Consider the following 127,288-nt stretch of genomic DNA (forward strand, 5'->3'; position numbering starts at 1 on the left):
TCAATTAGAAGAAATCACTTTTGGGAGTTTGTTAAAATATCGCGGTATGAATTAAAGGGAACCTATGAATTTCTGTAAGCAACAGATAATAAATGCTTTTTCTTAGCCTTTTCAGCTTGTTCTCTCCCCGCCTCTGCTGAATTTTCCATTCTCAATAAAGGGCTGAGTTTTGGGGCGTCGGCTTCTAATGCCATTTTGCGGCTTCTTTGGGCAATTAGATTGGGCATTTAGCCATGAAATTTGCCAACATATGGCTTCTATCTTGGCAAGAACAACAAGCGGCTAACATTAACAGCTCCTGTTACTGCCGTGGCGCACTGTTAATGGTTCCAAGTGCAACAGCAGCAGCAGCAGCACCAGAAATGTGGGGCTTGGCTTTGTGGGCTCTCTTTTGGGGCCCGCTGGCGCTCTCTCCCCCGCGTGAGAGCTTCGGCTGGCGCCTCGGCTAACTTCGGCTGTCGCTTCGGCAGTGTAACAGTGCGGATGAGTTCTTCAGTAGCCAACAGCACGCGGATGCTACGCTACGCTTCGGTTTTTCTTCGTCCGCAATAACCGCCGCCGCCGCCGCCGTGCTCGCTCTTAAGCGTCGAACTCGTATCTCTTCGCTCTGCGTTGCTGCTGCTGCTGCTGCGGCCGCTTCTGTTGCTGCTGCTGCTGCCTGCTGCTGCTGTTGGTGTTGGTTCGATTCTGATTTTGACTTCGCTCTGCAGCTGCGTTCGTGCGCTTTTCGAAAATAGTTACAAGATGTTCATCGGAGTGAGTGGAACGCCGCAGCGGTAGAACGAACGAACGAACGGTCTTTTAAGTGGACTCGGACTCTCTTGGCAGCCGAAGAAGCTCGCTTCCGAAATCGCAAGCAGAATTGAAATTCAATTCCAAGCACAATCTCGTGGATGCTTCGTTCTTCGTGGAAGTGGAAACAACAACAGCACAAAGCAACCAGCAACCAGCAACCAAATTAATCAAAGCAAAGTTCTTATCAAAATAAAATATAATTCCATTTGCGGAAAGAATCTTCCAAAAAAAGATTCGAAGAAAAAATTAAAAATTAAGAAAGAAAAAACACAGAGTACAAGACCAGTGAAACTAGAAGTGCATTCTGTTCTTCCTTCTCCTGAAGCCATTTGTTATTTATAAATTGCTGACCGCAGAATATCTTTACTGCTAAAAATAGACAGCAACAAACCACACACAAAAAACGCCGCAGAAACAGAAATAAACCGAAAAACCCAAAGGGTAAAAACTCGAAAGTGCCAAAACAAACAAGAATTTCTAAAGGAAAACAAAGGAAAAACCAAAACCAAAAGCGCAAAAAGTGCGTGTTCTTAAAATACACAACAATTAAAAATAAAAAACACCGCAACAAAGTAGCAACTGAGTATATCTATTTTTGCTTACTATTTTCTACAAAAAACTGCATTTTGAAAAGAGAGTTTAAAACAGGAATATAAAGTGTCAAAGTGAAGTGCGAAAACACGCAAAAATATATTTTGTAAATCTTCTCTGCCAAACATAAACAAATTAAGAGTTTGGAGAGTTCTCCAATTCTCATTTCCACTCGGATTCTGTGCATTTTATAAAGATTCTCGTTTTTTGGAATACATAACAACAAATAAATAAACACGCATACACAAAAAATACAAGAAGGCGAAATCCATTGGTTCCGCATTAAAGTGTTGAAATAAATTAAGTCTTGGATACTTCGTGAACTTTGCATTTTGGAATACTGCAGCAGCACCGCTCTTGGATAAACACTATACTTCTTATTATATTGCCGATCAATCTGGAACTTGGAGGGAAATAATTTCACAAAGGTCAGTAAACAACTTCTGTGTGTGTGATCTCCCCGCGTTCTGTTGAGTAATAAATAGATTGTGGCTCTGGCATAAAGAAATCCATTTATTGCCGTCACAAAATATTTGTATTATGCACACGTCATTAAGCATACGACAGGTTGGCCAATGTAAGAATCTGCTTGTGAGCCAGCAAATGGCCCTGAGGAAAGTGTAAACAAGTGTGTGTTGATCGAAAAAGAAGATAACAAGAAATACAAATTGAACATGAAATTTAAAAATACGTTTCAGTGGAATTTTTGAAAGAAAGATTGCATTTCTTAAAAAGAAGTGGATGTATGCATATTTTATTTAAACTCTACTCCCGTAAAATAACATTGTGGCTTATTAAAATTAAATTTAATTTAATAAATATAAATTTTATAAAAACACAAAATAATCTTAATTAACAAATACGTATTACAAAAATTAAATGATGCAAAATAGTCGATATTTTGAAAAATAGAATGGGAAATGAAATTAAAAAAAAATGAATCATAATAATAAATTTCTTAAAAAATAATACAATATTTTAATTCCACAACCAATCTTAGTTGGAAATTCTATGAATTGCAACTCCAAAAACCAAACCCTTGCCCTAAAATTCTGCCAACTGCTAAGTAATTTAATTGGAGTAAACATTACCAGCTGGGGTTAGGTAATTGAACAGACTTTCCGCGGAAAAAAAAAACAATTCCATTCCGCATCAAAAGCGGCGGCCACCAACACCTGGGCACAGGCTCGGGGGCAGCAAATTGAAAGATATATACAAAGAATAATACCCATTTGTGCCCATGGCCGAAGTAGTGCAAACAAAAGTGCCCAAGTGCATATCTCGTTACCAGACCAAGGATCATCGTCGTCAAAACAAAAGAGGAGAATTGCAAGAAAGAACAACAAATATGGGCAGAACAAGAACAAAAAAATGACGGGGAACTTTTCTCATTATCAACGCAAGTGTTTTTTGCACTCTCGCACTTTTTTATCCTCCTTCTCTGCCATTTTTCTCATTTCTTATAAGTAGAAGTGTCATTCGGTGGGGCCATGGATATGGTCAGTTTGAACACCGCTCCGTGCACACCGGAATCAACGTCATTCACAAAAAAAAAAAAGAAATTGTAAAACGCGCAGCCTGACAATTTTTACATCTGTCATAAATTTCCCTGCACTCGCACATAAATCTATTTTCTGCATTTTATTTGTTTATTTAAAAATTCTTTCGCTTGGCAGCGAGGAAGAACAAAAAGACGAAAGCGCCATAATTTGCAGCCTGATTGATGTGACAATTCTTTAATTAATTTTTGTTGGAACTGCGCTGTATATACTTATGTATGGCTGCCATTTAATTAGCAAATCTGTTTTTGGGTAGGTAATACATCAGCGTAAATGATGGGATGCGAGTGCAGCAGAGAAATGGGTTTATTCACACTCGAAGTGTCTATTATCTGGCTCGTTTACCTTCCCTCGATCAGGTAATTGAACCCTAGTCTTGTCCTGGCATGCCCTTCCTCCTCAGATATAGATCACTCTCTCTATATACTATATACTATTTTTATCGGTCTCGTGCTGTCACCTTTTCCCACGATTTGCCAATCAACCTTACGGAATGTCTCTGCCAACCAAGACATTTTGGTAATTATTTAGAGACGGCAGCACCCCGAAAAATGGAATAATGTAAATAATGTGAAGCGTTGATAAGGCCTGAGTATTATGTGCCTGACGTTGAGATCGGGTTCAGTGACTCGACTTTATCACTGCATTCGGTCACTGTTTGCTGAAACTTTTTGGCTCAACATTCTTCAGTCTTCAGTCTTCGTTCTTCTGGCCTCTTGTTTCTGTTCTACTGATAAGAATTGCTGAAGCTGAAGCGAAACGAAAACCGAAGCAAAGATAATTCTGCATTTTGGGTGCTTTACAAGAGATGGGGAATTCTGTACTTGGCAGTTTCTTTGATTTAAAATAATAAAATAAAAATGTAGAGGAGGTAATAAAGCTTCTAATTATAAACAAAATTCAGGAAAAAAGTAAAACTTACCTAAATCATTTGCGAAAGCAGTTACTTAAGTAAGCCCTTACAAACTCCATAAATTATTCAAGCGCTTGTTATAAAACAAAATAATTAAAAACAAATTTTCTTATCAAGTAAACCCGGCAAAGTATGCCACAAATCAAAGGAAATACAAAACGGTTTTAGCTATAAATATATAGTATATGTATACTATTGGCAAGAAACTATAACCGATGTAGAGATGCCACTCAAGGCATTTCCCAGTCATAATAAATATTGTTAAATATGCACAATGCATTATATTACATTTCCCCCCCCCACCCAATTAGCTTCGGCTGCTTGTGCAGTAAATAAGCCGCAGAAAGAAAAATATACAAGAAGGCAGAGGAGGAGAGAAAAACACAAGAGCGGCGGATGAAAAGCTGGCAATAGAAGAAAATACAAGCATTTTCTGCGCCGCGCCACATTTTGCAGGCAACGCACATAAATAAGCTTGTGGACCCAAGATGCCAAAAAGGCAACAGAATGGGCCGAATGCCGAATTGCGAATGCCGAAACTTGGTCGCATTGTTGCTGCCACTGCCGCTCACTGTTATGGTTGGCAAGTGGCCAAAAAGACATGGCCAAATGTGCGCCAGTTTTTAGCCATCATCATCCAAAAAGTCAGCCATACAGCCCAGCCAACCAGCCAACCAGCCTCCCATCCCAATTCTTCTCTCGGCCAATTTCTGTTGTCGGCCCGCTAATAAATAATTTTAATTGTATTGCTTTTATTTTTACTCTTTTACTAGGCTGCCCCACTTCTTTGGTAATAAAAAGATTTCCATTGTTGCACTAGTTGGCAGCGGGAAAATGGCCAGAAAACGTGATCAACAGCAAATTGAGTTTGCCTTTACAGCCTGGCCAATTTGCACAGTGTGAGTCTTATCAGGCTGCAGCGACAGCATTGAGGTTGGCCAGGTTCCTCCATTACTTTTTTTGTTGTTTTTTTTTTTTTGCACTCTTTTTGGCCGTGTCGTCTGGCGGCGGTGCCTCCTGCTGCAATCTTTGGTCGACAAATATGTCGAGTGCTTGACTTGGGCAAACTTTGTCACTGATAAGACTGTTGAACACACCCGATCAGGCCGCCTTCTTGCTCTTGCACCCACCCAGAAGCTCTTCAATTTTATGCTGATGCACTGAAAGGAATTATGATTGAAAACTATTCCTGTTGTTTTAAAACTAAGAGGGTAGGGTTTAAATACATATTAGCTTAGATTTTACATAATAAAATTAATGTAAAATTATGCATTATTGTATTTGTGAATTATTTCAAACCAAGTCTACATTTTTATATATATTTCTAACCTTTCCAAAACATTATTTTTTCTCTGTGCACCAAGAAGTACCATATTACCCATACGCCACGTTGCGCTGAAACTGAAATGAAACGAGACGAAAGTTGTCTTGGTTTTATTATTATGATGATGTTTTTTTTTTCTTTCTTTTTGGGGACTTGGTCACGTCTTCAATGCACTTTGCTACTTGATCGAGGGGGACAGGGGAACCCGTGGGGCTTTGGGCGGTGTGCAGTGACATTTATTGTTGCCTGTTATTGGTGTTGTTACTGCAGAATCGGTTGGTCCCTGCGCGAGTGTCTATATCTTTATATCTATACAGCCAATGCACAGGGTATCTACATGTGAGACACACCCACACACAGAGGGATGGAGGGGGGAAAGGGGCTCTGAGTTTTATAGGCGCTTTCAATACTGGGCCAAGGTAGTTTTTATCTTTTTTACTTTGCCATTTCATTGTTGATGTGATTGCTGCCTTTGTTGTTGCTACTGTTATTGCTGTTGTTGTTGCTAGCCCGTCTGGCAGCTTTTGCCGATTTTGTTGCCTCTTGTAATTGCAATCCTTGAACAATTTTTTGTTCTCTTTTCTTTTGCACATTTTATCTGTGTGCTGCGCCGGCCTGATGTCTTCTTAATTTTGCATTACTCAGCCGCTTAATTTGATTTATTTTTGCATCTGTCAGATGCAGAGATGGGAAATGCATTAATTTGAGGGATATTAAAGGAAATTTAAGTACTAAAATAATACAAAAATGGCTTATTTAAAACGCTTATCAAACATTTTTATTATGAATTTAATTTTCTGTATTTATTTTAGCATAATATAACTTTTAGTTTATACTTCTGTTTTTTTCATTTAATATTCCCTATTTTAGAAAGCATTTCCGGACCACACACAAAGCCCTTTTCTCTCTCTCTCTATTTACAATAATGATTTAAGACATTTACAAACTTGGAAAAGCTTCTTCGAATTTCAATTTAGATTTTTCTTTCATTTAGTTTGTTAGCTTTATGCTTGTTTTCGCTTTTCCACTGACGTCTGCTAGAAATTTTCCATTGCATCGAGACAATTGGCAGCCAAGTCAAGTCAAATGAATGCAATTGGCACACATACATGCATACTTGGATGCATTTCCCATCCCCTCTCTCTCTCTCTCTCTGCACTTGTATATCTCTTATTCGATCAACCTTCCTTTCTTGGCCTGACTCTTTGGGTTCGTTTTTCAAACAATGCCAAGCTGTCAATGCTATTGATTTGAGTGTGCGACTTATGTTTGCCATGTGAACGCCTTTGACGCCCATTGACGCCCCCTTTTTACCCATTTTACCGGCGCCTCTGGTACGTCCTTTGCTCTAACATCTCTGGGTATCCTTACATTCTTGTCTGCGTGTTGCAATCAATGGGTTTTCCTTGGCAAGCGCTTTTCTTCTGCGCCTTTGTTTGCTGCCTTCCCCACTCGCTTCTGATTCTGCCTTTCACTGGTGTTATACCCCCCTTTCCCACACACATACACATGTCACTGCATCCCAAGGCAAAAGTGCAAAGCTAACGCCAAAAAAGAAAAGAAAAACCAAGGCAAGAGAAGCGAAAATTTTCCACTGCACAAACTTTGTTGCCGAGCTTGTTTTACTTAAATTGTATTTGTACAAGGCTTCAACACTGCCACTTTACACCCAAAAAACGCTGTGAAATATATTTCTTAGCTTTTTTTTCGTGCTGCCAAAAAACTGCTTACTTGTAGTTTGGGCCCCCTGCCGGTTAGTAAGTCCTGACTTTTTGCCTTCTGAAAACGAAAAAACGAAAAAAATAAAATAAACAGAGAAGAATGAAGGTAATTCCTGGCTATATTTGCAGCAGATCCAGCTACTATATAGACACTGCTAGGCAGACAAGGCAATGAACCAAACGAGTGAAGCCAATTCATTGGCGTTTGCCTCTGCTTTGGTATAACATAGGGAAAAGCTGGTCATAAACAAGACTTTCTAGCTGCTGAATAGATGGCCATAATCTATGATAGGCCCACCGCTGGCCCACCGCTTTACTCCTTTGGCAATGTCCTTGTTATCCTCCCATATCATTCGACTTGGCCCCGGAGGCCTTTTGTTTAGATTTATTGCTTTTTCTGTTTGTCTTCGCTGCCTGTGCCGGTGCCAGTGCCTGTGCCTGGGCCTCTGCCCCCTTGCCCGCTTCTTTTTAGTTGATAATTGATGAACATTGTGACTGCTGCATAAAAGGATGTTGTCCCAGCATCCACACACTCGACCGAAGCTGACCAGAGATCATGGACCATAGTCCATTGTGTTCCATTCGATGTGCCAATACATACATGTATGCAGAGGAGACATGTCAATCACGCTGATTCAATTAAGTGAAGTGCAAGCCATACAAATAAGCAGTGCACACATACACAAATCCGGACAAGGATGCGACACCAATGCAAACAAACTCTCGGGGGCTTAGTTCGGGCAATTGAGAAGCGACCTCAAAACAATTGTTTGCCTTGGTACTCCACTTGCGCCCACAAGAAGGCAATGTCGGGACTCTCAGGAAGCTAGGAAATCAGGAAAGCAGAGATTAAGGACACAAATTGATTAATGAAATATTAGAGAAATATATAGGCATCCCAAGGAAATCAGTCAACCAAATTGTAACCTTAATTTACTTCAAGAAAAACCGATTCTTCTCTCTTTTATACAAAGTAAGATTTATTTCCAAAACGAAAATCAAAGAAAAATCGTTTACAACACACAAGTAGACTTCATAACCGACAAAACCACCCAGTTATATCATATAAATGTCGTAAATAACAATCAACCTTTACCCCCTCGATTTTTCCACCGATTCAATCCGTCGGCTGTCAACAAAGTCGTTGCAGGTGTTAAGGCGTGAACATGCACACGGTGGGGAACGAGAGTTAAGGACTGCCGTTAACTGCTCGCAGGACTAAAATCGTGTGCCAAATGCCTTCGAGCGGCAACTAAAAGTCATAACAGCAACAGGAACAAAAACAGAAATAGCAACAACGGCGGCGATGAAGCTGCTTTAATGATGACAGGCCCCAGCCAAAGGGAGAAAAACTCAGCTCAAAGCCAAGGACCAAAAGTATTTCCTACCGCCAAGCTCAAAGAGAAACAGTAAAAGAAAATCTATAAAAAATTATAGAAAATAATATAATTCCAAACACTTAAGATAAAATTTTCTTAAATAAATCAATGATAAAAACTACAAAAAATATAAACTCATATTTTCAAGAAGTAATATCCTGCTGAGAAAAAAAACTGACTCAATCAATTCACATAATTTTCTTTCTGTGCAGTTCATTGTTTCTTTGTAACTGTGTCTGTGTGTGTGCTCATGTTGAATGATTGCCGACGCCTGCTGCTGACAAGTGTTGCGTGTTTTGAATATGCTCCCACATCTATTCAGTGAGTACGTCTATACTCGCTCAAGTATGTCCTTTCGACTTGTCGCCTAATGACAAAGCCAAGCGAATTTCGAGCTCCTCAAGTGCTTTGTTTGCCACGCTCATGGCAATGTTGATTGCCGCTGTCGAGGGGTTTTTCCCGTTCGTATTGAAAGTGTCCTTCAACGCTGAACATATGTTTGATCTGCAAGTACAAGCAAAGCCTCCTTGAGTAACTCATTTAGGACGATGGGGCGTGGCCTGATTAGAGGTTTTTGAAAAGAAGAATGGCGAATAATAAAGAAGGATGTTAAAAAAAGAAATCTGGGTAGTAGTGGCTAGTAATATAGTATAAATATAGATTTCTAAGATATAAAGAGGCCTTTTTATCTCTTATAATATTAGGGTTATTTTAAAACATTCTCCCTTTTATAGAAGTTTAATAAACTTGAAAACCTAAAATATTTCATAATAAAATATCTCTTAAATCTGCAGTTTCTGTTTGACTTGATTTATTCCTCTAATTTATACCAACAGTGGACAGTAAATAAACTTTCCTTTCTGCAAAAACGGCAGCAGCTGCCACTTGCTTAAATCCTTTTGTTGATTGACTCACCTTGAATGTCGGCAACTTTGCCTTTTAACTGACCTGAAAGTTTGTTAATGCCATTCCCTGAACGGCGATAGAATCCTGGCTATGCAAACTGCAGCCAGCAGCTTCTGCTGCTAAGCTTCATTTTAATTTTTAGCTGCTGCTGCTGCTGCTTCTGCTGTTGCGAAAAAAAATCAAGGAATAAAAGTTTGCCGTCAGGGCTTTTGTGCCACTTTTCATGCTGCATTGCAAATTTTTTCAATGTTGCTACTGGTCCTGCTGCGAAAACCTAAACGAAAAGCGGGATTATGGGGTGGCACAAAGTTTTTAACACTCATTTCATTCAAAGTTTGCCGGCATAGAACCAAGTCGGTGGACAGCGTTTCGATGGGGGGGATTTACTGCGGCACTCTAGGGGTCATTCAATGGTTCATCAATCATGCCACGCCCTCTAATCAAAACATGAAGTGTCGAACGAACAGAGTGGGCTCAGGTTATGCCAGCCATATGTTGCCCACTAGCCCGGTTGCTCTTTCTGTCTGCCTCGGCCCCTAAAAGGCTGCAGCAATTTCGTTGATTAGCCTTGTGTCTGCGGGAATTTTCCTCACAACGCCCACTGGTCACCGCCCACCGCCCTTCTGCCGCCTACCTTTCATTCCGCCCCCTTTTTTCCTGTTTGTTATGGCTAAAGATAAAAACTAAACGTTAACGCGCACACACACACAGATGGCATGTAATTGATACGAAAAGGTAGAGAGGAGGGAGAGGAGATATACCTCAGCAATTTGCACAAATTTTTACCTATGTAGAGATCTAGGGATGCATATAGAGTAGGGAATAATATTTGCAAATTATAGGTATTGCTTGGAGGAATTAATTTACATGAAAACTAAGAAAACCACAAACATATTAAAATTTAATATTAAAAATTTTGTAAAGATAAAAATATTAAAAAAAAACAACTGATAAATTATATTTTACAAAACGTACAGTATTTAACTAATACATAACTAAAACAAAAAATATATATATGTTTCCTTCTTTTAATTTTTGGGTTCCATAAAATAAGTATAGTGTACATTTCCAACGGCGACTATCAGCGTCATCTCCATTTAGAATACCTTTGGTTCCTTGCTTTTCTTTTTATGTGTGACGCTTGGTTTTTATTGCGGCTTGGCTTGCCTCAAGGTAACGGGCGATGCTTGAATGTGTGTATTCACACCACACCCACCCACCACCCACAGAAACCACCTTCGGGCTCCCATTTCCACTTGGAAACCCAAACCCAAAGCAGGCCAAACCTCAGCCATTCCTCAGATGGCGGCCAACACCCAACGCAGCTTCATTTGGGGCCCCGTTTTATTCCCATTGCCGACACCGCCTTTTTGGCACACAGGTGCACGTTGATATATGAGTTTGGGGTTGGCCAAAAGACAGCCGGGGAAGAGGCAGAGGCCAAAGTCGTTTTAGGCTTAGGTTCGAGCTGATATATGTATATGGCCACGTGGCAATAGCCAGATCCCCACGGTACATCTCCCCCATCCTGCGGTCCAGCCCATCCACGTTTATTTGGCAAGAGCCACATTTGAGTTTCTAATCAAGGTAATTTTATGTTTGCCAAGCTCGACTAATGCCAAAATTACATTTTTAGTCGCTTTGTTGTGGGGCCATTTCGCCACCATAGCCACTTGCGCCGGATCTTGCCACATTTTGTGTGGTTTTTGGCCAACGCGGCGTATGCGTGATAAATGCAAGCCAACATTTGGCTTATCCTTAATGCTCATGCGAGGGTGTGTGTGTGACTGTCAGTATACTTTGTGGATGTGGAGGGTGGAGTGTGTAGTGTGTATGTGGGTGCTGGTGGCGTCTGGTGTGCAAGTGTGACTGCGACTGTGGAAAATGGCCATTCTCTTTGAGCTGCTAATTAGGCCAACACTGTGGGTGGGAAACCAGCAAAACAACAGCAGCAGCCGCCGCCAATTGTATATGCCAAGACAAGCCATTAACATTAGTGGAGAGGATGCGAATGGAATGAGATGGCCAGTAGAGATGGAGATGGAGGATACCATTTGGTGGAAAGGAGCCAAAACAAAAGGTCACATTTAAGGCCGCATTTGTTGCCTTGACTTGCTGGCAGCCAGCATGAGCCAGCAAAGTACTTATAAGGATTTCTAGAAAAATTTAATATTTTTATTATTTCTACTTGCTCTTCCCTCTCCTAAATGTTTTTAAACAGTTAAAATCCTTCATCTTTTATATCTTTGAGCCCCAAAAAGATTGCTAAGCGAAATGTGCCGGTCATCATAATGATGTAACAATGTTTGTAAATGCACGACCCACTTGACAACTCAATCCCAATTCGAATTGATGCATCCAATCAACCATTTCGCCCAGCCATCCATCAGTCAATCAATCAATCAGTCAAGCGATCAATTGCGCCTGCGTTTAGGGTCAAAAGAGGAGCGCTTGTCAACGATGAAAGCTCCAATAAGAGTGTGTGGGAAAATGTGAAGGGTTGGTTGTGTATCATCAGTGTGTGTGTGTGTGTGTGATGTGAGAAGTGCATCACTTAATGCATCGATGGGCAAACGATATCTGGGCCATTGGCACTAAGTGTTAAAAGCGTTTCGATATTTAAGCCTTTGCAGTGAATGAAAGGGAAAAAGAAGAAATATGAAAAATATTATAATTGAAAAGAATTATATTTAGGATATTTTACAATTGATAACAGGGTGTTCTTTTTATTAAAATATATTTTTTATAAAATTCCATATAATTATACTCATCACACTCTTTAATTTTCCTCTTTGCAGTTGACATGTTCAAAGCCAACGAGAAACTCTTCACTTTACATATCGGTAAGTGGAAATTTGTGTGCTCTAAATTTATACACGAGTTACTCTCAACTTAAAAGCTCATTAAAAATTGAATGCATATGCAAATTCCAACATTTTATTTGGGTTCCCATGGTGGCAGTCAAAGGGCAACTGAAGTTGAAGCTAATCAAAAATACATACATATTGACACCAAAACGATGCGAAAGAAGGAAGGAGTGCTTGTGGAGGTGCTGAGCAAATACCAAATGAACATTCTGGCAAAAGGAGACCCCTAACGAAAAGGAAATTTCATTCAAATGTTGATGCTGGCATTTTCCCCTCTTTTGAAAAGGGAATATATATATAAACGTAAAATGGTTCAGTGTGTCTGTGGCAGTTTTCAAAGTTTTTGTTTTGAATATTTGACAAGAGTTAACCTAATTGACAGGCTCAACGTTTTAGGATCCCCCGCTCAGCCGCATTAATCATACGCCATGTGTTACCAGCACACACACATATGAGATTATTTTGGGTTTGCAGAAAGAAATTCAGCATTCCGGCACATGAAAATTTCATTAAATTTTAAGCTTGTTATTTTCCAACTGTCTCTCTCGGTCTGTTAGGGTTCCGGAGTCTGGTTAGGGTTCATCGTTGTTGCTGCGATGACAAACGCCCCAAAAAGCTGTCATTAGTTGAAATCACATGTCATTGGCAGGGCCAGAGTGACCCGACGACGACGAGCATGCGAGTCATGGAAGGCCCCAAAGAAAGGCGTAGCCAAACGGGGGTCAAAAGGTCTCACTGGGGAAAAGATTCCAGTGACCTTTTCGGGGGCACACAAAAAAGCTGTGAAAGTTTTTGGGTCGAAGGTAACACTACGGTTGGATGATTCTTTGGGGCTTAGATAGCGAAAGCTATTTGTTATATGCGTTGTAAAATGAATCTTCTTTGACAGCAAGACTTGGCAGACAAAAGAAAACGTAAAACTGAATAGGTTTAAGGCAAGATTTTGTAGAATTAAATTTATTGTTTTATTAATTTTTAAAATTTTATTCAATACTTTTACTTCTTAAAGTCCCCCCTAAACCCCTTTTAATGGCATATCCTTCCATGAGCTTATGAACTCGCGTCAAGTGTGAAATTTGTGTGCCTGTGTGGTTGCCTGGGTGTGTGTTTGCGTGTGTATATGTGCTTGTTTGCCAGCATCTGTTGTTGTTGGGTGCTTAAATGTTTGCCTACGTGTCACTCTTGTCATTGGCAGTCGCTCTCTCGCTTGCACAGGATGCTGCTTTTATGACAGTTCATTGATATTCATTTGTGTGCGTGTGTGAGAGATATATATATTCTTGAAATGAGAAATACCCCGTCCTTTTTAACCCTTTTTCAAAAACTTGGTAAATTCAATTCCGGCTAGTCGAACGCCTTCGTTAAGATATTCAATTAAAAAGCACAAAACGAAGCAATACCGGGCTAAAAAAAAAAAATACAAAACAAAGCCCTGAGAGGGGACCACAAATCGGCTTATGGCCATAAAGCGACTTGCAAAACGAACTGAAACGCAAAGGAAACCGAGGGAAACTCAATCAAAAGTGAAGTTTGATTTCCTGCATGCGACTTTTTCCCCTTATTTCGATTTCCTTGCATACTTTGCAGAGGCTGTGAGGGAATGGGGGTAAAAATGAACGAAATACTGGTGATTTCCAAGTGCTCAGTCTTCCGCTGCCACTGCCACTTCCATTTCCCCTTTCTTTTTTCCCTTTTCTCGCATTGTCTGTCGCCGTATTTTCCTGCCTCAATCAATATGGCTTAGGCAGACTCGTTATAAATTCATGTCCAGCGTTTTTTCTTTATTTTTTATCCCAGCCAACCCGGCATGAATATGAATGAATGAATGAAAGGGAATATAGACAGGGGAGGCTGGAAATATAGCAACAAAAATGGCATAAAAAACATAAAGACAGCTTATTCGCATTTCTAGCTGAGTAATTTATTTATTTTTTTTTATTTCTTATAAATTGATTACCATTTTAAGGTTCTTAGAACTATTATTTTGCCCGCTAACGTACATAAGCTGCATTGCCCTGGGCCCATTTCTTATGACAGTTTTTTTTCTCCCCGGCTTATCCTTTCGGGCTGCAAACTTTTACTCCGCCAGCCTTTTCTCTGTTTGACTTTTTCTCCGCCAATTGAACTATCTAAAAAGAAAACTCTTTTTCCATCCCTTTCCTCTTGGCCTTTTGTGCGGAAATTCCTTTTCAAAATCCTTAGCAGCAGCCGAAGGATGGATGGTTGGAAAAGTTCAAGTGTCGACAAACTTTAACTTCAGCCAGAAGCAAACCAGAGCAAACAAAATCTCATCAATTTTTCAATGCTCACCTTGCGGGAAGGCAGAACAGAAGAAACAACAGCAACAGAAATTAGCAAAGTTACGGGCGAAGCGGAAATTTCATGTGGTTGATGGAGGAGAGTGGTGTTTCCGTCTCCTCCCACAAAATCCCCATTGATATACATCTTCTAGGCCGAGAGCAGACACTGAGACACTTAATCCGCACGTTTACACCTCAACGCACACAACAGACACTCGAAATAAGGGTGGCGTGGCCTGAAGCACTGTGTTACCTTCACCATAAATTTGTGTATTCTACTTAATAATTAACCAAAGGCAGGGGGCGTGAAAAGTTTGAGGTTTTTGCCAACAAAGGACTCGAAAGACAGCTAACTAGGTGGGTGAAGGCTCTTGTGGCATTCGAAGGTCAAGGGGTTGCCATGAATAGAAAGCGCCGAAAATCAAAAGTAAGATTAGACTCCGATACGGGCCCGAGATGAGCTTCTTCCGAATCGATTCACTCGCCAGATTAATTGCGACTCATCGGAGCGGTATAATAAACGATTTCCAAGAATCGAATTAGATACCCCCAAGGACTAGACGTGTGTGCATTTAATTAAACTGGCGATAGACAAGATAATGAGATCCAACATAAGCTGGGAGCTAGGAGGATTTTATTATTAACTTTTCAGCAGAAAAATAGCTTTCGGCATTGGTTTAAGTTCAGCTATTGCATAAACTGAAAAACAACAGTAGTTTAAATAAGAATTTTTCCTTCTTTAAGTCAAATTATAATCCATTTGAACTCCCTAAGAAATAATTGGCATAGCTCAGCCAATCAAACCAACCTCCTCCGGGGAATACCTTGAAACTTAACAAGTTTTCGCAAGTGGACTTTCTCCCATTCATTTCAACGCCACCACCCCAAGTTATTCTAGAGATATTTTTCCCCATTTCGTATTCACTTTTCCTGCGGTTTTCGCTTTTCTCTCTCCTCTCTCCAGTCAGCAATAAAAAAAAAGGTGGAGGAGCAAAGTTAGATGATTACAAGACAAAATGCGGCGTTGCTTTAATTGCACCTGAAGCCCCAGCCCTCGACCCACATCTGACCCCTCGCTCCCAGTCACCCCAGAGTCACCGCGACGCAGGCAGTTCAAGTTAATTTGCTCGGCGCCTGGCTCAACGATGTTCCACTCGCTCATTAATTACAGCTTAGTCCGACCCGCAGTCGGATCCCTAATGATTTACCTGCAGATGCTGTTGCTCTCTTCTTATGGTTATTGCTGTTCTTGGGTTCGCCCTACACTTGTAATTCGAATGGGGATAAATATAAGGAAAGCCCTTTAATTATGCAGACAAAAATAGTGGAAAATCTATGGTACAAAATTATGATATCAGGATAAATTCGGATACATAGGTAATTTCATAACAAGTTTTTTGAAGATTTATTAGTGTTTTTGGTGTGGCATTTATTTTGTTTAAATAATTCCAAATAATATTACAGAGCTTTTTTTTTGCTGTATTACTTTAATACATTTTTTCTAACTTTGTGTTTTTTTGTCTTATTATTTCTTGATTCCTGCCACTTTGTCTGCCGCCGCCGCCTTTTGCACCTTTCGCTTTTGCGGCTGCTTCCGCTGCGGCTTCTGTTTGGAAAAGGACTCTTCTTTGGCGTGGCTTTTCCTCTGTTTTATCCTTAACGCTCTTTTTATCTTTCAACGGCTTCTGCTGCTTCTTATTAATGCTTTGTAATCAAATACACTTTTACCTATCTGCTCTCGTTACCTTTTCCCTGGCGTTTTTCGTTGATTATTTTGAGCTTTGCTCACTATCTGATGGCCGCCTGCCACGCCCCCATTCGCTGTGCATTTAATTAAGCAAATAGCAGGAAAAGTTTGTTTGCTTTTTTTCGGGTTTTTCCCTTTCTCTATTTTGGTTATGCCTTTTTTTTGGGTTGTCATGGAATGGATGTTCACTTGTTGCTTATTTTTGGGGTTTTATATTAGTCTTTCCTTCTTCCTTGGCGGTTGCTTTGGGTAAATAATTATGGGAATAGTCAAGTAAGCTGGTGTATACAGCTCCGAAAAATGTAAGCCACGTTTTCTTGCTGACTTCATAAATTAAGAATCAAATTTTTTTAATTAGGTAAAATTATTTAACCAATTCAAAAGACACCAATTAACTATAAAATTTAATACCAAGCAACAATTTTCCTAGACTTTTCCACTTCATTCTTAGCAATCCGCTTTGGAGATTTTCATTTATGGGAAACATCTGTTCCACTTGCAGCTATTTTGATTCCCCCGAGAAATTTCCGCATTACTTTTTTTTATTTTATTTCCCGGAAGCCAAGTGTGACGGTCTTTAGCCTTCAATAGCTCTTCTCATGTTGCTCTCCAATGCTGGACATTTTTCTACATTTTATTTTTGGTGCTTTCAGAATTCAAGGGTATTTAGGAAGGTATTTTCTATTTAAAGATGAACACTTTTTATATGTTATAAATATATCCTAAAAAGAATTTTCTCTTTCATTTATTGAGAAGTAATTATTTTATTTAGTTTCCTTTTATTTCATTGATTTTTCCTGGGCAGACATATATGTATATATGATTTAGCACCTTTTGCAACAACTTGTCGCCTCTCAACTGCACTCACTTTGCCAATTTGCAACAAAATTTGCACGGTTGTCACTCGGCGGAAGAGAAGGTGCTATTTCTGTCAGGACGAAGGACAAGCTAGCTCGCTCACGTTGGCCGGGCAGGAATTTAATAAGAAAATATGCTGCCAGGGACGTGACACAGCGCAAAGCAGTGGAAATGGAAATCGAGGAGAGGGAAAATAATTCCGCTTTAAGCAAATGTCATGCCACAATGCACCGCACAACCGTTGAACCGCAAATGCAGTTTAATTTTAATCAAATTGCATTGCAATTAAGCGGCAAAAAGGAGTCACAGCAACAAGGAGATGCTTAAATTAATAATAAATTACTCGCAAGGAGGTGGCACAAACGGAGCGGGGGGTGAAAATTGAAAGGGGTTGTCGTCAGTGCTCAAGCCGAAATGTCAAGATTGCTGCGACAAACGAGGTTGCCCCTGGTGAAGACAACTTAATTAACCTCGACCTTCTCCTTACAACAACTGCAATAATAACGACGACGAATACAGCGACAACTGCGACAACTGGGTGACGTCAGGCCTCAGACAGCAGACATCAGACATGAGATATATAATACTTGGCTCGCCGTCGTGGTGGACATCGTGGGCACAAAAGTCGCCGCTTCGATTCCAATTCCAATTTCCAGTTGACCATCGCCAATTGCCACATAAAGACATCAATAATAAACCAAAAAGCCAACACTTAAACTGCACAATGTGACACTGCAAGAATTTTTTGGCATTTTTTAAAAAATATTTAAAGAACAAATATATTTTATATTTAAATTGTAAAAAAATGCAAGCCTATTCTTATATATTATAGAAATATTAGCAGATATTTTACAGTTTTTCAAGTACTCTCTCCATATTTTTCAAAATGCTGAAAATCAATTAAGGTTTAATTTCTTAATTTAAAATTTTTAACCTTTTTTCTCAGTGCACATATAAATTACATAGTTATTAAATGCGTGCTGGCGTGCATTGCGAATTTTGCGCATGCGCGCGGTCCCGAAAATCGAAAAACCAAAACCAAAGCCAAAGCTGCTGCTGCGTTTTGCCGGCTTGAAGCCAGTGCGAAACCTGTTTGTCAGCCTCTCTCAATGTTGCACAAGTTGTTGTTGCTGCTGCTGCTGCTGTGGATGTTGCTGTTGCCATTGCAGTTTCAAGAACCAGGTCAAGGTTGCTCCGCTGCAGCGCCTCGGCGATCACAGTCGGCGCCAGCAGAGCGGCGCAGCTTTTGCCTTGTGCGCTTTGCATTGAAAGTCAAGTTCGCGCACACATGTGTTTGATTGACATTGGACAGAGACAGAGAGAGAGAGATATATAGAAAGAGATAGAGACAGACAGATATATATAGATAAAGAGAGACAGGGGCAGCAGCATGGCTGCGGCTGATGGTGATCATGAGGAGAGCAGCTGTAAAAAATGCACCGGCCTGCAACATGTTTGATGATGGCCAAGTTGCAATTCAGTTGGGTTCGATCCAGCCATTAAGCCGGATAGGAGCTTTAGGAAGAAGTCAATAGGAAGAGTTTGCATTATTTTGATTTGGGATACCTTAAGCGTTTTAAGTGACATAAAACGAATTATCCCTTGGGTAAGATATATTTTTAAATTGCTTAATAAAAGGCTAGGATTTTGTAGTTAACAAACTCCTACAAATATTACCTAGCTCTAACAATTATGTGAACATTTTATTACGAATATTTTAAAACGAGGATTGCTATTTACCATAAAAAATCTCTTTTAAATCTCTGATAGCTGCATAAATCACTTTTTTATATATTATTGCCACACTCAGCACATTTTCCATTAAATATTCATAGGCAATACGTTAATTGCCTCAACTGAAATCCAGCTCATCTCGTTGAACGACGTGCCACATGGAAATCCTCTCATATTTTTTCACTTTAATATCCTTTTTCCGTGCATTCTCACCCTCTCCTCCCCGTGTTACCAATTTCAATTCACTGCCATATGCAAAAAACCCAATCAAATTGCGTATTTACGAATGAAATTCGATATGAAACAAAATTATATTAATTGGGATACACGCACCTTAATTAATAAAATTTTAATGAAATTGTCAAGTCAAGTGCGGTAAAAAAAAAGTTGGTAATATAATAAGGAAAATGCAGGGAAATTACAGGAGGCAAACGCTTTCCATCAGCTGCAGGCAGCAATTTAATTTTGTTTGTGGCAACATTCTCCCTCTGATTAATGGCTGGCCACGCACAGAAGCCTTCGCCTTTTCCAACCTCCATTTTCCACCCGGCTTTCCACCCCTTTCGCGCTGCTGCCAGGCGAGAAAACTCGAGCGCAAGTTAAGCGAAAATGCTATTAATTTTCATAAGTAAATGAAAATTGATGCACGTGGCCCCCAACCAGCGTTGCCTCATCGTGCATACAGAGTGCCTATATATATCTATAGGCCTTGGCAAGTCCAACTTTTGCACTCGAAGTGCAAGTGCTGCTAGCAAACTATCCTCAAGTGTCTGCCCGCTTAGATCGGAGTAATTTCAGATATTGTTCCCATAATCTATATAGGTTCTTCGGTTCCATTGTCAACGAGCTGCCATTCGGCGAAACAGCTCTCAAAGTCATCGAGTGCCAGACCATAACACACTGCTGAAACAGAATTTATCTATACTATATACTATAGAGTGTAGACGCTGTTTATTTAGATGCACCAGAGACCGGAGACCCTGAAAACCGCGCCGAACAGAGATAGCAGCACGCGAGCAAGGAGACCCGAGCGAGATAGCATTGAGCAACTTGGCAGCCTCGATTGTGCACTCATCATCAGTTGTTGCCGCGGCTGCTGCTGTTGCTGTTGGGGATTTAGATGTTGCTGCTGCTGCTGCTCCGCCGGCAACCGCAATGCCAAGCTGCGACTCAAATGACTCAAGAAGTTGCCACTGATAAAACCCGGGGACCTTGCAATGCTTATTCGTTACCCTTTCGGAAAGGGGAATAATTATAATTGGACAGCTAAGGAGCTCTTCGATTCCAAAAGGTTATTTAGATCATAGGTGGTGGTTTTTTGGGCAGCTAGTTTTTGGGGTTTTTGAGTTTATTTTAAGAAATTTGACTTATCAGTAACAGAAAAAGGGATATTTGTGACTTGAAAACCCCGAAGATAATTGTTCAAGTAACTCCTAGTGGAATGAATCACAGAAATTTAATTACTGATAGCTTTTCATCAAAATTTCTTCACTTTCATGAAATACCAGCCAATATCTTAATGTGTTTATCTATGACTTAATCCTTTAATGCTCTCATCACAGCCAAATTCCAACGAAAGAGCAGTTAAGGCCTTGCGTGCTTGGCGCAATATGCATTTTCATTTAAGTATCATTTGCATTATTGTTATTTTGCAAAGCGATTCAGGCCTCTGCGGCTAAGAATAAATTATGAGTCAGGCTTTAACCACAAAAGTGGATGCCAAAGTGGTTCACTCTGGGGTGGCTGTTGTAGCTATTGTCGCTCTTTGTGGCTGCGAAAATCAATTGTCACAAGGCCAGACTTTGGCTCGAGCTCTCCCTCCCCCCAACCCCCTTTCAAACATCCCGCCCAGCCACGCAATGCTGCTGCAAAGCCAAAACGTTTTTGGTTTTTGTTTTTCTCTCTTTTTTTTTTTGCTGCTGCTGATCTTGAACCAATTGCAAATTGCTAAAACGCAGCCAGAACGGTCGCAGCAACAGCAACAATCGTTGTCACGGCCAGACAGACACAGATACTGAAAATTGTTTGAGTTACATTTATAGGCATGCCATGGCATTGACTAGCATCAATAAATTAGAATTGTTCTCTTCTCGATTATACGCGGCTCTCTTTAACCCGCAGTGGAAACGGGGCGTATGCGTAATAAACTTGAACTTGCATGCGTAATGAATACGATATCGATATCGATGGTGTGAACTAGAGGTGGAATGAAAACGATATAGCATTGTTATGATTGTTATGATAAAATCATTGCTTGGTTTCATTAGGATTAAAAAAAATTCTATCTAATATAAATTGCTCGATATCAATATATTTCAATAATACATTTATCGATATCACATATCGTCTTAATCTTCTCTATATACTATTCATGCTCATCCCTAGTCTCTATTTCACTTTTCCATGCCCCCATGCCTTGCATTCGCGATTCGTGCGTTTGGCCATATTTGCACATTGCGCATACGCAGCGTTGACCTCGCCTCGGACAATGCAACTAATTAGCGATTGCAGGCAGATAAACAAGCAAGTGTGCGAGTGTGTGTGCGCGAGTGTGTGGACAATTGTTTGATTATCAATTAGTTTCGTACAGGCCCAAGTGGCTGACCTTAGCGGGGCAGATAGCTTTAGATAGTGGAGGTGTTGGCTCCCCACCCCTCTTTTCAGCAAACTCTACGCCTGGAACAAACTGAATCCAATGTCACATGCAAAATATCTAACAAAACAAAGCCATTGAAATTTGCATTTGTTTTCCTCTTGCAAAAAACTTACTTATCTATTCCGCTCTTTGCGGTGTTCTCTGGGGAAAGAGCTTTAAATGTTTGCTTATAGTTTGTTTTGCTTTTAAAAAAGATATTAAAAAGTAATCACTTTAAATAGAAATTATTTTAACAAAAAGCAGCTATCCATTTGCCTAAAATACTGTCTGTCTCATGTTTAAATTCCAAGCAAAACTGACTGTGACATTTCCAGAGAACACCAAGCGACCCCAGAAACAAAAAGCAAAAAAGAACTTGATCAAAGAACAAAGCAAAATAAAAATAAAACCCAGCTGGAGGAATATGAACTCGGGTAAAGGGGTGAAGCAAATGGGGATTGGGCTTCCCCCTTCCTCTGACGAGGACGTGACAGCGGCAATTTAAGCGGGGAAGTGGAACAATATGTAAACTGTGCCACATTTTGCGGCATTTTGGCCAGACATTTTTTTATTAATAAATTTCTGAATTCGGAAATTTTCCCATTCCCTGTGGTAGTCTGTGCCAAAGTGCAATAATTTTGCCAGAGTTCTCGTGCCGCCCTTCGTCCCCGCCGACATAATTAAAATGCGAGCCATAAATTTAGCCTGGGCAAAAACCGTTGCATAAATTGTTTCTCTCTTTTTTTGTTTTTGTATTTTTGAAATAATTGCAATTTATGAGAGTTTTGTGGCCTATCGACGCGTGGCATCGGCGTCACCGTTGCCGTCGCTCCATAAATTTCGACAACACTCGAGACGCGACTGGCTCGAAGAATATTTAATAAACAAAACTTGCGCTAATCGTTAAATTATGATTAATGTGCCGACAACAAACAATAAACTTGCCCGCCCGAGAACACCGAAAACGTGCGAATAAAGCGTGGGCGACAGCATCGGACGTGCCTAACAAAATCCCAGACAAAAGACTGAAGACCAAATGGGCCAGACTGAAAGACTTAAAGACCAAAAGACCAAAGAACTGAAGCCAAAGAAAGAGCCCCACAGTCGAGTCCTTGATAGCGACTCGAGTAAGTGTGTGTGTGTTTGTGTATTAAAATATGCGCCGCCATGAACTCTGCGGAGCAACAAACATGGTAACTTGGCAGGCATTACGTGATAATATGTGACGAAGTGAATAATTAGAGGGGATGTGTTAAATATCAAGAAGACCAAGTTAATGATTAAAGTCAGGCAGTAGTGGCTGCACTCGTAGGAAGCTAATGAAATCATGAAGTACTTGGCAGTTTAATTAAAAATAAAAAGAAAAAGCTTGCGTTTTTTGTGGTTTAAAATGCCACATCAAACTCTATTTAATTCCTTACCAAATACACCTTTTAACTTACCTAAATATCCTAGAAGACTCTTCAATTATTACTAAGGATTATTGCTTATTCTTGAACTCAAGTTTACTCGGGATTATCCTAAGTAAACAGACCAACTTTTTCACTCTTTTATTCCACAGAAAAGAAAACCTTTTCCAATCTGCTACGCCACTGCATAATTTCCATCGGGCCTTGGTCTTGTTTTTGCCGCAATTCATTGGCCATGTCACCGTCTGGGCCAAGTTGCCTTTTGCCACGCCTCTTTTGCATAATTGAAGGCGACTCCTGCTGCTGCTACTGCTGCTGCTAGTGCTTCTGGTCCTGGCTCAGCTTTTTTCCTGCTGCTGCCGTTTTAGAGCCAATGGCGTATTTTAGCTTAGCTCGGCTCTTTTGCACCGGAGCTTGGAGCTCTGAACTCGCCTAGAACGTAGTCGGCTTATTAAATATTAAAGCCCCGACTGGGGACCGCTAAATCCTGCGGCTGTCAAGGTGCCGCAAAAAAAACTCTGCTCAAAATCCTGTCACACATCCTGCCAGTCCTGGTGGCCTGCCTGCCACCTGCAGCCGAATTCAATTTCTTGTCCTACGCTTAGTGCCACTGCCATCTTGTCAAAGCCGAAACTGGAAAACTCGGTTGCAAGTCTATAAAAACCCGAATGGGGGGATAAAAAAAGGAAAAGGAAAAGTCCGTAGAAAAGCCCCGGGAGAAAAAAGTGCGAAGTGAATCAGGCGAAGCATGAGCGAGGAGAAAAATCAACTACTAAAAGTATTATTATTGTTGGTTGCACCTGGAGGTGGTTTACTTTGTCACGGATATGTTTTCTTTAGACTTACCATGTCAGACCCAAACCTTCTCTCTCTATATATGTATATGAACATACATATATCCTTGCAGTCGTCTGAGTGTGTGTGTGTGCGAGGGTGTGCTGAAACATGCCGGAAGTTAAATAGGAAATTTTATATGCTTTTATAACTGTGCACGTGTCTACAAGTGGCGAGCTCCGAGTTTCTGCTGGCTGCAACCAAAGCGAGGAGTTCTCAACTAGTGTATGCTTTTATAAACAGCAGCGTTTAAAATAGTAGTGGCTTCTTGGAAACGGGTTTGAACAGGGATCAGAAATATGTTAGTTATGCTTATTTTGAGGGAAAATCTATCTATATCTTTTTTTAGTGTTGTTAACATATATTTTTTAAACAGTTTGCAGTTATATTCTATTGGTTCTATTAACATGACAATACTTATAAATGTGGCTGCGCTACCTTGCGGCAAGTTGTTCGTTTGATGAAGTGCCGCTCTCGGTTGCGGCTGTGGCTTTGACTGCAACTTGCAGCAACTTTTGAGGCGAGTGCGTGCATCCTGCATCCTTGCCGCACGCCTGAAAAGAAAACTTGTGCACACGTGTACACGGGTTTTCCATACCCAGAGCAAATCGAACTTACCTGTAGAACGATAGAAAACCCGTAGAAAACAGAAATCGCTGAAAGGTAGGCAATGAAATATAAATGAAATATCGCTGATTGAGTTGTGTCGACATGCAACCGCAATTTATATGTTTTGCTAAATGTTATTGACTTTATTTTGTTGGTTTCATTTTTTTAAAGCCCCTGATGTATGGTATTGGTTTAATAAATATTTATTTTCGGGTACTTTGGGTATAGCGAACATAGCAGCAAGCTTATTATAAATAAATAATAAACAATGAAAGTGTAAAAGTGCACATCATGCCAATTTATGCTTGTGAAAACTTTGAAATTAAGCCAAAAATATTATAAAAATAATATTTCACATAATTTAAAAGCCATTTATAACATTTTAAATCAAAGTTGTACCCTTAATCAACGAATTCAGGGTTGAAAACAAGTTTAGAATTGCTCCTGCATCCGCTTAATGCTTCCTTAATTTTCCCATTTCATTCAAGGATCGAGCAAGCAAACTGCAACAAATTATTTTTCGTTTTCCCTCCTTTTGATTACTGCCAAAAGCCCCTGAACAATGCTGTCTGCATTTGTGCGGCTTCATTACACCTCCTTGGCAGGACCCATACAATCTCCATGCTCCTCCTCGTCGGCATTCACTGACCAAGCAACACTTTTTCAACCACAGCAGGATACAGGGATGCAGGAAAGGCTGCTGTGTGTGGGGTCTTGTGTGCCCGGAGGATTGCAGATGGAAAAGCTCCAAGCTTCACATGTTGCACTCGGGCAACTTTTCCCTCCCTTTGTGCCACTCTCTCTCTGTGGCCGAAATTGAGCTGCTTCATTTAGCTGTGGGGCCAAGAGGGGAGGAAACATGGAGCAGGAGTTCCTGGAAACAAGTGCAGCAAACAAACAAGTCGAGTTTTTGGACATGGACACACATTTTCGGAGCACACACTTCCCCAGTGCTTCCGTGGCCAAGTGTTTGATTAGAAAAGTTTACAGAAAAGTTGCTCAAAAGATTTGGCTTCCCCTGTGCACCCCTTAGCCTGGTCAATATTGGAGCAGCTTCCAGGATCAGCGGCATGTCCGGGTTCATAATTGCACAGACGGGCTCGGAAATTAACTGAATGTACAAAAAGTGTTCCCTGCATTTATCACGAGCCTAGAGGGCATGTGGCCAGTGCACAAGGATGCAGGACCCGCCTCGATGGCCGGCTTAAATGTCAAGTGTCCGTGTCTGATGCTGACCAAGGCATCCTTCCGGACCAACATGTCCTCCTAACCCGATGCTGGCTCCTCTTTTTGGCCTTGTCTATGATGCAGAGAAAGAAATATATAAATTGGGAGTAAAATACAAATATAAAGAACTTATTCCACATTTAAATACCTATTTTTAAAAGATTCTTTAACCTTATGTAAATCACATTTGGTCTTAAAACTATTTTTTAATTGTGTCTACATATTTTTCTCCAGTGGAGAAGCGTATAAAAATGCATGACCGCAAAACATTTCTCAACCGAAGGACCTCCTCATCGTATCCCTTTGGCTCGAAAGTGTTAAAATGTTGATTGTCCTTTTTTGTCGGCGCCTCATGTGTCTGTGTCTGTTTCCTGTGTGTGAGCGAGTGTGCGTGTCTGTCTGGCCCTGTGTATATGTGCGTGTTAAGTGTTTGTGCTTTGCAACGCCTTCAGTTGGATTCCCTTTCCGTCCCTCCTCCCCCAGCCTTTGTGTCGGCGTCTCGTGCGTGTCACAAATAAATTTTTAAGTAGCATTTGTGTTGATTGCCTTGAAAAAGGACACGGCAAAATCCGTCGGTCGAAGGACCAAGGCAGCGTAGCCATCCCAAAAACCGAACTCGCATCGCAGCTCGTCTCGTTTTACGGCCTCGACTTAGGCTCTCGACCAACAACTGCCGCCGCCCGGCTGAAGTGCGCTTGATTTCCACATTATTTTCTCCTCAGATGGTATTCTTTTTTTTTGTCAATGGGTTTCCGGTTTTTCCAGCATGTGGATCTTGTCGTCCTTCTGGTTGGTTAACAAATTAAGTGCGGAATCGGAATTGGGACAAATTAAAATTGAAAAGCTACCTCACCTATTAATAAGGTGTGTGTGTGGTTGACAGAGATTGAGTTTTGGGTTGGGAAATTTATGGGTTTTGTAGTTATTTTTCAGAGAATAAATATTACTAAAACAAACGTTTAGGAAATAGTAAAAATTCAAGATTTAGAAACTGGAAATTTAAAGAAATACTTTTATGAAGCAAAATTCTTTAAAATATTTACTTGTTATATTTTTCATGTAAACATTTTTTTTTTTCTTTAATTTAATAAAAAACAGTTTAGTTTTCTAAGAATTAATTGTAATAAGTTATTAGCATTCATTTATAACTATATTTCCATGAGCCTCTTAACTTTACATCGTTCAGAATCCATTCCTAACATTACCCTTACATTACCAAAGAGAGCACACCACTCCATTTCTCTTTCACTTTCCCTATCCCATTTTCTCTTACTTGAAAGAGTCGCAACATTTCTCTCTGTTTCTTGGACTGTTATGGCATCCCTTAACAGTTTCTGTGTCCTCTGCAGCTGCTGCTGCTGCCGAAGAGCAACCAACTAAGCCAAAGCAGTAAAAGCAGCATCCTTTTCACAGCTTCGTTTTCCCTGTGGAAATCCAACCATGGCGGTTACTTCTTCAGTTGTTGTTGGACCGCAAGAGCGATTCGTTGTGTTGGCGGATGAAAATTTGCAAGCAAAAAAAAACATTATAAACATTGGCATTAAAGAGAGAAAGAGCGAGAGAGCAAGAGAGTGTTTGTTTTCGTTTTATTTCATTTTTCGCTGCTGCTGCTACGGTTAAACAAAAGAAAATCCTGCTGTTAAAACCGACGACAGACGAATCAAGTAAGTGTTTGTGTGCAAGTGTGTGTGGGTGGCAGTGCATTTGTGTGAGTGCAGACAATGCAAACGGGGCGCATTAGCAACGTTGTCCTGTCATTTCTTGTATTTTTTTTCGTCTCTCTTGCTGTCTGTTAATTTGCATGTGCGCGGGTTCATGGATTTCTACTTGCGGTTTCTGCTCTCAATACTTGGTTTTCAGTTACGTTTTTTACGAATTTTTAAAAGTACTTTTAAGCAGATAAGAAAAATGTCTTTTGACAGCTTTCAGATTTTCGAAGCATATTTTTTTGTTGATTCCATTTTGAAAATAATATTCCTCTAATTAGTCGCGCTTTTCATGCAGAGCCAACATGGCGTATGAGTAATCCTGAAAGCAGATGACAACTTCGCATCTGGTTTTCCTTAAAGGGGAGAAGGGACTCATTAGAAGAAATAATGTGGAAATATATGCACATATTCATGGCCACAGGGCATCGCAGCAGGTGACTGACAACATATGCCAACATATGCTCACACCAACCTACACGCACACCCCATAATACACCCTAAATGGGAAAAAAAGAAAGCAAACCCAACTAAAGTGCAAAAAAAAAAAAACAGAAGCCCATACTTTTAGTAAAAACTTCTATATTAATATTCCGCCTAGATGCCCCAGTAAATTCCGGCCACTCAACTTTAATCAAAAACGGAAGCGGAAGCGCTCCCAACTTCCGGCAAAAACTTTTTTTTCGCGACCAAAACAGAAATAAGCGAGAGGGGAGCTAAATGCCAAAGTGTCTGAAAAAAAAATTACAATTTGCTGGCGAGGCGTGGCCAGACTCTAAACTCCTTAGAAAAAAAAAACCAAAAGAAATCGGAGTAGACAAAGTTTCGACCTTGGTATTTGTCTAGGAAAAGTAAAGAAAAGCGTGGCAGTTTTCCCGTATGCTGCTGTCTCATGGGTGTGAGTGTGTGTCTTTGCTAGTGATTTGCCAATATGTGTGGGTGACTTTCACCGAAACGGATTTCTACGTGACAAATCTTTATTTAATTTCAAAAATGCGAAATAAACTTTGACGTTTGTTGAGATTTATGTGAAGGCAATATAAAAGCTTCGCTTGCTGCTAAATTTCTGTCTTTATCTTAAGCAGGCTGCTTAGGGGGAAAAGGATGAAAAGTGGCTGACTGTTGTGTAAAAGTTTTGACTGCCTCGACGGTCTTAGTTATGGCAACAGAATCTTTAAGTAATAGCACCTAAGAGCCTAGCTGGAGAAAAGTTTTCGGTCCCAACTTATTTTCCACTTTATTTTGAGATGATTTTCTTTTAAAACTTAAATGCGGGCGCCATTTAAATTCCGATTTTAAAGAGACTATTTACGTTTAAAGGAGGTTGAAATCTTTAAGGACAGTGTTAATTATTAACTTGGCTTTTATTCCCGACTGCGCTTCTCCCATTTTACGAGGTCTGTTATTACATTTTTCGTACCATTCGCATGGCCATAAACCAGGCGATAACTTCCTGTCGAACGGATCATGAAATTAAAATGGAATGGCCAGTGCCGCCATGGGGAGGTGCACATCGAAAGCGTTAGTTGCCATCGAATAAACAAATTGATGATAAATAAACATTTTCAGACCCTTTTCGAAATCTCTCCCCTTGCCTCTTGGCAGGTTTCTTATTTACTTCTCTGCAGTTTGCAGTTAATTTGTAGCAACAACACGGTTTTCCGTCTCCCGTTTCCGGTCGCCACACTTCCCTTTCCGCACTCACTCTCTCTCTCTTGGCTGGCAACCAAATGACCAAACAAGGAAATTGGCTACAAGGACGCCACTCGATCCACAGGACCTTAACGATTGCAGTGCCAATTAAGCTGCGAAAATTCGAACAAGATGTTGGGCATTTAAATCGCTGAAAATACGAAATTGTGCTGATATTTACCTTATTTTTATAACACAACTTAAGGTTGTTATAGGTGATGTTGTTAAAAATGCAACACATTTAAAATACCTCAACTATCTTTAGTTTTTGACTTTCTAAACTTTCTATTTACTTTTTAAAACCCACATTTCCCTCATATTGATTTAATATATAATTGTAAATGCCTGAATTTTAATTGTAATGACAAAAAGCTAACAAGCCAACCCAGTTGTCCCCCAGAACCATCAATCAAACTCGCCAACGCTCAACAGTTTCAAGCAAAAACCCCAGAAAAAGGCTTTCCACTGTCGCCTCATTATCGCCGAAAAAACAGAAAAGGCCCAACAGAAACAGACTAAAAACCGAAGAAAAGAAGTCTTAGAGCGTCAAAATGGGCGAAAAAAAGAGTGGGGGATAACAGGGATAACTGGGAGGATTGCCAGGACAACAGGCTAAGCTCACAGCGAGATTAATTAAGTCCGCGTAGGCTGCAGCGGCAGAGGAAACAAGAAAACAAGACCCAACCCCGCGAAACATCCTTTCCTTGCCTTATCCTTCGTAGCATACTTTTTGGCGTCGCGTGAGAAATTAAAATTTCAAAGCGAAACGTGTTGCCGCATAAGCAGGTTGTGTACGTGTGTGCGTATTTACCCAGCCAAGAACAACAAGAAGAGAACACAGACCCAACATCTGAAAACTGGAAACTGGAAACTGAGAAAAGCAAAAAAAAACAAAAGGAAAACATCAAAAATAACAAAAACCAAACATAAACAAAGGCAAATAAGCAGGAAGCAGCAGCAGCACCATCGTACTCGCCTCCTTTGCTTCCGTAATAAGCGCGGCGTCAACAATGCATAAGTATAAGGTGATCCTGTCCAGAACGACGAGGGCTTCATAAAACAGTGACTGTGTAGCGAGTCAAGACAGACCCTCATAAATAAGCTTTTATCTTTACAAAATATCCAGGATATTTAATTATTTTAGGAAGTGCCTTGGCTGGTGAATTTATATTTAATTATTCTTTAGCGGAAGTCAGGTTAAAAAAGGTATTAAATACATTAATCTATATTACTTTTAATTGAATTTCATTCAATAAATCAATCAACAAACTTTTAGCATAAATCCTTAAATAACTTAATATAAACTTTGCCTAGAAGATTTTTTTTTATGACTTACATGGACTCTATTGGTTTTTAATTTAATATTTAATTTTAAAATAATCCACTCAGTATTAATGTCTTATTGGCCGAGGCAAGTGAAGCAATTTTAATCCTTTTGACCGACCCCAAGTGACATTTAGCTTTTTGAGTGATCGTTAGCAGTGACTCCTGCATACCTTTATAAAGTGTCCTTCCAACCCTGAATACAACCAGTCTCCTAACCACTCCCACATACGCACACACGCACACACACTTGGACGCCTCTGTTAATGAGTTCCGCCTTGACGCTGATGAGGATGTAGGATGTAGAGATGATGGTATGATGGGCTGCAGGGATGCTCGGCTGCTGGGAAGGATGATGAGCTTGTTGCTCTGCGACAATAAACGTTTTGAATGTCAAGAGTACACAGGCAAACGCATGGGCCTAAGTCTGTGTGAGAGATGTATGCTTACACAGGAAAAAAATGGGGTATAAAGCTTGCTTAAATTTCTGCAATAAAAAATATATATATTCGGTACTATACAGAGCTTAAAAGAGCTAATTTATGCATTAATCTAAAGGCTAAAAGAGGTCTGAATACTTACCATTTAAAAATTTATAAAATATTCATGAATTTAAATACATTTTTAGCTCACTTATTTGTCTCTCTGCATCTCTTCGCGTGTGTGATTTAATGTATTTTCCGCGCTATCTCTCTTCCCTCTTTTTTTTTATATAATTAAATATGTTACTTAAATGATGACACCAGAGAGATGCTCCATCAAATTGCTTCGTTTTTTCTCCCCTTTTCTGCCTTGTCTAAGCCAAAACACAATTGCGGTTTTTATGGGGGTGTTAGACACACAGACATATACCCAAGCACACCCACACACACTCGCCCATGTGGTGCTACGAGCGGGCAATAAAAAACGCTTAAAAAGCAAAATTACTGCATTTGATAAAAACGACACCCCAAGGATTAGCCAGGAATCCGGGGAAGAGTTTTGTGTGCTGAAAAGCGGTGAAGGCTCCCCAAAATTCACTCATGCAAAAAGGTTGACCTTCATTGGGTCTTGGCCTTTTATTTATGTGTGTGTGTGTGTGTGTGTCTGTGTATCTGAAATTTTCCAGCTCCCTTAGTCAGCCGTCTGCTCCTCCTCTCAGCTTCCCTTTTCAACTTGGCCAACTCCAATTAGCCTTAAAATGGATTTGTGTTACGCACAAACTACAATACATTTACCTTCGAGATTTGTTGAGCGAGAAGCTCTCAAGTTCTGCCGGTTTGCTCTTGCCTTTCCCAGGACTCTCGAATGATTTTCCATTATCCCTTGCCCAATTTCCCCGGCTGACTTCCCTGTTGATTTTACGCTACTTTTGTCGCATTTTTGGCGGACAGAAAAAGAGAAAACATTTCATTTTAATATCCTGCAAGGGAAGTTGGAAAACCCGAAACAACTTTTGTTGATAATCGCTGGGGAGGGGGTGGGGCGGTATTCACTGGGGGGGGGAGTATATCTGAGGGAAAATTTATGTGAAAATATTTATGAGACTTACACACACACACATTTACCCGCTTGCTATTCATGTGTTTGCCCTGTGCGTTAATGTATGTGTAATGAGTTGGCCAAGTGTTGAAATCTGCATTTACGGCAGCCTTTGTATCGCATTTGGGATTTAATTTCCTCCGTTCCGTAGCCGACATTCCATCTTTTTTAATATCCTATAAACGAAAAAGGATGAAAAGCCCTTAACAGGCTTTAAAAATATAATTTATTTGTATTAATAAAGATTAATTTAATTTGTATTACTATTATATTTACAAAAACAAGTAAAGAGAAACCCAAAAAGAAAATCTTATCTTCCTTTAAATACAATAAATATTATCGGCTTCAGACAAACTCAAACCCTAATTACTGTCATAAATTATTCAACAACAACATTGACTGTGATGCAATTCCAAACTCCATATACATAATTGTCACAAAATTGTGGCCAAAATGTAATTATATTGGTTTTGCAACCTGGATTTTGCAACCCTAATTGTCTCATGATTTTGCATTCATTATTCAAATAACCAACAAGATATATACATTGGCAACCACAACTAACAGGAAATCCCTTTTGTTCTCCTTATAGTTAACTAGGACATCGTCCAACCAGGACCTAGTAGCTGCCACAGCGTCATGGACCTGCCGTCCATGGTACAGCGCTCGGGGGATACGCTCATCGTGCGCAGTGTGGTCAGCGGTAATCAGCTGTACACCGAACAGGGACAGAATCATCACAATTCGGCCGCCAGCAGCATGAGCAACATAGCCAACCTTATCGCCAGCAACAGCGGCAATGGCAGTGGCAACAACAATGCCGGAAGCAACACACCAGCCTCCCAGGTGAGCTCATCGCTCCTAGAGCGTCATGTGGAGCGTTTCCGGCTTCAGCAGTTGCTGCAACAGCAGCAACAGGCCGCCGCAGCAGCTGTTGTAAACAGCGTGCAGCAGCAACAGCAACAGCAACAACAACAGCAGGCGGTCATCAGCCTGGACGCCAAGGAGGAGGGCTTGCCGCAGTGCAAGATCAAGCGGAACTACAGCTGCAATCACTGCGCCTACTTCACCCAGAACCCGCGCTACCATCTGACGCATCTGCGCGACGTGCACGGCGAGAAGATTGTGATCAACAAATGCAAGCTCTGCCTGTATGCCTCTCGCCACTTCCAGAAGCTGGTGCGGCACATGAAGATGGTGCATGGCTGCACGGATGGCATACCCAGCGGCCATGGCCAGGCACGGGGCAAGCGCGGCATGAGCCGAGAGGCGCGCAAGCGACGCCTCGAGGAGAGCGTGGGCGTGATGGGCGGCCAGTCGCTGTCGGTAACGGTGCCCGATGTGCCCACGTTGGAGCAGGTGAAGCGGGAGCTGTTGCTGCAGGAGGAGAAGCTGCAGCGAGACATACAGGCCTTTAAGCAGCGTCAGCAGGAGGAGCAGCAGCGTGAACAGCAGCAGCGGGAGCTGGAGATGGTGGCCACCAGTGCGTATGAGCGACAGATGCAAGTACTGCGCGACTACGAACGCCAGTCGCCCGCCGAACCGCCCACGCCCTCGCCCACCAGCGGCTCTGCCACGCCCCCGTCCAATGGGGAAGAGCCACAGAATCGGCTGCTCAAATGCAGCGCCTGCGAGTTCACCACCCTCTACCGCACCCAGTTGCGGGCCCACGAGCTGGCCGAGCACGGCAAGACCAAGTTCTTCCGCTGTGACAAGTGCAGCTATGTGACCCACATCAAGGCGCGGTTCAGCAAGCACGTCAAGTACCACTCGATGCCCATGATCAAGTGCGTCACCTGCGACTTCCGCACGCCCTACAAGTGGAATCTGGACCGGCACATGAAGAACCATGGCGGTGCCGGTGCCTTCAAGTGTGCCGCCTGCGATTTTACCGCCGACATCAAGCAGTCGCTGACGGTGCATGAGATGAACCACCATGTGCCGCCGGTGGGTAATGCCGGCTCCATTTGGCCCCGGCGCCAGAACAAGGTTGGAGCCAGTGAAATGTGCGACGACTTCCTAAGCGATTCCGCCGAACTGGAGGATCAGTACAATAACAACAATGTGGATGACGATCTGGACGCCGTAGAGGATGTGGACGAGGCGATGAGCGGCGGGGAGGAGCAGGCACTGCATCATCACCAGCACTATGGAAAGCGAAGCAAGTACGACGACGAGGAGGAGCCCACTGATCTGTCACAGAAGGGCGGCTGCTCCTCGGACACCTCCAGCGTGGGCACCACCACGCCGCGGGCCCAGCGAGCCATGCCCAATCTCATACCGATCAGCAAGGGACCCAAGGAGTAAGTACTCACTTGAGGAGTTTTAAGCATGTTTTATTAAATGTTTTTCCTTACCTTAGCATTTTGAACCTGTCCAAGGAGACCAATGCCTCGCGCAGCTCCCTCACCGAAATCGCCTCCATGTTCTTTAATGAGAAGCAAATCTCGGAGATGCTGGACAAGTCGGATGTCCCTCAATTGTCCCCAGCGACGACGGTGGCCTCGCACAACTCTTCGCGCAGCCAGTTAACCAGGAAGTCCAGCTTCATGGACAAGCTGAAGACGGGGGCACATCAGGAGAACCTGGTTTGCCAATGCGGCCACGTGGCCAAATGCCTCTCGGAGTCGATCATCCATGGCAAGTCCTGCCATGCCTCCGCCGTGATCATTGACGACGACGATGCCGGACTCCACGAAGACGATGCCGACGATCGGCTGGAAATCGATGAGGATGACGATGACCATCAGTCCCACTCTGCCCTGAATCTCAGCGTGACGGGTTCAACGCGTTGCCAGCACTGTCGACACCGTTGCAAGTCCTCCACGGACCTGCTGCATCACCTGACGCAGTGTGTCGAAGCCATTCGTTGTGCCAACGAAATGTACGACTCGAATTCCGGCGAGAGCGGTGGCGAGCGCCGTCCAGACTCGAAGAGCCTGCAGCAACAGGCTGCCGTCCAGCAGCAGCGAGTTTGCATCTGGAATAAGGCAGCCAAGGAGATAGCTGCCGCCGCTTGCGCTGCTGCGGTCCAGCAGGAAAACAGCAGCAAGAGTCTGGTCAAATCCCCGGCTGGAAGTCAGGGAACCAGCAACGAGGAGAACAGCTACTATGGAGTGGAAACGGCGCCCGGCTACGGTGAGGTAAGTCCGGACTCCACTAAGCACTGAAACCACACGAAGATCCTTTGATTTGAGATGTTTTTTTTTTAATTCTTGCGTTTTTTAACCTCAAAACAAGTAAACTCTAAAAAGGATAGGGATTTAGGGACCTCCCAGACTTAGTTTTCTTATTTTAAACCCCCATCCTCGACCCCAGCACAAGCATATGCCACGTCAAAATGAAATTTGACTCTTTCACGCACTGCAGGTAACCAAAAAGATGACGCCCGAGGAGGAGGCCGCCAACTCGTCCCTGAAGAAGGTCTACAAGTGTCCGCACTGCAGCTTTTGGGCCTCCACAGCCTCCCGCTTCCATGTCCACATCGTGGGCCATCTCAATAAGAAGCCCTTTGAGTGCTCCCTTTGCTCGTACCGCTCCAACTGGCGCTGGGACATCACCAAGCACATCCGCTTGAAGACCATCCGTGATCCCTCGCACAAGACCGCCAAGGTGCTGATGAACGATGAGACGGGACGTCGCAACTACACCAAGTACAACAAGTACATAACCCTAATGAAGGTCACCGAGGAGGATGGCGACCCGAAGCTGATGAAATCCGGCGAGATGACACCCAATCAGGTGGCCTCGCTGGCCTTCCTCAAGGACTATGCCAAGGTGGGCAATGTGACGGGCCAGGACATCACATTGGAGCCTGTGCTGCCAAGCAAGCCGAGTGCCTTGGACGATGCCCATCTGGCGGATAATCTCATACGCATCCCATTGCTGGCCACCATGATGAATGCAGCGATGGCCCAGCAGCAGCACCAGCAGCAACAGCAGAAGGAGCACCAGTCCACCATGATCACGCCCTCGGTGACCATATCGCCGGTGAAGCGGCAGAACCAGGGATCGGGGCTGCAGGGCAAGCCCAGCGACGATCTCATCACCGAGGTGCACCAGGAGGGCAACGAGAAGAGGACCGTCTACCGGTGCCGGAAATGCAACTTTGGGTGAGTATTGGGATCGGGTATTTAATAGAAAAATATTAAATGTAATTATTTTGTGCAGCCATCAAAACCGGGATGCTGTGCTGGCGCATGTGAAGATCCACTATCAAGACGCCAGCTATCCCAAGTCCAGTTCCGCCGCCAGCAGCACCTCGCCGCTGCAGGTGTCCGTGGGCGGTAATCCGCAGTTCTACATGAACAAGGTCTTCGCCGCCATGTGCCTGTCGCAGTCACAGGGCTCCCCGGGTTCGGGCTCGCCAGGATCCAGTCCGGCCATACCGGCTGGACTGCTGCAGCGGGCCATCCAGGAGGCCCAAAACCTCACACCGACGCCCAACGATAGCGCTCTGAGCGGGCTCGCTCTGGCGTTGGCGGGCGGGAAGCCACAAGCCAATACGACGAAAGCCAGTGCCGCCTCCATTTTAGAGCATGGTGAGCAGAAAGCGAGTCAAAACGAGGCAAGTGCCGACAGTCTGACGTCGCCGAACACCACCACCACCAATACGAGTACCAAAGCCACCACTAGCACTACCAAAGACACCGCCAGATCGCTGCAGGATCTGCTCACCTCACCGCGCAGCGCCAGAAATGGAAATCATCATCCCTCTAACGCTAACAGTAGTAACTCGGTTGTGGGAAATGGACTCCTCCGGCAGGATGCCGTCTACGTCGCCTCATCCACCGCCACCACCACCAACAACAACACCAACAATACCACAACACCCAATGCATCAACGCCTCTGCCAGTAACTACCACTCCTACTCCTATTTCTACTGCCACACCATCAGCTCTTTCCAAGTCCCTGGCTCATCAACTGGGTGCGGGCTCATCCCCATCATCCTCCTCATCCCACAATCACAGCCAGCGACATGCCTGCACTCCACCACATCACCTGGCAGCGGGTCTAACTCATGCCCACTCCTCCATAGCCACTAACACAACAGCAACCAATAATCCCAGCCATAGCCAGAATCCCAACTCCTTTCCCCTGTCATCGTCGTCGCCGTTGTTGTCGTCGTCGTCGTCTTCGTCTGCGTCTGCGTCTGCCTCTTCGTCAGCATCCTCGGTGGCCTCCATCTCATCGGCTGCGGGCTCTGCATCCGCCTCTTCCTCTTCCACTACATCTTCACCGCCGCCGCCAGCGTCATCTTCCTACCTGGCAGCGATGGCCCAGCAACAGCAGCAACACCAACAGCAGCAGCAGCAGGCACAGGCGCTGACTCCAGTGGCCGTACAGATGCCGCATCCGCAGACGAGATTCCATAGCCATAGTCCAGGTAGTCCCGGCCTCCTGACCATGGCCGATGGCGATCGACGCGACCCGTCGCCGTATCGCTGCGGCCACTGCCACCAGGTGTCGAATTGGAAGCATGTCATCCAGGTATGGCCCAGTGCACTTTAATGGTTTTGTGTTTTGTCCCATTCAAAAACCGAAACAAGCCGCCGCCGATCCCCCAAAAGTTTCGTTTTTGATCGAAAAGACCCCTTTTTTCGAGAAGCCAGAAGAATTTTAGGCGAGAGGATCTTTACAAGATTGGGGATTTAAAAGGAGGTACATTTTGGGAGAAAATACTCATTCTTAATAGCTTTGATTTTATATGAAAATTAAAAACAAATAAGGTCTTATGTTTTAAAAACCTTTCATAAATTTATTTAAAATTCAAAAGCCTTTATGTGTTAAAAAAAATACCTCTAAAAGTAGCTTTAAATCTTATTACATAACACTACCTATGTAGAAACTCAGAAGTAAAAAGTTTTTAACTTAAAAAAAAAAATGCTGGTTATTTGAAGTAAAAAATTAAATCTTAAAAGACCGTCAAAATATCAGTCCTGGCTAGTTAAGCCCCAACGATGATAACCCCTGTGAGCTTTAGCAGTCGTCCCCGATCCGTCACCTTTCGTCATCAAAATCTCACCAAAATCCATCTGTGTCCGTAGTCCCTGCGCTGCGCTGGTAAATATGCAAAGTCAATTTTGTACCCCCCGATATTTTATTATTCCCGATTACCCGATTAATAATCGATACTTGTCGATTGTCTGTTTAAATACATATGTGTGGTGTCTGGTCTTGCTTTTGTTGTACCCTACATATATATGATAAACGATTAACTATAAGAAAATCATTGGTGAAAGTCTTGCTTGCTCTCTGTCTCTTTATTTACCTCGAACTAAATGTAATCCATAAATTCGATAAATCATGAAAAAAAAAAACAAACCCATGACACCATGAAACCTAAATATAATTAAAAACCAAGCTAACCTCTGAGGGATTCCCATTACGGTGCGAGGGTTTTCGATTGGGCTAAACTCATGGTTATTTTTGCCTTGAAAAAGGATACATAAACACTCACATATACACAACACACCCACACACTACACACACTTACACACCCACGAACATACATACATACATAAAGACAGAAGGACACTCGATTAATATAATTAACAAATTCAAGGTACTAATTGTTGATTTTTTCTCCCATCTGCAGCGGCACTGTCGCTTAAAGCATTCCGGGGATATTCGGATCGAGACCCTTGAGCGCGGAGCCAGTGTCTCAGCCAGTGCACCGCCCATCTACCGGCCTTTGGGAGCAGGTGCCAGCAATGAATCCCAGTCCCACATCCCGTCGAATCCCAGCACCATCAACACAAATCTGAAGTCCGGCAATACGAACCCGAACAGCGCTCAGCTTCTGATGACCACCAAGCAGCTGGAACAGCTCCTTCATTCGCCACTCTCCGCCAGCGCCGCGGCCGTAGTGAATGCTGCCAATACCCAGCAGGATCTCCAGGCAGCGGCCGCCTACTGGGCAGCTGCCTGCAAGGCGGCAGTGGCCAACGGCGGAAACGCTGAGGAATTGTTGCAACTGCAACAGAACGACCAGATCGAGATCACGCGGCTGCCCTCGGCCGCAGAGCATGGCCACAACCACAACAACAACAATACCAAGAGCAAGCAGCAAAAATGCCCGGTGTGTCCCTACATCTCGGAGAGCAAGTCCCAGATGAACTACCATGTGTCCCTGCACAAGCCCACGCAGTATGAGTGCCGTCTCTGCACCTTTGTGTGCGCCAAGAAGCAGCACCTGAGCAGCCACATGAGGAGTGTCCACCAGCAGCAGATGGGTACAGCCGGAGGAGCATCCTCAGGAGGAGCTGCCGCCAATTCTCCCTCGCTGGGTCTGGACTTTAGCGTGGCCCTCCAGTTGGCAGCCGCCGCCAAGCAGGTGCAGCAACTGCCCGCCTCCACGCCGCTGTCCATCGATCTGTCTCAGCTGCAACTGGACGCAGCTGCCTCGGACGCCGAGCTAAATCCGCAGCAACTGCCGCCGGAGTACCAGTACAAGCTGATCAGCTACTGCCCTCGGTGTCCCGCCCGCTTCGCTCAGAAGCACAACGACGAACGCAACGCCAAGCAGGAGCTGGAGCAGCACTTGCTGGCCCACAGCGACCAGGACATGGATCTGGACCAGAGCTATGTGTGTGCCTACTGTGAGTATCGCACCGCAGAGGAAACCATGTTGCAGCTGCACAGAGCTGTGCACATGTCCCACTATCAGGAGAAGTGCCAGCAGCTGTACAAAAACTGCAAGGAGGATGTTGAGTATCCGGCACCCAAGTTGCTGCAGCTGACCGGTCCCGAGACCATCTGGGTGGTGGACAATGAGCTCAGCCTGCAGCTGCTCCAACAGACCACTGGTGAGGGAGTCACTTCCTCGACCGGGAGCTACGACAACCAGAACTCGCTGCTCAAGAAGCAGCTTGAATCGGGCGGAGGTCAGGTGGGTGCCATTCCCCGGGAAAACAACGATGATGATTCACCCCAGAAAGGCACAGAGGAAGCCCCCGAGGAGGATGAAGAGCGGCGTAGCACCTCAACGCCTTCGACCAGCGCCTCGGTGGCCACCAGTGACCTGGCGGCCGATGCCAGCAGTGATGCCGGCTCCATGGACATGCCCCAGTCCGCTTCGGCACCCGAGCGTTGTCTCCACTGCCCCTTCGAGACACAGCGGCACGAGGAGCTGCAGCAGCATCTCCAGAAACATGCCTGCGTCAATCCGCCGCCGCCAAATGGCCAGAAATGCGCCCACTGTGATTATAATGCCAAGGAGGAGTCCGAGCTGGAGGAGCACACAGCATTGCACTTCAATGCCAGTGAGAAACTGAAGTCCGTGGAGTTCTTCACCTGCTACGACAAGCTGGAGATCAGTGTGGAGCAGGAGCCGGAGGATTCCGTCGAGTCCAAGCCACAGGCAACGGAGCACAACAACAACCAGGACAATGTGATGAACGCCAATGTGCAGCAGGAGGAGCATACCAATTCAGAAGCAGAGCAGCCAGGAGCTGCAGGTGAGGAAGCCACCGAGGAGAAGCCGCCCACCAAGAAGCCCAGCACCAAGTTGATTCTCTACAAAAGCGATGGCAACTTGAGTGTGAAGCCTCCTCCTTCTTCCTCCCAGGAGGAGACCGCCGCCGCCTCGGAGTCGCTGAAAAGCGAGAACATCAGTGATCGCCTGCGCCGCAGGATCTTGCGGGGAAGTGCCAACCATTCGGAGGAGTTGCCGGCCCAGGAACGACCCCCAACACCGGACAAAATGATACTGGTCAATGCCAAGACGGGCAAAGTCATTTCCAGAAAGTAGGCCGTCTCCAAAAGGCCGAACCTTTTATTAACTTTAATCAAAAACTACACCTAGGCTTAACTTATTTTTTAACTTTAATTTAGTTTTGGTTTTGTTAATATTTTGTTGTTGTTTTCACTTTTTTTTTTTTTTGGTATGAGTTTGTGGAGTTTGGGATTCGTTTTTAGGGCACCTTTGAAAGGGTTTTCTATTGTCACTAACACACCCACACACACACACCTAGTTGGAACATGTTCCTGCACTTAAAATCTTCTTTAGGCCCTAAGTTAGTCCTTAGTTATTCATATAATTTATAGAGAAACAATTCGAATATTTTATAAATAATTTCTTTGCGTAATTAATTGCTAGAAAGGTGCAAAATGTAATTTAAATTAATTGTAACGTGTAAATTAACAGAATGAGAGAAAACTACATAGTATAGAATATTGGCTAATTAAGTAAAGTGTAACAAGAACCTAAAACCCAACATACGAGCAAGAGATCCAAAAGCGTTTCAAAGAAATACATTTGTAGATAAGAACCGAAAAAAAGAGAAATTCCAAATTAAATCTTGCTTTTTTTAATTTTTATTTTGAATGGGAACTGTGATTATTGATAATTGTAAATGAAGAAAACAAAAAAAAACTAAAAAATTAAAGAAGAATCGTGTATATCATGCAATGAATATGGTACTATATACATACTATATCTAAATCTATACATATATATATTTACACACAGCTGCTGCTAGAAGAAACACACAATTTAAAAGGCAATTCAAAACCGAGAGAATAGGGAAATGTTTGCAATATTTGCAATATTATGTTTTGTACAAGTGCAGCACACGGTTAAAATTAGTATATAATTTCTAGATTTTGTTCTTATTATTATTATTATCATTATTATTACTTTAATTGTTTTTCAACCTCCAGCAGCTTTTCTTTGTAGCACAGTGTAGGCATAAGCAACACTACAAAACAAACAAAATGTTATCATAAACTCTAAGCAACGGAAAAGAACACACATGTGGAATAGCGGGGCCATATATTTAAATAGTTTAAAGCAAACAAAAGAAAGAGAATATTTAAACAAGAAGCAAATCAAAAACCAGAAGTTAAACAAGCGTAAAGTGTATACAGAAAAACTTACTTGGGTATAAAAAAAAAAAAAAAAAAAAAACTGCAAACCGCCTTTGATATGCATATATACATCTTATATCGAAACGATATCTATACACACAATATATTATTATATATTAAAATAGTCCTTAACATTGAACTACATTTAAACTTAAAGCTTAGTGTAAATAACTTAGTTTTGTTTACTACGCACACACAGACACACAATACACTGACACAGACACCAACACACACACACGAAGATTTACGGCATTAAATTACAAAAGAGAAAAAAATGTACAAAAAACAATTGTTAATAAAGAAATCAAATAAAAAGGAATACACACAAGTTGCATTTACAATTCAATGCTTTTACTTATATTTAATATAACAATTACAAAACTTTATAAATGGCGTTAAAAGCCATTACAATATCGAAGGGGTTTTTGAAACTTCCTTTGTATTTTATAAAAAGCTTATTTGAATTTAACAGTCTTATTTAAATGTTTTGAACTCCCGGTTAAGATACATTTTTGAAATTTACATCAAGTTGGCAGTTCAAATAAAATCGTTATTGTAATCGTTATCGACAGTGAAAAAATTTAATATACTAGATCTTTGAATTCATTAGTTCATTTGGTGTCTATGCTATGTTAGCAACAATAAAAACTAAAGCTTTTAATGAAATTTGCTTATAATTTAAGTGCCTAATTGCCTTAAGTCAAAAAACAATTCATAATATTAATTAAATGTAGATTTCGGTATTTTTCACTAGGTGGTATATTTGAAAGATTTAGCAACGGTCACACTGAGTGGAAAGCAACAAAATTTTTATGAAAGATTACAATTAATTGAAATTGCGATGCATTTAACCGAAATTAGTCTGTAGCAGTAAATATAAACGAACGATAGCCAACGCGGAGAACCCGGAGCCACAGCCACATGGATACCAAGTCCAACGATGACTCGGCTGGCAGTGATTCGCTAGACAAATCTATGCAAATAAAGTGTGTGATGGTGGAGACAACGGGCTCCACCGTGGACGCAGTTGACGCTTCGCCCGAGCGCGAGGCGCTGAACAACTGCAGCAGGGATTCCGCTGCCGAAACGGGGTCACAGGTGGGCAAGGCAAAGGCAGCCAAGGGCGCAGCCGGAACGGGAGCTACAGCTGGCAAGCAGGAGGACCAAAAGACTGACGCTGGGCCGGGGGCGCGGGGAGAGGGCGACAGTCCGGAAAGTAGCCAGTCCCCCGGCGCTCGTCCGGCCAGCAACTCGTCGTCCACTGTCTGCACTGCCTTCGAGACGAAAGTCAAGCTTATCTCACAGAACCTCAAAGAGACCACGCTGGCAGAGACCTCAGCAGGCGCAGCCTCCGCCGCCCCCGCCTCCACACCAGCAGCAGTATCAGTATCCGCATCCACATCTGCCTCCAGCAGCAGCAGCCTACTGGAGCCGCAGGCTCTCAACAATTCCTCCACAGACGAGTCCACCTCGTCGTCGTCAGGCCGCGTGAAAAAGGTGCGCTTTCATCCGGACGTCAAGGAGAACGACGGCGGCAATTGGGTAAAGAAGAAGCGACGCGCCGCACAGACCAAACGGGCAGCCTCGTCGTCCGCCGGCGCCTCGTCTGATGCTATGGATCTCGACGGTGAGGCGGATGATGCCGAATGCGACGATGACCAGGAAGAGGAAGAGCCAGAGGAGGAGTTCGATCTAGCCAAGACAATCGCCGAGGCGGAGGACTACCTGAAGCAGCATCCGCTGACGTTCGTAAGGCGCATTGAGCAGAACGGCGAACGACCGCAGGACGGACTCCTCAGCATCGAGGACATGCCGGATCATAACACCGACTACGAAGAGGAGGTGGTGCCGGGGAACCGGGATGACGACTTTTACAGACACGTCAAGCCGGAGAATGGCATTGAGCGTGTTCTGGGCAAGGAGACAAAGGCGGGAAAGGCATGTTTACATTATTGATTTAAATATTTTAAGTTTTTCATTAAACAATCATCATCACTTGCAGGTGGAATTCCTTTTGCGCTACGAAAACCAGGGCGGACTTTTTTGGAAATCGGAGGAGTTCATCAAGCGCACGTGTCCCACCCTGCTGAAGGCCTACGAAAAGAATCGCGAGCGCCGTCAACAGCGTTTGGTTAGTAGCTAGTGCTATCCTTTAAGCATCCTTAACCATGGTTTTGTAATTCTTTTTGCCTTCACAGATGCATCACGTGGCCAAAAGGCAAAGTTTGCGACAGCGATACACGGATTTTTAGTAGCGGCTGCTTAGGTTCTAGGCTTTTGATTAGGTTCCATATAATTGTAAAGTTTTTGTAAAATGAAGTAAAATGATTTTCTTTTGTTGAACAAAAAGAACCCAGCTACGATTTTATTTCAAAGGCAGCGAGGTATTGTGCAGAACAATGGAATCGTTATTGAAAATCGACCGGATCGGAACTGGTTGTCCTTGGGATATGATCATAGGTATCAATGGGACTGGAAATATTTAATTTCTTTAAATAAATATTTCCATTCTTTTATATCATCATAATTTTTTGGCAATTTAAAATTTAAATTATTAATACATGAGCCAAAAATGCATTAAATTCAATGCATACGTCATTTGTAATATTTTCTATATCAGAACACGAATATCAATCATATCTTAAAACATTAATAGTAAAGAAAAACTCTCCAAGCGTCTTTTTAAATTAACGAAACGGCTACTTCGTCGAAGTCAAAACATTAAGCCATCATTGAATTTTAAAAAATCGAGGTTATTTTTAATTATTGCCATTTTTATGGCAGCTTTCAAGGTTCCCTATTTTAATTTTTCAACCCCATATTTTAAAATTCCCTTAAAATCAAGAAAAGACCTACATTAAAGTGCAAAACTGCAAAATGTAGATGCAGTGGATACGTTTTATAATGAAGTGAAAGCATAATGGAAATAGTAATCGTTTCTAAATATATCGATAGCAGCTGCATCGAAACGATGGCACTTTTGGTCGCTGGGACATTGACGATCTGGCAACTCTGGTAGTACCAGACTTTGAAATTTAGAGTGACCAAGGAAAAAATATCAAAAAACACCAAATAAAAATATCGCGATTTCGATAAATGGTATATTTCGATCTGTCCGGCGCGGTCACGCTGCTAACGGACGCGAAAACCAAAAAAAATAAAATTAAAATTAGTTTAGAGCTCAGTCCCAACGTATGCCACATAGCTGAACTTGGCACTTTGCTAGTTAATTGTCAGTCTCAACAGCCGCAGTCGGACGGAGGTGATATAGCCAGCAGGGACGCGATAACCCAGCTCGGATCGGAACAAAAGAGAAATTTTGCTTGGTCACCAGTGGCGTAGTCGCGCAGTCGACGTCTGTTTTGTTCGGGATTTGCACCACGGAACGGGAAGTCTGGGCAGAGCTTCTAGCGGCCAGGCTTGGCAGTAATATGCAATAGTTAAAGGCCGAAACATAAACAATTGGTTTCGCAGGTGAAAGTCAGCCAGGTAAGTGCACTGCCCCCGCCCTCGCCTCAATGTGTACCCTCTCCGCTAGCCACTCCACCTCCGCCCAGTCACTCACTCAGTCACCCTTATGTCCGATTATATATCTCGGTGGTTTTTGTGTACTCTTCTCTTTGGGGAGGGGTGGAGGAGGGAACTCTATTAGCCCGATCGGCTTGCATTATATAAGGTTTATACCCCCGAATTGCGCGTGTGTGTTATGATATTGTTTACTGCACTTGACTGGGCGCATCCCCACAGCATCCCCCAGCTGTCTTTTCTGGTTTTCTGCTGCTATAAATAGTTGCAGCAGTGCATTTTTTGTCTGCCGCTGTCAACCTCGGACGGTGTGGTGCGTCTGCCTGCCTTTTGCGGCAGGTCAGTTGTCCTGCCCTTGCGACATGCCCACATGTACATAGTGCGTAGTTCATGACAAAGCGATGGATTCCATCCATCCATTCTGGCTGTGATCTGGCGGCATTGTCTTGTCTTGAACTTGACGTTGACCGCTGGATTTTGTTGTTTATTTGTTGCCTGCGCGCGTGCCGCTCTTGGCACTCTCTCTCTCTCTTTTGTTTGGTTCATTAACCCACATCATCACCGCCTCTTGGCTGGTTCGCAGGAGGAAAACTACGCAACAAACAAACAATAACAGAGAGAGAGAAAAAGCCATTTCGTAGCAACTGCGTAGTGCTTCCCAACGGATCAACAGAGCCATGCCGGAAGAAGAGCCGCCACAAAAGCCCATGGAGGAGGAGGAGGAAGATGAGGACCAGGATCAGGATCAGGATCAGGTAGAGGATGAGCAGCCGCAGCTGGCACAGGGAGCGCAGCAGCAGGAGGAGCACCTGCAAGCACTGGACACACCCGCAGAGCAGCCAGCGGAGCCAGTTGCCGTGGCCACCGAATTAACAGCTGAAGAGGCAAGTATTTCATCATTTTTTATATTATAAAAAACTTCTAAAAACATTCCCTAATCTTGTAGATGCGAGCTCGCCGCCTCCGCACCTTGGCCGCCCGCAGTGGCCTGCAGAGCACACTCACCCCCCTAACGCCCAGTCCGGAGAAGACGCCACGCAAGCAGACCAATGTCTCGGGGGAGTCTCGCCTGGTCCGAGAGGCCACACCCAGCGACAAGGAGGTAGTCTCGCTGCCCACACCAAAGCCAGCTGCTCCCGTCACCGTTTGGCCAGAGCTGGGTGGCAAGCCGGACATGGATGTGGAGATGAAGTCAGTTGCCTCAACGCCAGTGCAAGACGTGGAAATGACGCCGGCTCTCAGCCTGCTGGCTGCCAACGAGACCACGAAACGGAGTGTGCTGCCAAGCAGCAAGATATCCCCGGTGAATCCCGAAGTAACCATGGAGTCGGTGGGCAGTCCGCCCAAGAGCGTCGACGAGCAGAACGAACAGCTGCTCTCCCGGCTGCTGAATGCCACCTGGAATGAGTTTGGCAGCGGTTCCATCATCTGCGCGCAAAGCGCTAGCTTCCTGGAGCAGCAGCCCAGCCGGAGATTCGACTTTGAGTGCATCGTGTCCAATGTGCTAATGGAGGCGGCCCTAAAGATTTACAACGATGAGCTGAACGAGGGAGAGGGCGACTCCGTTCTGACAGACGACAAAGAGTTCTCGTCTGCCAAAAAGATCAAATCCGATGATACAGAAGTCCAGGAAATCCTGGCCAACGCGGTGGCACAAACTGTGCCCAGCGAGGAGGCAGCAGCTGGCGGAGCATCGGGACCAATGGAGGCGACCAGCAGCAGCGAGCCGGGAATAGCCTGCGTAGCGCCCTCCGTGCTCAGCATAGTCACCACCACGAAGCACAATGTGCTGCTCTATCTCATCCGTTGCTATCAGAACTACCAGGCAGAGTGCGCCCGCAAGATGCCCTCCAACCAGTCGGTCCTGCAGCTCGCTTTTGAGCACGTGATGCGGATGACGGTACTGGTGCTGACCGACCGCATCCACCAGAATCTCAACTGGCACATGGACCAGTCGGCTCTGCTCGAGCTGATGTACATGGAGAAGGTGAGCGAGTCCTTTCTCATCGATCTGATTGTGCACACGCACCCCGATGGCGACACCTTCGACGCCATCTTTGGCCAGGTGTTGCGCGGCCTCTTTGCCGGCATGCAGCGGAACATCTGCACCTCCAAGATCAACGTGCAGCAGATCGAATGGCTCGCCAAGCTGGTCGTGATCAAGGTGGGCTCCGTCCGACCCATTGCCGACCTCGTCTCCCGGCAGCCCAACTTCCTGCCACCCATCTGCACCAAGATCTCGGGACGGGAGATCGTCAAGTGCAGCTTCCTGGGGCCCTTTCTCTCCGTCTCCCTGTTCGCCGAGGAGAACGTCAAGTTTGCCGAGTTCAGCACCAAGAACAAGCTGGAGGATGCGGCTAGCTCGCGACTGCGTTGGGAACTGCATTCGATGCGCACCCACATGCACGTGGTGTTCCACTCGCTGTGTGTGAATGCCAGCAGCCGTGCCAAGACGATGGAGTATATTGCCAAGATCCTGCGTCATAATGACCGGCGCGTTCAGTTCGCCAGCGACGAGAAGCTGCTGGCCCGCGACGGCTTTGTGATTAACCTGATGAGCGTGCTCCAGCAGCTGGCGGTGAAGATAAAGCTGGATCGTATTGATCCTCATTTTCACTACCACAAGAACTCGCTGGTCAACATAGAGCAGGACACAAAGATCCGTTACAATGAGGAGGAGTATCGCAACTTCCTGGCCCGTGACTTTAGCCAGCCGGTGGAGAATGCCAACTTCCAGACGCAGTGCTGGTTCCTCACCCTGCAGGCCCACCATCTGGGCTACTTGCCTGCCATCCAGCGCTACCGGCAGAAGGTGCGCGCTATCAAGGAGCTGCAGAAGCTCATCGACGAGCTGGACCGCACCAAGCCCCACTGGGTCAACTCCCGCTATGCCAACCGCAACAATCAGTTCAAGGAGCGCTGGGAGAAGCAGCTGCGTAAGCTCAACCGGTGGGTATTATACGCTAGTCCTAATCCTCTTTATTTAACCTCCACTGAAATCTTTCTCCAGCTCCAAGACCTGCAGCGAGATCACCCTTCTCGATCCCGCCTTGCTCCAGCGCTGCACGGAGTTCTATTCAACGGTGTGCGAATTCATGCTCTACCAGTTCGAGGGACGCCCCATTGAGGGACCCTTCATCTCAAAGATGCCCGTGCAACAGCTCAAGCCCTCGGATGCATTTTCTGCACTGCCCGAATGGTATATCGACGATATCGCCGAGTTCATTCTATTCACCATGCAGCACGCCAACGTAGACATACGCCAGGGCATCGACCACTCGATCATCACCTGGCTGCTGACCTGTGTCTGCGCCTCGCACCTCATCAAGAATCCCTATGTGACTGCCAAGCTGGTCGAGGTGATGTTTGTGTTTTCCCTGAAGCCGGCCAACTCGGTGAACACAGCGGTGAGTACGAAATGGTGTGAGTTGTTTTATTTACTAAAGTTTTTGTTGTTTAGATGTGGAACCACGAGCTGGCCCAAAACGCCCTGGTCAGCGCTTTAATGAGATTCTATGTCGATGTAGAGACAACGGGCCAAAGCACTGAGTTTTACGATAAGTTTACTATAAGGTAAGCAGGCCAACAGCCTAAGATGAACTTTAGCAGGTCGTTAAGGCCGTTAAGGTACCCCTAAGTGCTCTCTTTTAGTTATTATGCTTTTCTACTGAGAGATTCCGCATACGAATTATTGAAGCTTTATATGTGCTACATACACGTTTAATCCCTCCCTTTTTGTTTTCTCCTACAACAGATACCATATTAGCCATCTGTTCAAATCCATGTGGGAGAATCCCATCCATCGGCAGGCCGTTATCTGTGAGTCGCGTGTGGGCAATCAGTTTGTGAAGTTCGTCAACATGCTGATGAACGACACCACATTCTTGCTGGACGAGTGCCTGGAGAACCTGAAGCGCATCCACCAGACCCAGCAGTTGCTCTCGGACAAGGCGAACCTGAGCAAGATGAGCGCCGATCAGCAGCAGAGCCGGTTGACCCAGCTGGCCACAGATGAGCGCCAGTGTCGCTCCTACTTGACGCTGGCTCGCGAGACAGTCGATCTGTTTCACTATCTGACGGTGAGTGGCCACTAACCCATCATTAAATATATAATATATATATTTTATTGTTTACTTTAGAGCGACATCAAGGAGCCGTTCATGCGTGCCGAGCTGGTGGATCGCCTTAGCTCCATGCTGAACTTCAATTTGAAGCAACTGGCCGGGCCCAAGTGCAATGACCTGAAGGTCAAGAACCCGGCCAAGTACGGCTGGGAGCCGCGCAGCCTGCTGGCCCAGATCTTTGACATTTATCTGCACTTGGACTGTGATAGATTCGCTCAGGCCTTGGCCGCCGACGAGCGCTCCTTTAATGTGGAAATCTGCAATGAGGCAGCGGCGAGAATCAAGCGCCTGGCCATCCGCTCGGCGGTTGAGGTGGAACGATTCAAGGCTCTCACCCAGCGAGCCCACGAAATCTTCAGTAAGGATTTGGTTTTCTTATTTTATATCAGCCTTCTTCATTAAATTATATTTTTGCCTTGAAGTTACCAACCAACAGACTGAAGATGAATGCGCCGATGCGCCGGACGAGTTCAAGGATCCACTGATGGACACCCTCATGTCGGATCCCGTGGTGCTGCCCTCCGGCACGGTGATGGACCGGGCGATTATCACACGGCATCTGCTCAACAGCTGCACTGACCCCTTCAACCGCCAGCCCCTCACCGAGGACATGCTGGTGCCAAATATTGAGCTGAAGCAGCGCATCGACGCCTGGCGCCGGGAGCAGCGGGGCAAGCGGAACAACAGCTAAGCCTCGCCCCCTGCAGGTCCCCTTCCCCTCTACAGCTACGCCTACGACTAGTTTAATGTGCAGTTTTAGTGTCTACCTATATTCTACATCTATATATATATATAAATATTCTTTGTGCAGGATTTAGTTTGTATTTGTGGGTATTCTGCAAGTACCAGTAATCATCAATCGCAGCTCCCCAAAGTAGTCCAGGCCGATTGGATGTTTGGAAAATAGTTTGAAAAATTTGCAATGTTTTGTTTCCTTTTGTAAAAAAAAATCGTCATAATATCGCGATTAGTTTGTTCCCCCGAAAAAAGATGGGAGGGGTTTTCGGTGATTTAAAAAACAACAAATTGAATTTATTTGCAATTGAATTCACAAATAAAAATAATGAATAAAGCGGTTGCGATTTTGTTTATTATGGAGGTTACCGGGATAGGTGCTAGGTTCATTCAGCTGCCAAGAAAGAAAAACCGATAATTCCTATATTGTTTCGATGTTTGCTCGATAATGTTGGACTTCTCCTTTCGATTAAAGTACAGGTGTCCATTTTAGTTAACTTATCCTGTGTATTTTTATACCCTTGCAGGGTATTATAATTTCAGTCAGAAGTTTGCAACGCAGTGAAGGAGACGTTTCCGACCCTATAAAGTATATATATTCTTGATCAGCATGAACAGGGGAATCTTTCTAGATATGTCAGGAAGAAATCGATTTTTTTGCCATTTTTGCAAAATTTTATAAGGGGTTACATCATTAAAATTTTTGATTTTGATAAAAAATTGAATTTTCAAAATTTTCAAATGAAGTATGCAGGTTTATTAACTGTAGAAAATATTGCACAGAACAGTTTTCCGATTTAAAATTAATGCTCTTTTGGCCGAGTTATGATATTTTTAATTTAAAAAAAATCAAGAAGTTTTTTAATATAAACAAGAAAGGAAGCTAACTTCGGCACGCCGAAGTTTGTATACCCTTGCAGATTGGTTTTCATATTTATATCATAAATTATAATGCCGAAAACATACACTAAACAGAGTTTCATAACATTTTACCTATACTTATTATGTTTACAGTTTGAAAGTTACAGTTATACATTCCCAGTTTTACATTTTCTCTACATCTACGGATCGCTTCTATGGCAGCTATATGATATAGTCGTCCGATTTTCATAAAATTTATACCAAAATTCTGATAAAATACCAGAAGCTCATGTCTCAAATTAGATTAAAAATTTTTTTCTAATATCTTAACTTGTTTTTTAAATTTTTAAAATTTTTTTAGAATTTAAAAAATTTTTTTAAATATTTTAACTGCCAAATTTGAATTTGAATTTAACTGTCAAATTTGAATTTAACGACGATCAGTTTCAGTGTGCCCAGGTGCAGTTGTAAAATGACACCTAAATTTGGATTCAAAAGGTTTGAGTCTCCGCTTACTTCCGCCGGCTCCGAAATGGTTTGAAACTTGGACTTTTTATAACAGTTTATACCAGTTTTCAGTTGCTTGCTGCTGATTTCTGTTCGCCTGTTACCCCAATTTGGGAAACGGGCAATTTGCATGGAAATGTTCGGAAATTTGGATTGGCTGCTGTAGGGATGTTATTGTAAAAAGGTTGTTGTTGCCATAAGCTGTTGTTGTCGGCAACAAATAGGTATAAATGCATAAAATGAAATATAACAGTTTATGCCAATTATTATTTTTGCCCAAATGTTATTATAACAGTTTATACCAGTTTTCAGTTGCTTGCTGCTGGTTTCTGTTCGCCTGTTACCCCAGTTTGGAAAGCGGCCAAATCGAATGAAAAAATTTGCTCACTTGCATCAGTGATGCTCATCTCCATCAGTGATGCTCACTTCCATCAGTGATGCTCACTTCCATCAGTGATGATCACTTCCATCAGTGATGCTCACTTCCATCAGTGATGCTCACTTCCATCAGTGATGCTCACTTCCATCAGTGATGCTCACTTCCATCAGTGATGCTCACTTCCATCAGTGATGCTCACTTCCATCAGTGATGCGCACTTCCATCAGTGATGCTCACTTCCATCAGTAATGCTCACTTCCATCAGTGATGCTCACTTCCATCAGTGATGCTCACTTCCATCAGTGATGCTCATCTGCATCAGTGATGCTCATCTGCATCAGTGATGCTCATCTAGCTATATTGCAATATTGGGAGGCTATAAAATCGGGCTTAATGGCAGTGATGCTCATGTAGCTATTTTGCAATATTGGGAGGCAATATATCAGGCGTAATAGCAGTGATGCCCATCTAGCTATATTTCTTTATTGGGACAAAATAGATAGATGAGCATCACTGATGCAAAGTCAGATTCAGTGTGCCCAGGTGCATTTAAGCAACATTTTAGCCAAAAAATGTACAATATGGTCACAATTGGTTTGAGTCTTCGCTTACTCCAAGATCAATGGTTCGAAACTTGGACTTTTTATAACAGTTTATACCAGTTTTCAGTTGCTTGCTGCTGGTTTCTGTTCGCCTGTTACCCCAATTTGGGAAACGGGCAATTTGCATGGAAAATTTCAGAAATTTGTATGGACTGCTGCAGGGATGTTGTTGTAAAGGGGTTGTTGTTGCCATCAAGCTGTTGTTGTCGGCAACAAATAGGTATAAATGCATAAAATGAAATATAACAGTTTATACCAATTATTATATTTGCCCAAAAGTTTTTATAACAGTTTATACCAGTTTTCAGTTGCTTGCTGCTGGTTTCTGTTTGCCTGTTACCCCAGTCTGGAAAGCGGCCAAATTGAATGAAAAATTTTGCTCACTTGCATCTGTGATGCTCATTAGCATTATTAAAAAATTAAAGCATACTTTTGGGGTTTTCTATTAAAAACGTGGCATCTTTTAGGCGGAAGTTCAGATTACAGTTTGATAAGCACTGGTCCAAGTGAGATTCAACTTTTACAGTTTGACAAGCACTTTTCGGATAATATAAAATGGCCATATCTAAAAAATGGTGCAAAAATGTTGAAAAACAGCTAAGTTATAATTTTTTTTCTAAAAATTTACCGATCATTTGTATGGGAGCTATATGATATAGTCGTCCGATCCGGCCCGTTCCGACATATATAGCAGTGAGAGTATATAGAAGACTATATGCAAAGTTTCATTCAGATAGCTTTAAAACTGAGGGACTAGTTTGCGTAGAAACGGACAGACGGACGGACAGACGGACATGGCTAGATCGACTCGGCTGTTGATGCTGATCAAGAATATATATACTTTATAGGGTCGGAAAGGTCTCCTTCACTGCGTTGCAAACTTCTGACTGAAATTATAATACCCTGCAAGGGTATAAAAATCCGATTTTATAATACAAAATAATATTTTTCTAACTCAAGGAATTATTTTCGACCCCATAAACCATATATATTCTTGATCAGCATTAACATGCGAATCTTTCTAGACATGTCCGGAAGAAATCGAATTTTTGGCCATTTTTGCGAAATTTGATAAGGGGTTACATCATTAAAATTTGCAAAAATGGTCAAAAATTTTGATTTCTTAAAATTTTAAATATGGTATGCAGTTTTTTTAAATTAATAAAAACTAACACAAAACTGCTTTCCGAATCGAAATTAATGCATTTTTGGCTTAGTTATGATATATTTTAATTGTTACCTGCAAGGGTATAAAAACTTTGGCTGGCCAAAGTTAGCTTTCTTTCTTGTTTGTTTTGTTATACCTGCTTGATTATAAACAAGTAAAGAAACTATAGTTTATAACTTCAGGAAGCCGGAATTTGTATACTCTTGCAGTTTGCCATAGGATCTTGGCATCGAATCAAAAATCGATCATAACTAAGCCAAAAGCACATCAACTTCAACTCGGAAAGATATTCTGTGCTAGTTTTTAATAGGTTAACAAATATGCATACTAAACTTAAAAAATCAAATAGTTTGCCCTCTGAAAACGCCTAGCTCTACTAGGCTTTTTATGCTGATCCAGAATATATATGGTTTATGGGATCGGAAATGACTCCTTCACTGCTTTGCAAGCTTATTGTTACGCTGTATGCTTAATTGTAAACTAAGCCACAGTATGAGTATCATCCATAGCTGCTGTGGCTTTCCGCTGACTAAAAAGATATAAAAAATGGCATTCTTTTTGATTTTTACAAAATTGGAATTTATTTGCAATTATTTATTCACAAATAAAAAGATATTAAAGCGTATGTCTAACATAAATTATACAAATATTATATAACTAAAGCCTACTTGCGTCCGCGTTCATCCCCGAATCCCCTGCAGGGATGGGTAGTTGTAGTAGTATGTAGTGGTAGTTGTAGTGCTCGTAATCTCGCTCAGTCAGATCCTGGGGATGCCTCGATTTACCAGAACGGACACCAGCCAATGTAGCACTGGCAGAGGTTCTCATTGTTGGTCGCCTGCAGGATGAGCAAGTCCACCTGTTGCTGCTCATTGACGCTCTTCCGGGTCTGGAAATCGGTGCCGGTGAGCTTGCACTTGACCCGCTTAATCACCTGGCTGGCCTTGCTGTTCGTCTCGTCGGCCACGTTGTTGTGCAAACCGCCCGGGTGTAGCTGCGGATCGTAGGGCTTCGACTTGGCCATGGGCAGCGAGTTCTCCACCGAATTGCTAAGGCTATCCTGCATACCGGAGCCGCCGCCACCTCTTCCGCCCGGCGCTCCATTCCCGGCCGCCGCATCGTTGCCCTTCTTGTCCACGTCCAACAGACGCCAGTTGAGCAACGGATCGTAGACAAAGGCCTCCAGCACGGCCATCAGCGAGTCCTTGTTCCGCCGGAGCACGAGCATCACGCTCTCGCAGGTGCGTCGGTAGGTGCCCTCGATGCCGGTGACCTCCATGGCCTTGATCAGCATCCTGGTGAGTCGGAAGGGTATTTTCTCCGGGAATTTCTCGCGGGTCATGGCCACCTCGAAGCAGTCGCCAAAGTCAATGTGCAGAATCTTGCCGCTCATCCGGTCCAGCATGAGGTTCGACGGATGGCGATCGCCCAGGCCCAGGATGTAACCCACCATCGACATGACGGCCAAGGAGCGGGTGTAGTTGTTCCTCCGCTCGAACCACAACTCCGAGGACGGTGACTTCAGCCACAGCAACTTGGCCAGGTCGTCGCCCTGCGTCTGCCCCAAAGCGTACTCGAACACCTCAACCTTCTGCATGAGCGTGAGGTGATCGTAGTCCGGGGCAAAGTTCAGCATGGTGCGATGCTCCTGGTTCAGCGGCACCTTCTTCTTGTCCCGATAGTCCCGGATGAGCGTGTGCAGCGTGTCACAGTGCGGCACCCAGCCGATCAGACCCGAGTTGGTGCTGAGCGGGATCACCGCGTACCGCTGGATGGCCAGGTTGCGGCGGAAAGTGTCCGGGTCGTCCAGTAGGAGGGTGTTTACCAGCGAGAACAGCTGCATCACCCGCTCATCCTGACGCAGATCCTCGTGGCCCTTGAGCAGGTACATGTAGTCCTTGCCGTTGGAGCCGCTGATGCACAGTTTTCGGGGACGCTGCTTGGAAGTGATCACCTGAAGGTTCGTCTTGATGTGGCTAATCCGGATGAGTTCCTGGCCCGGATTGTATGACCCCGGAACAGCTAGCTCCAGGTCCTTGCAGGTCATCAGCTTCGGAGAGACATAAGGCAACTCGAGCGAGGTGAGCTGCGGCAGCTGCCGCGAGATCTTCTGGAAGACATGGTAGTAAATGTCCCAGGCCCGATCCAGGTCCATCACCACGGCCGAGGTCTTGTAGCGCTGCGACCACTCATAGGCCTCGGTCAGCTCGCGTCCGTAGGCCTGCGAAAAGGAGGTCTCCTTGAGCGTCTGCGGTCCCCGGTCCAGCATGGCGTGCAGCGGTTCCAGGATCTCGAACATGCCCTTGACATTGCGATCCCCAAAGTAGAGGCGCGAGGCCTCCTCCAAACCCTCGTGCCACTGCTCGTGCCACAGGATGGCCACGCGAATCAGCTCCTCGCTGCACATGACCGCCTGCTCCACCAAGGTGGGCGAATGCTTGCGCATCGAGTCCAGGATCTTAAAGGCCGCATTCCTTCGCGCCAATGAGGCCGACTTGGAGGCCACTGTCAAAGGGTAGACAAGTGCCTGCGGGTGATTCTTGCCAATGTCCATAAGCAGCTGGTGGATGAGCTGCCCCACCAGCTGGCGGTGGGTGTCGATGCGGGCTATGAGCTGCGGGATCACCTGCAGCCACGTGTTGATCTCGATCAGCTTCATGCCGGAGAGCAGGGCGTCGTAGACCTCGGCATGGTTGCCATAGTCAAACCAGAGGGTCAGCAGGCGCAACGTGTCCTGCAGGGAGTTGCCCTTGATGAGGCTGATCGAACGGAAGAAGCCTTGCACTGCCGGCACGGCATACTGCTGTATAATCATCAGGTCGCTGTCCAGGCCCAGGCTCATCATGCCCATGCCGGCCACACCCTGCGCCTGCTGCTGCTTGTCCAGCGCCGTCTTCTGGGCCTGCACCACCTTAAAGTTCATGTAGGCCCACAGATGCCAGGCCTTGTACCAGTTGGGATCGTAGCTGGTGGCCTTCTCGAAGCACTCCAGTGCCCCGGGTATCGCCTCCGGTCCGAGACTGTTCTGCAGCTTGTTCTGCCAGGTGGCCAGCCGCAGGTAGCAGCGCGCCATCAGCCGCTGATCCTGCTGCTTCAGTGCCTCCGGCGGCAGGCAGCTCAGCTCCTGGCTGTACGTATTGACGAAGTGCCTCAGCTGGTCGTAGGCCTCCTGCAGCTGATTGTTGGCCGCCAGGAACTTGGTGTATGCGTAGGTCACCTGGGGCTGATTGCACGGCAATGGTTGGGTGGGATTTAGCTTGGGATCGGTGCCCAGAAGCATCACCAGCGTCTTGTGGGACAGGTGCAGGGAGCCACTCTTCCGGCACAGGCTGGCGTACTTCAACCAGGTGTGAATGTCGTCGTGCGGCTTCACCACCAGCGAGTGCACCTGGATGATCTTGCGCCAGTCCTCCACCAGGCGCTGTCCCCCCTGCAGGCGCTTCCACCACATGGTCTTCAGGGGCTCCCTGCGCTCGGGTATCAGCTTATACTGGATGACTTCCTCCAGCTCCGCCAGCATCTGCACACAGACCATGGCTCCGTAGGCTCTTTCGTAAGACTCGCCCGCCATGGACGTGAGTTCCGTGTCAAGGAGATCCCTGGTCTCGTCTATCAGACGCTGTGCAGTCTCAAAGTCGTCGTGGTGGACGGCTAAGACGGCCCGGTAGAAGCTGCCGTCCTGGGTGTCCTCCGGTATGCATCTCACATACTCTCGCATGGCCTCCCAGTCCTGGAGACCCCAAGCGGCCACGGCAGCCCCGCGACTTGCTCTCGCCCTGGCCTCGGAACCGAATGTTTCCCACTGATTCTTGGTCACATTGCTCAGCTCCGACCAATCGCCGAGCGCCTCCAGGCAACGCATGTGACCGAGGCGTGCCTCGAGGTCAGAGGAGTCCGCCTGAAGATTCTCTTTGTAGTGTTCCAAGGCCTGATCCCAGTTGTGGAGCTTCTCGTACCATCTGCCCTGGACATTCAGCTCGTTGGCTGCACTGCGGTAGGTGGTGAGCAGACCCTCGGCGGCCTCCCGCTGCTGCAGCTTGTTATTGATCAGGATCAGGGACTCGAATACCTGGGGATCCTTGCGCAGGAGAAACTCCTCTTCCTTGTAACGCAGCGCCTTGGCATACGCTCGACAGGCCATGGCCCGAGTGCCCAAAAGATTCGTCTCAATTGGTATGGGATCCCGGTCGCAATGCTCCATAAACTCGGCCAGGTTGAGGATGGTCTGGGTGATCTCCGGCATGTCGGTGACTTGCAAAGCTTGTATAAGCGACTGAGTAAGCTCGGACTTGAGATCTGGCGACAGTTCCGTCCAGCAGGAGATGAAGGCGGCATTGAAGAGGTCGCGGAGCAGGGTGTCATACTCCTGGGCCAGCGAGCGGCAGGCGCGCAGGGCGTGCGAGGGAGACTCCTTGAGCAGGCCGATCGACAGACGCTTCAGCCACTCCACCCAGTCGTCCTTGGAGACGCGACGCGTCACCTGCCAGGAGGTGCGCAGCTCATTGGTCCTCACCTGCAGATTATTGATATTGCTATTCCTGTCCGTCACAAAGGGCTCATAGTTCTTGATCTTGGCCGGGCGCAGGCCGAACTCTCCCGCCCCGGAGGCATCCGCTAGGGTGCTATTAGACTGGATGCGACTCAGCAGCTTCTCATACTCCGCATCGGCAATGCGATGCTTGGCCAGGGTGCGTTGCACCATGGGCACAAACACAAGATACTTCTTGCCCAGCTGCTTGACTAGCGAGCGGAGCGTAAGCATGGCCTGGTCCCTTAGCTCCGGCTCCGCGTCCAGCACTCGGACTAGCGGATGAATAATGCGCGAGGAGAAGTCTGTAAAGTCCAGCTGGCAGGCCAGATTGTTGATCGTCTCCAAAGCCACCAGGGACACCTGCTGGGGCACGTAATGCGAGTCGAAAAGCTTCACAATGGGCGGCACAATCAGCGGCAGGTAGTAGCCCAAGGTGCTGCCGAACTTCTGCAGAGCCTGGAGCAGTCGCCGGGTGACCATTCGGTCCTTGGAGTTATCGTGCTGCAGCACACGCAGGATCTGTGGTATCAGCTCGGCCAAATAGTCCCGGAACTCGCAGCCCAGGGCCACCGCAATCTGCTCAATCAGATTGATCAGGGTGTTTTGCAGTGGCGTATTGATGGTCCAGAACTCCTTGATCAGCTTGAAGATGTCCCCCATGTAGCTGATGATGTGCAGCTTGACGAAGGCCACCAGAATGGCCAGTTGCTGGAACAGGAACTCCCGCAAATTGTTATCCGCCGTGCGGACATTGTCGAGGAGGTTGGGCAGGACTTGGGCCAGGTAGGGAACACACTTGATGCCCAGGCTCTGGAAGATGTAGGTCACCGCCTGGACCACACTCGTGTGCAGGGTACTGAGCGTGGGATCCCGCAGGATTCGCATCAAGGCGGCTATGGCCACCGCCGGGTAATACTCATCCAAGGCGTTGCCCATATTCACGAGGAGTTCTGCCGTGGAAATGTCCTGGCTCTCGTCCACCTTGCCATCGGAATAGGCTATGAGAACATTATCCTTTTGGCTGTCGATCAAACCCTTGTTCATCTTGTGCTTGTAGGGATCCATGGCTCCCAGTAGCCCCAGGACACGGATCGTCTCCCTTCGAATGGAGCGACGCTGTTCCGTTTTCAGAAAGTTAATCAGGATGTCGATGAGCACAGGGTACTTGTGATATGGGCTCACCACCCTGCCCGTGGCACTGATCAGCTGCCCCAAGGTCCACAGGGCCACGCCACGCTTATCCGGACTGCCGGCATCGCCCAGCATCTCGAGGAGTATGGAGAGCAGATCGTCGGCCCACAGCTCCATTTCATTGGAGCCGCCATTCACCTCCGCCAGATCACCAATAGTGCGCAGCACGTTCAGGATAACGCCGGGATTTGATTCCGGCTCGTGCAACTTGGGCACCAGAGCCTTGAGGATCGGATTCATGTACGAGGATATCAGCCTGGGCGTGCTTATTACCAGATGGTCCAGCATCCTGGCACTCTGCTCCTTGTTCCTGCTCATCCCCGAGTACTTAAGATCCGTTAGCAGCTCAATCATAGTGGTCCTGAGCTTGGGCATCACATAGGCCGGGTTCATGGAGGACAATCTGCCAATGGTGACCATTGCCAGTTCCCGAATCTCAAAGATCTCGTCGTGCAGCGTGATGAATAGCGAGTTTAGGGACTCGGGCTGAGCCAGTTTGGCGTCAAAGGTCTCGTCCAGCGAGCGGAGGATGCGTATGCGGACATTGCAGTCCATATCCGTGATGGCCACCATCAGCAGGCGCTCGATCACATGCGAGACGGTGTCACTGAGCGTTTTGGAGTTCTCCATGCTCTCTGAGGATTGCACTGCCAGCTTGAGGAGTCGCGTGCAGGTCTGGACAGCCTCCAGGCGAATCTCCTGCTGTTCGTGGATAATAAAATAGTCGGCACATCTAAGGGAGACATAAATAATAATTTTAAAATATCCAAAGATATAGCTTAATCGACAAGACCTACCGCTGCACAAAGTCCAGCATGTTCTGCTCCTCAAAGTTAAAGGTACCCAAGGTCTTGAGGGCCAGAACTGTGGTGGCTCCATCGGCATTCTGCATGATCAAAGAGCCATCGATGGCTATCAAAGGCACGGCGGAGTACGGAATAGCCGCTGGCTTGTTCATCAAAACCTGGGAAAGCACACCAATCAATCCCTCCGTGATGGCCGACTTCAGTTGCGGCACATTCTCTGAGAGCTCACGCAGGCAAACAGTCAGAGCCGGCGACAGGCCCGTGTAAAACATCTGCTCCAAGATCTCCTTGACATCCTCGCTGATCTCAGACTTGACGGCGTGCGCCAGGAGCGTGATGCAAGCAAACACCGCCGGATCCACGGGCACTTTCTTTTTACTGGTCAAATCCTTGGCTGGCAGGGCCAGCTTCACGCTGCTCATGATCCCCGACAGATGTTCCTGTATGGCGCTCTGCACGGCCACCGCCATGTAGCCTATAGTTATGTAAGCCACCGCACGATCCTTCTCCTTGCCGCGCAGGATTTGCATCAGATGGGATATGCATGTGGGTAGGTATTTCTCAACGAATACCTCCCGGTTGAAGGCAGCCAGTCGGGGCAGGATCTGCAGGAGAGCCTGCTGCACATACGGCGATTTCGAGGATCGCTGTTCCAGGACATTGTCGCAAATGGTGGTGTAGTGCTCCTGCAGGATCTCGTGAGCGTAGGCCGACTCCAAGACATTGTGCTGTGGAAATGTAAATATTTAAATTACTATTTATAAAATAAATATAAATACAAACTAAATATAATATAAATAAATACAAAAATAATTAAAAATAAATACATTATCGTTTGTGGGATTTATAGATCGTTAGACTCACGCTCGCGAACTTCGCCACTCCATTGTGCTGCTCCCCCTCGCTCATGTGCGTCTGGCTGCTGCCCAGCCTCTCGATGAAGGGCACCTTTAGCCGCGGCACCAACGTGTTCAGCTGGGAGCCCACGCCCAACGAGCTGCTGGCCTCGAGGTACTTGTTGTACTGGGTCTTGGGAAAGAGCGTCTTTAAGGCTGTATAGCGACGCTCCCAAGTGGCATTGGCGCTGCGAAAAAGCTCATTAAAGACAATAAGGCCGCCATGGATGCGATCGTCGCGGGTCACGCCCTTCTGTTCCTTTCCTACAACTAAATCCGCACTGAAGCTTCCATTGGCCTCGTCGTAGCAGATCTTGTACCACTGCGGTTCACTCGACTGCTTGGTGCTCTCGCGCTGGGCGGTGACAATCAAGGCCGCCCTCAAGGCCTCTCCTGCGGACTCGCGAATGGCAGGTTTCGGATCGAAGATGGCGTTGAATACGACCTCGAAGAAGGTGAGGATGTGCTGGTAAAAGTATGTGGGCAAGGCAATGGCCAGCTCGCGAAGAATGAAGACAGCGGCGTGGCGACGATACTAAAATAAAAAAAAAAATATATTAAAAGATGTATTAGAGGAATATTAAATGGATTTGTCCATGAGCCACCTCTTGTCTCTCGCCTCCGAGCACCTCAAAGGCTTTCTTAATGTCAAAGTCAAAGGAGTCGGCTCCCTTGGAGGTGGGCATATTGGCCAGTTTGACTAGGGAGCGGGCGGCTATCTCCATCACGGACACATCGTTAATCAGCAGGAGGTCCCGCAGGCGGTTCAAGTAGGGCGAAATGCCCTTCCTGGCTGTCAGGCTGCCCTCGCAGTTGATGAGGCACTCTGAAAGTGGGAAAAACTCCTTAATCCAGATTCGGGCTACCGGCTTACTCCACCAAGGACTCACTCATGGCAAGGGCGCCGCCCTTCTTCTCGTTGATATCCGCCGCATTCACCATGGTGAAGATGTGGTGATCGAACTCGTCAAAGAACTGCGCCAGCTCCTCTTGCGACATCTCGCGCAGCTCCGTCTTCACGTAGAAGAGCAGATCCTGGGTGGCCTTGTTCTGCACATTCCGGTTGCGGGACTTGAGCCCGTTCACGAACTGCTGCACCACCGACGACGTCGACATGGCTGGACTGCAGTATTTATCCACTAGTCGCGACTAATTAGAGGGTCTGCTTTGGTTGCATTAAGGGGGGGAAAGGAGCTGGCAAAGCCGAAGCAGGTGCATCGATGTCTGCGAAGTCTGGACTTTGGAGGTTATCTTTTCGGTTGCCCCGGTGGGCTGCGCGCACGTTACACTAGTGGACCGGAAGGCGCTCACATAATGACACCCGCGCCGAAACACTTCCACACGGATGCAGCTCGTCTGCTTGGTTTAATTGCGGATTATTAGAGTTTTTGAGGAAATTATAGCCGAATAAAATAACCGCAGTGTGACCGTTGGCGGCCAAAGCCAATTTACCAGCGGAATGGTTGTTTGGAACTGCCGCTCTTTCGCCTATCGAGGGTAAGCGGCTATCGATATCGATAATTGAAGATCCTTTGGAATAAAATTATAGCAATTATGGCAGGATATTAAATTATATAAGGGACTTTATAGTTAAAATTACTTGAGAAATATAAGCTTAAAAAAGCACATAAATTATAATTCAAAGTCCTGAATTCGAATTGTTAACATTGTTTTTTTTTTTTATAAAGGATTAAATATCCTTCAGGATAATTTGATTTAATATAAATTTTTCTTAAATTAAGCATAATCTTTTTTAACTTAACGATACGTTTTTTAAAATTAATATATACTTAATGGGGAGTACTCTTAAATGTATGTTAGTTTTTCAATAACGTCCGAGTTTTCCATCTAAAAAAATCCTTAAGGATTAGGTTGAGCCAATTTGATTTCCACAGTAATTGGATTGCGATAAAAACGTACAAAAAGAGGCAAATAGACACGATTTATGAATATACCTTAAATAAATATCCTGAAAACGAAAATTTATAGCTGCTTGGAAAAACTGCTTTTTTATGAAGGATTTTCCACGGGGTGGAAAACTCTCCGCATGTTTTCACTTACACAATCTGGTCGCACTGAAACCAAAAAGCAAGAGAATTTTCATAAGAGCTGCTGAAACAAATGTGAGCATATTTAATTTTAGGGCAGCCATAAAAATATTAATTACCACACAGCGCAAGCAGAACCCAGAAATTATGCTTCGGACTAAAGTGAAAGTGTGAAAGTCGGGCTTGTGCTGCGGGAAATTGTGAAAATTCAGCTCGCCATCCGTGGCATGCGTGAAAATTGTATTGGAAAATCGATGCTGGGCTGCGGGGGTGTGAAGCTTTTCACTGGGGGCTGCTGCTGCTGCTACTACTGCTGCACAGCAGCGCCATCTACGATTTTCCTGCTCAGCACACTCGGAAAACTCTCTCTGTCTCTCTTTTGGGGGCATGGAAAATGTGTTTTTGTTTATTGGTAAATCGAAATCTGATTGAAAATCGCTCTCTGTCCGCAGCGAACGCGCGTTTTGACCGTTACCGAAGCAGAAGAAGAAGAGAGAAGCAACCGCGACCATGTCCAACTTGAGGAAATTCAAAGACGAGGAGCGCGAGTCGGAGTATGGCCGTGTCTATGCGGTCTCTGGCCCAGGTAGGCGACGTCACCCGCGTCCTTCACTCGCTGACCCCGTAGATCGGTCTAATCCGGATTTCTCTGCCGCTCTCCCCCTTTTCCAGTGGTCACCGCTGAGGCCATGTCGGGATCTGCCATGTACGAGCTGGTCCGCGTCGGCTACTACGAGCTGGTGGGCGAGATCATCCGCCTGGAGGGCGACATGGCCACCATTCAGGTGTACGAGGAGACCTCTGGCGTAACCGTGGGCGATCCTGTCCTGCGCACAGGAAAACCCCTGTCCGTGGAGCTCGGTCCCGGTATTATGGGCAGCATCTTTGACGGCATCCAGCGTCCTCTGAAGGACATTGGTGTGATGACCAGCTCCATCTATATACCCAAAGGCGTGAACACTCCGGCTCTGTCCCGCTCCGAGATGTGGGAATTCAATCCATTGAATGTCCGCGTGGGCTCTCACATCACCGGAGGTGACCTGTACGGCGTGGTGCACGAGAACACCCTGGTGAAGCAGCGCATGATTGTGGCGCCGAGAGCCAAGGGCACCGTAAGATACATTGCTCCGGCGGGCAACTATAACCTGGAGGATATCGTCCTGGAGACGGAGTTCGACGGCGAGATCACCAAGCACACCATGCTGCAGGTGTGGCCCGTAAGGCAGCCGCGTCCCGTCACCGAGAAGCTGCCAGCCAATCATCCGCTCTTCACTGGCCAACGCGTCCTCGACTCGCTCTTCCCCTGCGTCCAGGGCGGCACCACTGCCATCCCCGGTGCCTTTGGTTGCGGCAAGACTGTAATCTCGCAGGTGAGTGTAGTTAAGGCATGAATAAATGAGTTTCAGATTAGAGAGGGATATAATTAATAAAAGGTACAGGATCTCTTAGTTTTCTATAGGTTCTATGGGTTCAATCGATCCAAAGTCTTATTAAAAGATTTAATTATTTTGCAATTATTATTCATGCAAATATCAATTACTTTACATTTTTTGGTTGTCTTTCATGTATTTAAAACCACTTTCTAAGAGCGTTTTTTGAATCTATCATGATTGTTGCTGGCCAGTTGGTTCTTACTGAAATCGAGACCACCAAGGGGTCCAGGGCCAAGGCCACCAACGGGTCCAGGACCAAGGCCACCAGCCGGTCCAGGACCAAGGCCACCAGCCGGTCCAGGACCAAGGCCACCAGCCGGTCCAGGACCGAGTCCAGCTCCATTATCGGGAGCACCACCAGCTCCAGCTCCATCAGAGGACCCAACATCAGGTGTACCACCGGCATTTATGGCTCCTGCAGTACTGCGAGCTAAAGTTCCCTAAAAAGATTTAAAATATTTCGGTTTCTAAAGAGAAAATAATATTATTACCCTTACCCCTGATCCCGGCCTTGCATTGGTCCTACCAGGGACATTGTGACCTTGTACGTAGTGCTGCAAAGTTGTAAATATTTAGATTACTGAAAAGAAATCAGAAAGTTTAGAAGACTTACCCCTTGTCTTTGAAATCCTGTCCTCTGTTGATGCCTTTGGGCTTCGCTGAGTCCCAAAAGGACAAAGCCAAGAAGAAGAAGTGCTAAACCGAATCTGGAAGACATCTTGAGTTAAACAGTAACGTCTGGGAGATACTACCTGGTTAAGACAGGGACTCGGTATTTATAAGCTGCTGATAACGAAGTTCTTGAGATCAATATTCTTGGTACCGCTGTTATCTCCTCAGTTCGACCTCTTTTAATTATGCTATATATATATTATTTCTTGGAATATTCAGCACATTGAGTGGTTCTAGGAAAGGTGTCAAAGTTCTTTTACAATAGTTCAATTACAATCTTTAATTCTCTGAATTTGTAAGCATAATGTTGAATTTTTAATTTCTTAATAAAAAAATGTATATTAATCCTATCCTATTGGATACGGAGGACGATATACATATACATACATTGATCTTTAAGCATGGCTCTACTTAAATTTCAACTTTTTATTTCCCTTTCCCAGGCTCTCTCCAAGTACTCCAACTCCGATGTGATCATCTACGTCGGTTGCGGGGAGCGCGGCAATGAGATGTCCGAGGTGCTGCGCGACTTCCCCGAACTGACCTGCGAAATCGATGGAGTGACCGAATCTATTATGAAGCGCACTGCCCTGGTGGCCAACACCTCCAACATGCCTGTGGCTGCCCGTGAGGCCTCCATCTACACCGGTATCACTCTGTCCGAGTACTTCCGTGACATGGGCTACAATGTGGCCATGATGGCTGACTCCACTTCTCGATGGGCCGAGGCTCTGCGTGAGATTTCGGGTCGTTTGGCTGAGATGCCGGCCGATTCCGGATATCCAGCTTACCTGGGCGCCCGTCTGGCCACCTTCTACGAACGTGCTGGACGCGTCAAGTGCTTGGGTAATCCCGAACGTGAGGGTTCCGTCTCGATTGTAGGCGCTGTATCGCCACCCGGTGGTGACTTCTCGGATCCCGTGACCTCGGCCACTCTGGGTATTGTGCAGGTGTTCTGGGGCTTGGACAAGAAGCTGGCCCAGAGGAAGCATTTCCCCTCGATCAACTGGCTCATCTCCTACTCGAAATACATGCGAGCTCTGGATGAGTATTACGACAAGAACTTCCCCGAATTCGTGCCACTGCGTACCAAGGTCAAGGAGATCCTGCAGGAGGAGGAGGATCTGTCCGAGATCGTGCAACTGGTGGGCAAGGCCTCGCTGGCCGAGACCGACAAGGTGACCCTGGAGGTGGCCAAGCTGCTAAAGGACGACTTCCTGCAACAGAACTCCTACTCGCCTTACGATCGCGTCTGTCCCTTCTACAAGACGGTGGGCATGCTGAGGAACATCCTCTCCTTCTACGAGACCGCTCGTCATGCCGTCGAGTCCACGGCCCAGTCGGACAACAAGATCACATGGAACACCATTAGGGAGTCGATGGGTGGGATCATGTACCAGCTGTCGTCGATGAAGTTCAAGGTAAGGCAGGACTTTTTACGGGATGGCTTTTCCTTGAACATTTGCCATTTTCCAGGACCCCGTGAAAGATGGCGAGCAAAAGATCAAGGCGGACTACGATCAGCTGTACGAGGACCTGCAGCAGGCCTTCCGAAATCTGGAGGATTAAGGGGTGCCAGTGGGATTCGGAGGAAGCCAGAAAACGAAATAAGAAGCCACAGCTGGGTTACTTATTATTCGAATTCCCCATTTCAATCTAGTCATATTTACATAATGCATAATAAGATATTTGAATCCAAGTTTACTTATAAGTTTAACCGTTTTTTGGCCAGCTTCAGGTCTAGTCCAGGTCAGAATCGAATCACAGAAAACACAGAAACACGACGACAGGCGACCAGTTAGGAAAGACGAACAATAATTAGTCGGTAGCGCAAATGAATCATAGGACACGACACAACACACGACACGGATTGAGCCAGCCATAAACATAATAAATACATCAACAACGTACATATACGAGACATATGTATACCTATTCTATGTTGATATATATGTAATTATAGTTCAGCTATTTATTGTTAGTAAATTTTCATAAAGTTATCGATTGTGTTCGTTCCCTCCCCTCCCCCATTGCGTGAAACTAACTGAAAAACCAACTAAACGAATCTAAGAGAGTTTGAAACTTTACGAATTACAATATTATATATATATTCCTACATATTATAGACCCTTAAAGAACGCAATAACAACGTAGCCCCAGAAGCAGAAGACGATAGCCACTTATTTCAGTAACTTGTGTGTGTTGCTACAATGGAGCTATGGAAATAAAAATGTATTATGAATGTTACCAAAAAGAGGAGGGGCGTGTTTTTAATGTTGATGGAAATCTGGCCTTTTTTAATTGTTATTAATAACATTTTCCAGGCCCTTATATATTTATTTATCTTTCTTTTTGGTTTCCCTGAATTTATTTGTATTTTTTTTTTATTTTTTATTAAATTCTTAGGGATCAAATAGGGGCATATTTTTATTTTAATGCCATTGTGAGCACATCATCTGGGCTTCCCTCTAATCTTCATTGTGTTTCTGGGGGCACTTATTAATCTTAATTGTTTCTAGGAAATTATTAGACATATGCGGGTTTTTTATATTGTTTTTTACTCTATTTATTTGGATTATACTAAGTCTGCAAGTGTTAATTTGGCTTGACCTGAGGTAAATTTTTCTAATTTTAAAAACTTTTGATTCGAATTCACCCATAGTTCAGAGTGAGAGATTCTTATATGTATACAATATCATATCAAATATTTTTAATTAAAGCTATAAATGTTATCAAAAAATTGGATTTTGTTTACTAACAAACTTATTATAGTGACTTTGGCTTCGCCTGTCTAGGTATTCAAGGCCACAAAATAAGATTTGTAAGTTTCTTTTTTTCAAAATACTGTGTAAAGTTTAAAAGTATGTACACTAATTAAATATAATATTGTTATTCTGTTATACCATCAACGCAAAATACAATTTGTTGAAAAGTGAACATATTTTTATTGAAAAAGTGATAGGCATTTTTAAACAAGTATTTTACACTTTTCTTTGAGTTTGTTGAGTTCCTTGTCCAATCGCCGTTTCTCTTAGTCCCTTTTTAATGGCGGCCCTTGAACCTGTCGCGGTTGTTACCGGCCAGATTGTTCTGGTTGCAATCGCCTGGTGCATCCAAAGGTGGGGGATTGGCGTCTGTTCCAAAGCTACCATCCCCTCCCAAATTGCGGTATTTCTAAAAATATGAATACACATTAAAATTAATGACCAAAAAAATTATTAGATTTTACAATACTTACCCCCCCCTGTTTTGCCACCGGCCGCGGTTGCTGTTGCTGCCGCTGTTGCTGTTGCTGCCGCTGTTGCTGTTGCTGCCACTGTTGCAGTCTTTGGGCGTCGCTGAGTCCCAGAAGGACGAGGCAAAGAAGTAGAAGTCCTAGTGCGAATTTCGGAGACATCTTGGGTTCAACAGAAAAGTCTGCCAGATACTGGTTGGCTGAGACAGGAATCTGTTATATTTATATGCAGCTGATAACGAAATCCGCAATGCAAGCTCTAAAATAATATGTGTACATTTCATTCAATGCCAATTGAGATCAACATTCTTGCGAGCTTTTTTAATTATTGTTTTTATTTTGTATTTCTTGGAAATATATAAAAAACAAATTAAGTGGTTCTAAGAAACGTGTCGGGCCAACTCCGACATGACAAACAATGGTAATCTGTGTTTATTAATTTATTATAAATATATCAATGGGTGTCGAAGACAAATAGCAATAATGAATTGCCCTGAATTGAATTCAAGTTGAACAGAGACATTAAACATAAACTTATTAGTTTTTGTGCGTTCTCTTATGTTTTATTACAATTACATATATATTGTATAAACATATATTATTAATTATTAATTATCATTCAAAATCAGCTTTTTATCTAAGTTTATATTCTAATTTTTAAGCGCTACTTTAGGAACTTCCCCGATGTGAATAGATATTATTTTAAACTTGTGTTTTGTCGATACCTAATCACAAATAATATTTTAATTTCTAAATATAAATTTTTAGGTGTTTTATAGTTTTTAATTTTGAACATAAATGGAATCAATAATATATTTATTTTTTTTCGAAACGACTTTTTCGAACTAAAAACAGCGTTGCCAGATTATATACTCTTCTATTTAATGAGACCATACTGCAAAGTTTTGAATTATTTCAGTATTTTTTAACCAGAGCGCGATGGTTTATCTTGGGGTGTAAACAACGGTCACATCGTTGACGTGTAGCATTTGTTTTGTTAAATTTGGTAAATATTCCATGTGAATTGTGCCTAAATTACAGTAGAGATGTCTCAATTTGGTGGACCCAATGATTTCTACGCCTCCGGGCCCTCGGCAGATGCCAGTTACAACTTCGATATGCCCGAATTCGGCCAGGAACTGTGAGTACAATCCAAAGCCTTCCGTTTCCGCCTTCTATGAAGTGTTCCATTTGGTTGCAGGAACTTCCAGAGCTTCGACAACACACAGCCCTCGGTGCCGCCCAACTATGATGCGACCTATGCCCAGCCTCCGGCGCAGGGCTTAGGAGGATTCTATGATCCCACGGCGTACACGGACACGAGTTATGGCCAGGACAAAAGCGGAAAACAAGGCGGCGCCGGTGGAGCCGGCAACGAGTTCGATGATGAGCCACCGCTCTTGGAGGGTAAGAGGGGACTCTTATCAGGGATTAATGTATATGTAGACTTGGATTGAGGGCTTGAGAATTGTTAAATGTTTGTAGGTTTATCACAAATTTGTTAAATATCTTCAAGAGATTGGAAATTAGAACGAGACAAGGGCTTATTTAACGTAAACGTAACGATAAACGTGTAATAATCTGAGAAACGGTAAACTTATATCCAGATTATCGAAGAAGTCTGGATACTTGATAATTTTGAAAAAATGTATACCTTTTTACCTTAGAATTTTGTATCTTAATTTTCACTTCAAGATAAAAACATTGAAAGCTTGTTGTCATTTCCCTAAAAATGCTATATTTATGAAGAGAACGTTAAATCGTACAAACTTATACGTATTTTTATAAAAATAAAAATATTTTGTTACATTTTCACAACAATTAATTCAAGAAACCAAGAAATGACGTAAAATAATGTTCAACTAAAAGATTAATTTTATTTTAACATAATAACGTAAAGATAGAACCATTTTTGCGACTCCTTAATTCATTTTTAAGCGGGGAAATAATTTTAAATAAAATAGTTAATTTAACCTTAAAATTTTGAAAATAAACTTAAGATTATATTAGATTTATCTTCTAAATTCAAGGCAAATGATTGAAATCATAAGCTTCTTTTAGGTTTTAGAAGTGAAGTAGGCATGTATATTGTAAGAATTCCAATAGGATATATTGACAACAAGAAAGGAACGTACTTCGGAAAGCCGAAATTTGTATACCTTGCAGTTTGCCATAGGATCTGGCATCGAGTCAAAATCCTTAACAACTAAGCCAAAAAATCACACAATTTTGAATCAAATAAATTTTCTGTGCTGGTTTTTTAACTGCTTTGCAAGCTTTTAACTAAGATTGTAATACCCGGCAAGGATATAATGTAAATATCGTACTCAATATCATATAAAACCTTTAAATTCTTTGAAGTTATACTTACTTGTGATATTAAGCACATAGCAATTCAGCTTAATTTACTTTATTTTTTTTTTTCTTTTCCAGAACTGGGCATCAATCCGAATCACATTTTCCAAAAGGTAAGAGAAAACGGAAAGACAAAGAAAGCTCTCCATAATTGGCGTTGTTCTCCACTTTTGGAGTTGCCTCGAGGTGGGATGCAGAGATGAAAGGCAACCTTCACTGCTGCACTTGAACGCATTTTTAACTAGACATCTTAAGAAGGAACCGTAGCCGTAGCCGTAGTCCGAGCCAAATTGCATATTTTATGCTGCTGATTCTAGTCGGAAGCCACCGACACCGCCACAGCCGCAGCCACAAAGGAGGAGGCTCCTCCGGTTTTGAGTTGCCCACTTTGTTTGGCCGAACAATTACTCCAACTCCACCTCAACCGCGTAATTCCTGCTTTGCCTTTTACGCATTTTCCGCCCCCGGAACCATTGCCTTTTTCTAATTTGTGCAACGCAGCGGGCGGCCACTTTAGGCCGCCCGATTTTCCGCTGCCGCCACGCGCTCCCTTCCCAACTCCCTTTTAATTGAAATTTAAATGTTTTTGCATTTCGCTTTTGTATTTATTGCGAGCTTCTCGTCCTGCCGCAATAATTCTATTGTTTTTTGTTTGGTTTTCTACTTTTTTTTTGCATTTTTTTATTGTACGCTTTGTTGTCGCTGCACTTGCCGGTTTGTGTCGTTAATGAAGACATATTTTTTCATTGCACTTTCGCCCTGGGCCCTCTGGACGTAGTTGTTTTTAAATAAATAAAGCAACTTTTGTGTTTTTAATTAAAGTTTTTCTCGCTTACTTTTTTTTCTCCATATATATATATATATTTTGCTTTTTTTCCTGCTCCTTTCCTGCCCAGTTTGCTGTGTGTAACTTTCTGCATTTTTGTCCATTTTGTAAAAAATTTGCGTGCGCCTGATTCTCTCATTTCTCTCGCTCCGGCACGGAATTTATTACGTTTGTGTTAATTGAAAAATGAAAATGTTAATGAGAGTCCGTGCGCCATCATAAAACTGAAATGAAATGAAATGCTAATTAAATTGTACATCAGCTACATGGCTGGGGGGAGGAATTATGGTTAGATTTGTGTGTATTTTGACTCTCTGTTTGTTAATGTAATGAAAGATCGGTGGCAAAAGTCAACAAAATTATGAATTTTGTGTTCAGGGATATACTCACTTTTGTATATGACAAAAAACTAGTGGTCGTTTTTGCAAGGAAAATTATATTCAGTGTCTTGAAGCTTTTTAAGGGTGTACAAAAATTTCAAAATCTTAGGAAAACCTTATTATTTTATTAATATAATATTTTATTTCTCATAACTTACCTTAGAAAGATGTTATCTTTTATTATATCTTTAATATAATATATCATTTAACCATTTCAACAACTTAATAACTTGAAATAACTTGAAATTTTTGGGTTAAAGCTGGTATCCACAGAATAAAAGTATATATTTCATTTTTATATTAATATATTTCTACCCTTTTCCTTCACTAATCAAACCCTGTTCAATCTCAATTAAAGTCGTAAAAACCGCGCACAGTGGGACACTCGGAATTCCATTGACAACCATTTTTGTGGGTCCTTTGCCAGTGTTGTAATATCAAATTTCATGGCCTCTTGTCCTGGCCCACATTCGTATGCGTCAAATGCGTTGACAGCTTTTGCTGGCCGAGTTTCCAGGACCGGCTAGCTAGCTAGATGGCTGGCTGGTCAGCAATATCATTTATCATCAATTTCCATTTTTCAAATTTCTCTGCAAGGAAGTTTGGGAGGGGAACCGAATCCGAAAAACTCGGCAAGAACAAATGTTTGGCGAAAGCGGGTGCCGGGCTACGTTTTATGACCGCTGTGCGAACAAATGAATTGTGTTGTGTTGTGTTGTGTCCCGGAGTCCTGTGATCGGAATCCCGTGTCCAGCCGCAGGCTCCATGAGTGATGATGGACCTCGTCCCAGTCTCGCCGCCCCTCGCTGTGTAATCCTTCACTTGTTTCCATTTTAATCGCATTACTGACCTCGCTTTTCCTCTTTTTCTTTTCAGACACTGGCCGTGCTGAATCCTTTGAGGGCCACCGACCAGCAAATACTGCAGGACACCGACATGGCGGGCCCACTGGTGTTTTGTCTCACACTTGGTGGCTTCCTGCTGCTGGTATGTTATACTCCAATTATAAATAAATAGATTTTAGAGCTTGGAAATTGATTTGTTTGTTTGCAAATTAAATCTAATTGGGTTTATATTTATTAATAATATTTTTATATATTTTTTTTGTTCTTACCTCTCCCACTTTTTAGAGCGGCAAGGTGACGTTCTCCTACATTTACGGCATCGGCGTAATGGGCTGCATCTTCTTCTATTGCCTGCTGTCCCTGATGGTCATCCGGGCGCAGGTGACCTTTGGGGCTGTGGCCTCCGTGCTCGGCTATTGTCTGCTGCCCATGGTGGTGCTGTCGGGCATCAACATTTTAATCACCATTCAGTAAGTAATTGTTGACACAAGTCGCTGGCTTTTCATTCCATTCTCCCATTCACTGCATGCCCCCGTACTACCCGTACTCCCTCTTTGCCTCGCTAGTTTCTTGATATTTATGTTTTTAATTGAAAAGTTGCCAATGCATTGGCGTCCCTTCGCTGCTCCTCATTGTTTGTGGCCCGTAATTACAAACTTTTGCCTAAGCTCGTCCAGCTGCGACTGCAGCACGTTTTCGATCCGCTCCCCAGTCCCCACAAATTAGTTCAATTGATGGCGACTCGGTGCCGGCTTCAGTTCGTCTGTTCTCAAGTTGATCACTTCTGGCTGTTATTATTATTATTATTATGGGTATTGTTATTGGGGGTGTTGTTTTTCGATTGTTTGATTTGAACCAGCAGTTGGTGTTGAGCTAGGAATGTGTATATTAAGTGGAGTAACATACTCCTTTGATGGAGATTGAAGGTTTAAAGACAGTCAGGCTGTAAATTAATGAAAATATTTGTAAAAAAAATGATGGAATTGTGCGAAAAAATAACTTTTAAGATATTCTGAGAGCCTCTTTACAATTTTTAAGACAAATATGTTGCTAAAAAAGCTGAATTTCTATGAATTTATATGTTCTTACTAAGCCTCTTTTATGGTTTATTATTTGGAGATACCCCGAAAAACCCTTGATTATCTTGATTATTTATTTATAGTTTTACCAATAATTAACTCAAAAGTTTCTCTTCTACAAAAGCAAGAGGATATTGGGCTTGATCTGTGCTGGGTTCCAAAAGCCAACTGCTGTTCTCCTCGTTAGCCAACTCCCACCGGGCAGACATTTAATTTCTCCTATTTTTTTTTTCTGTTCTTCCCTCAGTTTCCGGCTGATTTCCCTTTGCCTCTTTTCGCACAATTTAGGTTTTTAATTTTGTTGCAGTTTTGGGCCAGCGATGCATACACATGGCGGTGAATGCAAAAAAAGAGGAGAGTAGCCAACTTAATTTGCGCTTTTAGTGCACTCGAGGGCCACAACTGCCAAACTACAGACTGCGAGAGGAACGAGGACTACGGCATACCGGACCCTGGACTATGGACAACGGACTACGGACTACGGACTACAGACCACCGTAGCTCGGACTCCATTGAAGCCAAGGCAAGATGGGCAGCAAAAAAACAGAGCAGAATAACGCCAACTATGTGCCGTTTAATTTTCGCGCTGAGAACAGAGCTGGGTGGTGACTATGGGAGGATGAGGACTACGGATTGGAAGTGGGTCGAGTGGGTGGCGGCAGGCCAGGTCCCGTGTCCATCTGTCTAACGTTCCGTGTCCTGTTTTGCCACCCGTTGAGTTTCGTTCACGTAGTTTCCTTTTCAAATATGTGTCCAGCACTTGCTGGCCGGGCTTTCTTCCCGCCGTTTTCTCCTCTCGGTTCTCATTCGTGTTCTGTTTTATTTTCTCTTTTTGTCCTGATGGCTCCACTCGCCACGTTTTTTTATGATGGCCATGCGAGGAGGAGCAACACGCAAATACTGCGTGAGTTTTTAGCGCTTCTTTTGGTGGTGGTGGTGGTGGCGCCGCAGCCATCTCCATCTCTACCCCCCCTTTGGCACGTCATAATTTCAGAGCAGCGAGGGGAAACTAAGTGGTGCATTGGGCTGTGAATGGGCGGGGAAAGTATGGAGTACCGTGCGTGGTCGTCTGTGTGTGTGTGTGTAAAAAACAACCATGGCCTGCGTTTACTCGACACCAAGCGCGTTTTGTCTGCTCCCTCAGCTCCCCCCCCCCATTCGGAATCCACAACCCTTTTTCTATGCCATTTTTACCACCGCCACCACCCACCCGCCATCATCATGGCCAAACTGTCCAACTGCCCGGTGCAATTGCCATTTTGGTTGCCTGTTTGCTTGCATTTTTTATTTGCCGGCTTTAAGCGCTTGCACTTTGTGGGCAGCACTAGCTCTGGCACTGGCTCTGCCCATGTTGGCTTTGATGTTCATATAGTCCCACACACACACACACATCGAGTCCAAGTTTACAGTAAATATTTTTGCGATTCCCCGCTGTCCTCTTGGCTGCTCCTCTTTTTTTAGGACAGACTTTTTAATTGAGTTTGTTTGGTGATGCAAAAGTGCGCAAAAATTACACAGACAGTCGAGTTATCCGGGGCTACATAGTATTGTTTTGATTGGTTTTTAGCCTAGTCCAGTCCGGTCTGGGCCAAAAAATCACTTGGCACCGGCAACAGCAACAGGGACTAACAACAAACAAAGTTCTAGAGAAGATTGCAGGAGCAGTAATAAAAAAAAATAGCATGAGTGGACCAGGATTGGAGGTGGATTGCGGGTCAGGGGTGACAGCTGAGCCGCCGAGACCACAGAAAGGCAATCCATTAAACGCGTGCGTGTAGCTGGAAATTGAAACTTTTCGAATATGGGGATTTATGTTTTGGTTGCGTAAATTGATTTCGGGGTCAGATTTTATGGGTTAGGAGTTAAAGGTCTTTAAAGCTGAATTTGGTTGTATACATTTTTCAACAGTTTGTCAAGGGGTATTAGTAAAATAATGTCAATTGACGAAGTTTAGTTTTTAAATCAGTGAATTAAAGGCAGTTTGAGACTCCCGAGAGTCTGCCTAAAGTCCTCTGAAAAAAGAAGTAGAGCAAGGAATTTATTTTTAAAACAAAACACAACTAAGAGTTAGTTATCCTTAAGTCTGTTAGTTTGAATGAAATATTAAGTAACTTAAAAAGTTTGCAGTAAAATATCACTATATTTCCACTAAATTTAATAGTTGAAAGTTTTGCCAGCCTTAAATTAATTAGTTCTAGGACTCTTCTTTGTGTTTTTGGAATTCCATTGTGATTTATCTAGCTTGTGTTTTATGATAAACTCCATTGGTGTTCGAAGATATATTGGTAAAATTCTATACTTTGATTATTGTTATATTTCCCGCTGGGTTTTCTTCTATGTATTGTGGGTGCTCTGTGTTCGCTTTGCTGTTAGACTTTGCCCAGCCTTTTTGCCCGGCACATCGCCTGCTGTCTTTGTTTGTTCTGCCAATTCATTCGCACACACGTGCAGTCATATCCCATCCTTTGTACTTTTTCATGAAATAACTCAAATACAGAGAGGGAAAAGGTTGACAACTGTAGGCAAATATTGATTTAATTAGATTTATTTATAAAGATCAAACGAATGGGCAATTTAAAAGAGTTAATCGTTGATATTTACTGTTTATGAATACAGAAATTAGTTATTTTGAAGGCATTTTTAAATATGTTTAGATTACAGACTTGATTTCAAGTAAAGCTTAGAACCTCTCCCTTGCATATGTTAAGTTTTATTTTCTCTCTGTGTATTCTGACAGTAGCCGGTTGCTTCATGCATATGCATTGCTTATTGATTTCACCCGCTGTCTATATCTATCCGGGACTAAGTTCTCTTCGTATCTCGTTTCACTCTTGCAGGGGCACACTCGGCCTAATTGTGACCGGCATCTGCATATTCTGGTGCGCCATATCGGCCTCGAAACTGTTCGCCACCGCCTTCTCCATGGACCATCAACAGCTGCTGATTGCCTATCCGTGTGCGGTGCTCTACGGAGGATTTGCGTTGATTACCATTTACTAGGGCCACGGGCAGCCGCTAGTTCGTTCGTCCATGCCTTCCAAACGCCACATCCCCAACCCACTCCCTCGTCGATGTTGTGTTTGCCTGGTTTTAATTGTCCTGCAAACACGCATACACACATATACTCTGGCACAACAAATACACACGCCCGGAGCAGGAGGATGAAAACAACAAGGGGCGACTACACATGGATATGGATATTTTTAAGAAAATAAGCGCCGATTGCGTGTTTGTTTTTTTCGGGTGGCTCTTCTTTACTCAATTCTTTTGTTGTAGGCCGATGTAATAAATTTGATTGGGAATAAAAAAAATGGTTAACAAATTGAAATTGGGGTTTTTTCCTCTCGGCTATTGCACATATGTGTGTGTGCATTTTTGTTGTGGTGAAAGCAGCATATTGGAATTTCGCGCTCCCGTTTCCGTTGCAGTGCACACTTTTTGGGGCATGCAAAATTAACGGCGACTCGGGCAAAGTGTTTGCTTTTTTTTCTTTTCTGCTTCCCGTTATTATTATTACTGTTTTTTTTTTTTTTTTCGGTTTAATAACTTTGGCATTTCGTTGTGTGAATTTATACGGGTATTACGTCATGAAGGTGAGAATTAACCTGGAAATGAAATCGATTGCGAGAGTTGACGAGGAGAGCTTAAATATGCTGCTGCGGGTAAGTATAATAAATATTTTATGGAATAATAAGGTAGAATAATATATGAAAAAAAAAAAAATCTATTTAAATTCTTTTTAACCATTTAAAATTCCTTAAAAATGTTTATACTGATGAGGTTACTAGTTTGTTTTCCAGTGGATCAGTGGAAATCAAACGTCTCAAAACTTCAAATAAGAAAAAGAGAACAAAATAAAAATAAAGTTCACAAAATTGAGGAAAACAATATACACTATTTTATGTTAAATACTCTGAAAATACAAAATCATGAGGATTAGGAAAATGGCCATAAATATCTATTCAGGCTGAAACCATTATTTGCCTCAAGGAAGGTAAAGAAAAAGTTACTCTTCTTCATTCACAGACCCCCATATAAATACATATGTGCTATGTTTTTCCTATTCCACAATTTGCTTCCGTTGTTGTCGAAAGAATCCCATGCAACTCAATAAAAGAACAATTTACATATTCGAGTCTCTCTATCTTTTTGGATGCAAAATAAAGCTTCGATGAAATTTCCAGCAGATTTGATTTACTTCCTTTCGGCCTGGGAATGGGTTTTGTATTGGGAATGAGAATTTTTCACCTTCGTTAACTAGAATTTATGATATTCACAATCGTGTTTTTGTCTTCCGGTCGATTGTTACACTCTGTTCTGTTGCACTAATCGACAACAACCAGCAAGGTACAAGATTTTACCAGGTTTTTCCAGGCTTGCCTTTCCAAAAACCACTCTCGATTCGAGTTTATTCAATTGTAAATTTTCAGGCCTAATTGAAATTTCAACTGCAGTCGAGCACAGACAGTACGCACTTTGAGGCCAGAAATAAATGCGGATTTGATTCGGTTGTGGTTTTTGATTTGCCAAGGCAATGGTAATACAAAATGTACAACAAAAAAATATAAATATTCACCACCGCATGCAGAGTGTTAATTGAATTTGTTAATGGCTGGAAAAAGAGACCTAAAAAAGGATCATAAAAAAAAGGGTTATATTTGGTCCTGTGCTGTGCTGCTGCTTACCATATGCAAATATTTCAACGTTGTCCTCGAATTTTCATATTACATAATTAGCGTTTTTTGGTACTTCTTTTTTTTTTAACTTCCGGGGTTTCCTTACCCCCTTTGCACTATGGTCCAGTCGACCACTTTATTTGGCCAAAACCCATTTTTTGAAAGTTTACTAAATAAAGTTATTTTGGTCTCTATTAATTAGAAATAGAGTGACCATCAACGTACCATTCTCGAAATCTTCCCAGGTGGCGCCACTCTCGCACAAGAGTCTTCCAAAGACAGCTGATTGCACACGAGCGAACGGCAAGACTTAAAATGCGAATATTAATACAATTCTTAAATTAGGAAAACTCATGGAAAAAACAAGAATTGTTAAATTTTTTAACTTGAATTTGAATCAGTGGGATATGTACTACATGTTTTAAATAGTAAAATGTTTTAAGTCGTTGTGATGTCTTTTTAATTTGGTGTTAAAGTCTATCGTCTAAAATATTAAAATTTTATTTTAAATGTAATTTTCAAAAAGGTATATAAAAGTGAGTCCAGCCTAGTCCAACCTTGAAACCAATGGTGTGTTGTAGAGTAATTAATTCTTGTTTAATTGCATATAGTGAGAAATGCCACATTTGACCACATTTCTTTAAATTTGCAATAAAAGATGCCTATATTTTGTATGAAAATGCCAATTAAAACGCTGAAGTAACGTCTTTATACTCATGCAAACTAATAAATATCCAACAAAATGTATCAAATATAGTTATTCTAATAAAATACAATAAAAAAAAAAAATATTGAATCGTAGAAAGTTTTTATAACCCACTTTTCATGCAACTATAAGGAAAAACAGGACTATTTTCCGATTCTTTCTATGTAAAATATAGGAATTCGTCATCCGATTCCTATAAAATTTTTAAAATGTAGTTAAAATGACTTAATCTTGAAGTAAACGAAGTTTTATGAATTTATCTTAAAAATTTCTTAGTCGTTCCTATGAAAGCTATAGGATATAGTTTCCTGATCCGGATAATTTTGATCCAGTATCATCCAATAAGTATAATTTTACGATTGGTAAAGTTTCAAGTTGATATCTCTTAAATTGACGAAGTTATTAATTTTGGCCAAAAAAAGTGGTCGGCTGGACCATAGTGCTTTGTCTGCCTGAATAAATTGGCAAATGCAAAGCATACTTTTGTGAGCTCGGCTCGGCTGCTTTGCGCTTTTTGATTTCCGCTCTCTCTCTTTCTCTTTCTCTGTCCCGCTCTTATGCAAATTGTTGTAATTACTACAATTCGGTTGAGCATTTTTATGGCCAAAAAGGAAAGGCTGTAGAGCACAAAAAAGCGAAAAGAAACGAGTATATATAAGCGAAATGTATGCGGAAATATTTGTGCGCTAATTGCGTGGCCCCGAAAAAAGGAGCCGGGGGATCCGGGGGGCAAGGATTCCGCCCAGGATCTGTGTGCTTAAGCATTTTACGCTCATCAAAGGCGTCGCTTGCCATTAGCGCCATTAATAAACACTCGTTAGCTGCCAGACAGGAGCGCAGGCTGTGGAGGAGCCCCAGAACGCGGACCAAAACCTCTCGAATGTGTTGCTGATAATTAGAATTAGCTCACAATTAGCAGAGCCCTACCAAAGGATGATGGGTGGAGGACCCGCAGGACCTAGCCAGGTTGCCATAAGCTTATTAGTTGGCGTTCATTTTTATTATTTCTTTTGGTTTTTTTTTTTTTTTTTGCCGCGATAATAAGCAGCTTGGTCTTGAAAAATCCTTGGCAACAAAATGAACGCTGCTGTGTGAGCCAGCCAAGTGCAGGCGAAGAAAAATGTTAAGACTAAATGTTATTATAATTTTATTTTTTAGTGATCTCCTTTCTAAAATATATTCGAATTCAATGAAAAGGAAGACCACCTTAAATATAAACTTAATCCTTCTATAAGATTTTTCTTTCAGTGCCTCACCCACCTGGCATACCTTTCCATCGAGCGCTAAGCGTTGGGCCAACACAATAGCAAACACCTGCGGACAAAAGCTGCTTACGGAAATGCACAGCCAAGGAAAAGCGGGCCAAGAAGTGGGGAGGCGGAGGCGTTGGCGTTGGCGGGATATGGATGGCTCCTACAAGAGTTATTACATTTTAGCTTTTCCTCTGCTCCGTCATCTTGCGTTTGTGCGCTTTTCATCTGCAACAACTTTTGCTGCATTTTAATAAATATGCAATCTAAAAACGCTTTCTACACAAACAAAGCCGCAATAACCACAGAGGTTCCGGGCTTGGAAACGCTGGGTAAATGCTTCTCCAACGCTTTTTTCTAGGGTAGCCAATGCCAAGAGTAAAGGCGTTAATTACGCTCTCCCAGAGACGCAAAACGCTTGAGAGCAGCCGCCAATAGAAAGCGAGGCGGCGACAGCCCGCCGCATTATGTGCGATGGGATGCGTACGGGCCCAGGCCTTAATGGCATCAAGAAAAGCGGGAAAACCGGGGCTGTAACGGTTGCAAAATGTGCGGAGTGGTTGTGCGGTGTGTCTGCATCGCTTGCAGTTGCCACATTTTTAATTAGCGTCCTTAAAAGCTCATTGAATGGTCGAAAAAAATGAGAGAAAAAAAGTGGCAAGAAAGGCGAAACAAGCCAGTGAATGGCTATATGTATATGTGTGCGGTTGCATTACGGCTTCAGTGTGGGTGTGCGTGTGTGTGCAATGGCCGCCAATTAGGGAAATGTCCAAAGGTTAAAAGATGTAAGCCGGGAGATGCCCTAACGGAATCTTTGATACAAGCCTAGCTTTAGTTTTAAATTAAAAATTAAACCAGAGAGATATTTTCATGCTTATAAAACATCTAAGATATTTTTAAAATCTTAAATTAATTACTTAATTAACTTTAAATTATTAAAGATTTATAAAAATGTATTTTAATTCAATATTAAGTAAGGAAAAACTGAATACACAAGTAATATATTAACACCAAAAATAATTAAAGAACTAAATACACAACCAGATTTAACTTTTACTTTTAAGACCATAATCCCAGGCTAGGATCACTTTCCAATTTGATTTCCATTCTGCTCCAGGAAAGGTCCTGTAAGGACCATACCCAACTGGGCCCGCCAGCAAGTAGAAGATTCAAATAGACCACATCTCCCCTGGCCATAGGGATGTGGGTGCAAGGTATTCAATGGGGCCATAATGGCAGGGGGATTCTTCCTGAATTGCGGGAGTGAAATGCATAGAGCATTAGCCGGAGATGAGCGGTTGTTGGCTCTAGGACGCGGCAACGCGCCGTCGAAGCACGTGTAAAGAGGTGGCCAGATGTTGCCTGGTTACCAGCCAACTGCCCTGGATCCCACGCCCTTTCTGCTGCACCCTTGACTCTCGAAAAGCCAAACCAAATTGCTGGTAAGCCTCATCCTAAAACCCTCGAACCCCTAACCCGTCCTCCATTAAATGCCGCTCACACACGCACACATACATGGCTTAAAAGCGAAATGCAACATTTATGGTTAAGCTCCCAAAATGGCCGCCAGTGCAGCCATGATGCGGTGCATCCCCCGTCTGAGGGGCTGTGCAGCTGAGCGGCACGAAGGACTTCCAACTTGGCGCGTTGATTGCTGCGGCCACACTTCCGGAGCGCCAGAGACAGAGATTGAGTATGCCGGAGCTCGATGATGGATGGAGGGCTGGGTGGGGTGGGGTGGATGGTTGTCCAGGTAAATATTCTAGGACACTCGACCATTGCAGAACCAATTAGCTCAAGAGCAGTGGGATTTCCATGAAGAGAAGAGAAGCATGCACAGGAAAAATTACGTATAAAAGGGGATTGGTTATAGAAAGGAAGATGAAAATTTTTATTTAATAATTTTATTGATAATAATAATAATAATTACCTTTATTTTTACCTTAATTAATTAAATATTTTCCTTAGTGTTTGCAATGTGAGAAGTGTAACAAAGCCCTTCTATAGATTGACCTCCTCAACGGAGCTGGGGCAGCATGTAAATGGTATTCCAGGATTCCAACTAAAATCAATATTCATTTAAATTATCACCCAACACCACCTTTTCTCTCCTTTTTTCAAGTGGGAACAATAACAGGCTCCATGATGTTTATTGTTTTTCACTTTTTACACACTTCACTGGGCATTGACTTGTACAAGCTACCTATGTATGGGGTGTGTGTGTGTGTGTGTGGATTCTAGATCCTGGATCCAGGATGCTGGCGGAGAAACAGTCGATTTCAACTGAACTGTAGATAATCCCCTGACAACGGCAGTTAACAGGCAACGATTACTTGGCAACAAGTCAATTACGACTCAACTCGAAGCGAATCTCGAGCCCAGGAATTGTTCCCAGAGCCCCCGTCCCTCCACCATTCCGGGGGCGAGAAGCCGCCTGGTTCCAGCGATAACCGACTTGGAGTTGGGAACACAATAAATTCCTTGACCGGCCCTGGCCAGTCGTCCAACTCGTGCCTTCAATAGCTCGGGAATCCCCTTTAATGCCCTAACTAATTGAGCAGGGCCATGCGGGCAGCCAGGAAGAAGGATTCGGCGGGGAGTCGGACTCAGACTTGGACTAGGTGGACTTCCTGGCAGCCTTATCGCCAAGTGGCAATCGCTTGTAATCTGTCGGTTAGCTTCGCGCCACAGCCGCCAAAAACTAAGTCGGGTGGTTAGAGTATTAAACTACTGAAGAAAGGGTATATCAGGCTTTTGTTTAATTCAATTTTTTTTGGAATAGGTCGAACAGTATTTTTATATATTGAAAACATGAAAAATTTCTAACAAAATAGTAAATCAACAGAAATAAAAATATAGGCCTTTCCCACATATTTAATTATCGTTATTAAGTTCTTATAATATATACTTCTCCTAAAGTCTTCTCCCTTCAATATTAAACCCGTTTTGGAGAGTATTCCACTTTTCGTTAGAATCCTTTTTCAAAATCCAACTCTTGCTTAGCGCAAATTACTTTTGGCGAAATTTTTACAACATTTTTATTGGCTGTCGAATGGGCGAGGGAGATAGGCCGAGGTCAAGATTTGGCTGGCTTTGCGATTTCAGTTATGCGGTTTCAAAATTCAATTAAAAGCCAACATCACATTTCTCTTGTCGTCGTCTTGAGCTCTGCTTCTCACCCATTCTCCCATTTAGCCAGCTGAACTCACCGAGATAAGGCTGGAAAAGTGAAAACAATGTGGGGGAAAGGATGGTGATTTGGGTAAAAATCAGTGGCTGTAGCAGTAGCCAAGGCTGCCGATGGGGTTTTATCGGGCCAAAAGGACCCTTGCCAATAAAGGCTGAAACATTTCCTTTGAAGCGATTAGTTTTCGATTGGTGTGTGTAAGCTCATACTTAGCAAAGTATAATATCAATTTATTTTTAAAGTTTAAAAGTTTACGAGTATGTTAATTAGTGGATAATAGCTGTCGGCTTAAAAGAGTTTTAGAATTAGGCTGCGGTGACGAGATAAAATTTATACATTTTAAGAAATTTAAAAAAATGCAACCAAACTTTCAATTTAAGTTGGAGACATCAAAGGCCAGTTCTATCTCACAGATTTAAATGTAATTAAAAGTATCAGGACATCCCCAAATCTCAAATCTGTTCAAGCTCTGCCACCTCTCCCTTTGACAAAAGTATTTACTTAATATATATTTTTTTTATTTTGTTTAGCAGCACGTGCTGCAAATTTGTCTGGAAATTGTTCGACTACGAATCATTCAGGCGGCAACAGACAAACACAGACGGAAAAACAATGCGACAAACGCCAAAGCAAGGACAGATTTTATGGTCTAAAAAGGGAGATGGGGAGCAAGGACTCTGAAAGAGACGGGAATGGGCGCAGGAGATGAGCTCACTCGCTTGGCTGCATTTGCATATTTTGTTGCGAATTGTTGCTCGGCTGCCTGCTAATAGGAAAATGCGACACATAGGCTAGTGAATAGAGCACAGAGGCGCCTAGAGGGGGTCCTTTTAGGTCCTGAAAAAATCTTAAAAAACTTTGCATGGTTTTGTTTTACGCGTCTTAAGGGAAACTATTTTACAATTCTTAAAATTTGTTTAACAGAATGAAATTATATTATAAAGCAGGACCTGCCGGCGCCTCTGCTTATCACTAAGGGTGCGAAAGAGAAGGCCTATTGAGTGAAGGAGACGGCAGCTGGCCTGTGCGTGTCGGCACGTGTTTGTTTTGCATGTCTAATGCGCTTTGAACTCCTTGCCTGCTGCAGCAGGAAACTGTATGTCAAATGCTTAATCAGCCGCACACACACACACAGATGCACTCTTAACAAACACAAATACACTCTTTTACACACACACACACACACACACACGAAAAGAAAGCAAAGCAGAAGCCAGCAAACAAAGAAAAGGAGCAGCGAGCCAGGCATAAATATTTCAATAGCATACTTTTCGGCTACGTGCTCCAACGTTGCAAAGCCTGATCCGGATTCGGATCTGCATTTAACACCGAACTGGCGTTTGAACACAGCAGCGGTAAAAATAATGGTCTTTAATATAAAGAAAATTAAAAGAAATTTAAATAAAATCAATCGAAATTTTATTTTAAATATATTTTAAAGCAGAAAATTTTGTATACAATTTTTAATATAATTTTATAATATTTAACATTTTCAATCTCTTTATTACTTAAAATTCTCACCTGAATTGTTTAAACAATGGCTGCAAGTGTGTGTGTCTGCTCCAATGCATTTTATTCAATGCGAATAATTGAAAATCCGTATGCCCCTTTAGCCCCATGTCTGTCAATGAAAGACTGCAAACTTTGTCGGATTTCTCAGTTGATAGAGTCGGTAAAGTGGCAGCAGAAGTTTCCTGTAGGAAGCACATATTCGATTTGTTCAGAAATTAGAGATATGTATATACGAGCTAGCATAGAAAGCAGGTAAATAAAGGGGTATTTATAATTGAAAAGAAACTTAAATAAATTCAAATGTTTTTAATACTGTAGTGTTTATATCTCATATAATGTACTTTTGGAATTTAATAATTATTATTATAATTATTATTATACCATTAATATATATTCTAAAGGAGTTCTTAAATTCTCCTCCCAAAAACCTTATCTTTGTAGCCGCCTCTGGACATTAATTCCCCTTCGCCAAAATAGATTTAATTCAGCTTTTAATATAATTATACCGACTTCGGCTTCAGTTTGAGCAAAAGTTGTGCCATCAGTTTCAGCAACTGGGTAAATCTTAAAGAAAGATTTCGCCTTGATTCGATTACTTAAACATTCTAGGAAATCTATGGCCACGACAAACAATTAAAACGCTTTCCCAGCATGACAGGCTGGCAGCAACAGGGGGTGCGATGGAAAAGGAAAATAGGGTGAAGGCCGTCCGCCCACACGGGTCTATTAAAACTGGCAGCTGGCTCTGGCAAATGCCGGGAAATTGTTGTGTATTTTCGGGCGTTGCGTTCTATGCGTGGCGGAGACAAAGTTTCGGTCTCAAAGTATTTGGAAACTCATTTTGCTCAGTCTATGGTCCCTGGTCCCTGGTACATTGATGCTGTTGCTGTTGCTTTTGGCTTTGCTTGGCTTTTGGCGTAATTTCGTTGTCATTAAGTTGGCATTATAACAAAATGCCTTTTCAATCACTTTTGACTAAATGCACTGTCTGCGAGAGGGAAGGAAGGGGGAAGCCCGAGAATGAGAGCTCTCCGCCGCCAGCTGCCTTTCATTCGTTCATTCATCCAACATTCACTCCCGGCTCAAGGACGCGCTCCACCAAGTGTCGGCAATTTTTCGACAGGGATAAGTAAGCATAACAATGCCGGCTAGCAGGAGCAGAATCAGAAACAGAAGCAGGACCAAAACGAGGACCAGGATCCGGGGAAACCGCAAAGTTAAAAAAAAAAAGTAAACGAAAAAAGTCCAGCTAGACACTGGGAGAAAATAATATATTCTGGATTGGATAATGTTTTGAAATTATTTTTAGGGATTTTTATTATTTAATTAATAGCTTTTTCAAGGATTAAAACATTATTTTAAATGATGAAAAATTCTTTTTCCAAAGATCTTTTAGATAATTACTGTCTTACAAAAACATTACTTCAATTTATATTCAAATATTAGAAAAGGAATTCGTAAAATTAAATTAAATTAAAATATTCAAAAATTTTATAATTTGATGATAATTATATCGATATTCCTTTAAGTCTGTTGCCAGGACAATTTACGATTATAATTTCCCCGAGTGTTCTTTACTTTATTTTAAAGAAGCCAGGACGGGATGAGGTGGACGTGGAGGTCGAAACGCAGTAAATTTCAAGCGTTTCATCAATGTCACTGCAAAAGGACTCCTCGTCCTGGTGGCCCACGCATATCCTTTTGTATTTAAAATGTTTGCCTGCCTTCGCCTGATGAACACGGAGCAGAGCCAAAAGTTTCTTCTCCTCTTTTTTATTTTTGGTTTTTTTTTGCTCTCGCAACAATTTCATTATCTGCGGAGAAATGGAGAAATGGCAGCGAGGGAAAGTGGGGGAAAGTGAGTGATAGGGCAGTTGTTGTGTGACAGGCGACACGCCGCAGCAAGTGGCAAAGGACTCGCTCGTCCCCGTCCCGTTCTCTTCCTTTTCGAGGGCTGCAAGGACCGAGCAAATTTTTATGGCAAAAACTTTTTCATAGCATTTTTCAGAGCATACATTAAGGCGCTGATTCATGTGTGCACAGTAAGGACTGGCTAAATTGGCCATGGTTAGAAATGACTTCTCAAACTTTTCAAAAATCAAAATAATTCAAAAGTAAAAGTTCTATATTTATGAGAATTTATTTAATGAGGCCTAATGATGTAAGAAATGTGCCATGTAATGGGTTTAGTATTTGTTTATTAAATGTAAAAATTTATTTGCCGTATTGATTTATCATGAATTGATACATAAATTAAGAGAGAGTTCCCAGAGGGGCTTTACTAAAAAAAATAATTATGTATGGCCTTTCTACATTAATTTTTCATTAAAGTTATATAATTAATTTGTATAGTTCAAATTACGCAATATAAATTTAATTAAGACAAATATTTAATTACCAGCTCAACACCTAATTAGCAAAGTTTATAATATAAGCTGGTGTTATTCGTTTGTTTATAAGCTAAACATTAATTATAGATGCTTCAGAGGGTCTTTATATTTATTTCTAGCTTACTGTATTCATTGGGGCAACGACCAAAAAGTGGGCGTGGCTGCAGCGATAATGCGGCGTTAATACGGAGCAGAAAGAAAAACAGGAGTTGGGAAAAGAAAAGCATCCTGCGGCGCATTTGCATAGGCTTAATTTAAATTCCCTTAAACAGCAGCCCGATATGTCCGCGCCTAGGAGTGTGTGTGTGTGTGTGTGTGTGGATAGGCCCAAAAAGGACAATGATCGTTGGACCTTTTTTCCACCGAAAAAAGGAAAACGAAAACTTGGCCAGAATGAAACCGAAGAAACAGACCGAAAGAAACGTGGAAAATCAGAGAAAAACAAGGCGAAAAGGTTGCACCCCTTAAGTTTGGCCAAATAACTGCAGGCGAACGCTGGGAAACTCATACACACATACAGATACGCTCAAGGAAGGATATTCCAGGGAATAAGCACGGGACACTGGAGACCTTTGAGCAGCGACATAACAAAATCAAAAGGATTTTGCGTATAAGTTGCAAATTAAGTTGCCCTCGTCCTTGCTGTTGTTGCCACTTCCACATCCACTTTCATTTTTACATTCACATCCACGCCCAGTTTCCCATTTGTCCGTGTCCTTGTTTCGCTTACCCCCCCGCTCTTTGGGCTTCCCTCCCGTTTTTCGGGTTGTTCCGTTGCGTTTCCAACTTCATCATCTTATGTGCTTATGATATCCCTTTGGCCCTGCGGCCAAAGAACAACAACCAGGAACAACAATAACAAGAAGTGAAACATGTCCTTGGCCTCGGCACACGCTTCCTATTTGGGTTAAACTTGTCAGCGATTGTGGCATGGGTTAAGGATTGGGTGCTGAGGCTTTAAATTAACAGATGGATATCTGGAGGGAGTTTTTGAAGGGCAAGACGCGTGCAAAGATCCTTTTTCAGTCATCAGTTTAAAATTAAATAAATCGTATTTTATATTTTATATTCTAAATATTTAGCTACCTTTGATTTCTACCCTGATTTCCCATGAAAATAATTATAAATTTTTAATTATTATAAAAATATTGATGTGAATCATCTTAAAAAAGTCCATGCTTACCTTGCTTATTGAATAGGAAACGTCTTCGATTAGCCATGTAAATAAAACGCTTTCATCGGAATTGGTGCGTAAAAAATCAGTAATGCGATTATATTCAGTGTAAATACATTCAACAATTTTGAGCTTATAAATTATATCCAAAATACAGTCAAGGATATCCTTATAAATACACCTAAAAACTGAATTTCACGAAAAAATATTTTTAAAACACTATTCCTAGCTTTAAATTATAATAAATGAAATTTTTATTTAAATATTTTTCCACAAAAATTTAATTCAATATGCACTTAATATTGAGAGCTAAAAATCCCGCTTCTAAGCTCAGTAAATATGAAGATAATATCTGGTATATGTGAGGCTTATCTAACCATTCAGATATTCTGCGGCCGTTAGCCTCTGCCCCCCAAAAAAAAAAGAGAAATCCTTTAATTGAGTGCACACTTAGGCCAGTATTCAGCAGACGGGAAAAGGAAAAGAAAAAATAAAGGGGAAAGGACTCACGAGCACATGGGTAACGGGTCCTTGCCGCCTGACTGCTGCCTTTTTATGCGCTTTTAGCGCCATTATCCTTTTACGATTATCGCCGCTAAAGCGAATTGACTGTTTGACGTTCAATTGAAATTTTGCATTAAAGCTCAATGGCTTAACCCCTTCAAATTATGCAATACGTTCCCGGGACCCCTTCGTCCGCACATCCTTCGTCCTTAAAGTCCCCCGAACCCATCCTAAAATCCTGTGAAACTCCGCCATCAGCAACGCAATCCCAGACTGAGCCCAAGCAGCTTTCAGCTCGCAGTTCGCAAATAGCAAATGGATCGGGGACTTGCAGGGGGCCTGCAAAAGGGTGGCAAGGATGTGGCAAGGATATGGGGGAGCAAGGATACTCGGCTGCTCACAGATCCAAAGCGATGCCAACGGAACAGAACGGAACGGAACGGAGCGAGCATCGAATGGCAGCCAATTAGCGCGCATTGCTCATACGCCGCGTTTGTCATGGCAGCCAGACGCCCACACACACTCCCACACATGCTCACTGACAGACACATATACATGCTTACAGGCCCTGACACACATATGCAAGAGTTGTAAGTACACCTTAAAAAAATATATATTATTTTTCTTAAAAATCATGAGAAATAATCTCATAAATAATTACAGAAAAAATATTTTTTCAGTTTTAATAAACTTTTGGCTTGTTTATTTTAGTATACAGATCGAGACACATTTACTGACAAAAACAGTTCAATATGAAATCCACAGATATATACTTTATTACTTGTGTTACATAAGCCTTAAAATATCTTTAAAGCTCACCTTTTGTACAGTGTGTGCCCCTCGCATAGCGGAAACGGAAGTTGTAAGGGGATTTTCAATTTGCAATTGAACTGATTCTGATTTTTTGGCTTGCTTCTTTTGCTCGGCGCTCATTTTATGGCTGACTTGGTACGCCATAGTGGGCGGGGTGTGGCGGGGTGCGGAAATGTAATCATCGCAATCCGCAGATGGGGCTGAGGATGGGGTTGGGGCCCTGGAAATGCGGAGGCGACTCTACATATATACTTACATTTAATTTCCACTAATTGAATCGAAATCGATCTCTCGCTCCCTTGCTGCGGAAAAGCGGAAAAAGCTTTCCACCGGGCCTTGACGTTTGCCTTTCGATTGCGGCTGGCGGCTGGTGAGGTGCGAGCCGGAAAATTTGAGCTGCAGTGCTGCTGGATTTTCGGGTTTCCGGGCGGGCGTTGGCGTTGGCTTTGGCATTAATAAACTTTTCCTATAAATCAAAGAAATTATAATTATTTTTTACCCTTTTTGCTTTTGGCAAAGGGATTAAGTGCTCAGAGGGAATCCGCAGGAAAATCGTGAGCGGGTCTGAAGAAATTGCACCACGAAGGCTTCTAATGAGCAAAACGCGTCAGAGGGTAAATGACTTTTCTGCGATTAGGAAAATTATCGCAATAAGTTGGTGATTCGGAGCAGGAGAGGGGATATAATCGCGCGATAATCGCAGTCACTGATTTGATTTTGTGGGGGAAAATAAGGCAGCGTGGCAGCAAGGCAGCGATAGTGGAAAATACTACGCAGGGAAATGTAAATATAATTTAGATTAAATGATATGACTCAGCGCAGCGAGGTGAAGTGGCCTCTTAATTTTGTTGATGATAAAATCTCATCGATTTTGCAAAACAAATATAGTTTTCCGGTTGCTAATAAGTCAGCGCTTAGGTATTTTTAGTTGTTCTTTTTTCATAAGATTTCAGACAGGATAAAATATTTATTTATATTATTGGTTTTCCATTAAATTATGTGATTCTACCTTTAAATATTTAAAATTCAAATAAACTTAAAATTTCATTAACTTAAAATTTGTCACTCTACAAGTAATTTGGAAATATTTTCCCAAATATACGTCTAGTAAGAGGCGGCATTATCCTCTATTTCCCGGAAGGTGGTCAAAATTTTCTGGTGAAGCTTCTCCATGTGTTCGTCCATGGCCACTTGACCCATCTTGTGATCTTGGAACTTCATCATGGACAGCTCGTAGAGGACGTTGGCGGCCTGCGTCCGTATCAGGCCCCAGGTGACCCGGGCCTCATCCCCGGCCGTGTTCTCCACCGCCCGGTTAGCCGCATCGTAGAAGGCCATCATGTTTCTGAGCATGCCCACCGTCTTGTAGAAGGGACAGTAGGCATCGTAGGTCGAGTAGGAGTTCTGCTGCAGGAAGTCATCCTTCAGCATCTTGGCCACCTCGAGCGTGATCTTATCGGTTTCATTCAGGGACGACTTGCCCACCAGCTGGACGATCTCGGCCAGGTCATCCTCCTCCTGCAACACCTGCTTAGCCTTAGCCCGCAGCAAGGTGAACTCTGGATTGATCTCCTCGTAGTAAGCGTCCAGGATCCGCATGTACTTGGAGTACGACTGCAGCCAGTTTACCGAAGGGAAGTGCTTCCGCTGGGCCAGCTTCTTGTCCAGACCCCAGAACACCTGGACGATGCTTAACGTGGCGGAGGTCACCGGATCGGAGAAGTCACCGCCGGGCGGCGACACTGCGCCAACAATGGACACGGATCCATATCGTTCCGGACTGCCCAGGCACTTGACCAAGCCGGCTCTCTCGTAGAAGGAGGCCAGTCGGGCGCCCAAGTAAGCTGGATAGCCAGCGTCTGCCGGCATCTCGGCCAGGCGACCGGAGATCTCGCGCAGCGCCTCCGCCCATCGTGAGGTGGAGTCGGCCATCATGGAAACGTGGTAGCCCATGTCGCGGAAATACTCCGACAGGGTAATCCCCGTGTAAATGGAGGCCTCACGGGCAGCCACCGGCATGTTGGAAGTGTTGGCCACCAGGGCGGTGCGCTTCATAATGGACTCCATGGTCCCATTCACTTCCGCCTCCAGCTGGGGGAAGTCACGCAGTACCTCGGACATCTCGTTGCCACGCTCGCCGCAACCGACGTAGATGATGACATCCGAGTTGGAGTACTTGGAGAGGGACTGTGAGATCACGGTCTTGCCACATCCAAAGGCCCCCGGAATGGCAGTAGTGCCGCCCTGGACGCACGGAAAGAAGGCATCCAGGACTCGCTGACCGGTGAGGAGAGGAGCGTAGCTGGGCAGTTTGTCATCCGAGGGACGACACTTGCGCACCGGCCACACCTGGAGCATGGTGTGCTCCGTTACCTCGTCGTTGTACTCAGTCTCAATCATCTTTTCATCCACGCTGTAGTTACCCGCGGGAGCCAGCCACTTGATGCGCCCCTGGCAACGGGGAGACAGCATTAGCCGGTGCTGCATCATGCTGTTCTCAAAGACGGAGCCGTAGATATCACCACCCGTGATTAGGCTGCCTTCCTTCAGTTGGCCCGGCGTAAAGGCATATTCGATGTTCCTGGGTAGGCTAGGCACATCGATGCCCTTGGGCACGTAGATGGAGTTGGTCAGCTCGTTGATCGTCCGCAGAGGTCGCTGGATTCCGTCAAAGATACTGCCCATGATGCCGGGACCCAGTTCCACGGACAGCGGCTTGCCCGTCTGGAAAACCGGATCGCCTACACTCACGCCCGAGGTGTCCTCGTACACCTGAATGGTGGCCATGTCACCTTCCAGTCGGATGATCTCGCCCACCAGCTGGCAGTGGCCTACACGCACAAGCTCGTACATGGCGGCTCCGGACATCTGCTCAGCATTCACCACCGGACCGGAGACGCCAAATATTCGTCCCAGGGTTGGATCCTCCTCTTCGATGTCATGCTGCGAGTAGTGATGCGTATTCACAACCTCTTCCTCATCATGCGAGTCTTCCACAAACAGCTCCGGAGATTTCTGTTCCGAGATTTCAGAAGGTGTTTTGGGACTGGGTTGACAGTGGCGACAGGTGCATTTCGGCTTTGCTCCAGGTTCCAGACGTTTTTCCAGAGCTTCTTTCTGCTGAGGAACCCAGCCAGTTGAGGCGATCTTTGGGCTCTCCACCTGCTTGGTCTTAGGTTCCACCAGACTTTTTTCTAGAGATTCTTTTCGCGGAGAACCAGAGCTAGATGAACCGCGCGTCCCTGACTTTTCCATCTGGTTGGTCTTAGGATCCACCGGACGTTTTTCTAGAGATACTTTTCGCGGAGAATCACAGCTACATGATCCGCTTGTCCATGACCTTTCCATCTGGTTGGTCTTAGTTTCCCCTTGACGATTTTCCAGAGAAACTTTTCGCGGAGAACCACAGTTACATGATTCGCGTGTCCTTGACTTTTCCACTTGATTGGTTTTAGGTTTCACTAGAGATTCTTCCAGAGATTCTTTTCGCGGAGGATCCGTGCCACGGGAATTGGCGGTCTTTACCTTGGTCTCCGGTTCTACGAGAGTTTTTTCCAGAGAGTTTATTCCCGGAGGATCCGTGCCACGGGAATCGGCTGTCTTTTCCTTAGTCCCCGGTTCTACCAAAGTTTTTTCCAGAGAGCTCATCCGCGGAGGATCCGTGCCACGTGAATCGGCCGTTCTTGGCATGGTCTCAGACTCTGCCAGAGATGCTCTCAGAGAGCTCATCCGCGGAGGATCCGTGCCACGTGAACCGCTGCTCATTTTCTTGGTATCAGGCTCCATTAGAGATTCATCAACAGAACTCGTCTGCGAAGAATCCGTGATAGTTGAAGTGGTGGGCGAGGTGAGAGGTGCTATCCAAGGCTTCTGGGCGTTGTTCATGATGGCTTTGTTTAGGAAAATATAATTATAACCTCGATTTGGATAAATTTGGTCAATAACTATGTTGAATATGTGTTATAAATAAACTAAGTTGGCAGAAGGGGGAATGAGCGAGAGGATTGTTTTTTCAAATTTAAATCTGAATAGTAATAATAAAGTCTGCCTTTAAGATGAACCAAGGGAAAATCACTTCTTGTTACATTAAATGTATTTGTTGTTGCACTTTATTATTCGTACATTTAATATTTTCATACTTTAAATATTTACATAAATTTAACAAACAAACAGGGAGAAAACATGACTTTTTCACAAATAAACAAGAATTTCCATTCATTAAACAATAATACTATTTATGCATGCATTTGTATTTGTGTCTTTTTTTATGTATGTGTGCGTGTGTGTGTATGTGTCCAAGTACTGGTATGTCTTTTGTTGTTGTTGTAAATGGAAGTACGTAAAAGGACGTTCATAAGTTGTGGCTCTGGTTGTTGCTGCTGTTGTTGTGGTTGCCCCGGGGGGAGCTGAGCCCTTGCTGTAGGGGCGGAGAAGACTGATGGAGGCGTGGCTAAGGGAAGTATCAACCGCAGGCCGGAATGTTTACATCTCTTGCTGGCTCCAAGGAGCTGTGGACTTTGTGTGTGTTTTGGACTTTGTTTTTTTCTTCATCGAATGCAGCAGCGCCTTGATGTTGTTTCTTCGCAATTTCTGATTAGGAGGCTTTTTTCGGGATTGGTTTTTCGACTGCTTTCATTTTTTAAAAGTTAACTATATAACAAATATAAGATTAGAGTGTAAAAGTAGGGCCACCAACACGGTCGGTCGCTCTAGTCCTCCAGATTCCTGAAGGCCTGCTGCAGATCTTCGTGCAGCTGCTCGAAATCGGCCTTGATCTTGGCCTCGCCATCCTTAACAGGGTCCTGCAAGGGATGAGAAAAGCAAGGGTTAGTGGTTTTCAGCCAAAAAACATTAGCCTACGAGTGATTACCTTGAACTTCATGGACGACAGCTGGTACATAATGTTGCCCATAGCCTCACGGATCACGTTCCAGGTAATCTTGTTCTCGGACTGAGCCGTCGACTCCACGGAGTGGCGGGCCAGGTCGTAGAAGTCGATGATGTTCTTCAGCATGCCGACGGTCTTGTAGAAGGGGCAGAAGCGATCGTACGACGAGTAGGAGTTCTGCTGCAGGAAATCGTCCTTCAGCAGCTTGGCCACCTCAAGTGTGATCTTGTCGGTCTCGGCCAGAGAGGCCTTGCCGACGAGCTGCACGATCTCAGACAGATCCTCCTCCTCCTGCAGGATCTCCTTGACCTTGGTACGCAGGGGCACAAACTCGGGGAAGTTCTTGTCATAGAAGTCGTCCAGGGCGCGCATGTACTTCGAGTACGAAATCAGCCAGTTGATCGAGGGGAAATGCTTGCGCTGGGCCAGCTTCTTGTCCAGACCCCAGAACACCTGCACGATACCCAGGGTGGCGGATGTCACGGGATCGGAGAAGTCACCACCAGGAGGCGACACAGCACCGACAATGGACACGGATCCCTCGCGTTCGGGGTTACCCAAGCACTTGACGCGACCGGCACGCTCGTAGAAGGAGGCCAGACGGGCGCCCAGGTAGGCTGGGTAGCCGGAATCGGCAGGCATCTCAGCCAGACGACCCGAAATCTCACGCAGAGCCTCGGCCCATCGAGAGGTGGAGTCAGCCATCATGGACACGTTGTAACCCATGTCACGGAAGTACTCAGACAGAGTGATACCGGTGTAGATGGAGGCCTCACGGGCAGCCACAGGCATGTTGGAGGTGTTGGCCACCAGGGCGGTACGCTTCATGATGGACTCGGTGACGCCGTCAATCTCCACGGACAGCTCTGGGAAATCACGCAGTACCTCAGACATCTCGTTACCACGCTCGCCGCAACCGACGTAGATGATCACATCGGAGTTGGAGTACTTGGAGAGGGCCTGCGAGATCACAGTCTTGCCGCAACCGAAGGCTCCGGGAATGGCGGTGGTACCGCCCTGGACGCAGGGGAAGAGGGAGTCGAGGACACGCTGTCCAGTAAGCAGAGGGTGGTTGGCGGGCAGCTTCTCGGTCACTGGACGGGGCTGACGCACGGGCCACACCTGCAACATAGTGTGCTTGGTGATCTCGCCATCGAACTCCGTCTCCAGGACGACATCATCGACCTTGTAGTTGCCCGAGGGGGCAATGTAGCGCACAGTACCCTTGGCGCGGGGATTGACAATCATCTTGTGCTTGACCAGGGTGTTCTCGTGCACCAGACCGTACAGGTCTCCGCCAGTGATGTGGGAGCCAACCTTGACGTTCAAGGGATTGAACTCCCAGCTGGCCACACGCGACAAACTGGGCACGTTCACGCCCTTGGGGATGTAGATGGAGTTGGTCAGCTCGTTAATGTCCTTCAGGGGACGCTGGATACCGTCAAAGATGCTGCCCATGATACCGGGTCCGAGCTCCACGGAGAGGGGCTTGCCGGTACGCAGGACGGGATCGCCCACGGTTACGCCGGAGGTTTCCTCGTACACCTGGATGGTGGCCATGTCACCCTCCAGACGGATGATCTCGCCCACCAGCTCGTAGTAGCCGACGCGGACCAACTCGTACATAGCCGATCCCGACATGCACTCGGCGGTGACGACTGGAATGAAGGTAATGGATTTAACGAATTAGATGGGCTTATAAATATATAAAATTTTATATAAGAGCCTTGATAAATAGGGAAAGTTATTTTATTTAAGATTTATTGTATATCAATGTTTCTCCAAGAAATGTAGATAATAAATCATAGATCCCTCTTAAGCATTCATATATGTATCTTCGGAGCTCGTTAAACGAATTATGTATTATGATATAAAATAATTTAAAATTAACGGTTTTAAATAAGAAAAAGTCTCAAGAAGACGTTGCTATCCGTAAAACCTTCAGTTTAAAGTAAAGAAAAACCTATTATGACAACTCTTAATTGGTTGACTTAATTTTTAACTATTTATAAAGACATTATTCTTAATATATTTTATAAATAAATAATTATAACTACTTACCAGGACCAGAGACAGCGAAGACACGTCCATATTTGGACTCACGCTCCTCATCATCGAAACGCTTGAGGTTGGACATTTTGCTTTATTCTGGTTCTACGACTGCAAAGAACAAATCAAAGCAAATAGAACAAATTATAAAATGAAAATCCAGCGAAGAAGAGGAGATAGATAAAGTTGAAAATTTTCTTATCACTAATTGGTGGTTGGCCCTTTTGTCAGCTGACAAGCAACAGGTGTAAGCGAGTTGTGCGCCCGCTCTCTCGCTGGTTTTCTCATATAATTATTGGAGAATTACCAACCTGGTTTAAGGTTAAAAAATCGTGTTCGATCTACTGCTGTTTGACTACTAATTTTAAGTGATTTCTCGATTTTTTAACTCCCCCCCGTTCTTCGATTATGCTGCGTAAAACTTTAAAAACAGAGCTTTCGTTTCACGTGACAGAGCTTTGCGCAAGTTCGAAAAATAATTCTCTCCACTAAATCGCTAAATAAATAAAAAAAAAAACTAAATAATAAATCAGAACAAATTAGAAATATGAAATGTAACTGAAAAACTCGTTTACTTGGAAGAACGAAAATATGCGGGTTTTATTTTATCAGAAAAATAAGAAATAACAAGAGAGAGAGTGGGGGAAGTTACGCTCATTCTTGCTCTCCCTCTCTCCATTCGAGTTCGAATATTTGACAATTGCTTTTTGACGTTGATCACAAGACTACTGTCATTGCCGTCAGCTGACAAATGAAAAAAATGGTTAAGAAAAAAAATAAAGAAATCTTAGGGTTGCCTTTTCATGGCTTGAGAACCACCATATTGGATTTATCGGTTATTTATTTAAGAACCCAAGAAGCGTACAACTTAAGTTCGAATTTCGAAACGAGCGGCGGCAGCGATCACAAGACCCACGGTGCGAGCGAGACAGGGCGAACACGGGGAGCGGGGTCAGCTGACAAGGCAAAATATTTTCCACGCGCAAAATTTTCACGTTCGCAGACCGCACTTTTCGAGTTGCATTAAATGCTGGTAGTTTTCAGATTTTTCTCAAATTTATTCTTCACTTGTGGGCGTGTCTTAGGCTGCATTTATTATCTAACACGAATGCAGGCGCTATGCGTGTTTTCGCTCCCCGCTTTGATCGCTGCTTCGTCACTTTTTTCGAGGCGAATTCAAGGTGGAATTTCAAATAAGATCGCCGCTTTGATTTTCAGCGAAATTAACCGTTTTTACTGTTATTTGTTTAGTGTTTTTTAATTGTGGGTGTGAGTTGGCGATGAGGGGGTGGGGACGGGCGCTTACTTTGCTGTGTCTTCGCGTTCACCTTGCGAACGTGTGTGCTGCTGCTTTTCTCCAAACCGAAAACCGACTGAGCCGCAGAAATAAAACGTCGACGCTCGCACTCCGAAAGCTCCCTGTCTTCGATTTCGATTTCGCCTCCGATCCAATCCGATCGCGAGCTTTCGGAGGCGAGCTTCCAAGCTCCAGTTGAGAGAGTTGTGAGCCGATATCGATTGCGAGCGGAGCTTTCCGGTAATCGAAAAGGGTGGGAGGGAGATAGGGAGAGTGAGTGATAGGGAGGGAGCGATAACGAGAGCCAAAGTGGGGTCACACTGGCTGGAATAACTTCGAGGGGAGGTCGTTAAGTTTAAAGTTTCGAAGGACCATGTTTAGTTTAGCTATATTATTAATATTTTTATTATATGAACGTTAAGTTCAAGTTCCTTTCCTGGTTTGAACATATACATAAATACATATATATAATATACATAATATATGTACATAATTTAACAATATAATTTCCAATTTATTTGTCCACTGCGATAATATTATTCGTCCAATTAAAATTAACAGCAACATAAATTTAATTTCCTACCAGCTTCATTTCAACACATGTACATAAATACATGTATGCAAGTGTTAAATGCGCCGAATAAAAAGTGCAATTAATTAATTACACAAGCTATTAGTTTGCTATTTAAAGTTACTGAAATGCAATTTTAAATGAATCAATTCGTGTAAATTGTTGGCTCGGGGGATGCCCCAAAAGGGCCATCAAATGGTATTTTACAGAATCCTCGTCCCTTTAATTTTGTTGTATATTTTTTCCCCCACATTCAGTACAAATGAAACTCACTGCCCTGACGGCAACGGAGGCTGAGGTGCAAAAACTTTGATTAAAATTCGTATTGTAAAAAGATATTTACCAATGATTTACATTTTTTTTTTGTGCAGCCGTACTGTTTTACCCATTATTTTACCTTTTCTTCATTCAGCTGTTGTTCTAGTTCGATTTCATTCCACTTTTTGTGCTTGGGCAGATGCAATCCATGGGAATGAAGTTGGGGGGAGGAAAGATACAAAATGGGAGCCCAGGGAGATAATACAGATGCTCTTTCGATTTATAAATTCTTTATTTATAAAATTAAATAGTTTACACACATACCAACTTTAAATTCAATTGGACAATAATGAATGTTTTTTTTTAAGATTAAATGAACACTGTATTTATATATTGGCAACATTAAAAAAAAATATATTTATTATAATAACATATTTATAAATGTTAATAATCATACTTCAGAATAAGTTTGTGCAAGGAAGGCATATAAATAATATTTTTTAAAGTTTTATTGAAAAATATAATAAATATTAGCAAAATTAACTCTAATTCAGGTTAAGGCACTAAGAATTTTTATAGCAGCAAATTGACTGTAATTCAGATTAAACTTATATAGGGTATCCGACAAAAAATACGACTAAAACTCTAATTGGAATCTCAGTAATAGAAGAAAACGGAAACACTACACTGTTTCCTATGACTAAGAAAATGGAGCAGAAAAAACTACTTTGAAAAACTATGGTCGAGTTTTAAAGGGTAAAACTAACATAAATTTGATCTCTTTTATTTAAATTTCAATTTCAATGGCCTTGTTATCCTGATTTTATTTAGATTTTATAACCAATTTAAACCACATAATATATTAAATAAAAATTACACAAATGCTGTTGAGGTCCTGCTGAATTGTCCTTAGTGCACCTCCACTCCCAGATTGATTTTACTAAATTTTCGGATTGCAGTCAGCAAAAGTGGCATCTACAGCGAAAAACCCTGCTTACAAAGTAGTCAAACAGTCAAAGAGTCGTTGGTGTGTTCAGATGCTATAGATAGGGATAAAAGCAGGAGGGCCGCTCTGAGTTCTCTGGCTTTTTGCATAACTTATAAATCGATGACGTTGGCAGGCGAGAGCGCATCTCGAGTTGGGACATTTGCATAATAAGGCAGAACCAGCAGCAGCAGCAGCACCACCACCACCACCACGGCAATGCATGCGGCATGATGTGATTCAGTGGCGGGGATTTCCCTTCGACTGCTGTGCAGATGTGTGAGATGTACTACCACACCGAGTGTTTTGGATTCTGTGTCAAAATGGCGCAGAAAAATGCTCGAGTGGAGCTGCTGACTGCAGAGCGCCAAAGTGGAATGAATTTGACACGTCGAAGCTGAGATATGTCAGAGCCCCGCAACACACACATTTTGTGAGCCACTTCATAGGATTTTCTCGGTGGGTGTAAGTGGTGTCCTGGTTAAAAATCCTTTCCATGTTAGTTGGGGAATTATGCTTGGAAATTTTGTGCCAGAAAAAATTAGACATTTCGTGCGACATTTATTCGTTTTGCATAAGAAAAAAGGTGCCAAGCTGCTGTTCGTTGAGTGTAAATATAGTTTTTTTATATTTAATCTTTTATTTATATTTTAAGCTTATGAAAATATTCATTTAACAAACTGCATTTGTTAGTGCTTTATGTTTTTTCTTTGCTATTATCTTTTCGCTCCTCTAAATTTTTTGTGGAATATCTGCATATCATCTGGATATATTCGCTATAACTTTATTTTCGTGCATAGATATTTGGACAGAGCCCTAGGGTTTTTTCCATTTCCTTTCTATATATGGGTAACTGTATACATTAAGTCATAACTTCATTTGGCTGCCATGGGGCATTCATTTAGTTTATGTTTGTGCAACTCGCGTATCTCTCGCCCGCTCTCTTCATCTCGATAAATTCATTTGGGTCTTGTTAGGGAACGCCTGCCCGGTCGAAGGTTCCGAACCGACGGCACACCACTGGCTAATCTTGTTGCGCATTGCCATAATTTTCAATTTACATGCACCCAGTGAGTTCCACCCACTCCACGCCGGCTTGCCCACCCGCCTCCCACTCTGTCGGAACGGGAGCTATTCCGGCTATCCGAGTCTGTCCGGGCGTTATATTGGTCACAATAAATTGACTGCAATGGCCCCGACCGTGTGTCTGTCTTAAATCGGGTGTGAGGGCAGGTGCACTGGAAAAAAAGAAGGAAAATAGCTGGAAATAGAACAAATATCTATAGCCAGTTTATAATTTTCCATTCCAAATTATTTTTTTTGGCTTGGTGTAAGAAATGACTTTTCTTTTCTTATCAAACTGATTAAAATGGTTTCTTATCAACATATACATACTACATAAAGAAACTTATCTAAATAATTATTTATGAATATATGTATACATACATTCTTGATGCCTTAAAAATGTATTGGTCTAATTATTTTTTTCTAACACAACTAACAGACCTTCTTGTTTTTACGCTAGCTTTGTGGTCTCACAAAATTCAAATTGGGGAATTTCTGGAGACAATAAAAAGTCCTAAAATGTTTTTATAAAATGTGTTTCCTTAAGATGACAATATTTAGTCTCAATAATATATAAAATATATTTTATATAATTGTATTAAAACCTCTGTATTTTTTCTGTGCAATTTTCAAGCATGGCCGTCGTCGGCCTTCGCTTCCATTCGCTTGATTATGGCCTGCAGTCCTCCATCGTCCTGCTGCCGGTTGCCTGCTCCCTGCCATTACACTGCAGTTGCATTAGGCGCCATCGAGGCGCTGGCAAAGTGCAACATTTCGATGGGCGCCATCATCGTGGGCAGCGCGCATCCTTTGTCCTCCATTCCGGCGTGCCTAATCATTGACACATTCATTGATGCATCCGAGCGCATTCTGGCATATTTACGAGCTGTCCTAATTGTCCGCAAGCAGATGCATGGCGCGTTCCATAGGCATTGCCCTTGCAATTAGAGCCTTAGTCCTGATGGTTAGTTAGTAGCTTTTAGTGTTTTATAATCTTGAAAATTTTGAACATTAACATATAAGCTTCGTAAAACTAGTTTTAAAGCCTTAACAAATAAGTAATTAATTTAAAATCATGTCAGGTTCTTTGAAAATTCGTAAAACTAAATAAATTTCGCGAATCGTTTCTCCACCAGTGAGTTTTTAAGCCTCTCGGCAGATAAGTCTTGGTGCACTTTACCACAACAAACAAAGCCAAGATTTAGCAACAGCAAAGAAGCCAGGCAACAGCAGTGAAAAACGAAGGATCCCAGCACGCAGGACCAAAAGCAAAAGGAGCCAAGCCTTTGGTCCCCCGTAAGCAGTAAACTTTTTCACATGCCCTGCCCCTCATACGCTCATAAAGTCAGTCTGAAAACTAATTTGAAAGAACATTGAAAATCCCTTAAAATTGCAGTAACATTTACAAGCATAAAAAGTTTCTGAGATAGTGAAAAATTTGAGAAGAATTCATTTTAATCTTTAAAACATTTGGAATACTAAGATCAAGAAAATTGATATTAAACCATATATTGATTATTGGCTTTGAAGGTTTCATTATACTTTTTGTTTAATTATAAACTATTTCTAACTTCATAATTCCTAATTACCCATATTAGCTGACATTTTATGGTTTTCCTAATCATTTATTTGTTTTTTTTTTTTCTGAAGCTAAACTAAAGTTCAAAAACTAAAACTATAAACGCAAATTGTAGAGCTTCTTGCCAACTCTCTCGCACTTTCGAATGGCTCCCCAGTGGGTGGCAGTGTGTGTGTGGGGGTTAACCCCTGTGATCTCTCCTTCTTCGAGCTCAGATAACCAGACTCCCCTTTCCCCCCTCTAGTCGGGCTGTGGCAACTGTGCAACTTGTGTGCTGCGCATTTCAACTTAACTGAATTATTAGCCGACTTGTGTGAATTATGATCTCTTAGTGCTGATACACCAGGCCACACACGGCAACGCTTCGTATCCTTCCGCTCCTGCGGAGCCCTCCATCCTGAGTCCCCTCTCTCCCCTCTGTGTACCCCAAAAGCTTTCGAAATGCACACCCCTTGTGTTGCACTCTCAGCCACTTTCGTTAATGCATTTGCCCAGTGGCCATGTGGGATTCTTGTTGCTTCTGCTGCTCAGGCAATTTTCCAAAAACAATAAGAGAAGCTGCAAATACGCACACACTTACGTATAAGCACTGTCAGAAAGAAAAGGGAAGTATAAAAAACTTGAAACTTTTTAATGAATAAAATTAATTAAAAATTTTAAGGTTTATTTCAAACTGCAAGGGAAGAAGTATCTTGGATGATTACTCGTAAAATCCTTTCTCTATATTTGAAACAAAATTCCTGCAAATCCTATCCCATTTTTTCGGTGCATTTTCAGTAAAGTAGAGTTGAAATTTCAATTGTTGACTGCTCACCTTACAGCCGCAAACTCACAGGGAGTTCAGATACAAAAGTTTGAGACGAAAACTACTAGCTTTTTTAAGCTCAAGATGCAGCTCCTTTCCGTCCTGGGCCTATGGCTTCTCATATTTTCAAGCTAATGTTATTGGCCCTTGCTGTTATGCTGCTGTGGCATTGCAGGCAATGTAGATCCCCAAGGATCTGGTATACACATAATCCGCTGCATTCTCCTTGCCGTATAAGTCATAAAATAAAATGAACAAGAAAATGTAGTTTAGGAAGACCAAATCGAAAATACTCTTGGTTATGCTGGATTTTAAAGTAATAAACTTTAAGTTTAATTTTCTAACTCTTAAAAGAAATTTAATTTCGTTAAAGAACATCCTTTAAATCATTATTAAATTATTTGTATCTAGGCTGAAAAAGGGCTTTATTTTGTGATTTAAATTCTTTATTTTCCCTGTCAGGGTTTAGAGTCTTTAAGTTGTTTTTTGGAAAAACTATTTATGCCTTGGCATGCTCCTCGAATATCTCTGGGAAAACCCACAGACTAGCTGCGAGGGCATCTCCACACTGGCAAAGGCTTTTAGGCCCAGACGAACTTTACTTAACCCCGACCTCGATTGTCCGGCCGAGCCTTCCCCGGGTCGCCGACTATTCTCCAGTTGGTTGAAAATGATTTATGACGCTGGTCTGAGGGATTAGCATATGAATCCAAACAAAGCTGCTTGTTCTTGCCGGATCCTTTGCCTCCACCTCCACCCTTATCCCTTATCCTTGCCCCTCTCCTACTCTTGATGCTGCTGCTGCTCCGACTAAGCCAGTTTCCGTTTTGTTTGCTTAGGCTGGAAAATGGACAAGATTTTGGCTAAAATCGAACCGGAAATGGCTTAAGCAAACTCCCATAAATGTGTGTGTGTGTCTAAAGCTGTGTGTCTGTGTATGCGTGCGTGTTGGGACAGGACCTGCAGTATGCGTAATTAACCTTTGACACGGCAGGTTGGTCCTGTCCTGCCCTTCTGCTTCGCCGTCGCCATCGCCGTCTCCGGCATATTCATATTTCACTTACCGTTTTGGCAATTAGTCCACTGCAGGTGTGTGCCAAAGGGTCAGGGGGGGGCCAGCAGCGCCAATTGATCTCCGGAACCCCGAGAACTTGGCTCCGATTCTCTCTGTAATTATGTTTTCTTTAATCTGTGCTCCAAGCTCCATCTGCCATCTGCCTGTCCGCCTGGGAATGTGTCCAGCATAATCTCTCACTAAGCAGATGCAAAGTAATATTTGGGGCTTTTCAAAGGTAATTTAAAGATAACTATATCTAGGTAGCCTCTAAGGGGCTCTGTGTGTGCATTAGACATGTTAAGCTATATGGGATTGACCTGAATATCCTGTAAAAGGGATTAGTCCTTGGTAAATAGCATTGAACTTAAGATTCTCCCAGAGACTGTGTCAGCTTTTACATAATAATTATTGAAAAAAAACCTAATCATATTTGTATTATGGTTTGGGTCTGAATTATCTGTTTTTAATGCTTAAAAAAGAAAACTATTAAAAAATAGGGGATATCGGAGATGGGGGCCAGTGCCTAATCAATGGTGTCCATGGTCGTGTTCGCTGCTCTGCTTGTGGGACTTGTGCCACTTCTTCTTGTGCTCCTCGCCGCCCTTCTTGCCTTGCTCCTTCTTCTGGCCCCACTTCTTGGCCTCCTCGTGCTTCTTCTTATGACCCTTGTGACCCTTCTTCTTGTGTCCCTTCTTGCTGTGACCCTTCTTGCCGTAGTGCTCCTCGTGATCGCCCTTCTTGTGACCGCCCTTCTTGAAGCTGCTGCCCTTCTTATGCTTCTTGCCCTCTTCGAAGCCGCCGTGTTTCTCCTCGCCACCCTCGTCGTGATCCTCGTCGTAGAATTTCTTCTCCTTCTTGTTTTCGTCTAGCTTGTGCACATGATGCTTGCCCTTGATGGAATGGCCTTTTTTGTAGGAGCCGTGATCCTCGAATTCACTGCCCTTTTCGCCCTTTGAGCCTTTCTTCTTCTTTTTGTGATGAGCCTCAGAGTGTTTGTGCTTCTTCTCGTGGCCCTCTTCCTCGCCATGCTCGCCCTTCTTGCCCTCTTTGTCGTGGTGACCCTTCTCGCCTTTTTCCGAGTGCTCCTCGTGCTTGTGGCCCTTCTTGCCTTTGCCACCATGCTTTTTGAAATGCTCGCTATGATGCTCCTCTCCGGACTCCTCCTCGCCGCCCTCCGAGTGCTCGTCGTGTTTGGAGGCGGCCACCAGCTGATCGGCTTCCTGGAATATCGGTAAGGTATGAACTTAAATTATATATTTTTTTCAGGCATTTTTGATTTTTTTCTTAAACACTTTAAAACATTTTTATGCAAATGGTCTGGTTCTTTTACCTGTTCCTCCTTCTGAACGTAATACGGCTGAAAATCCTCAAAGTTCTGGCCAAGCAACAGTGAGCTTATGGCCATGGCCCTGTCCGGCGTCGAGTGGAGACCCAAAGCCCCGGCCAGAAGCCCCAGCAGCGTTATCACTTGCCACGTTGGCCACATGGCCGCGATGCTACTGCAGCTGGTCTCGTGCTTCGACTGAAATCCTGGCTACTCCTGGCTCCTCTGCGCTATCTCTCAGCTTCGTCTCGGTAATCTCTGGAATTTCTAGTGCGGTTGCCACGCCCGCTTGTCGTCGTCTACTGGGCTCGCCTCGAGGCGCCGAAGCCTTTTATCCACGCTCTCCTCGCCCTTCGCCAGCTTGGACTCCAGTTTGTGGCTGATTTGCCAACTTTGCCGACCATTTTTTGCCCAACTCTATACTAAATTTTCGTCTCGGTGTATTGCATTTGGTAAGAGGTAAGTGGAGACTTCGGGGATTATGATGAATGGCAAGATTTGAAATGACATTTTTATATATATAAACCTATAAAAGACCACTTATTTAAAGACAGTTGTGTTCAAATTGTAAGTAATCCATAAAGGAGTACTATTTAGGTCTTGAAAATATAAAACAAGTTTCTTTTTAATATATAAAAAAGTCATTTAAGGTATCTGTTAGTCGCAGTATACCTTCAATCCATTCTTCCTCTTTTCCTTTTCTATATTTGGTTTTTGTTCGGTTGTTTTTCCCATGTTTCTTTCGACTCTAAGTGCATTACGTTGTCCCAAACTGCAAAAAACCCTTCGAACTGGCCAACTTCTTGCGGTTTTGGGAGGTCTTTCTTGCCACTGACTATTGCTGTTGGCCAAAAACTAGCGACTTTTGTTATGCTGCACATTGCAAAATGGCAAAACCGAATCGAATTTCGCAGAGCAAATGATGACCAGACCCGAAGTACCGACGACGCTAGTGGCACAGTGGGCCATGTTGACTTCCGATTGGTCAAATTCGGGGACAGTCGCATGATGGATTCGCTTCAAGACAATCCCCTTGACTACCCCCGCTCAATTAGCCATCAATCATGAGGATTGCCGTTTGCTTGTTTGATTTTCAACTTAATTAATAATTTATTGACCACTTGTAAGTGTCTTGTATGCGGTTGATTGATAACAACCGAGGGGATTTGGCCACAACAGCGGTCGAGAGATAAGAAATGGGGCTATGGGGGGCGCAATAGAGAACCAGCAGATATGTCAAAATATATTTGGATTCTATGGGTTTCTAAGATGATATGTGTATGTTATATGATATATGTGCTTTTGTTTAAATAAATGTAACATTTATTTATTGTGTTAAATTGGGAATAGAAGATATATACTTAATTGCACTTAATTAAATTTACATTTATCTTATTTTAATCTATTTTTGTTTTGCATTTCACTTGTTCAATTATCATATGGCCAGTGTCTTCTCCAATTAAGTTCCTTAACATTTATTTTCCCCTGCTTAAGCTTCATTAGCTTACCTCTCTCACCTTATAGTAACTCCTTCCCTTCAGCCCACATCATCACCTCAGAAGTTGAAGCCCTTAACCCTCATCAACCTCTCTGTTGTTTACCTTTCTCCCCAAAGGACTCCACCGAGTTATCGCTTAATTTTTGGTTACCCAAATCATGGGGCTTCATTATCTTTATAGAGTATTTTATATTTAGTGCTTTTTAATTAATTTGTATATAATTTTAAATCTTACTTTAACGTTTAATAATTTGTACCTACCTATTCAGCCTATTATAAATATTTATTGAAAATAAATTTGATGAAGACTTACGATATATATACCAAAAATTGTTTTCATTTAAAAATGAAAACATTAATGTTATTTTCTTCTGGTCTTTATTGGTTGACCTAGTTTTTGGAGTACTTAACTGCCTTCCTCTGGAGCATTTTCCTGGAGTTATGCCCCTGATCGCTCCTCAAGTCACGTGGACACCTTATCGTATTTATGCGCCCGATGCGTCGCTATAAAGTTGCCGAGTTGCGTTATAAATACACGTCTTAAAGATATTTTTGTAGCCCCCAATTTGCGCAGCTTTTTATCCTTTTTTCCTTTTCACCGCCGACTCTGTTTATCCGTGGCCTTTTGGCCATTTCTCTTGGCCATTCCGGTGCCATCTTTGGGGCCGAACCTGGTCACAGGAAATGCATTTTAAATGTCGGCGGCGGCATAAATAAAGCGTTAATGTTGCGGGGCGGCGAATGCAGGACGAATTGGAGGACGATGCGTTGGCTTGCCGTGCCGTGCCTTTTGCCTTAATTTATGAGCCGCGGCAACAAGGACAAACGAGGAATTTCATTCGATTTCGCATTTCGATTCCATTCGATTCGATTTGGGCAAAAATTCCGTTTCCGTTTCTGTTCCTCCGCCGCTGGCGCCGTGGCAAAAGTTTGACAGCCACTTGGCACCTTCGGAACTTTTTCTAGCCATTCCCATTTCCAATCCCAATCCCAATCCCATCCAGCTTTTTGCGCCACTCCACTCCACTCCACTTGAATGCTCCAAACTGTCCCCAGTTCCCCGGCTGCTTTCGCATTCACACAAAGTTCAGTAGTTGGCCAAAAGTCACTTGGCATGCATATAAATTGTCAGCCATTAAATTTGCATTGACATTTTGGCCGTGTTTTTTAACCCGCTGCCACCCAGCGACGGCATGCGGACCCCGAGAACCCCCCTTCGAAAAAAACCTATGGAGAACCCCTCCGGATTTAGCCGGGTGATTTATCTATGCACTCTTTGATTGCATGGAGCTGCGAGCATTGAGGGCAAATTCTCGACGACTCGACGAGTTTTGTTTGCCATGTTTTGGTGCTTGTTTTTATTGAATTTCCTGAATTAATTTGCCAACATCAGGCAGAACATATACAGCTAAAAAAATATATATATAGAAACTACAAAAAAAAGTTTACGAAAATAACGATGTGGTTAATACCCTAAAAGATTTGAAGAGAATGAGTCCCTAATAAATATTTGATGTGTTTTAATTACTATAAAATGTAAATAGATCTATTTAAACATAATTAAAATTATTTTAATAATTCTGAGATGCCTATAAATCAATTAAATAATTTTTTATAATACCTCAGATTCACTTTTGTTAATTTATTATTATTAAAATTTACACATGAATATTTGTTCCTTCTGAATTATATATATTGTAGTCCCACTTTTCAGAAAATCTTTCTTTTAACTTATTGTTCTTCTATTATTATACTTTTTTAATTTATAAATAAATCTGTATCTGAATAATAAATACTCACTCAGAAAGTGTACCCTAAAACTATACGATCTAAAGAATGCGAAAAAAGTCACTAGCTGAACAAGAAAAAAAGTCTGTGGAACGTTGATTAAACTTGGCTTGGCATTGACATGAGCCGAGGAGTTGCATCCACTCCACAGATTCAATCTCGGTCCGGATATCTTTTCAGGTTGGCCGGCAATTAGCCTAATACCCAAGGACCTCGTGGCATACTGGTTTGGCTTTTAGCCTTATTGAGTCAAGCCAGCAGAGTCATCTGCCCCATGTGTCCCCCAATCATAATCAAAAAAGGTCCTCCTAGCCGCGCCCACCACTCGTATTTCAAGAAGGGGGTTCTTTTTTCCGTAGGATTTATGTAATCACAGAATTTGGGAGGGAAAGCCTGAGGTTGGTTAATGGGCATTGAGCAAAGGCTTAATTGTGAGGCATGCAAGGAGTGTGGGTTTTCCCATGAAAAGAAATCTCGACTTATTCTCGGAGCTAATCAATTCATTTGCCAGGATATTTCTTGGTAATTCATTTGCCTGAGAACCAAAAACTTGTGTCCTCATTTGGTTTACGCTTTTTGTGGTGACTTTTGCTTAAAGATGAGCTTGGAAATGTTTTGATATAAAATGGATGAAGGCTGTCTTTAAATGCATTTGAGAAATATAAAAATATAAAATTAATAGAAATTCCATAATTTAATAATTCCTGCCGTTAAATTAATTTGGTTTCTGTTTAAATTTAAAAAATATATACCTAAGTATTACTCCTTTAAGTGTTTCACATAAAATCTTCAATATTCCAGACCTAAGCTTCATTTGTTTCCTTTTTTTTTAATTTTCTTGGAAATGCTTTCTGGAATTTCTGCTTCCGCCGCCTTAAATTCTCCATCATTTGCATCTGCATTTAATTTTGAACTGTGAATTAAATTTTCTTCGCTTCACTTCGTTTTCTTCCGGCTCGTTACCTCAGATACTGACAGGTGCCGGAGGTCAACTAGCCGAAGGTGAAAGCATTTCCGTTAAATGTTATTTACCCGAAAGCGATTTCAAATGTTTTGCAACGCAGCCACTGCCACAGGATCCCTTGTACAAATGTAGCTTCCTTTCTCCCTGTTTTTCCCCAAGACATTTAACGCTGCAGCCTTTAGTCAGCCACGTTTATTTATTGCAACGCTTTTGACAAACTTAAAACATCTCGGCTAAAACTTTGATCGCACTGGCGATGTGGAAAACCTTAACGGAGCATATCTTGCACATAGAATAAATAAAGGTTTAAGGAACTATAATCTATTAAATTTGCAGTATTAAAATAATTTAACAAATTTCTCTAATACTAAACTAGTTTGAAAATTTCCCAACAAACAATTTTTATGATAATACTTTCCTTAGCTTAAGATTTTTGGGTAATTTTGTTCTATGATCAAAACTCTTCTGTACAAAAATATTTCTTTAGGTGTACGACCCCTCCATAAGCACGTGCCAGCTTTGCTTGAGTCTCCTTTGTCCGCCTCTGCCTCGAGCTGCACCTTGGCTACGGATTCTGTTCGCTGAATGCTTCTTGCCGCTCCTCGCGGCAAATGCAGCGTGACACCCGCGGCTTTTTCACTCACACACCTGTGTATGTGCCCCCTACCCCCCCTCATGTATTGAAATGTGGGTCGCTGGGGCTGGCTGTCAGGTGAACAAAAGGGGAAAGGGGATTTCACCTCAGCGCAACATTTCAAAATTCAATAAAAAATCTTTTGTTTTCGGTACGCGAGCATTGAAAACTTTGAGCCAAGGTTTGTTGGCTTTCCGTGGGGCAACATGACTTACCGCCGCGGCGACTTGCTTCCCAGCCAGCAGCAGCCACGCCCTCTTTTTTGTACTCCGCCTTGCTGCTTGCGGTAGATTTTGCACGTACGCTGCATTTTTACGCTTCGCATTTTTAGCAACAATTTCTGCTTCACCTTCTGTGGCTGCTGTTTCTGCTTCTTCTTAGCGTGTGTGTGTGCGAGTGTGTGGGTTCAGGTCAGAGGCGGCGGGGGTGGCGGAGACGTGGCATGTGTCTGTACAATTTTAAATGATTTGCTGAGCTGCACAAGGGGAAAAATGCGTAAGAAGTTTATGATATAAAGGTTGATCAAGGAATTTAAATTTTAAAATTGCTTAAAGTGGGTTCTACAAAATTTATTAATAGGTAAAAAAGAAGCTATTAATAGTAAAATTAATATTTGAGAGAATTTAAAATTTAAATAATTAAAAAAACTATTTTCTTTTCGTGTAAATATGTGTGTTGCGTGGTTGTTGTTCTATTCTGAGTTTTCATTAAGACCGAAACCCGAACCTTTGCCCAGGGTGAATGGAGGAGATTTTGTGGCAGCTTTAAACCTTTTCCGTATCCTCCCTCGCCAATCGATAAGTAAAGCTGAGAGCAGCAAAACTTGCGGAATAAAGCTAATTAATTCACATCGTGGCAGCAGGGGAAGTCGCGGCCAACGCGGCGTATGAGCAATCTGTCTGGCTGCCGGTCGGTGTTTCCATGGCCAGGTGTCATAGCAGACATACCTGGAATTACTTTGTTGTTTTACAGCAGCAAAAAAAAAAAAAATACAAAAATATATGGTTGATATAGCATATTAAAGGGATTTTCGTGTTGTGCTTTCTCGGGGGCAAAAGTTTTCAGGAATTTTGCAGAATCAGAGCTTGTGCGGCGGGTGTTTTATAGCTGTCAGATTTGGTTAAAGGATTTAGCAATGGAGCAAATAAGAGAGGGACTTTATATGTTATTTAAATAGATATATTTTTTAAGTAACTAAAAAGGAAAAGAGAATTTGAGCCTATAGAAACTTTATATATATATATATATATATATATATAGTTAAATCGAACAGTATTTTCTGAATATCTCTGAAAATTTATGTAGTTATGCTAAATAAGCTCTTGTCCCAGCAATCAACTGGCTGAATTCAAATCATCGGATTACTTCGATCAGAGCCGTATTTTCGATTCCGCATGCATAAGCCAAGTTTATGACGGCTCCCTGGCACATGGCAAATATCTCACATTGTTTCGACACCTGAGATAGATTCCCAAATTGAATGCAGGATTTCGGAGGACGCTTGGTCGGTCGAATACATTGACAGGCGACGGGGCTAAATTATGCGATGCAGTGAGAAAGCACTCTCTTACACATACACACACACACACACAGAGCAGAAGCTTATTTCCCCACCCAATTTTCCACACAATTTTCCTCCCCCCATCGCCTCCCTTTTGAATCGTGTGTGGGTTCAGCGGTTTTGCTACCTTTTATTCTTTATGTGTATTGATTTGAAATGAATCTCCGTGTAAGCGAGGCCAAGCGCAGAATCCGCTCCAGAATTGGAATCAGCAGCACTTTTCCAACTGGAATCTAACCATTGCCACGCCCCCAAACGCCCAATTGAAAATTCTCCCGCAACAAATTGCAATGTTTCAATGCCCTGACAATGGGTATTATTAATTTTTGTAAAGCTTTTATTGTTTAAAATGTATTTATCATGAATTTCCGCTATGAAAATTTGTAAATATTGTATAAGTTTACATAAGTGTTAATCAGCTTCCTTAAAACGTATTTATAAATATATTAAAAAAGTACATTAAATAGGTAATTAAATAAAATTATAAATTGCAAGTAGGTTAAATTATTAAATAGATTTTAAATAAAAAAGAGAAACTATAAATTCTGCAGGAACACCTTAATATTTACACCTTTTCAAGTAAATTATTTTGTTCTTTATGTTAGTAAAAACATTTACCATTCGGTGTTAAAATTCTTTCGTTTTCAACTTTTGCAAATTTTTCACTCACCAGTTTCGGTGTCTGCTTTTCTTTCTTCTGCCGATACTCCTGTTTTTGGCACTGTTTCTGTTACTGTTGCCATTTCCGCTCCTGGTTCATGCACGACTTTGGCTTTGGCATATAACTTACTGTCATATTTTCATCTAGCTATGGTTCCGCTTTATCCAGCCATATTCCCCCCCTGAAATCCATACCCGCCGCAGAGTTGTTCTCTTTGCTATTATTGTGCTCGCCGCCCTCCTATTGAATGCTTCTTTCGCATTAAAAGTTTCAGTCTTTTCTGCATGCTGCTTTTTGTTCTTTGGGGATCCCCTCCGATTTGAGGGGAAAGAAATGCTCTTCTGGATTTTGTTAACTTTGTTATTTTTGCTGTTGTTGGGGGTACTGGCTGGTGGCTGCTGCTGCTGCTTGGCGCTATTCAATTTTCAATAAAATATGCAAATTTATACCGCATTCTGTTGTCCTCCTTCTGCTCTCTCATCTTTTTCCTCTCCTCTGTCATCTTTCGACCATGGCCTGGGTTGTTGGTTCTGGTCCAGGACTCTGCTCTTTATGCACTTGAAAAATAAATGTGTGTACCATAAATATTTAAAATGAGGTACACAAAGAAAATGTTTTTTTTTATGTCAATTATTAACTTCATTAAGCTAGGCCAACATTTTTATAAAATATAAAATTAAATAATTACTTTTCTTGTTTTATATTTAGATATTTTTCCGAGTGTTGCTCTTATCTCAGCCGTTTCTCATCGGCCACATTTGATAGCTTCAAGTTATGGCCCTAGCTGGCCCTCCCCTTCTCTCCCTTCCTGCCAGCCCCTCTCACACACACACATACAAAGACCTTGTCCCTGTCTGCCACTAAGCAGTGAAGTATGTTATTAATTTGTAATTTGTTTATGGCTATTTGTGCACAAATCAAAGGCCAGAGATTGTAACTTTGAAGTAGTCGATGCAAAGAGCTTACCCAGAGGATAACTTTGCGCGGCTGCTGCTCAGAAGGACAGAAGCTATGGCTGGGGAAGGGGGGGCTGGAAAATCATTTTGAATATTTAAGCGGAATTATCCCACGATAAACTCGCTGAAATTGAGTCGAAAATTGACTTGGTATGTCGTTTGGAAAATGGCTATGCTTGTTTAGCTACTTTGCTACATTTTTTCTAGGATTAACTTTTACGAATAGGAATTTTTAAAAGTAATCCCTACTTCTATTTTTGGCACAAATAAAATTTGGATATTAAATTATGGTTTTTATGGGCAGAATCTTATAGTAATAGTTTCCTATTTGTTTGTTCAACACTTTAAAGATTTGTATTTTTAATTTTTCAAAGCAAATCAATCAGAGTTATTTCCATTTAATCATTGTCATTGAACAACACAGAGTTATTTATCTAATGAATATATTTCATATTGACTCATCTTTGTTTGGGTAGAGAGTTTATTTATATTTGATTGTACTCTATAATCTAGAAGTTTATAGTAATTATAACAGTTTGTGAATATACTAAATATTAAGAGTAATATATAAATTAAAGGCAGAATAACACAAAATGTTAACAAACAGCCTTGTTGAACAATTTATTTATATTCAAGCCTCTTTATTTACTTATCAATTTATTTGAGGGCATTATCCCATTCGATGTAACCTAAATTATGACATTTCTCAATTTTCACTTTGATTCTGTTTCTATTTGCTGTTAACTGGGCCGAAGAATATAATCAATCATTTAACTTCAATAGTCACGCACCCGTTTTTGCCGCCATCCAGGCCGCTAAGCAAATCAAATCAAATCAAATCAAAGGAAATAAATGTTGTGCGAGGTTGGTGGTTATTGTTTGACTTTTGACTTTTTCAACACAAAAAGTCAACAATGAAAGCAGCCATATGAACAGCAACAATTCACTCATTCGCATTCATTGTCATTTTGCGTGCGGAGTGTGTGTGTATGGCGCCTGTGTATTTATTCATGCATTTGTTTGCTTTCTGACGCTTGCTTCCGAAAAATTATGTGCAAACAAAGTTGAATTAAAACAGACAAAAAAATGCAAAAAGAAGAAATTTCCAACAAAAAAAAAAAAGGAGAGTAAAATTGTCAAATAAGCCAAAACTCAAACAAAAGCGAGATGCGACGGAAAAGCGCACAAATAAATGACACAACAGCAAAAAAAGAAGCGACTCCGAATGTAAAAAATATTATACATAAGGAGAAAATATACCGAAAAACAATAAACACACGCCCACAAAGGGAATTTAATTGCCTGTCCCCGGCCAAAAAGAGAGAATATAATGGTCCTTTTCAGCCATTGTTGTTGTTGTTGCTTTTGTCAATGTTAATTTTACTGCACGCGGGGCACAAGTTCATAAATAAGTGCGAGTGCGAGAAGCAGTCTTTGTCTCGTATCCGCTAGATACAGGACCATGCCCCCGCCGCCTATTCTGACTTGAAAAAAGGCAAGCCACTCCACTCAAGTTGGGCTAAAACAAAAGTTAATTAGAATGTTCCTCCATCATAATGCGTGGCCCCTCTGCAGCCCACCAAACAAAAACAGAGAAAAACAAGAAAGGAAGCTAACTTTGGCACGCCGAAGTTTGTATACCCTTGCAGATATTATTTCATTGCATTCTACCTATAATTATTATGTTGAGAGTTTGACAGTTACAGTTTTACATTCCCAGTTTTACATTTTCCCTACACCTACCGATCGGTTTATATGGCAGCTATATGATATAGTTGTCCGATTTTCATAAAATTTATACCAAAATTCTGAACTAATAAAATAAGCTTATATCTCAGAGTAGATAAAAATAGTTTGAAAAACAACGAAGTTATAATTTTTTTTCTATTAATTTCCTGCTCGTTCCTATGGCAGCTATATGATATAGTCGTCCGATTTTCATAAAATTTTTACCAAAATTCAGAAATAATATAAAATGGTCATATGTAAAAAATAGTGCACATATGTTGGAAAACAGCTAAGTTATAATTTTTTTTCTAAAAATTTATCGAACATTTGTATGGCAGCTATATGATATAGTCGTCCGATCCGGCCTGTTCCGACATATATAGCAGTGAGAGCATATAGAAGACTATATGCAAAGTTTCATTCAGATAGCTTGAAAACTGAGGGACTAGTTTGCGTAGAAACAGACAGACGGACAGACAGACAGACGGACAGACGGACAGACAGACAGACGGACAGACGGACATGGCTAGATCGACTCGGCTGTTGATGCTGATCAAGAATATATATACTTTATAGGGTCGGAAACGTCTCCTTCACTGCGTTGCAAACTTCTGACTGAAATTATAATACCCTGCAAGGGTATAAAAAGGAAAATAAAACAAATAAAGAAGAAGACTTAAGTCGACCATAAAATACCCGGTTTTTAGTTTAAAATAAAACGTTGAAAGCATAAAAAAGAGCATTCTTAAATGCTTCTTAATATGTGACTCCAAAAAGTTTACATTTTTATCTAAGTAATTCATATATTTATAGCTCAGCTTACTGTAAATTTTTTATTTACAATTTCTGGAGCAAAAACAATATACCCTTGTGATCTACCAGTGCCGGGTATAAAAAAACCCAAAAAAACAGAAGCTGAGCAGACAAAGTTGCAGGCAGTAAATTAGATTAACAACAGTAGCAACAACAACAACATCAACAATAAAACCAACAAACGTTGACAAAACAAACGCAACAAGCAATTAAAAATGTAAAATTTGGTACTCTTAGCTTTTGTCTTTCCTTAAAATTATTTGCACAATTTTATGAGCAAGCAAGTTAAATGAAGCATTGCAAAATGTCCAACAGTTTTGTGGCAAGTCGAGATGAAAAATAGTGGAATTTAAGTAAATGTATAAAAATAATTTTAATAATTTAAGAGACCTTGAACCTGATGAATGTTCTTAGCTATAAATATAATTTATTGCTGACTGAATATTATTCGATATATTTTTTAAAAAGAAAAAGAAATAAATACTTCAAAAATTCTATTAATCTTCATTTATGTATTCTAAAAATACCTAGCTCTCCAAAAATTCCAGATATATTTGCCACCAATTTGTAGCTAAGCAAAAGTTAGTCTCAAATACATTTCCGTTTTCCGGCAGGGAAATCCCAAAGCCAACTGTTAATTAGAGTGCGCGACTGTACCGTCAATGTGCTTGAGCGTGTTTTTCTTTCGGCAATATCAACTTTTAACTAACCATAATTTATGATGCTGCTGCGAAAAGTTTGTCAAGGGGAACGAACCTGGGCCTGAAGCTCCACCAATGACCATGTCTTAAGCTATTTTTAAATGGGCTTCGGACACAAGAAACTTTTGGCCAAGCAAACAAACAAAATTTTTGGCGAGTTTTTCGCATGGCCCCTCCCCCCCCCCACCGTGCGCGTCTGAAAAACTGTGGAAAACTGTAAAACCGTAACAGTTGACAGATCCTTCTAATGATAAACGAAACTTGCAAGTGGCAATGAGTTTTTAATGAAGCCCAGCATGTCCAGCAGAAAGCCTAAGAGTATCACTCAAAAAATTAATTATGAAAAATAAAGGAAAGCTAAACTAAATTTGGTGTGTTAGCTTAGTAAATTTATATATTTTTTTAATCTTTATAAATATTTTGTACTTGTTTTAATCTTGTTTTAGTTTTAATAAGTTTCTTTAAAAATTTAAAATCAGTAAAGGAGTTTCAGAACTTGTGTATGTGAAATATGTCTGTGAGCCTTTCAAAAATATGCATTCAAAATATTTCTTTATTTCGAAATATGTAAAATTCTATAGACATTTTTATCCAAATATCCATTGAATAGCTGCCTTTATTGAATACACGCGGAATCCTGCTGAAAAACGCACAAAAGTTTAAAGAAATTCCGAAATAAAATATGTGACGCTCTCACAGAACACACAAAAAATAATTCAATAGCCATAATTGCACGTTGGTTTTTTATACTCAGAAAGAGTATTGAAAATGGAATGCATTCAACGTTTGGCAGCATAAATGCAGTAAGAATTTTAAACACGCATTTTTATCGTTTTTTGTTTTGATCTGGGATAATACCAGGGTGCACAATTTTTTGTTGCTTTATATATAGATTTTTTTAAAGTGTGAATGGAAAGAACCTGAAAGCTTCTGGTTGAGTTTGTGTTTTAAGTTTTCAGTTCCATCTGCAAGTCAAACAAAGTGAAATGGGCCAAAAGTGGCTTTAAGCTAGTCGAGCGGCCGGAGCGTGTTTGGTCATATTTTCAACATGGCTAGCAAATAAATAACAGGACAAACTTTTCAATAAATAAAATTAAAAACTTTTCCTCTACGTTTTCGCCCCGGTCAAAAGTTCGTCGCCAGGCGGCCCTCTTCTCACACACACACACACACAAATCTCTTTGGGTTTTTCTCGATATTTTGTTTTTTACTTTTTGTTTTTCGTCGAATCAAATTCGAGTTGGGCAAACAAACAAACAGAGTAACTGGAGATCGAGCCGGTGGTGAATTTGGGGCACCAGGGGGTTAAAGGCAACGGGTTCCGGGACAGACAAGCGGCAATTGACCGTAAAAATGTATATGTATATATGCCAGTTAAGCAGAACGAACGCCTACGAATGGCTTGCCGGGATTCCTAGGAGGGCAAGAGGGGCCAGGTTCTGGTCCACACAACAACTGTTGTAAACTTGGCCCTCTAAGTAAACCAAGTGGAGCGCTTGAGGTTTGAAAACAATCACCTTGACGGCCGAATTTCATTTCGAACATCCTTGGCCGGAATTGCGCCCAAAAAACAGTGGGCCGAAAAAGTTTTCTCCTCAATTTAAAGCTGGTAAGGTATTTAAGAAAAGGCCAATAGTGTGAAATCTTAGAGAATCTTCAAGTTAAAAATTCTTAAAAAGACTTGATATGATTAAGAGCCATGTAAGTGTAAAGAAAATTGTACTCGACTTGAGGTCTCTATAGTTCTTATTTTCAATTAATTTATTTATTATCATTAGTTATTCGCTTCTGCTTAATTTTTAGATGAAATTTAAATTAAATTGCCTTCCACAAAAGATTTCCTTCAATATCTAAACCACTTTTAAAAATTATCCCAAATATACTTCCCATTCATCTCTTGAAAAGAGCAAGAAAATATTGTACAAATTCCCGGCACTTGCACATATATACATCTATTTTGTGAAATCCCTCGTCGCTGATTGCCCTTTGAAGCAATCAGAATCGAAATCAGAATACTGTTTGCACTCAGTGTAAGCAATCAGTTGAGCAGAGTCCAGTTCGCGTCGCGGGGCAGCTAAATCAACTAAAAGTTGGTGCGAAGAAAAAACAAAATCAAATTGGGGCTGCCAGGACGAGGAGGGTTACTGGGTGGTTTTTGGCCAAAAATGAATTGGTCAAGTGGAAAAATTGGCAGTGCTCTTGGCGGAAAGCAGAGAGAAGATGGTCACGGGTGGGTTTGGGTGGAAAAAGTATTGAAATACATTTAATGAAAAAGTTAGACAAAGTCGCGTGGGAAGGCGAAAAATCGGAAAACGTTGAATCCAACTTGCCTTTCGGGCTGTGGCTGAAAATGGTTAAATGGGAAAAATCCACACCCACTTGCTAGCACATACACGAGTGTACACAGTGTACACCCACAGAGGATTTGATGTGATTTTGGTGTAAGCAAGAGGAACAAGTAGGAAAATGGGAGTCCCCGGGCATGCTAAACACTGATTGCGTTTTAATGCCAGTTATGGATGAATAAAACGCGACTGGGGAATGAGGAAACGATGTTCGAAAAGGAAGCAAAAATACCAGGAAAGCACTCTATTGATCACTGAACTAAAAAAAGAAAATGTCTGAAATTAGAAGTTAAAATAAAGGAGGAGGGAAAGTATTAAACAGAGTGGATATTTAAAATGGTAGCAGGATACTTTACTTTAAAATAAACTTCCTGCTTATAGCTTGAATATACAAATTACAATGACAGAATAACAAACTTAAGAAGTTATCATTGAGTAGCTATAATGACATTACTCACAAAATCCAACAATTTAGAGTAGCTCCTACTGACTTTCGGTATAATTTGTAACCCAATTTTAATTTCCCCGCCCCAAGGAGTACACTTTCCCCATTCAAAACTCGAATAATTTGCACATTTATCTGGCTGTCTTCCTGCCGCATCGTCAATCATCTTAACGTTTTTCCCATTCTCGCTTTTGGCCAGGATCGGGCCACTGCGACGGCCGGCTAACTGATGATTCCCTGACCATGGTCCATGACTTGGCTGCAGATAACAAATTGGGCTGGCTCCAGTGCTCAGTCTCCGTCTAGAAGAAGGTCCTCGTCCTTGTTAGCACCCCCCAAATGGCATTTTGGTCCTTGTTCTGTTCTGCTCCTGTTGCTCCTTCTTGGCTGTACTTCCTTTGGATGCGCTTGCACTACTTCTCGCCAATCAGGGGCTCCTGCTCCCTCTCTTGCTGCTGCTCGTGCTGCTGGATCCCCTCCTTATACAGATATCCTCGTTTTTAACGGCTTGGCATTTGCAAACTGCAGCGTCATTTAAACTTTTCTCATTTGATGGCAGCGGCGGCAGCAGCGACGCCAGCGCAAAACTTCGTCCTGCCACCGCTGATCCTTTTGTTGCTTTTGCAATCGAGTGCTCAATGAGGGGCAGGAAGATGGCCAGGGAGAAGGGAAAGAGGGTTGATGCACCGACTTCTCGATAAGCAATGCACTTGAAATATATTCTCTAAGTTCATATATTATTTTTATATCATTAGGGAAGATGGGGATCCTTGAAACTCTTTAATTTATGGTTAAACTATCAGAACCTTTGAAAAATGTTTGATTTAAAAAGCCTTTACTAATGATTCGTTCAGTTGATCCCTAATCCGTTTTATCAAAACTTGTATGTATTAGGTATTTAAAAATATTTTTCAATAATTTATTAACATTTATTTTAATTATATTTCTGTAACTTTTCTCCAAGTGCACTTGACGGGACTCTTTGCTTTCATGGGACTTTGGCGAAAATTCGGCAACGGTTTCCCCTCAAGCCTCGTCATTGTTTGGCCAGAGCATTTTTAATATGCAACTAATTTGCAGGACACGACAGCGACGCAATGCGGCACATAGTCCGATGGGAAGTGGGTGAATTTACAGGTTGCAGGTTGCCGGTTGCAAGGTGCAGGCTCAGCAGCAACATCAGCAAAAGGATCAGGAGAAAGGACAGCAAAGGTAGGAATAGCAGAAGCTGGAACAGCAGGTGACGCCAAAGCAGGTGTAACTGGGTTTTGCCCCCTAGACGGCTATTGCTTAAATTCAATTCCCGCCTTTGTCGCCTCAACTTCTTTGGCCAAAGTTTTGCACGCCAGGATTCTCCCTCCGATGTATTCCCATGCCCAATCCGAATCCCTGTTCCATGTACCACTTCCCTCTCGATTTCTCATGGGCGCTCCCCCGGCTGCTGTTTGACTTTCAGTCTCGAATGATTTACCTTACAAGATAAACAGACCGACGCAGGGCTTTGTCTGAGCAGCCCAAGTTTGACTTTTGTCTTTTGTGCTTCGAGAGGCAGAATGCAGCGGATTCTGGCTGTGTGACACAAGCAAGGGGAAAATATGTAAAAGTCTACTTTAATAGCAAGACAATAAATTATAAAAAGAAACCTATTATCTAAGAGATAATTCAGAAAGAGATATTTTTTGAAAAATCTAAATTTTCTGAGGCTTAATCTATTTAATGTAATCCATGGAGGATTTTCTATTTCAGTTCTCCTACATCCCTTAAATTGCAGTGTCATACCGGCATTGATGCGCTTACAGCTCAGCTGCTTTCTCTGCTCACTTTCCTTTCAGAGCTCTCTGGATAATGCGCTTGAAATTGTTGCCAGGGACGGCCCATTCAGCTTCCTCTCGGCTGAAGCATTGGGCCTGGGCAATGCAATTTCAACTCTTTGATAACTCGGCGAAAGTGCATTTGGCTGACAACGATATGCCCCTCGGTCGGCAGACGCTCCACTCCGTCTTATCGGGCGCGGAGCTAAGAAAAAAAAGAAAGTAAGACACATGAAAATGCAATAGCCAAAGTTTGATATGAAAACGCACCGAGTCGAGTACCAGCAGCTACCCACCCAGACCCTCTTTCACTCAGCCGCGTATTGCAAAAGTTTTCAATTGTATTTTTTTTCCTACGCTCAGCCACCCACTGCTTTTCCTTTAGTTTTTCACACACCCCCCTTTCCACTCTCATTCCCGATTCTTGTTCGCACTTTTGGATTTTTTGTATGTGATTGCGTTTAATTTTGAATGTTGCCGCCAAGCTGATAAATTGCCTTGGCATTTGCATTTCCCCTTTTAACCACAAACGTAGATCCTTTCCCGCCAAAAAAGCGAAAAAGAAAAGGAAAAACCATCTTTCAACCCATGCAAAATAAAGAAGAAAATATTCTCGCGCAACTTTCTTAAGAGATGAATTGTCAGCTGAGCAAATGCAACTGAAAATGGTTCCGGGTTCCGAGGGAGGAGGCCTGCCGAATAAGAGACTTGGATGGAAAAACTTTTGGGTGGGATTGCAGGTGAGAAATCCTCTGATATAAACTTAAAGTTTTTATTGATTTTGGCTTACTTTTTTTAGGAGAGAATTTTAGGGGATTTAATAGAATAATAAGAAAACTAAGGGATATTTCTTTTATTTAAATAACTTTAAGCTTAAGTCGAAATGTTATTAGTCGAAATATATATATAAAGTAATTATGTTAGAGTCTTGGTGTACAAATAAAGTAAATAATTGTTTTGCTAAAATAAAAATCCAAAAACTTTGACACTTTTTGGTAATCTTTACTTCTTAGTTCTTTGGAATATCACACTCCTTCCCCGCCAACTCATGGTGAAAAGGAAACCGCACGGTCTGTCAACACATCATATCGACCCATTAGCTTCCCCTCCTTTATCTTTCCTTTTAGATTACGCAACCTTGTCTCAAGTTAAAGTCAAAATCCGCAAGAAAAACAAAAAGAAGGCGAGGGAACTGAAAGAAAAAAACACATTTCTGTTGCAAAATATGTCACGTGCTAAAATGTCCGAGTGCCAATAAGTGAGGGAACTAAAATAGAAACCGTACAGAGTCCGGAAAGGAGGATATCGGGGAGTATGGACAACGGACAACGGACAGAGAACATTTTGTTACGGACAGCGGACACATGTTCCTGTTAGTTGGGAACTGTCCTCGTCCGCTCAAAACTTGTCACTTTTTACGCGCAGCTGCAGTTTATTTTAAGATTGGCCGGGTGGCGCCTCCTTCAGAATTTCGGGGGGAAGTAGCCCCCTTCTCTTCTCATCCGCCGCCTGTGCGGCCTTATTTCGGTGGCATCGCTGACGCTTTTCGCTTACTTTCCGCTGGTCGAAACTTTTCCACTCTCGTCACACTTTTCTCCCCCCGACCACTCTTCCCAACACTTGTCGCTACTTTTTAGCTATTTTGATTTTTAAGAAACAAAAAGAGGGAAGTTTAAGAGAGGGAATGAAGAGGAAAATTAAGCAGGGCAAGTCGAACGGGAACAGTTTCTATTGATGTAGAATAAATTATATACAATATAGTATTTGGCACAGATTTAATTCATTATTTGTAGATTTCTAGTCATAAAACGCACTCAAATATTTAATTTAATCAGAATTAATTGTAAAGAAAATTTGTTATAAATATTAACTTATATTGTATTTAAAATTCGTTTATTATATATATTTTCTTTTCTACATTTTTCCTTTACATAGAAAAATTGATTAAATTTTGTTTTCAAAATCCCCTTAAAAATTACTATACCCTCGAGAGAAGTGTATTCAAAAAAAATAAGTAGAACAGGGGGCAAAACATCAACGGAAAAGAAAACTTTTGTTGCTGATTTCTTTTGCAATTTTCGGCAGCTGCCCCTGCCACTGTCCTCCCTCCTCCCCCTTCCCACCAACACCCCCACACCCCTCCACTCCACTCAACCGGCGTCATGTGCGAAATAAGTTTCACACTTAACGACATAACAAGTTTTCGCCGAGCAATGTCCGCGTATCCTTGTCGCGCCCCGCTTCACGACACGACAATGTCCAGGGTTTTCCGTATTTTCAGGGTTGTCAGCGGCAACGCGTTGATTTCTGAGTGCAGGTCATTTCATTCATAAAGGCGGAGAGCGAGCGAAGTTCCATCCACTCGGCGCAAAGCGCATTGTTAGCTGCAAATGAAACAATCTTCGAGTGCCGGGGTGCGGATCTCGAGATGCGATGCTCGGAGAGCTTAATTCGGGCAAGTTATGGCTGAAAAGGAAACAGTCGAGTGCAAGTGCTTTCCACTTTGATGAGAGCTGTCATCCTGCACTTGTCAGCTGTAATTTAGAGTTTGCTCTTAAGCTTTAAGTTTAAAGTTATAGATCTAAAGCTGGAAATGACTAATAAAATTTTAATTTCGAAAAGATTTATATTCACGATAAAGTGTGATTTTATTTTAAATAATTTCAGAGATTCTATATACGGCGTTTAAATAAATTGAATTTTTGAAGAGGAGGAAACAAAGCTTTTAAGGCTTATAAATAAAAAAAAATCATTTGCGGCTTTAGGGTTTTCTTACACGAGAATATAATAGATTTAAATGCAGAACAGTACAGAAAAGAATATGTTAGTGGCCTTTAAAATCAGCATTATCCAAATTTAAAATTAATCACCTTCTTATGTATATGTTAATATAATTTTCTTTAAAATTCTCAATGATCAGACTTTCCTTTTCTTAGCTTTCCTCGCCTGTCATGTTTCGCAGAAGATGCCCCGATATGTAATTTAATTTCATGCATTGCCTGGCTAATGCGCTTTGGCGCTTAAAAGTATGCTATAAGTAAGGAAAATGCGCAAATGTGCTTAACAAAAAATAAAGTTTAAAAAAGTTTCGCCGCCGAGGGGTTGAGAGGGGAGGGTATGGGGAGAGTAAGAATATGGGAAAGCGGGGACTGGAAAATGAAGGTGGGGTTGGCTCTTCAGTTTTTGGTAGTGTCAGAGGCAGCGGCCTGGAAACAATGCGCGACATTCAGGCGACATTGTTGCCAAAGCTTTTTACAACTCACATGAGTTTTACCCACACACTCAGCACCCCACACACCCCCCCTCCCCCCTGCGATCTCCTTTCCGCGATGTCATTTGCGCCACAGCAGTTGTAGCATATTATCTAAATGTGTTGCTCTACATATGCGCGAGTGTGTGTGTGTCTGTGCATTTGTTTTGTTTGCTCTATGATTTGTTGTTGTAATGTGCTTTAATGTGAAAAGTTTTTAATGCTTAAGCTGTGCCCATGCCCCCTTCATTACGCTTCCCCCACCCGCCGCTGGCCCAACCCTCTTTATTTCAGTTGGAGAGTCACTCACTGCCACAGAGTCACTCTCTCACTCAGTCGCAGGCAATGGGAGGGCGACACTTGGCGAAATAATCATTACCTTTGGTATGATATTATTTATTTAAAAATTATTTTCTTATATGAATTTAAATTTGAATGAAATTTTATATTAATTAAACATTAATTTGAATTTTTTTTTCTAATTTAAAGTGTCTTTGGAGTATATTTATAAAGTATGAAATTTAATATTTAATATAATATAATAATAATACAATAGTATTAAATTAAGCAGCTTTTTTTCTTTTTTAAAAGACAAACAGGGTTTATAATATTTTTTACAGTGATGCAAAATGTCGTCTAAATTTAATACACAAATTTATTTTCTTCTCATGTCCTTCTTAGTTTTTTAGACATTATTATTTGTATTAATATTTTTTTGATAACCAAATTCCATTCTATATACACCATATTTTTTCTCAGTGCACGGGGCATACGCAATTGTGATTGTGCTTCTATTTTCTTGGGCTTCTTCTGATTCCGATTCTGATGCTGCCGCTGCTGCTGCTGCTGCTGCTGTTTCTTCTCGCTGGCGCTGCTGCGTTAGTTGGCAACTTTTATTTGTGGTTTTTTTATGTAAATGCGCCCAAGTGATAAGGCAACTTTTCGGCTACTGCAGCGGAGTGCGAGAGGGACAGAGTGAGGGAGGGAGAAGGGAGAACGCTGTCGCTACATGACAACAGCAGCAACATGAACATGCTGCCAAGTGCTCTTCATCTCTCGCCCGCTCTGCCGTTCGGTCTTTTTTGCCGCTTGGAAATTAAATTTCAGTGACTTTGTTGTTTATTTGATGGGAGGGTAGGGGTGGAAGGGTGAGGAAAGCGGTGGCTTAGAGCGGGAGAGATAGCTGGAAAGGGCTGAGGAAAGGGCATAATGACTTGGGGAATAGCTTGGCGAATTGTGCTGATCTCGAAGGGGTGGTAAAAGAGGGAACTGTTCTCATTATTATACCCTTAAATCAAATTGGCAAAATAAACGTAACTAGCCTTCTTAAATTTCACTTCTGGCATTTAATTTCTTTTCTCTTACAATTTATTTTAATATATCCGAGCTTATTGTAAGATTTGCATATGTATTTCCATGCTGTCCTGTAATTGCATTATAAAATAAAATGTTAATTTGAAGAAGTATTGAACCTGTTGTAATATTTCCTTAACGTTTTATATGTAAATACAATATACCAATAAAATTCAGTAGTTTATTTTTGACTCTGCAAATTAGAAAAAAAACCTGAAGTACATTATGTTTCTATAAGATAATTATTATATATCAGAAGAAGAATATTTTATTCTAAGATTCTTTATTAAATTAAAGATAAAAAACTCTCTATCCTTTTACAGGGTATATAACATTTGTTTCCTATATATTTACACTTTTTGTGGCATCTCTATGGGGCATTGTGTCAGTGTTCCTGTCACGAGGTCCTTTCGCCCCATGTGTGTGTGTGTGTGTGTCTCCGACTTCTTTGTCCTGTGCCCAGAGTGCTGGTGTGTGTGTGTAAATTAGAGAAATTTACGTTTATTATTATTTTTAGTGGCAGTCGCTCATCAGAGTCCTGGGCTGGCTGTAAGTCCACTTACAATTCCACTCGCACCCGGAGTCCATTGTTCGACGAGGAGGAGGAGGAGCAGAGGCTCGGCTGACTGCTCTGAGAACCGCCTCTGCCTCGATTCCGGCTCCCTGGGGATATATCTCTGTTATATTTATGTTTTCAGCATGTGCTCGCAGTAGTTTCACTCGGTTTGCTCATGCCGCTCATGTGTGGCAGCAGATAACATGCAACCAGTTCTTCTGCCCGGGAGAGCGTCCTCCAGAGAGGGGGAGGACCAGGAGCATGATGCCTTTTGAATATGAAATGAAAGTGCAACTTGGTCCTGGGTGATGATAATAATTATGGACCCTGCAGGCGATAATTGCCCACTAAGCGAGCCATAATCTCGGGCGACAGAGGCGGGCACTGTGGAGCTCCCAAAAGGAAAGGAGTGAAG

General features: G+C 42.7%; 10 protein-coding genes and 1 long non-coding RNA gene across 17 annotated transcripts; 5 read left to right on the plus strand and 6 right to left on the minus strand.

The window, feature by feature from the left end:
- The first annotated feature begins 523 nt into the window (after positions 1 to 523).
- Positions 524 to 41,849, plus strand: LOC108077051 (uncharacterized). 6 transcript variants are annotated; one of them, XM_017170204.3, is made up of 7 exons: positions 524 to 1,814; positions 11,987 to 12,031; positions 32,243 to 33,953; positions 34,013 to 34,793; positions 35,020 to 35,762; positions 35,821 to 36,191; positions 38,250 to 38,444. In XM_017170204.3, exons 3-7 carry the CDS (start codon positions 32,290 to 32,292, stop codon positions 38,297 to 38,299), a joined length of 3,609 nt encoding a protein of 1,202 aa, XP_017025693.1. In that variant the 5' UTR covers positions 524 to 1,814; positions 11,987 to 12,031; positions 32,243 to 32,289; the 3' UTR covers positions 38,300 to 38,444. The 6 variants fall into 6 exon arrangements, with proteins under 6 accessions (XP_017025693.1, XP_017025688.1, XP_017025687.1 ...); XM_017170199.3 differs by having other exon boundaries at positions 526 to 1,814; positions 35,032 to 35,762; positions 35,821 to 37,141; positions 38,250 to 41,849; XM_017170198.3 differs by having other exon boundaries at positions 527 to 1,814; positions 35,821 to 37,141; positions 38,250 to 41,849.
- A 248-nt stretch (positions 41,850 to 42,097) lies between these two features.
- On the plus strand, positions 42,098 to 43,873 carry LOC108076888 (streptococcal hemagglutinin). Its single transcript, XM_017169919.3, has 3 exons — positions 42,098 to 43,459; positions 43,524 to 43,652; positions 43,720 to 43,873. Exons 1-3 carry the CDS (start codon positions 42,443 to 42,445, stop codon positions 43,771 to 43,773), a joined length of 1,200 nt encoding a protein of 399 aa, XP_017025408.1. The 5' UTR covers positions 42,098 to 42,442; the 3' UTR covers positions 43,774 to 43,873.
- A 758-nt stretch (positions 43,874 to 44,631) lies between these two features.
- On the plus strand, positions 44,632 to 50,247 carry Ube4B (Ubiquitination factor E4B). Its single transcript, XM_017170397.3, has 8 exons — positions 44,632 to 45,010; positions 45,630 to 45,930; positions 45,993 to 47,995; positions 48,057 to 48,453; positions 48,507 to 48,619; positions 48,801 to 49,125; positions 49,186 to 49,528; positions 49,593 to 50,247. Exons 2-8 carry the CDS (start codon positions 45,724 to 45,726, stop codon positions 49,859 to 49,861), a joined length of 3,657 nt encoding a protein of 1,218 aa, XP_017025886.1. The 5' UTR covers positions 44,632 to 45,010; positions 45,630 to 45,723; the 3' UTR covers positions 49,862 to 50,247.
- Positions 50,248 to 54,006: 3,759 nt separating this feature from the next.
- Positions 54,007 to 62,293, minus strand: mTor (serine/threonine-protein kinase Tor). The gene is made up of 5 exons (XM_017170248.2): positions 61,737 to 62,293; positions 61,452 to 61,672; positions 60,815 to 61,381; positions 59,942 to 60,678; positions 54,007 to 59,877 (listed from the first exon to the last, which is right to left on the minus strand). Exons 1-5 carry the CDS (start codon positions 61,960 to 61,962, stop codon positions 54,204 to 54,206), a joined length of 7,425 nt encoding a protein of 2,474 aa, XP_017025737.1. The 5' UTR covers positions 61,963 to 62,293; the 3' UTR covers positions 54,007 to 54,203.
- Positions 62,294 to 62,887: 594 nt separating this feature from the next.
- On the plus strand, positions 62,888 to 67,255 carry Vha68-1 (Vacuolar H[+] ATPase 68kD subunit 1). Its single transcript, XM_017170485.2, has 5 exons — positions 62,888 to 62,969; positions 63,347 to 63,480; positions 63,567 to 64,264; positions 65,443 to 66,420; positions 66,476 to 67,255. The coding sequence occupies exons 2-5, from the start codon at positions 63,405 to 63,407 to the stop codon at positions 66,566 to 66,568; spliced, it is 1,845 nt and encodes a 614-aa protein (XP_017025974.1). The 5' UTR covers positions 62,888 to 62,969; positions 63,347 to 63,404; the 3' UTR covers positions 66,569 to 67,255.
- Positions 67,256 to 67,915: 660 nt separating this feature from the next.
- LOC138929063 (CCAAT/enhancer-binding protein-like) lies at positions 67,916 to 68,476 on the minus strand. The gene is made up of 2 exons (XM_070287763.1): positions 68,238 to 68,476; positions 67,916 to 68,173 (listed from the first exon to the last, which is right to left on the minus strand). Exons 1-2 carry the CDS (start codon positions 68,394 to 68,396, stop codon positions 68,042 to 68,044), a joined length of 291 nt encoding a protein of 96 aa, XP_070143864.1. The 5' UTR covers positions 68,397 to 68,476; the 3' UTR covers positions 67,916 to 68,041.
- A 711-nt stretch (positions 68,477 to 69,187) lies between these two features.
- Yip1d1 (Yip1 domain-containing 1) lies at positions 69,188 to 77,047 on the plus strand. Its single transcript, XM_017169931.3, has 6 exons — positions 69,188 to 69,375; positions 69,436 to 69,641; positions 70,668 to 70,702; positions 72,672 to 72,782; positions 72,926 to 73,110; positions 76,557 to 77,047. The coding sequence occupies exons 1-6, from the start codon at positions 69,281 to 69,283 to the stop codon at positions 76,717 to 76,719; spliced, it is 795 nt and encodes a 264-aa protein (XP_017025420.1). The 5' UTR covers positions 69,188 to 69,280; the 3' UTR covers positions 76,720 to 77,047.
- Positions 71,153 to 72,277, minus strand: LOC138929667 (uncharacterized). 2 transcript variants are annotated; one of them, XR_011445901.1, is made up of 4 exons: positions 71,954 to 72,277; positions 71,806 to 71,899; positions 71,426 to 71,639; positions 71,156 to 71,357 (listed from the first exon to the last, which is right to left on the minus strand). It is a non-coding gene; the product is annotated as an uncharacterized lncRNA (long non-coding RNA). The 2 variants fall into 2 exon arrangements; XR_011445900.1 differs by having other exon boundaries at positions 71,153 to 71,639.
- Positions 77,048 to 90,891: 13,844 nt separating the features above from the next.
- LOC108077296 (V-type proton ATPase catalytic subunit A-like) lies at positions 90,892 to 93,920 on the minus strand. The gene has a single exon (XM_017170575.3). The coding sequence runs from the start codon at positions 93,814 to 93,816 to the stop codon at positions 91,036 to 91,038; it is 2,781 nt and encodes a 926-aa protein (XP_017026064.1). The 5' UTR covers positions 93,817 to 93,920; the 3' UTR covers positions 90,892 to 91,035.
- Positions 93,921 to 94,017: 97 nt separating this feature from the next.
- On the minus strand, positions 94,018 to 98,290 carry LOC108077217 (V-type proton ATPase catalytic subunit A). The gene is made up of 4 exons (XM_017170472.3): positions 98,175 to 98,290; positions 96,881 to 96,979; positions 94,802 to 96,477; positions 94,018 to 94,733 (listed from the first exon to the last, which is right to left on the minus strand). The coding sequence occupies exons 2-4, from the start codon at positions 96,954 to 96,956 to the stop codon at positions 94,641 to 94,643; spliced, it is 1,845 nt and encodes a 614-aa protein (XP_017025961.1). The 5' UTR covers positions 96,957 to 96,979; positions 98,175 to 98,290; the 3' UTR covers positions 94,018 to 94,640.
- Positions 98,291 to 105,012: 6,722 nt separating this feature from the next.
- LOC108076998 (cylicin-2) lies at positions 105,013 to 105,971 on the minus strand. Its single transcript, XM_017170068.1, has 2 exons — positions 105,816 to 105,971; positions 105,013 to 105,705 (listed from the first exon to the last, which is right to left on the minus strand). Exons 1-2 carry the CDS (start codon positions 105,969 to 105,971, stop codon positions 105,013 to 105,015), a joined length of 849 nt encoding a protein of 282 aa, XP_017025557.1.
- Positions 105,972 to 127,288: the final 21,317 nt, after the last annotated feature.

Source organism: Drosophila kikkawai, chromosome 2L (assembly GCF_030179895.1).
Source record: "Drosophila kikkawai strain 14028-0561.14 chromosome 2L, DkikHiC1v2, whole genome shotgun sequence".
NCBI classification, from domain to species: Eukaryota; Metazoa; Arthropoda; class Insecta; order Diptera; family Drosophilidae; genus Drosophila; species Drosophila kikkawai.

Excerpts from the sequence above, each read along its gene's own strand:
- LOC108077051 (XM_017170198.3), top strand. The coding sequence starts at position 32,290 with ATGGACCTGCCGTCCATGGTACAGCGCTCGGGGGATACGCTCATCGTG. Across the intron at positions 33,954-34,012 it reads ATCAGCAAGGGACCCAAGGA|CATTTTGAACCTGTCCAAGG; the intron begins GTAAGTACTCAC and ends TCCTTACCTTAG. Across the intron at positions 35,763-35,820 it reads TGCCGGAAATGCAACTTTGG|CCATCAAAACCGGGATGCTG; the intron begins GTGAGTATTGGG and ends TATTTTGTGCAG.
- LOC108076888 (XM_017169919.3), top strand. The coding sequence starts at position 42,443 with ATGGATACCAAGTCCAACGATGACTCGGCTGGCAGTGATTCGCTAGAC. Across the intron at positions 43,460-43,523 it reads AGGAGACAAAGGCGGGAAAG|GTGGAATTCCTTTTGCGCTA; the intron begins GCATGTTTACAT and ends CATCACTTGCAG. Across the intron at positions 43,653-43,719 it reads AGCGCCGTCAACAGCGTTTG|ATGCATCACGTGGCCAAAAG; the intron begins GTTAGTAGCTAG and ends TTGCCTTCACAG.
- Ube4B (XM_017170397.3), top strand. The coding sequence starts at position 45,724 with ATGCCGGAAGAAGAGCCGCCACAAAAGCCCATGGAGGAGGAGGAGGAA. Across the intron at positions 45,931-45,992 it reads CCGAATTAACAGCTGAAGAG|ATGCGAGCTCGCCGCCTCCG; the intron begins GCAAGTATTTCA and ends CTAATCTTGTAG. Across the intron at positions 47,996-48,056 it reads CAGCTGCGTAAGCTCAACCG|CTCCAAGACCTGCAGCGAGA; the intron begins GTGGGTATTATA and ends ATCTTTCTCCAG.
- mTor (XM_017170248.2), bottom strand. The coding sequence starts at position 61,962 with ATGTCGACGTCGTCGGTGGTGCAGCAGTTCGTGAACGGGCTCAAGTCC. Across the intron at positions 61,673-61,736 it reads GGGCGGCGCCCTTGCCATGA|AGTGCCTCATCAACTGCGAG; the intron begins GTGAGTCCTTGG and ends TCCCACTTTCAG. Across the intron at positions 60,679-60,814 it reads GAGTGGCGAAGTTCGCGAGC|CACAATGTCTTGGAGTCGGC; the intron begins GTGAGTCTAACG and ends ACATTTCCACAG.
- Vha68-1 (XM_017170485.2), top strand. The coding sequence starts at position 63,405 with ATGTCCAACTTGAGGAAATTCAAAGACGAGGAGCGCGAGTCGGAGTAT. Across the intron at positions 63,481-63,566 it reads CTATGCGGTCTCTGGCCCAG|TGGTCACCGCTGAGGCCATG; the intron begins GTAGGCGACGTC and ends CCCCTTTTCCAG. Across the intron at positions 64,265-65,442 it reads GCAAGACTGTAATCTCGCAG|GCTCTCTCCAAGTACTCCAA; the intron begins GTGAGTGTAGTT and ends TCCCTTTCCCAG.
- LOC138929063 (XM_070287763.1), bottom strand. The coding sequence starts at position 68,396 with ATGTCTCCGAAATTCGCACTAGGACTTCTACTTCTTTGCCTCGTCCTT. Across the intron at positions 68,174-68,237 it reads CGGTGGCAAAACAGGGGGGG|AAATACCGCAATTTGGGAGG; the intron begins GTAAGTATTGTA and ends TCATATTTTTAG.
- Yip1d1 (XM_017169931.3), top strand. The coding sequence starts at position 69,281 with ATGTCTCAATTTGGTGGACCCAATGATTTCTACGCCTCCGGGCCCTCG. Across the intron at positions 69,376-69,435 it reads CCCGAATTCGGCCAGGAACT|GAACTTCCAGAGCTTCGACA; the intron begins GTGAGTACAATC and ends ATTTGGTTGCAG. Across the intron at positions 73,111-76,556 it reads AACATTTTAATCACCATTCA|GGGCACACTCGGCCTAATTG; the intron begins GTAAGTAATTGT and ends TCACTCTTGCAG.
- LOC108077296 (XM_017170575.3), bottom strand. The coding sequence starts at position 93,816 with ATGAACAACGCCCAGAAGCCTTGGATAGCACCTCTCACCTCGCCCACC.
- LOC108077217 (XM_017170472.3), bottom strand. The coding sequence starts at position 96,956 with ATGTCCAACCTCAAGCGTTTCGATGATGAGGAGCGTGAGTCCAAATAT. Across the intron at positions 96,478-96,880 it reads CTTCGCTGTCTCTGGTCCTG|TCGTCACCGCCGAGTGCATG; the intron begins GTAAGTAGTTAT and ends CCTTCATTCCAG. Across the intron at positions 94,734-94,801 it reads TGTCGTCCATGAAGTTCAAG|GACCCTGTTAAGGATGGCGA; the intron begins GTAATCACTCGT and ends CATCCCTTGCAG.
- LOC108076998 (XM_017170068.1), bottom strand. The coding sequence starts at position 105,971 with ATGTGGCCAACGTGGCAAGTGATAACGCTGCTGGGGCTTCTGGCCGGG. Across the intron at positions 105,706-105,815 it reads ACGTTCAGAAGGAGGAACAG|GAAGCCGATCAGCTGGTGGC; the intron begins GTAAAAGAACCA and ends CCGATATTCCAG.